Source organism: Choristoneura fumiferana, chromosome 5 (assembly GCF_025370935.1).
Source record: "Choristoneura fumiferana chromosome 5, NRCan_CFum_1, whole genome shotgun sequence".
NCBI lineage: Eukaryota > Metazoa > Arthropoda > Insecta > Lepidoptera > Tortricidae > Choristoneura > Choristoneura fumiferana.
In genome coordinates, this window is record NC_133476.1 from 5,309,962 (window position 1) to 5,454,140 (window position 144,179).

A 144,179-nucleotide genomic window follows, 5' to 3' on the forward strand; every position below is an offset into this window, starting at 1 on the left:
AAGGGTGCTTCTATTGAGCCGACCTCGAAGGGAGAATTTGCAATTTGCAAACAATCGGATTTTTTTTTGCTACATCGTTTCGGAAAGGCTACGTTAGTCCCGACTGAGAAGAAACGACAAGATACTCAGTCGGGTTGAGTCAGAGATGCCCTACACGCTATACGAGTATTGGTCCTTTCATGTGGTCAAACATTATCATACTTCAACTCCAGCTAGCGCCATCTGGGATCGAGTTAAAAGAATAAGAGCCTCGTGCCAGGCAGTGACGGCGTACTTATCGTGGGTACGTTAAGGTTACCGCAGCTGCGTGTAGATGGCGCTGGTGAGATCTTTAGATCCTTGACCTTCTGGCCAGCTGGCTGAGCTGGGCTCAATCAATCAGGATGATAATTAAGTGATGGGATATATAATTCATACTTTTGGGTTGCATACAAATAAGTACTACACAAAATTTTGATATTTAAATATTTTTTATTAACCACACATCACTTTCAGAGACATTTAAATACATACAACAAAAAAGGGAATTGTAAGCTTAGTTTCAAAATGTAATAATCATAAAAGAAGTTGTTGTTACTCATTACCTAACAGTTGAAAGAACATTTATTGATCAATTGTAATCACTTGACTTGGTGCATACATTAATTTGCTACAGCTATTGTTAATTTTATCCGGCCATAAGGTTTTTAAGCTCTGCACTGAGTTCCCCAGCATCAATGTTGGTTTTTGCATTAGACGCGGTTGCAGGCGCACTGGATTCTCTGTTGCAAGCCTTTTTATGAATAAACCAGTGGAGGCGTTGGCACTCTCGGTCACAGTACTGCACCGACTTGCACTTGGAACATTTCTTTGCTGGCTTTTCTTCTCCGCAAGTGCTGCAGTATGGGATTGCATCAACGAAGCCCCGTTGCCCATTTATAGTACAATTTATGACTGATAGGGCTGGAGGAGGGTCTTTGCTAGTCAAAGAGGTCACCATTTGGTGAAAAGTAGTACATTCTCTGTAAGGGAATTCCCTGACACAATCTTTTAGGAATGTATCCATTAAGTCCAGGGAAACTCCATCTTTTCCAGGTTTCAAGAGTTTCTTGGCAAACACTTCAACAATGTCATGCTTTTTCTCTTCGCTCGATGGTTTCTGCTTGTCTCTGATATTATGTATCTCTCGGACAATATATGAGAGATAATGATACTTGAATGCCATGACTTCATTGGTGTCACTTCCCCGAGTCATTTCTTTTTTGCACAACATTTCGAGGACTTTACTTATTTTGTCTGCATTTTCCAACAGACCAGGTATATGCTGCAAGTTGAGTGCTAGTCTTACAGGGTGAATGTTAACACCCAAGACAAACTTGTGCAGAGGATCTACCAGAAAAGAAGGAAGATAGGCTTCAGTTTGTTGTCCTTGAGGCACTGAGTAGTAGGAGACCTCGGCGCGAGGTAGGAAGTTATTGATAGTTGCGACAGTGTGATGGTTCCCGACAAAGGCAGCCATTTGCGACGCCGTTCGCCCCACGGAGTTAGTGGCGGTGGGCTGGGCGCCCGCGTCTAGGAGAAGCTTGCAAACGTCAGAATTCCCGGACAAAGCGCCAAAGTGCAGCGCAGTGTAATTGTACTCATGTTTTCCTGAGTTGACGTCCGCGCCCTGCAATATACAATGCGAAATTTAAAAAATCGATTTGTGAGGTTCGTATACGAATAAAAAGTTAATAGACAATTAATATTACATACCCTATCGAGCAGTAATTGCACCATATCCTTGTTACCCTTATAAGCGGCGTGTTGAAGCGCAGTCATACCATTTTCGTCGAAGAAATCAACGTTGCTTTTATGTTGCGCCAGAATATTCTTGAACAAGTCTAAGTCTCCTTGAGCGATGGCATCGAAAATGGTTTTCTCAACAGAATTATCCTCGCTTTTCTGTTCCATGGCTGTTGTTCTTTTATTTAGTCTCAAAATCAATCAATTGGGAACGATTAGGATAGACCAGCAAGCAACCTCAAAGCAAGCAAGTATCTGTCACTGTCAAACAAAGCAGTTGTCAATGTCAAGAATCTCGGCATAGAGATAGAGGCGTATTTTAGCATGCTTACCTCTGAATACATCACAAAATACAAGTTCAAGGTGACTACTTTTTGTTTTTTGGGTACTTACCTATTTTGATTATTTTTATGATTTCAACAACATTAATAACTGCATTATACTACTACTATACTACTTTTTCGCAGTGTAAGTAATGTGTACAAACTTGGTATTTACCAGACAGAGTTTCAACCACAACACTCGATTTTATTTTAATCGAATCAAATCGCGATTCACATTGAAATCTCATTTCCAAAGGCCATTACCTAACGACACTCGGCCTATTGTTATATTACCTATAACTACTTAGCACTTAGATGCCTTCATAGCATCTAGTATTTTTACTTTATGGGAGTCATTGTAATAAATTAAAATACCTAATTACAGCTGTAATTTTTGACAAATTTGTACCTAAACTACGTTTAAAAAATCATAGATTTTTGTAAAAAATAATAATTTCATAAATTATCCCGCGATTGCAGTTAAATGCTTCCGTTATATATACACAAGTTCACAAAAAATGTAAGCCACAAAAATATGTAGGCAAGTAGGTATAAACATTTAATTCTACTGACGTTAAGTATAATGTACCTAATTGCTTAAGCCAACTGCCACGGATAATGCCATTTGGGTTACTGACTTCCACTTCCAAGCTAGGTTTTTTGAATACTAGGTACACCACCAAGAGGTCTGAAGTAGGTTTATTACAAGGTAGAAAGCTGGTTCCTAAAGTACACGTAAACAAGATGGTGTCCTTTTTTAAAAAAGCATTTCCTTTGACGCGCAGTGAAGCGGAGACATATCTACATACTTCATACATACCTACATCCTACATTGCGCCATCGAAGTACAACTTCCGACGGTGTTCGTACTGACTTCCTGTCTAGTTCTCTATTGTCAACATCCCCACACTATACAAGGTGTTAATTAATTAATACTAGCCGTTTTTCTGTCAGTTTAGTTTTCTTCTAGTTTTCTTCTAAAAACGTCGACGCTTAACTGATAAATACAAATTAAGAGTGTAGAGTTATAAATTAAGTATACTTCTAAAAAATTGATGGAGCCACTTACTCCTAAACTTATATAGTACTGACTTAGCAAAACTCATTAATATATTTGATATATAATATATATTAAAATACAATCAAATCTCGGGCCCCAAGATACAGGATCAGCCAAGTTTGGGGTCCACTGTATACTACTAAAAATCATTTTTTCAACTGAAAATGAAAAACTATTTTTAGGGTGTCTTGAGGTTTTCACTTATTTAATTAACATCTTGTATATGTATACTTACTAGATACTAGGTAAGTTCCTTTTAGTAGGTAGGTACGTTCAACTTTGTATTATTGCATTAGGGAGTTAAATGAAAAACACTGTAGGTATACAGTAAGTATAAACAGATTTATTCTAATAATCAATAGTCATAATGGCTGGTATGACTACGGATTCACGGAATAACATCAACAGCTATACGGTAACACAGATTTACATATATGTAAGTATGTACCTACGTCAAATTTTCTAACATCAAAAGCAGAACTAATTCTAGTCGAGATATTTTTGAATGTCGCAATATACTACACTACTAATAACTACCCAGAAATATTAAGGAATATAATAATATATTTGCTAAGGTATAATGCAGCTTGAAATTACCTGTCATAGGTACAGGCTAGGTATATTTAGACACCGATAAATGAGGCAAGGAACAAATTATCATAATGCAACTTTTATTAAAGTTGGTGACATCTTGAACAAAAACAATGTAGATTTAATAAGTATGTTACGAGAAAAATTATAATCTTGAACGGAAACTCATCTAGGTGAAACGTAAAAAAAAATATTTTGGACAAATAGGATTTTGGGACATAAGCAGTCAAATATATAATCAATATCAATTTTATTTTTTACTTATTTTAGTTTTTTTTTATTCGACTGGATGGAAAACGAGCAAGTGGGTCTCCTGATGGTAAGAGATCACCACTGCCCATAAACATTTGCAACACCAGGGGTAATGCAGATGCGTTGCCAACCTAGAGGTCTAAGATAGGATACCTCAAGTGCCAGTAGTGTGTTTTAATTATTAATTCTGAAATTCTAATAGCTATTTAGTTGTAGGTTTTAACATAATTTATTTCATTGTATAAATTTAGACGTAGCGTAGCTATAATCATAATTAAACTATTGTTAATCTGTATTCACACTCGCAGACTACCAAGTTACAGGCTCAGCCTAGTTTGGAGTCTGACGGAAAATTGTAACATTATGTATTAAGTGTTTTTGCCAAATAAATAAATGATAAATAAATAAAGTAGGTAAATATTTGTGCCTTTGGTAGAGTCATTTTACAATAATCGCTATCCTACGAGTACCTAGTGTGAATACTCGCTTATGATAATTCTTTTATATAAATAGATTAACGTTAAAAGTTGCCAAGATTTTTTTTGACGAAGATTTACATACAGCTACAAACTGTTACAAAAATTAACGTAAAATTATTTTAATGTCACTATGATAATATGTTCCTTTTGTGACGCATGTGTGGAGTTCATTCATTATTAAAACATTCCAAACAACATACTTAGTCATACTCAATACATCAACAGCATACTCAAATAATAAAATATTTGAAAAAAAAACGAATTGTTGCACTATTCAACAGTCCGCATTGCCCAGGACGGAGTGAGGAATAGTAACCAAAAGTATAGATTTAATAAAACATAGAACTTAAAAAATGGAGCACCGTTACACAACATCGAACTAAACTAATACGACATACAGAGTTTCAAAGATTATGTTTATAGCGTACAATGACAACGCAAAGAAATATCCGTTAAGAAGGTGGACAGTCAAGTGTAAAAATATGAACTTATTCAACGTTTCAAAAATATATACCAACGACTTTTACTCGTATTCCGACGTAATAAGGCCGTGGTAACATAAATAAAATATGTTGTATGTCAAACATTTGAGAGGTTCGAACAGGTACATATTTTTGCACTTGACTGGACATGATCTAGCAACCTTGGTAGGTCATCATATCATCATAATAACCAGTCGTAGGGCCTCCACTGTTGGCCACAAGCTTCCCCCATACGTCGATACCTCGGTAAATAGGTATCCATAGGTTATTCCATACACTCTGTCGATTAAGCTATGCTTGATTACCCGAGAGAAACTCGACGAATTTTTCCATGCGTTCATGTCATTGAATATTTTTATGACATGAATACAGCCACAAAGATGTCTACATTATTTCTACTTATACATTGATTAATTACTAATATTTTAGTATCTTATACGTGGGTATATGAACTCTTTTATCACACCAATTTATAATTCAATTAGTCTACTGTTTCTATTATCTACACAGCATTTTATTTTCTTCCTTAATAGTAATCTTAAAACTACGAACAAAGCTTAATAATCTGTTTTTTTTAAGATAATAAAAAGTGTTTATGAACTTAAAAATTAAATTTATATTTTGATAGAGACCCTACTTTGTCCCCTACAAGTAGAATAAATTTAGGAATAATATTTTTTCATTCATACCATGATTATAAACATTCAAATAACTAATAGATACCTACTTTAAACACAAATGTTTAGTGTACAATATTATCATATTTTTTTATAAATATATTCATCTTATTAACTGTTAGTTAGGTATCTCTACTAAATATTAATGCATCAATACACGTTTCTTGTTTAAATTTACAATCCTTATCTACTACGACAGTATGAATAAAAAATAGGTCCGTAACAATTCACAAAATAAATGAAATTCATGTTACCTAGTGGATGTCGACTACCTACAATGCAAGGGGGGTTTTGTGTTAGTACATGTATTTGTTCCAGCTTTCAACCTTTGCGCTTTCACTTTATTAATAATCTGTTAATAAAATTAACTACTGCTAACACATCGACGGTTTGCTGAATTATTCTGTTGTACACCTACCTAGAGTTAATAAATATCTCAAATATTTTAATGGAAGAGAATATGGTGATCTATATCGATATTCTCTCTTCATAGAAGCAACTACTTATTTACAAAGAATAAACTTTGACTCACAAAACTTTTCACTCACGCAATCCTATCTCGATTGAGATATTATTTACAGGTCACTAGAAATGGTATTATTCCTTTGTTTTTATTCTATCTACACTTAAATCATTCGATATTTTGAAGCTCTTAAAAGTTAAATTAAACATATTAAAGCTCAAAATTATTTCATTTATGCCTTGATTAGATACAAAAAATATTATTTACCACGCAAAATACCAAAGCTTTAACGTCACCTAACACAGATAACTTCTAAAGATAACACAAACTTAAAGATAGGATACCACAAAACATTTCTTAAAAACCTACGTCTCTACATAAAAAATATCCATAATAATATCATCTTTCACAGTACAATATTTCTCTAGAGTATTTGTAAATAGCGAATAAAATAAAGAATCCTAAATTAAACTAAAAGAGTAAAAGCAATCAAAAATTTCGACCAAAAATCAGGTAACTACAACTCGTTGTAACTCGATTTAAGCAGTGTCATTTTATTAACTAGAATCAAAAAAATATAAATCGTCGAAATAATTATGTTGAAAACAAAAATTTTAGTTCAAAATAACAGTTGATGGTCGAAATCCAATCATTTGACATCACCCCATATTTTATAGCACAAATTATGCCGCCGTATCGATCAAGTGTCCTACACGTAGTAGACGTCAAAGGAGAGCTGCGCTCAGACCAGTGCTGGGCCAGTGGCCAGGCCTGGTCCTGGGCCCGAGGCCAGGCTGGGCGATGTAGCGGGTGGCGTGGTTGGAGTGTGAACTGCGGACGCGAGGCGGACCCCGCCACTTTCGGAGACCACCATACCGTTGTGGGCGATGCGACTTGCTTCGGAGTCGGCGTAAGGTGTCGTGAGGATTCGGAGACGCTAAAAACAGTTTTCAATAAGGCCCTGTCTGCACTGGAAATTTTTTCCGCGCGTTATTTATTCGCGAGAATTATATTCCGCGCTTTACAAACAATTTATTTGCGAATTTTTCTCCGCCAGTGCGGATACTCGTATAACATTCAATGTGTTACAAAATTGCGATAAAAAAACCGCGCGGAAAAAAATGGCAGTGCGGACAGGGCCTAAAGCTCTGAGTTACTTACTATAAACAAAAGCCAGATATATCCGGAAAAAAGTGTTTATACTGAGTTGTGTAGGTAGTATTATTCCTGAGGCCGTATTGTCCAACGTGCTGACGTTCGCGATTGAATTCACCATCTCTTGTTACCCTCGTCTTATACCATGTGACAGAAAGAAGGTGAAAACTATTGTAATTCCAAGTGTGTACCCAAACAATAAGGCCTGTGATCACGTCGTCTTCATAATAAGTATCATCAAACCTCAAAGAAGGTGCCCTTTGTGGTGAGAAGCTTGTAGATGGCGACGGTTGGAATGCACAGTACGCTGGAACCTGCGATCGCCCAGCCCAGGGCGTTGGCCCAGCCCGGATATACGTATCCTTCGTATTGTAGCGGCTCATAGTCCAGGAGCCCGTAGACCTGCAGGATTCAAAAAGTTGAAATTGAGAATCAAATAATAAATATCATTGGACACTTCACACCAATTGACCTAGTCCCAAACTAAGCAAAGCTTGTACTATGGATACTAGGCAACGGATAAACATACTTATATAGATAAATAAATACTTAAATACATATTGAACATCCAAGACCCGAGAGCAAACATTCGTATTATTCATACAAATATCTGCCCCGGCCGGGTATCGAACCCGGAACCTCAAGCTTCGTAGTCAGGTTCTCTAACCACTTGGCCATCCGGTCGTCAATCAAACAGTCATTGACGGTATGACGCATCACCTTAATAATTATAGGAACAGAAGTGTTACGCATGCTAAAAAGCCGTATCAGTCGCCAGTGTGACATGAGACTCTTATTAAATTTGTGTGCGCACTATAGAGATGATGATGATTGATGTTCACTACACGGTGTCTACAAACAGTACAAACCGTGATGAAGAGTAGAAAGGCGGGAGCGGCGAAGCGCCAGCAGACGCGCCAGTACAGACCGGGCCGAAAGCCGATCATGTCGCGAATGTCCTCGCAGAAACGCTCTGTGCCTGTTGGTCACAACTTCCATTAGAGTATAAGTGTGTATCATTCATTATTATTATTTATTCTGTGATATAGATAATTTAATTTTCACTTCTCATGCTCTTAAAATGTTACTTTAGTCTTTGCATATCGGGACTAAAGCTCCTTTTTATTCTCTAGGGATTAAAGTACTTTTTTATTTACGTTGGAAACCCCTAAACAGCCAACACGTTGTTTGTGAATGGCGAATTTTTAGGGCGTGGAAATAACCTCAAAATGACCACTGTGCAAAAATATTTAAAAAATACACGATTTACTTCGCTTACTATTTCGGGTATACAAAGAGAGACAAAGAGTCATTTTATTGATTAGATTATTTATTCATTGTATTGTATTGTAGATAGACCATGATTAATTTAAATGTGCGATCACAAATCGTACTTCCCCTAGTACCCGTAGTCGTAGTCGTACTTCCCCTAATATTAAAGCCTAAGGCGCTGAACCGATTTAGATGAAATTAGGTATTATACAAATAGTTTGAATCCCGGGGAAGGACATAGGATAGTTTTTATCCCGGAAAATTGCGGAATTCGCGCGGGATAACGATAAACGAATTCTACGCAGACAGAGTCGCGGGCAGTAGGTTAATGTCATTTAATCTTACATCAGTTACATCATTCAAGTATAACTCACCATAGATCCACGAAACAGCTATTGCCTCAAAGAACACAGCGACCAGCATGGAATAACCAGCCGCATATCGGTCCAGGAGCTGGAAGAAATAGAAGCCGCCCTTGGTGCAGGAGGTCAGGCCCACGAAGAAGTACAGCGTGAAGAGGCACGCCACGAAGATTTCGCGGTGGCGACCGATCGGTGGGTATTCGTCGCTGAGAGCTGTTATGATGGCTTCGGATCCACCGAACTGGAAAGTTTAGAAGAAACAAAAGTGTGGTGAAGAAGTTTAAAGAGCGAGTATAATAAAGATTGCAAAGAACATGCTTTAGATCCGTCTTAATTCTTACCTCTCTGAATGATCATTAGTCATAGGACTGATAATAGTGGCATTTTAGCACCATTTTTTGCATATGGTATGCGGATGAAAAATCTAATTAAATGGACGGCATGCCATATTCTACTGGCATATTCTACGCTAGTAAAAGAGTTGTCATCTATATACATGCCCGCAATCAATCCAGTACCGAGAGCAACAAAAAAACATGAAAGACCAGAAGTTCTACCAGAGCATGGGGCTATTAGCAGTCTGCTACACCAGGAACTATCCCTGTCCTTCCGTGGCCACGCCATCAGTGCACCTTGTGCTGGCTTGAAACAGCAGATCATACTCACAGAACTATCCAAGCCGAGCGTCAGCAGCATCATAAAGAATATGAGCGCCCAGAAGGTAGACCCGGGCATGGTGGCTATAGCAGCCGGGTACACCACGAACACGAGGCCCGGGCCTTCCGTGGCCACGTCCTGGATGTGGCGGCCGGACGCGTGAGCCATGTAGCCCAGCACGCTGAAGATCACGAAGCCAGCGATGAATGAGGTGCAGGAGTTGATCACACTGGTGAGAATCGCGTCCCTGTTGGAGTTGTTTCGGTGAGTGAGATATATATAATAACTCAAAGGGTGAATAGAGCCATCCATAAATTACGTGTCACTTTTAAATCCTGTTTAAAAAATAAATATCTTGTCCATTTAATTGCAATATGCACATAAATGGTTCAAGTCGTGTTGTGGTAGCACGAATTTAAAATCTACCAGTAGAGCGAATTAGATACATGATACATACAATAGATCTATGTATACTATACTAGATCATTAACGGAAAATTTGGTTGATAACAGCTTTTATCATGGTGGTGGACCCATGAAGTGTACCTGTGTATGTATCATGATGTGATTAATTTTTTTTTTAAATAAAACGTTGAATATATTGAAGTGGTAGCAAACTTACTTGTAGACGTTATTGTGATACTTGTTGTACGACGCATAGGCCAAGAGAACACCGAATCCGGGACCGAGGGAGAAGAAAACTTGAGTCGCCGCGTCCACCCATACCTATTACAAGAGCCAATTGTGCATATCTGTGAACTAAAACCAATCTTGCTTCTCCGTGACGAAACGAGCGCGGTTGTGATAAGGTTTAATGACAAATTGAACTGGCATTGAGATGACTAGCAGATTGTTTACCACTAGGCATTGTCATTGTCAACTTAAACGATAGCCGAGCGATAGGAAACTATCTATGGTGACTAGAGTGGATCTATGTAAGGCCTTTTTTGGCTGCATGCAGCCCTGGGCCCCGTGGACATAAAAGGCCCCCACTGGAGACCTAAATCTATTATTATCATTAACGAAGATAGTTTTTGACAAAATAGTAATTACTATGTAGCGACACAGGATTGCTCAGCTTGCTATACAGTCTGTAGTCTCGTCTCTCGCCCGCCACTTTAAACTGGCAGGTGCCCGTAAGCAACAAACGAAGTAATGTTGCAAGGCAAGACAATCTATCATTTGGAACGACCCTAAAGAATCAGTTTAAAGACTATCCTATATGTTGGTTAATTAGTTAGGCCCCCAAGTTAGTATTAGCCCAGGGCTCTACAAATTCACGGACCGGCCCTCATGGTGGAGTATTGGTTTTACCTGAGGTTGAGTGATAGCCTCGAAGTTGGGGCTGAGGTAGTACTGGATGCCAGTGGCCGAGCCGGGCAGCGTAATGCCGCGCACCAGCAGGATCAGCAGCACCGCATAAGGGAACAACGCCGTGAACCAGACCACCTGCGGGAAGCGGAGGTAAAGCAGAGGAAACAAGACACTATAGCTGCTGCCGTCATACGGAAAAAAGTCGCATCGACCATAGCTGCTATGGTAACGTCTTCTTGCGATGATTCATGAGAAAGTACCTATGTAAATCTTCATCAAAAAACATTATTCACTTTTGACCTGACTCTACGTGATGATTTTTAATGAATTCAGAAGTTCAAACAAATTAAATCAGTCAAAATTTAATTCAATATATTACTAGTTGCGGTCATTGCTGTCTATGATCGATCAATTCATAGCCACGCGGCGCCGCAATATAAAGAAAGAAAGAAAATATTGATTCGTTCATTTATCTGTTTATTTATTTACGGTGGAGGAAAACATCCCGAGATAATCAATGGTAGTATGAAGACCCAACCCGCCTTGGGCTTAAGTGGGGACTACAACCTAAGCCCGCTCATTCCGCGAGGAGGCCTATGCCTTTGTATTGATTGAGGCGTATAGCTGAGATGACCTTTCCAGAAGTGCTGATGCCCTTCCACAGTGAGAAGTAGCAGATGACGTAGACCGCGAGGAGACAGAGCGCCATGTCCCACTTGACGGCACCCAGGTCGTGCAGACCTTGGCTGTCATGCAGTTCCAGTATTGCTCGGCTGCAACGAAAACCAAACCTTCTCTAGCAAACCTGAGGCGTTATTGTCTTATACACTTGGAAGCACTATCGTTTTTACCACTCTTTTACGTCAAACAGTATAAAGCGATGGTAGAAAGAGACAGCGAATGCGATCAAGAACGCCAGCGCATCTACAATACGGTCTCTGGACAGAACCGCGACACGGTTTAACCAGTATTTTAACAAGCAAGTGGACTAAAGTTTTGAGCTACTCGCTGCGCTTACTGGTTGGTTTGGGCTGAAATTTGGCATGAAACTTATGTAGGTTTGGTGACAATAATCTGGTAATTAAATTCTGGTGGTCAGGCGAGGATACACTCCACAGGACATAACTCTTCAACAGCTAATGGCATCGACTTAACCCCTCGTATGCTTAAGACACTACGGATCCGTGACAAATTTAAGACTATCTTTTTGTATATTTATTACATCGAACTACTAAAATTCAGTACTTTTTTAGTTCCCGCATACGAGGGGTTACTTGATTGATACGGATAATGTATGCCTATGCCATCCACGAAGACGCGTGATTTTGTCAAAATTGTATGTCTAATTTTGTAATAAGACATTTGACATTGTAATAAGAACTACGGCACGCGTCATCATGATTGACTCTACCAATGTGGATGACAAATTAAATACAGGCTTCAAAAATTACTGTCAGCAAAAAACTAAGGATGCACGGTGCGGCGCGGGGCAGAGTCGTGTACCCCAAAAGTTAATTTGCAGACTCTGTCCGTCCGTGGTTAGGGGGGAGGCCTTTGTTCAGTAGTGGACGTCTTCCGGCTGATGGTGATGAGTTCGTCCGACCTCAGTGCGTGCCAGGACTCAGCCGATTGCAGCCAGTTGGCGTCGAGATAAAAGAGTTTATCCACTATTAGATTTTTTTATTTAATATGTGTTACATTTTAGGGGAGCCTGTGTCCAAAAGTAGATGTCCTACGGCTGATATGATGATGATATGATGAAGTGTTGTAGCTATTGTTATTCCACAATTGACTTTATTAACAATAATTAATCAATACAAAGCAGTAAAACACACACAGGGCAGATATACGGGTGTGGCCTGTAATATGAGCAAATAATTAAAACGTAGATCATGCATACTCGTAAAACTGAACAACATTAGTTCAGCGACTTTTAAAAATAATTAGTTTTTTAAATTTTTATTACACTTTTAAGTTTATGCGAAGAAGCAATGTAAAGCAAAATGCTTGTTGTTTGTAGGTTGTCAGGCGATATCAGGTGTGTTCTAGGATGGCGTACATTGATAGCAGTATTTAATTTTAAAAGTCGCTGAACTAATGTTGTTCAGTTTGACGAGTACTATCTATGTTTTAATTTTTTGCTCGTATTACAGGCCACACCCGGTATTGTTCGCTCGCCTGCCCCCCGCGCCAAAAGTCAACTAACTCAACTGACATCTCTCGCGAGCTGTCAAAACCAAAAAAATAGCGCGCATGCAGGCGACCAGCGGTTGTAGACCCGCGGCTCAGTCAGTTAATTAAGTTAAAATTTAACTCACTTGAAGTACTCAGAAGCGGCGGAGGTGAAGGGGGTGGTGGGCGCGTGCGCGAGCGCAACCGAGTCGTTGTGCGCGCCGGAGTTGTTGGCGTTGGCTTGTAGAAACGCTTCGAACTGGTATAATACAGGAAACCATCAAACGCAATTTTACAAAAACTTTTTCTTGAGTTGCACCACAGTTGCACTATTAAAGTTTAACTTGCATCGCAATTGACATAATATAATATAACTTACACTACACAATGTATAATTTTCGCAGAAACAAGATAATAATTCAACTTATCCATGTAGATTACACGATGGTTTTTAAAGTTCATCTAAGTAGTTTCACCGAAAAATATTATTATATCGTATTAAATAGTTAATCAACCCTACGTAGTACCTGTCTGTCCATTAATCTTTTCAAACTTTATGTGCTTTGACGAGTTACCTCTAAAGGTAACTCTAGTCTTAATTTTGTGCGCCGTTTTGATGAAAGGATCTTGCAGTGCTCGTACTTACATGCCATTGACATCTATGTACTAGACTGCATGTTTCTTACATCAAAACGGCGCACCAAAACAGTTCACAGCGCAGTTTTGTGAACAGTTCACTATAGTCTGTTGACGTCCGTGACAGCGGTTGTGTCAAAGTAATATTGATGATTGATGCGCCGCGCGTTTTGTTCCAAACAGCCAGTCTAGTGCCTTAAGGTACATAGATGATGATGATCCATCAGGTGACTCGCCTGCTCGTTACTCCCCTATCATATAAAAATAAGCATTTTTCTCTAACCGTAACTGAAACGGAGATAATTTGGATTGCGATCGTATGTTTATAGGTATTGTTTTATTGTTTATTGTGGTATAGTTCTGTTACCGGTTTGCAGGCGGGCGTGTTCCACTCGTTGTCGCAGTTGGTCCAGGGCAGCATGGTGGTGAAGGAGGCGAAGAAGAAGCGCAGCGCCCACGCGATGATCACGTTGTAGTAGAAGTCCACGTAGAACGCTATCAGCACTACCGCGTAACCGATGCCTGCAATCGGTTTATTTGTTAACAAACCACCCCACCGGCAGACCTCCCATTAGATGGACTGACGATATCGTAAGAATTGCAGGCAACCGGTGTCGTTCATTGTGGCGTTCTAAGGGGGAGGCCTTTGTTCAGCAGTGGACGTCTTCCGGCTGATGATGATGGTGATCCACCTCGTCGCACGAGTGCAAAATGCGTGTCGGGCCGTAACCCGTGGGTTATGTTGGGTTCCATACTAATATGCGGCAAATATTAAATATTAAGGGTACTCCATATTCAGATCTCATACAAACCACGGTCTGGCACTCTATTTCATGTTTTAAGCATTAGTATTACGTCTGAATTAAAATCCAACTTCATCAGGAACGGTCTGACTAATTTCGAGATTTTAGATGATCATTTTCAATGGTGAGTGCGTGCACTTGTTAGGATTGATAGTTGGGCACTACAAAATTTTATTGAACTATTAACATCTACATTTATATTGTAATGGTGGAGTGGACAAGTGGGATACAATGGTTTTATTATCATATCGACTACAAGCAGTCAAGGTCAGTGGGTCAAGCTAGATATGTGTAAGGTATTTCTGAATAAATTGTTACTAGAATCTTTAGGATGCTGTTTTGCAATACTGAGTCAACCCACTGTCATTTTGCAATACAATGTCAACTGTAAAAGTCCTTTTCTAAGGGTTGATAATGTATTGCAGAATTAATCAGGGTTAACACAATTAAATTAAACTTTACGGAGAATTACAGCATAATATGTAAATATAGCCTTTTATGCGCCTGGTTCGAGATTTTATAACCGTGCCCTTGAAAAGAAAAATTTTATTGTCCGAATTTGGTAATTTTTGTTTCTTTTTTAGAATAATGAAATGTTTCCTTTCAGTAAATTTTACTACCTTCAGCATTTAAACTACTTTTCACCAAAGTAGCGTAATTTTTTTAGTAATACTGCGTATACGCACAAGAAACGTTAATATTCCGAAGTCAGGTAGGTATCTAGATTATACCAATTTGTATAAGTAGATACCTACTATTTCTCAAACACCCTTTCTCGGTACCTCCCAAATACTATTACAGAACTCTATTTTAGTACTGTCAATGGAGCTAGTGGGAACCGGGTATACTGCCTTCTCGCAACGTAACGTTTGGTAACCTGATTTATTTCGCAACTTTTCATTTAGCAAACTCTAAAACTATAAATATTTCCGGATTTATTTCAGGGTCATCGTGTAGAACCTTTTTGGTTAGGTTAGGTTGGTTTTATAAAAATCTTGAAATATTTACAGTTTCAGAAATATTAAACAATTGGGAAATTAAAAGTTCCGAAATGAAACAGGTCGCCAAACGTTTTAAGCCGAAACATTAGTAAACCAGTGGGAACACACCCGATCCTCGTTGCTTAAAAACTTAGCACACAATCAAACCGGCACAAAATTCCCGGTCACCACTTTCTCCATAAACCTTTCCACTCCATTACCAATTTTATTTCCCTTCAAAAATCAGGGAGTCACTTTACAAGCGACGTGCCGACTGCCTCAAATGAAATCAGGGCGTAAGGACTAGGCCATACCATTATGCTACTATGCACGAGCTGCGGCGAAACAAATAACTTTTCAGTACATTGCGTACGTTGCCAGTTAACCGTTGTGCAACGAGAGTCTCGGCCGTGCAATGAACTGAGAAAGTGCTCGCCGCGCCGCCGACAGCACACAGTCGTGACCAAGTCGTAAGCCTCGCAAATCTTCGTCCCTTTCAGGCCATACGGAGGCACTTAGGGGCGAATGGTGTCAATTATGGGTAAGTGCCGGGGTATTATCAACTCCGGTGATGCGAGTTCTTTCGTTGGAATTCAGTTTTCGAATGCTGATGTTTTAGCGGCGGAATATTGGTGTGGATCAGAATTGGAGATAAGTCCTATTTCTAATAAGTTTAAATTAAATGAGCAATTCTAGTATATCTGTGTATTTCGGGTATTTTTCCTAAGAGAAGGACGATAGCCCAGGTACTTACCACTTGTATCATTTACGTAGCATGATTAACATTTTAGGTATTAAAACGCGTAACTTAGCTGTTTCATGTATTTTTATGAAAATAAATACCTTGTATTATAAGTTATAATGTTGTAAAAGTTTTTTTTTTCATATCAGTCATATTCGTTCCCCATTAGTAAATACTATAATACCTCTATGACTTATTGGTGGGTAACTAACTAATAAATAAGAAAATAGAGTCAGTGTTCACTTCTGCAGCTTTCACCAACATAAAGTGTGATGCAATATTGTTTTGTTACCTATTAACATTTCGCCTTACGCTATCAAATCTTGATCAATTTCAATTTACTGACGTAAGTAATATTCGAGTCCACATCTTATAAACTAGTATCTATCGAGCCCCTGACATTGTTCCCGTAGGGTTCCACCCTCAAGCTAAGAGCGCAATAATTCAAGATTGTAGACACTATGACTCCATCCCGATGGCTAAATTACGCGATCTGCTACAAGTTCAAAGGCAGTGAAACGGAGTGCGAAAAGTATACGATATATGCTTTGACTTTTGTTTACCTACACTTTTTTTAAATTCAACATTTGTGAAGCGGTTTTTTAATGTGAAAATACCGGGTAGGCACTACATAAATACGAAAAACGAAATTCCGAAAGTCGGAATCACGAACTTCAAAATACCGATTTTTATAATTCCGAATGTTTTAAAACTCCTAATATGACTATTCCGATTCTTCATAACTCCGATTTTTATAAATCCGAAAATTAAAAATACCTAAAGTTTAAAATTACGTTTTTCAAAATCCCGAATTTTAATAAACCAAACAATAAGAAGTCCAACTCAATAATAATCCGAAATATCAAAAATACCAATTCCGATCACTAAAATACCGATTTTCAAAATTCCGAATATCATTACACCGAATAAATCCCGACTTATTAACTTAAGCTATGTAGTTTAGATTGGCCTAAAACAGTATTTACTGTTATTGATTTTCAGCAATGTGACACAAGGCCGAGAGAGCTCCGCTTCGCGAAGCTCCTATTTCGCGCAGTTATGGCGCTTCGCGCCTTGTCGCAATTCTAACCTAACCTGAGTATGCAGGTCAATTTATCTAAATTGATTGATATTAATTCGAGATTCGAAATCAAGATTCCGATTATTAAAACCACGAAGTTTATTTTGTCGAATGTCATAAAATGTCGGAAAATTGATAATCGGAATACTGTATTTCGGGCCAATAACATTTCGTGCATTTTCATTCTTCGGAATTTTAAGAATCGGATATTAAAAAAAACGATATTTTGAAATTCGGAAACATAAATTTCGTGTTTTTAAGTAATCGGAATTATATGTCTTAGGAATTGTGAAATCGGAGTTTTGAAAATCGGAATTAGCAAATACGGAATAAAATATTTCGGAGTATTTGGGTGTTCCCGAAAATACCATGTGAACGTGGTGTATATGTATCTTTGTAAGTAGTTATTAGGATTTCATAGTCCTAACAAGGAACCCATTTTATTCATCATGTATGCCGTCTATCTGCCTAGCTCTCTGTTGGTCCGTCCGTCCGTCCACGGCAGCTTGGAAATTTTAATTTTGCACGCGACGCGAACAAAGTAAAATTTAAATATAGAGATAAAAAGTTTAGGTTACCTAACCTGCCTCTCCTACACGTAAAGTGAAATGACAGCGCCCCACTAATGGAAGAAGGCTGAGGATTACCTTTGAAGAGCGGCACGAGCCGGCCCCAGCAGGTGATGGCTCCCTTCCGATGGAACTGGCCCAATGCCAGCTCCATGTAGAAGAGCGGGATGCCGCCCACCACCAGCATGATGCAGTATGGCACCAGGAACGCTCCTGTAAAGAGAAAATAGTCAGACTCTAAAAGAAATATAAAAAGTGTTGGCAACCCGAACAAAGAATACGATACCATAATCGATTCTTTATTTTCTCCCTCCCTTTTTTCTGTGCAAGCGCAATTATGAAAATTCTACAGAAACTTAACAATTTTGAAAAAACAAACACCTACTGCTGGATAGAACATGATATAACTTTATGAAAGTAGCCTAATTTTTATAAAGAGCTTTATATCATATTTCAATTTTTAAATTTAAGTTGGCCGTGGTACTATTTTGAGGCCATCGTGACACTGCGATTCGTTTGTTAGTCTCTCATAAAACACTTCTAGCAAAAATATTTACTTACTGCCAAAAGAATAATTGAATCTTAATAGAGTATGATCATACCATACTCGTAGTGGCGGAACCTGTTACAAGAAAATTCGCAAAAAATGTGAATATTAACCACTAAATTGTCAAGAATGTGAGACAACATTTTGAGTAGGTACTTTTACTTGGCCAATTTTATCTAACATTGAGATTTTTATAAAATCCCCGTCCCCCTTTTTTTAATTAGCTCACTATCCGGCCTAAGCCGGCTTTAGCCACTTATTGTTTCCACAATTGCGCCTCTAATCCTCTTAAAGTATAAAAAACGCCGATTTTCTCTCCAGGACCAATAATTCCATATCGCGAGATGGAGCGGTAAATTGTCAGTAATTGCCCTTTTAAGACGCTCGCAATTTTATTTCGCAGTGGAATTCTACTCGAAACGTAAATTGATAAGTTATATTATCTTTAGCTCTGAATTTTGTTCTTCTGTTTTAGTTAAAAACCTTTCAGGGTAAAATACCCGTTTTGGCATCGCTCAGCAATATAGGTAGTAGTACATAAACTAAAAGGCCAACCAAAGGGTTATTTACCCTATTGTGCTAGGGGAAAGGTATGTAGATTTAAAGAAGACTGTAGTATTGTATTGTATAGCTCTTTATTGTACATAAAACATGTTAAAATAACTGTTGACAAGAGAAAAAGATGTACCAAGGCGAACTTATCCCTTAAAGGGATCTCTTCCAGTTAACCTTTGAACGATTGAAAGAATATCAGAAACAAGAGCAGACACTACAGTGGAAAGATAAAAGGGCCGAAATTTATAATTCACCTAAACAATATGAAAAATAAACAAATAAATACCGAGTCGACACACATAGGTATCTAATTCTTACTAATATTATAAATGCGAAAGAAATTTTATCTGTTTGTCTAGTCTATCTGTCTGTTATCTCTTCACGTTTAAACCGCTGAACCGATTAAGATTAAAATTGTTCCCGGAAAGGACATAGAATAGTTTTGTCTCGAAAAGTTCTCCCAGGATAGCGATAAACGAATTTTTCGCAGATGGAGCCAGGAGGAAACAGCTAGGAATAAATGACTACCTCCCAAAAACAATACTTTTTTACCACTGATATAATATAATCTATAAGTCTGATACTGATATAATGTGGGGGCAACCGTGGCGAGTATTGGCAAACCCCCCCCCCCCCGTCATAAACCTCAAATCAAAGCACAATTTTTTCAAGCCGCTGCCAACCGAAACAACTGGAGGTCTACGGGAGAGGCCTATGTCTTGCAGTGGACGTCCAACGGCTGAAATGATGATGATGAATGTGGGGTTAAATCAGTAGTTCCCAAACTTATTTTTCTCGTGGACCACTTTCAAAATTTTACTGGTTTCGGTGGACCCCCTGCTGCTACATTTCTACCGCATTCTTAAAGTCGCCAAAAAATAAAAATTGTGTCGCTTCTGAGTTCTGTCCAGTCGCTTGCCCTATTAAAATATTATCTGCTTAGTTAGGTACTTAAAACAATGTAGGTAGGCACTTATAAAAACTATGCTTACATTTTGGCTCTTTACTATCAAAAGCAGATAAATTTTCGTGGACCCCCATTAACATCTTATGGACCCCCATTTTTTGTTCACGCCTACGTAGACCCCCAGCAAGTCTCCCGTGGACCCCTGGGGGTCCACCTGGACCACTTTGGGAATCACTGGGTTAAATTATCAAGTCAACACAGTATTTACTATCATCGCCAGTTTCCAAGTAACGTGTGGGTGTAAACGACTACGGAACCGCCCAAACGGTGAACAAGACGTTTCCGTTTAAGATAATGAGACGTATTCTTGTGAATTTATATTCTGTCGGATGGCGTAAAGTACCTGATAATAATTTATAATATTTTTTTTTCTTTGTATAACAGAAAAAGTTGTTGTGAAGGCCACATAACAACGAACTGCGTGATCTCGCCAACCTATTACTGAAACCCTAGAGGTTTCCAAAAGTGGCGAACTTTGTAAAACCTATTATGTAAAAACTGTACCTAAATAAATAAATAAAAAAGAGATTTTAATTGTGGTATTTCCTAGGCATAGTGCACTATTGGAATAAATATATTCTAAGTCGATCACGATCAAAAATTTCAAACGGAACACGACCAAAGAAGCCCATAACCGTATTATACTGCACTATCGAAATGATTATTCAAACAATCCCCGACCTCCTCGCATTATGCGCCAAGTGAAGGGGAGGCCGGGGTGGATTTACTTTATTGCCGGATGCAACAGGTCCGGATAAAGGGAGGCATTGTAAAGGAACTCGCTGAAAGTCGGCCGAGTGACTTGGGGACTTTTAGTACACTTAGCGGATAATGGGGCTTTAAGACGCGAGTCGCGCGCCTTGGAAGCTATTTTCTCGAACTACTTATTTTAGAAGTTTTGAACACATTTTTGTTTATGAATCGTCATTTTTGGATTTGAATAACAGTTGGTGTACGTTGGGTTGATTCCAGGGTAGGCAATTGGTGGTTTGCGTCACACCGTGTTCCACTAGCACTAATGCTGCCTACAGATCTGTTCAATCAATTCAATCAATCGGTTCAAATCAATTTTATAATTGTAGTTTTAAACGTATCCGTACGTCAAGTCACGCACACTGAGACTAAGACAACGTGTAAATACGAGGTTTACTCGTACACATTGATACTTAGCTGTGGAGGGCCGCGCCTTCGTGAGTGAACAGATCTGTACTCAGTGCACGCAATAGTACATAATCTAAACAACTTATAACAGTTGTAAAATCCATTACATTGTTATTTAAAAGTTCAATATGTCAAAAACGGCTAAACCGATTTTTATGAGACATAGCTATTTTACGTAAAAAAACGCATCGAAATCGATCGCCGTATGCTCGATGTTCTGATACAACTGAATCCTTAAGTTTATCAGCATTCAGCAACTTAAATCAAATTCAAACTGAAGTGACCCTACCGGCTCAAGACGGGCCGAGGTGAGTGTAATCGAATCGTCTCTATACCCGGGGCATTATCCGGTATCCCGGTGGACGCCGGATGATTGGGTGTTATGAGATTTCCACCGGTATTAAATCATTCGGGTCTTTATCGGAATTGTCTCAACGCCAACGGAAATGTAGCTATTATAGGCATAAACTTAATTTACGCTAGTAATATTAAGTTTATGATTATAGGGCAGTAGTGCTGGACTGTAATGGGTATAAGAAGTCATCATACTCATCATCATTATCATATCAGACGTAGGACGTCCAATGTTGGACTTAGGCCTCATTCATAAACTATATGAAGTATGCAGTAGCGTAGGGGCCCTCTAACCTATGCTTTGATAAAAAACGCCAGCAAAAATAAAAATAAAAACGCCCGAAAAAAACGCTGCTTGAAAAGACAATTAAAAAGTAAAAAATAATTATGCGCTACCTAGCTGTTGCCCGCGACTTCATCTGCGAAGAATTCGTTTATCTCTATCCCGCGGGGACTATGCTGATTTCCCGCAAAATTAGCCTAAGTTAATTTAGTATAAAGTATCTAGTAATATTTTTTTATCTAAGCGTTGTCGGTGTCGGGGGACCGCTAAGGTTAACATGAAAGTAAATATGTTGTATTTTTTTAAAGTATTAACCTTAGCGGTCCCCCGACACCGACAACGCTTAGATAAAAAAATATTACTAGATACTTTATACTAAATTAACTTAGGCTAATTTTGCGGGAAATCAGCATAGTCCCCGCGGGATAGAGATAAACGAATTCTTCGCAGATGAAGTCGCGGGCAACAGCTAGGTAGCGCATAATTATTTTTTACTTTTTAATTGTCTTTTCAAGCAGCGTTTTTTTCGGGCGTTTTTATTTTTATTTTTGCTGGCGTTTTTTACGTCGGGGGTTTTTTAAATTTTAAATTTAAGTTTTTATTTTATGTTTTTTAAACTGATATATATTTTTTTAAACTGTACTAGTGTGTTGGATATCCTGGCTGCAGCATCAGCTCATCTTGTTGCCACCATTGCATTGTATGTAGAATCAAATACTGATCAAAAGGAATCAAACACGACATATCTGCTATTATTTTTCCAAGAGTATACTAGTGTGCTGCATATCCTGGCTGCAGCATCAGCTCGTCGTGTTGCCACCACTGCATTGTATGTAGAATCAATTACTGATCAAAACGAATCCAAACACGACATATGTGCTATTATTTTTTAAAGAGTGTACTATTGTGCTAGATATCCTGGCTGCAGCATCAGCTCATCCTGTTGCCACCATTGCATTGTTTGTAGAATCAAATACTGATCAAAACGAACCCAAACACGATATATCTGCTATAGTTTTATTAAGAGTGTACCTACTAGTGTTCTGGATATCCTGGCTGCAGCATCAGGCCGAGAATTCCATAATCTTGCATAGCTATATAGCATACATGGGTGTTTCAAATTTTAGGTCCCAAATATGTTTGAAAGTAAAGTAAATATCCATTATGCGTCTAAGATTCCTACCGCAGCGAACAAAAGATCTGATGATCTTGAAACGGCTGAACCGATTTTGATAAATCATGTCTAAGATCCATCGCTAGAAAACCAGCTTTCAAATAAAAAAAACCGCATTCAAATCGGTCCACCCGTTTAAGAGCTACGGTGCCACAGACAGACACACAGACACACACACATAGCGGTCAAACTTATAACACCCCTCTTTTTCGTCGGGGGTTAAAAAGAGAGGAGCATAAAAGAAAAAGAGAGAGGAAAAAAAACTTGTGAGCAGGCTCTTTCATTCTTATGCTATCTTAGCTTCGTGGAAAGAGGGCGAGGATCCGATTCTTTCTCTATATGCATCGGGGCCCTTGTCCGCACCTAGCTATACGCCACTGAAAGTATGTCAGTATTATTAAAATCCTATATTTTAAATAATTTGCTTTGACTAACCTAACCTAAGTAAATTTTAGTCGAAACAAGGATCAAAATTATATATGGTCCTTTATCTCTCCAAGTATACATATAATATCGCAGTACCTATCTATTTTGCGCTTATATTTAAATGCTTTAAGCGCTTTAATTGCTCTAGCAATAGCATACTTATTTAATGTCCTTAGGTACTGCAATTTTTTTTTTATTTCTATTTTCTTTAACCTGTTGATTATTTGAATTATATCCAAGAAAAGTTTATGTTTTCACAAAATATATTCATTTATTTATAAGTACCATAATAAATAATAAAGACAGCAAAAATAATTATGAGTACGTACTAAAACTATACCGGTTGATTATTTATTCTTAGCCATAAAAAATACAAAAATTAAAATAAATTTACACTTAAAACTATACCGGTAAAATTTAAAAAGTATTAAGTAGGTAGTAAATCTAACTCAAAAGTTCGTACAAAAGAATTAAGAACGCTTGATTTTCTTTTTACGCTTCTCTTTTTTCCCTAATTTCTGTAAAGTAATTTCTCTTTTCTTTTTTGTACGTGACTCTGGCAGTGGCTCTGGTTCTTTCTCGGGCTCCGGTGGTGGTGTAGGTGGCAGCTTCGTCTCCGGCCAAAGACGTTGCACGAAATCAACAATAGCTGCCAAGTCTAAGGTAGGTTGTTTACCCTTAGGCCCTGGAAAAGCTTCCCCTAACTCCTCCACCAAATCTCCATTCGAAGCAACACCACGCCTCTTAAAATATTGCAACAATTCGCTTACGGAAATAAATGATATCGGATGGTCCTTCCTCAGTTGCAAAAACACCAGAGCAATATCAAATCTGTGCTTTTTATTACTTCTACTAAGAAAGGCTGCTCTTTTCAACAATAACTCTCGCATATCAGGTCCTTTTATGTCATAATTCTGCAACACACGATCATAAACAACAGTAAAGTTATCCCGTAAATCCATTTCTTTAACCTTCTCGAGAGTTTTTATAAATGACTTATCAACATAAACGTTTTTCATTAAAACATTTTGCACTTTGACAGTGTTTTGAAGCATCTTCTCAATGACAACATTAGCGTCCACAGTAGTTAAAGGATTATAGGATAGATCTAATGTCACAAGTGTCTTACATTTGTTTAATTGTGATACCAACAATGGAGTGGCGTCATTGCAAAACCTGTTGTTACTGAGATCTAAAATAGTTAGAGGAGCTACTTTTAGTAGATTCTGAATAGCTTTGGCTATGCGGACGCCTTCTAAACTATTCCACGATAAATTAAGCTCATTTAAAACGCTGTTATTGCTAATCTCGTCTAGAATTTTCGTAACATTTGGTGTATTGAGGAAGTTCCATGACAAATTCAAGTGTGTTAGATTATTCGTTACGTATATTGCTTCAGCTAAAGCTTGGGCGGCATATTGGCCTAATTTATTTTTACTCAGATTTATTTGTGAAATAGAGGATCCTTGAAGTATAAGTTCGGAAAAGTTTTCACCACCCTTTTCTCCTAATTCATTTCCAGTGAGATCCAGTTTGACCAGAGTACGGTTTGCGGGTAAGCCAGCGACCAAATTGCGTACCCCGCTTGGTTTAATACGGCATCCTGCTAGATTCAGTTCAGTTATTGTCCAGTTAATATTCAAAAGCTCACCGAGATGGAAACACGCATCGTCGTTTAGAAAATTATCAGCCAGAGAGAAGCGTTTAACATTGGTGTTGTACGCCAACGCCTTGGTCATTGCTTGGACTCCCATAAGATGGACACCATAGTAGCTGAGATCGATTTCATCAGCTAGCAAACCTTTGTAGAAAATACCGACTGGACATTGCTTCATTTCTTCGCAGAGAGCGAGATATCGAGCTTGTCCATTCGCAGGATACACTATGGGTTTCTCAGGGTTGAAAAGTGCGTCTTCTATTCCAGGGTCAACAACCACAGGGTAGTTATAATGGCAATGGCGTAGAACATCGCTATCCGAAAGGGCTATGTATTTGCCACAAACTTCACCACTGCCCGGGGAGTATAGACCCTTAGCATGTAATAGTTTATTTTTATTCTCTTCTGGCTTTTCTATTAATAGCGACGACCATTCGCTTCGCGGATCTTCGATTGAATCTTTTTCTACGTACTCAAACAGAATTATCGTCTCCGGTTCGCTTTCATCTGAATTCTGTGACATGATAGTTATTTAAGGACTCACTCAAAATGCATATAAAATATAAAAATACAAATAAAAATTTAATTATGTTCTTACGACATCTGAAATATTTTTTTGTGACAATGATGTCAAAACATTGTCAACGTATTTTTTCTTTTGCATGGTGATAAAAGAGGCTTTTATCACGAATTAGACAAACATCTCGACTAAGAAGTTTGGAATACTACCTACTATGTACAAATAATTTATTAAGTCATTTTAATGACTTAAGTTATCCTTATTGTTAATACTAATTATACTCGTATTAGTAAGTAATCATTAAATGGTGTCTCATTTCATATTTCTACCCGAAGAAGCACTTTATTAGTAAATCAACCGGAAGCACTTGCGCCAATTAATTAGTATTTAGTGTGTGTATCACAAACTTGTCCTGTATGTACTTTAACCTAAACGGTTGTAACGTAACTTCAAACTTCTCCAGTTACCCCGTCATAAGTTCATAACTTGACAACAGCAATTTGAGCTTTTCAACCGCCAGTCCGTCGGTATTCGACAAGAGCGGCGTCAAGTGGCGTATGATAACTACATAAGTATCGAAAACGGTTTAAAAAGTAAGTAACTAAAATATTCTATATAAAATTACTAGCTTATTCGTGCACTTTGCGTAAGAAATGTGAGTTACTAAGAACATTCACGTTTCTACTTTTCGTTGTACCTACTCTACCTAAACGCAAATAAGCAACATGTCTATGTATAAATCAGTGAGTAGGTAAAGTACAAGAGGAGTTTAATCACCTTTTAATAATTTAATCTCCATTGCACGCAATAAAGACAAAAACCTCGAGTTAGTTTTCTGATTTGCAGACAGCAGCATTGTTACTTGCTCTATATTTTTTTAATAAAAATACAGGTAAAGATCATTTGCCTTAAAAACAGCAGAAAAAAATTAAGGTATGCACAGAATTACTGTGACACCATTGTCAATTTTCCAATGTAGATCGTTGACTTATCTATAGGTACGGACACGTTACTACTACATATGACTTAAATGACAGATCATTGACTTAAGTTAATTTTCCACACGAGTATACTGTACTCATGTCATGTACAGTTGAGTTCATAAGATTGTGAGCAATAATTCAATAAAAAATATCTGAATACGCTTCTACGCAGTTAACAATAGTCGTGTTCAGATATTCAAAAAATTTTGCTCACAAGTTTATGAACTCGACTGTACATGACATGAGTACAGTATACTCGTGTGGGAAATTTACCATCATATTCAATGATCTGTCAAAGTGCAATGAATAATAACTTTATTGTCCTACTTTTCCAATTTCGTCTAATAACAACATTCGGTATGTTTATTTTATCCAAGACATACTTACAAGTTTTTTGTGCATAGTTGCACAAAAATGTGAACATAGTATTCTACAAAGTAGTCGCAACATCTATTAAGCGATATAAGTCAATTAAAGCTATAAGGGTGGCATAACAGCTATAATATGTCACGTGTGATGAATGGCACCCGTGATGAAGTGCCCCCAATCAATTATAGACTGAATCACAACTGGGCCCCGGCTAGCGCCAATTAAGGACGGCTTCGAGTTTTGGTCGGTGTAAGTGTTTTGCGATAAAACAAATTTATCTAAGCACAAAATATAAATGTGTGGATAATTATCGACATTTAGGTATGTACATACCAACGCGATAAGACTTCTAGAAATAAATAATGAAAAAAAATATTTGTTCGGCTTATGAACGAAGTGAAGTAGTTATACGTACTTATGTATTTTTTAATTTATTAGTGGAGCATTAGCGAAGCTTCCAAATCGATTCTTACATTTGGAAACAACAACTGAATGCTACAATGACGCAATGAAACCCCTCTGTTTTAGCTTCTCTTGAGTACAAAATAAGAAATTGATAAATGGATTACAATCATTTCATCATTCATTAGGTATGCTTTTCTTGAATGAAAAAAAATTAAGGGTATAAAATAAATCGTCCGTACTTCACTTTTTAATAATTAAAACATCCACATATCGACTTCGTACGCGCCTCGGCAGCTATTCAATTACTTCCTGTCACTTTAGCTCGCAGCGGCACTAAATACATTTCCCCAGGCAATCTCGCTTCAAACGTCAAAAGACGTTTCAACAGTCACGATTGCCGTTTAATCAGGTTACCGGAGCCGGCGATCGTGCCGGGATGACCTTACTCGGTACATTATCTTATTACCCCTCCCATTATTACGATAATTTTCCTACATCGAGACGCTAACGAAGTTCTCGTGGCGCTTAAAGGGCGTTTTGATTGTCAATTACCGGTGGACGGCAAAGGGCTGCGACCAAAGACCAGGATGCAATTAAGTGTTAGGAAACTTTGTGTGCGGGCGGGCGGTGAACAAAAATTGGGTGCGGTGCGGTGCAGCTGATGACTGCAGGCCAAATTAATTTGAATAGTGTAGTAGTAGATAATAAAATAGTAAAATTTGCCTGGCCCTGAGGGCGTTATACAGGGTACAATTTTGAATATGTTTTTTTTTTATAATAATTTGGTATAAATTGTTGTAATGTTTCTATACATTGTATAAATTAATAAATCGCAAGCTCGTGTGTGGAAATTGCAAATTTTATCAGACTAATCTAATTTCAACAAATGAGTTAGTGCATTACACTGTCCTGCATTAACTGAGTAACGCTAATTTTGTATCACGTTCCCAATTTCACCTGTATAATGCCTGGTTCACATTATTCCAGTAAAATCATGCCAGCACCGATACATTGCGGGGTCACAATCCAAACGAGTTACATAATGATTTTTTCCTCTTTGTATGATTTGTAAAACTCTCATCTCAAATCTTTAAAGAAAAAACATTTTTGACGTTTACCAATGATTACTCTTGTTATTATTTTTTGGAATTAGTGCTGTCATCATTCGTCTATCTATACCTAACTCTCATATTTCATTTTCTAGATTTTTTTTACCGTACAACGGCAAAACCTTCTTTAAACTGACAAAATTGTCCGCCAATGGAGAGAGCCATATTCTTTTAAAAAACAACAACAACAAGAATGACATTTTGAAGTTTTTCATAATATGTTTCATACATAACTTTTGTGATTTATTTGTATTTTATACGTATTTTTTTATTTCATTAAAACTATCCCTAAATACCTACCGAAAACCATGTCAGAAAGCAACAGCGAGGAGACCGTCGAGGAGCTCCTGGCGTATGAGCATGTGGAAGAAGAGAGTGTGGAGGTGCCGATGAGCGAATGGTCGTCGCTTGACGAAAACGCTCCGACGGAAAACAAGAAGAAACTGCTCTTTTTACAAGGCCTGTACAAACCGAGTAGTGAGGAATTATGCGCCAAGTACATCGCTCAATCAGATAGCGAAGTCTTTCGACACCACTACTACAACTACCCCCCAGTCGCCGACCCCGGCATCAGACAGGCCCTTAATGCGCCCGAGCAACCAATCATATATCCCGACGACGGCGAGAAACTCTACTTAGCCGTCTGCAAGGAAATGAACCTGTGCCCCGTTGGATTGTTCTACAAACAATTGTCCAACGACGAGATCAATTTAAGCTACTACGGCGTCAATCCAATGGGAGTCCGGGCTATGGCTATGGCACTCCAGTACAACAAATCAGTTAAACGCTTCACACTGACTGATAATTTCCTCAACGACGATGCAGCATATCATTTGGGACAGATGTTAGTGACAAATACAACTCTGCAAGAACTAGATCTTAGCGGATGTCGCATCAGAGCATCAGGCATGCTGCGACTAGGTAGCGGGATGATCGTCAATACTACATTGAAGATGCTTAACGTTTCCAGGAACGAGCTCGGCGAAGAAGGAGGGCAATTTTTCGCAGATCACATAGTAAAAGGCTGCATTATTCCACGCGTAAATTTGAGCAGAAATAAGTTAGGCAGGCAAGCAGTCTTAGCTCTCTGGGAAAGTTTATCTTACAGAAATAAAATGACGTACTGGAACCTTTCGGGTAACATGCTCAACGTACCAGGAGCAAACAAAATGCTGGAGGAACTCGCAACGAGCACCGTTCTACAGGAACTGGACCTGTCCTGGAATGGCTTACAGGGAACTCGCATAGCAGAAGCTATCCAGACGTTAATGGCAAACGTTGGCCCCCTCAAAGTCCTAGATCTGAGTAATAACAGATTCTGCAATGACGATATACCACCACTGATTGATAGTTTAATCAAATGTAAGAAATTGACGACTTTAAATTTATCATTCAACCCTTTGACTCCCCAGGATTCTCAATATGTCATCGAGGGGATGCTCCGTCCTAGAGTAAAGGTTCAAAATTTATTGATGGATGGCATTTGGGTGAGCAAAAAATTTATCAGAACCCTCGAGACCGTTAAGAGCAAGACGTTCCGTAAGAACTTTAAAATTATCTACGGCGGAGTTTTGGAAAACTACACTATTCAATGGCCTGATCCGCGGCCACTGCTTCTCAATAGAATTGACTTTGTGATGATGAGGAACAGGAAAAAGAACAAAATAGATATCGGGGCGTTCTTCCTGCAGTTACGGAAAGAAATTCCTGAGCCGGCGATGCCGCTTTCGCGGTTGATCGATGAGTTTTCGATTAGAGAAGTGGATTTGAGCGATGATTTGATAAACGAGTTAGGGGTAACATTCGCGCACCGGCCTGGTAAGCCACCGATAGTGAGTTTGCAGGCGATAGAGGACTACGTGCGGCGCATGTGGCCGGACAGAAAGGCGCCTCCGACGCCGCCGCCCGAACCTGAGCCGGAGCCTCCGCCGCCGCCACCAGAACCAGAAACAAAAGGCAAAAAAGGAAAAAAAGGCAAATGATCGATAGTTTTATAATTTTTTATACATATATTTTAAATATCTGATTTTGTAATTTATTTAGCTTTATTTTTTATAACAATATGTATTAATAATCATACCTAATTTCCTATAATTTATTTAACTTTATTTTTATTACATTGTACCTTTTTTTGAGCTAACTTTTATCCTAATTTTTGTGATTTTAATTGTGTTCAAGTTTTTAGACACTATTTTAGTTTGTTAAGACTATATTATGATATACTCTTGAAATAAACTACTTATCTACATTATATCTACCTACTGTACTATTTCTGACAATACTCATATCTATAGGTTCATTCAATTAAAAAGTCAATCAAAATTCACTCGCAAACGAAAAATGTATGTAAATTAAAATTAGAAATGAAATAATGTTACCAAAATATTTCATTTTTAATTAGAGTTTTTTTGCTGATTGTACCTTTTTGCATAAATAGATGACACTGAAACTAAAAAAAATATACAGATCAACCATAGATCCTCCTCCTTTTTTGAACCATCCAAATAACTTTACTTCTTACAAGCTTTGTTTGTTTGTACTACTTTGTACAGTTATTTAATCTGCCACAGCGGAGTGTGCAAAAATACACGTCCTCGTTCTACCATATTATTATCACTAATATCTGATGCGACTATTTCTAGGGAGAAATAGAGTCGCATCAGATATTTATGCACGCTTTATATGTCAGATATTGGTGATGGTGACTGTACTATGTACAAGTTATTGTTTAAAAGTTTTCAAACCATTATTCGATCACTTTCTGATATCCGATTGAGATGAAATTTGGCAAAATTTGTTTATTTTGATAACAATACAACAATCTGAGCCCCTATTGCCACGTTTCTGAAAGTCGCGATCGCAATCAAATGACAGATTTCGCATAAGTACAAAAACTGTCATTTGATTGCGGATCGCGAGCGTCAGAAACGTTGGGCAATTCGGCCTCTGGTAGTAAAATTCTAATGGTTCAGCTAGGATCGTCTCCGCAGGACAGAACTCTTCAACAGTTCCGGCATCGACTTGAGAAGTTGAGACGTAATTTGGAGGACGACGCAAATACAGTCAACAAAAATTACAATCAGTAGAAAAAGTACATATACAACTAGGAAATCAACAACTTCAACAAGTGCAGCGTAGGACGTCCACCAGGGTGCCCCTTATTTCGCATAACATTATTTGTCTTAATATGATTTCGCATAACAGATTTGGCATAGCTTAATTGTGCATAACAGCGAACTTGCATAATTATAAAGAAGCATCATAACACTTATTTAGCATAATAATGAATCCGCATAATTTAAATTATGCAGAACATTATTAACTATAACTTAAACTGTTATAAAATGAACACGCATAATTTTATCTAGCGAGAGAAATAGCTTGTTCAGGGCAAAACCGATGTTAGGTATTTTTTTTATAATAGCCCAATAATAGATATTTTCACATAGTAATTCGCTTCTCAGATCTAATTGATTTGAGTAGATAAAACAATAATCATTTTAATTTTAGCAACAATTTTTCACTTAATGTAACACTTTATAGGTATTATTGTTTGACAAATTAAATTTACAATTTAATTTAAATAATCATTTTATGTTTGTACTCTTTTATACTTTTGCAAAGTAATGTTATGCTAATTAAATTTATGTCTACTTACCGTTATGCAAATCCAAATTATGTGCATTTACATTATGCGTATTCAGTTATGCGAATTAATGTCATGTGAATCAATAATTATGCGATATAACGTTATGCCATTATTAATTAATTAGGACAATTAATTTATGCGAATTAATATAGACCCCGTCCACCAACGAGATTGACGATGACCTGCTTAAAGCCGCCGGTTCACGGTGGATTAGATGCTGGCCACTTCCGACGGAAGTAACTGGAGGTCTATGGTCTATTTAATTTAATAATTTAATTTAATTAATTTAGATTCAGAAATGTAAAAGTCTTAAACAATAATAATAATAATAATGAAGAATTATAATAATGCTACTAACAAAAAATATGGACTTTTGTTTGGTCTGAAATAAAGTATTTTTATTATTTATTTATTTTATTTTATGGAGGAAGCCTATGTCCATCAGTGGCGTCCTTCGGCTGATATGATGATGGTGATGAAAACGTTATATGATGATGATGGTTGGAAAGACGCTTAAAGTTCTCGGCTAGCATTAAATGGTCCTCGGCATGTTACCGAGGGCCAGCCATGCAAAGAAGTCCACAAACAAATCCCATTAGGGTCGGTTCCGGACGACCGCGCTGCGTCGGAGTGCTCATTTCCGTTGAGATGAACGTTTTGTCACTTGCCTTACAAAGACAATGCGTGTGTGTACCTACATTACTTCGTTTTAAACCTCGTGGTGTTTATGATGTAAGTATAGATAGATATTTACTGGTTACTCCTCTCATCTACTTAAAGGTTGACTGGTAGAGATCCCTTAAAGGGATAAGTCCGCCATTGTACAAGTAGTTCAAAGTTTGTCAATTGTGTTTTATACAATAAAGAGTTCACATACATACATTCATAGATATTTACGCCTATGTTACAAACTACACCCACACCATACTCGTAAAACGCGATCTAGAACTGTTGCAGCGCTCTTACGTGAATTAGAGGCTCCTAGGGCTCCTGTAGGGCTCGAGACCACGACAAGGCGCTGGTTGTTAACCGGCTATTATGCAGAGACGGCGCATAGGGTTGTCAGAGTGAAACCGATACTAGATACTAGATACTAAATACTCTGCTCTTTACCTTTTTACCTGACAACGGACGGTATACTTACTTAGCCAGCGAAATTATTTAAGGTTGCCTATTTATTTATAACGTAGTAGGTATATCTAAAAACCTTTTAGAGGTATTTTTTAAGTCTTTTCCTGCAATTATTGAATTTTAATATAATTATATTGAAATTGTTACAAAAAAGCGAGCAATTGATTTGGACCCCCAATCTGATCAGGTATGACACTTATGACAGTGGCACTAGTGGCAGTAAATGTCATCGCTGTCCCTGAGTGTCATTCTTGTTTTGCAACGATCATTGACAACCTCAGTTGATGACACTAGCTAGTCACAGCAATCAATTGACGTACCTTTTAGGGCCCGTTTAAATGTGATTCCCTCGTAGGTTTTTTAAGGTAATACTGAAATATGACGTCACATGTTAGGGATTCTGCATACGGCATTTTCTGAGCGCACGTTCACGGCGCCGAACGTCTCAAAAAGATAACACTACAAAAGTACGTTCGAAGCATGTTAACACGGGTTAACTGCGCGACATCGACGCCTAAAAAATACGTCGTGTCCATGGCCCTTAGCCAAATTTATTGATTAACTATTTATTTATTTCAAAGCGGCTAAAAACTGCTTGTTTTCTTGGGTTTTATTGTTTTTTTTTGTGAGAGTTAGTCACTAAAATGCACGGGTAAAAGATGATTCAAGTTTTTTTATTGCTGACAATTGGCAACCCTAGCCACTCACAATCAACGCCAGAGGCAGCCCTAATGAATTCCAGCGTGGAGTGCTCGAATCCACCTTACAGAAGTTTGAGTGCATGGGGCATAGGCTGCACGGGCAATCATCAAGGTGATATACAAGTGTCAAACAGCAGTTGATGTATTTAAGTAACAAATATCTCAATGTGATATTTTTTTTATTAATTGAGGTTTGATTTAACTATGTATGTGTAGGTTGTACTTGTTTATTGCTGACAGTATTAAGATAATTAATTTTACTCATTGACATACTTTTAATGTTGTTTTAAATAATTGATTTTGTTTTTATTTTGATCATGTTTTTATTGTAATTTTATTTTTCTTGGTGATCTTTTTGTGAATCCCTTATTTTTCACGTACTTATTTGAAATGCCACGTGTGACTTTTATGAAGAAATAAATTTAAGTAAGTATATACTTACCTACTTATCTAGGTAAAAATAAATAATTTCACAGTTGAGTAGTAACAATATTTTCCACGCGATTTTTAAAATGGACGTCCTAAAATACTTGCACTAATTGAACAGCTTTCATCAGATTTTTCTGAATAAGTAAATATAATGCCGCTCTGAAATAGGCGATAGCTTTTGTTTTAGAATCAAAACAAAAGTAGGGTAAAATCGTCAATAACTGGTCGTCCTTACCTAAGTGCTAAAGTACCTACTATAGATATAAGCTTTTTGTAAAACTTCAAGCTTCAGGCCCAGAACAGGTTGTACCTACATTACGAGTATGTTGACATAATAAATATGTCATTTAACCAGCTTGGAAAATTCTCCTCATCAAAATTGCTCAAGCAGTAACCTGAAAATTCTAGGTAAGCTCCACATTGAACAATCCAGACGAACAGTAGAGTAGTACAGTACAGACAAGGTAGGTACTCGCTGGAACAATTAGTGGCGCAAGTGGCACTTAACTCCATTCACCGCACTCGCCCACTTGTCACTTCGGATAGCGAGCGGACGTGAGGCACTGCATTATGAGTGATTATGGAGATTAAGAACATCTTAACTGAGTTTTGAAGAAAGAAATGTACGATTTAGAAGTAAAATAAGTTGAGTCGGATCGGAGACTAAACTTAAGATAATGTATTGTTATTATTATTATATTTAGCCTATAACTGTGTCCCGCTGCTGGGCAAAGGCCTCTCCCCTTGACTTCCACATCTCCCTATCCAGAGCTATATGTAATCTGCATGCCCTGGTATTGTGGTTGAATCAACGCGCGGAAGCTTTAAATTAGCAAAATTTTGACTTGGTCCGACACTGTCTCTTTTAAACCGTCTACCAATATGTTAAAAATAACCATATTTATTAGCTGGAACAACATGGCTTGATGTTGCCTGTACTTTACTTTAGAGAATGAAATTAAAAAATAAGATTGAGGGCCCTGAGCATGGGCCCATGGGCCGTTGTGAGATAGACAGTATACATACAGCGAATAATCCAATATGACTGCGACTTCCACCAACGAGATGGACGGATGACCTGGTTAAACCCGCAGGTTCACGGCGGATGCAAGCCGCTGCCAACCGAAGCAACTAACTGGAGGTCTATGGGGGCGGCCTATGTCCAACATTGGTCGTCCTATGGCTGATATGATGATAAATAAATAAATATCAAGGGACACTTGACACTTATTAACCTAGTCCCAAAGTAGGCAAAGCTTATGTTATGGGTACTAAGTCTACAAAGGATAGGCATACTTAAATAGAGAGATACATACTTAAATACATATTAAACACCCAAGACTCGAGAACAAACATTCGTATTTTACAAAGCTTTTATTTAGTTTCACCTGTCCCGTTGTCTGTCTGTCTGAAATCAAATCTGGCAAGTTAAACTCTACCACCTTTCAGTAGTTCGATTGACTTGAAATTTGGTATAATTACTTATTTAAAATGCGTGACAACACAATAATCTGGTAGTCACATCCTGGTAGTTCGGCCAGGATTGTTTCCGCAGGACGGAACTGTTCAATGGTTAATGGCATCGACTTGAAATTTGGTATGCAAAGGCGGCAATGCAAATACAGTCAACAAAAAGTACAGTCGGCAGAAAAAGCTTGTATTAAAAATGTTTTTTTTACCAAAACTTATTTCATACAAATATCTGCCCCGACCGGGGTCGAACCCGGGACCTCAAGCTTCGTAGTCGGGTTCTCTGACTACTAGACTTGATAGTCCAAATGATGATGAAAATTATTATTATTACTTACCCCCTCCATTTTTGTAGCAGAGGTAGGGGAAGCGCCACACGTTGGCCAGGTCGACGGCGAACCCGATGACGGACAGCAGGAAGTCTACCTTCTTGCCCCAGGTTTCGCGCTCGCCGGCGCCCGGCGTCGGCGTCTTGAGGGACATCAGTGCTGGCACGGTTGCCGCCCCACCCTGCGGGATGAAGAAATTCTTCAACGCACTGAAGGTATTTTGCTATTGTGCTAGAGGGTATAGGATTAAAACCCCTATTTTGCGTCAGGCAGGATTAAAAATACCCACAAGACGCTCTAAAACAAGTAAAACAACTGACGAACCCTTTTCAAAAAGCCTTAGTGCTTGACCTTTGGTCGCTAATTACCTGATACCCGGATAACCAACTCTCCGGGCAAATACGGGTCTTTACCGGGACGCAAATATCCGGACTGTCTATTAACGAGTGCGTCAAGTGACAAATGTTAGGACGGACGGAGAGCCCTCGAGTGACCGGGGTTAGGGCTGGCGGCTTATCCAGATATACGTTGATTCGGATTTGTAAATTGTATGTTTCTATTATAATACTAATTCGAATAATAATAATATAATATTCATTTAAATGTTTTGTTCTATTTGTCTCCTTATTTGCTCTTCCATTTTTGTATTTCAACAGACTAAAAATATCTAATTAAAATTGTTTATTCTGCAAGTATTTAGGTCGGAAAGGGCTCTTTTACACGTCTTTTTTTTTAACTACCGGGGCGCTTTCGGAAATACCATCATTGCCATAAGAAAAATGCGCCGCAAGAAACTTGGCAAAAAGTCATTTTTAGGTACAAAATTAACAATTACTTACAAAAATAAATATATACTAAGCGGCAAAAAAATCTGGCCCGCAAATATATGCAATAATAGGTAAGTAATTTTGTATGTGGAGTGGGCTAAGTTTTGTGCCGCTAAATATATATAAATTACAGAGTAAAATTAAAGAAACACTATAAGGGGCTGGCTACAGATGATAATTGAATACTATTTTATTATTTACAGTTAATATTCAAACAACAATGAACACAAACACCATAACATAAACTACAAACTCATCAAAGAAAACCGCATCAAAATATGTAAAAACGTTCTGGAGATATAGGAATAAATATGTAAACAGTCTCTCGTTCTAAATGCATAATTTCTCCTTTCCGTCGTGGGTAAAAGAACTAACCTAAAATATACAAAGCGATGTATAAAACCCCGTCTAAAAGATCTGCCTATCCCGCTGGAACTATTTAACTTTCCGGGATAAAAACTACCCTATGTCCTTCCCCGTGATTCAAACTATCTGTATACCGAATTTTATCAAAATTGGTTTAGCGGTTTAGACTTGATGAAGTAACAAACAAACAAACAGTCTTACAAACTTTCGCATTTATTATATTAGTGGGCTAAAATAATTTCCTTGCTAGTTCATTGATATGGACCTCCGCAAAGTAACGCCTGATTCAATAAATTATATTATCGGGATTTCTAAGGTTGGCAAAAAGTCGCATAGTAATTTGAAAAATAACTGTTTCTTCTAGCATACATCTAGATAAATTTCACCGAGTATTCTGCGTGCCCAGATTAGTAAGTATACAAAATCATCAAAAACATTCAATTTTATCTTTCTTTTAACTGACGATTTGTTTTTTATTTTCAAATCTTTGTATGTTATTTTTAATTTACCTCCAGTGGTCGGATTGACTGTAATTTGAAGTAGGTACCTACCATGTAGATTTAATGGAATTCAATTACATACCTATCTATAGTCAACAAAAAAACAACTTTTTTTACCAGACTTATTACAAAAACAAAAATTACTTATATTACAATCTCAATCATAAAACCTAGCAAAAAAAGTTAATTTGAAACATGTAGATTTTACACTTAAGTATCTAATGTCGAAAAAACTGATTCTCGCACTAGGGTCAATTTTACTATGATTTCCTTGACAAAGGTATGGATGTCGACAAAAGCATAAAAGATCCATCCTGGTACAAGAATCAGAGGGTCTATTGCGTAACATTTCTGACACTCGCATACGAAAACTGTCATTTGATTGAGATCGCGAGTGTCAGAAACGTTACGCAATGGACCCTCAGTTTGTTGTGTCTAACATTTAGCATGTCCGTCATTCGGCAACCCTGACCGCGGAAATCTCGAGTGCGTCACGCGTCAGGCGCAGCGTCGCCGAAAAACAGTCGGCACTACAGTCGTGGGAAAATTGAATGTCGGCGTGAAGCACGACGTCGAGCCTACGAGCGCTGACAGGTCTACCTACTTTTTAGACCCTAAAATAGAGACAAAATTTATGAACACATTTTGTAAATGTTGCAGATGTCTCGAGATACTTTCCTAGAATTGTTACGTTACTTCTCAACCGGGCTTAAATTCTTATTATAAATTTTTCCACTATTTTGGGGTCTTTATGACAAAAAAGTCACATTTGGTGCTCAAATTACCGCTGTGATAATAATAGGTTTTATTATTGATAAGTACATATTGTTATCTATATTATCGTTACTAATTAGTAGTCACATTAGTATAAAGTGATAATATCTCAGGATTCGTATACCTTTACTTGCCCGAATTTCACTTGTTTCAGGATTTTTTTAATGTCATCTTATAGAATGCAATAGGTTAGGTTAGGTTAGTTTAAATCAACTCTGAAGAAAATACTATTTCAGAAATAAATTACTTCATGGAAAATGAAAATTATAGAAAAGGATACATTATGGCATATGAAATTCGGGCAAACGAAAGAGAACCCTCAGTATTATGTACGAAAATTGTAATTCTGCATTTGAATTTTTATTCTGCATTTGCCTTTCATGATGTTATTTTAAATAAATAAAAACAAGCCGCATTCAGGAACTGTTTCACCTGAGGTTTCACATACGTTTGATACATTAAAATATAATTTATTGAATAAAATATGTCAGTTCATAAAAAGTTGTCATTCCTATTCCTATTCCACTATGCCATTCCACCTAAGTCTACGTCTAAGAAGTTGACTTTTTATACAGACTAGACTCAACAACTTTGCTTGAAATATACGTACTATCTGGACAGGTGAACTTCTTGCTATTTTTACCAGAATATTCTTACGAGATCTATGTGAAATCCCGAAATGTTAACCGCTAAGTTGAGAGACATGAAATTTTACATGTTGTGTAATATTCCTTTTTAACTATAACGTAAACAAAGTATTAGATCAGTTGCGGGAATAATTGTAGGAATTTAGTAAAATCCCAGAATTTGGATTAGGTAAGTAGGTACATAAATAGTTTTTTAAAAATTATTCATCAAACGAACATCGAATGCAATTTGTCCATAATTATATTGTACGAAATATTATTATTATTTTAGAATATAAGAGCGGGCAGCGCATAGGCTTGTTATCCCCTCTTCCAAAAATTACTTATAAACTAATGTTCATTAATAATATTAGTCGATCATGAAGTACTATAATGGGCAGCTCATCCGAAGTGCAATGGTAGAGTTGCCATCTGTGCTGCTGGTACCGTTTTACAGGTACGAGAAGCGTCATTGTCACAAGAAAAATCTTAATAGCGCGATGTAGGAATCGAATAGAATCTGACAACGACATCTATCTAACGGGAATTAAACAAAATGTCATTTCTACAACCATTTTTGGGATTAAGTACTGTAGTTTATAAAATATATTATTTTCAAATATCTATTACCTGTAAACGAGCTATTCTTGTATACATATTTCAGGGATCTCGAAAACGGTTTCGATGTTTGGCGTATTGGGGTTTTCGGGGATGAAAAATCGATCTAGCTTGGTCTTATCTCTGGGAAAACGCTTATTATTGAGGCTTAGCCCGAGCAAAGCTCGATCGCCCAGGTACTACTTACAATACAATACAATACAAATACTCTTTTTTGTACACCAGAAATAGTAAGCGATACAGAAAAACTGGTTGTGCCGGATCGAACATTCTGTTTTGGTGGGTTTTTGCGTTAAATTGGAGTTTTGGTGTAGCTTTCACTGAAACTGTAAATAATACTGGAGCCGTGCAACTGCATTTTTTTTAAAAGATACTTAATCATTTTTACAGCTCTACCAAACTATCAATTTATTGAATAATTGGTTCTCATAATAGATAATTTACAAAAGCTAAACTGAACGAAAGTTGAAAAATTAAACATTAGAGTAACCATCGCATTTAAATTTTCGGTTACGAATACTAGTTTCGGCCGGACACGACACGATACTTAAAACTATCTTGACTTAGATACAGAGATTTAATGAATACTTGGGCTGGCTTTCGTGCAATAGTTTAACGAGAACTGCTTCTTTCCATTCATGTTTTATTTGAACCCTCTTCCAAAAATTAGTCAACTCTACATAGATGTCAATGCAACTCTATCAGTGATCGTAATAGTTAGGGCGCAACTCGTCCGTAGTGCAATGGAAGAGTTCCACCCCGGAACACACGTAAATTTATACTAATACTTTATGTCCCTTCCCTAGTGGCCGTCTAAGAATCAAATCTAGCATTGAGAAGATCATAGCTGCAAGAAAAGATTTAGGAATCAGATAGAATATGATAGTGACATCTAGTAGAGCTTTTTCGAAGTAGATTTTTTTGTAGAGACGTTGATAAAATTAAAGAAGTAATGTGATAATCATATGTGGCCGTAGTAATGTACAACTTTATTGGAACACGTAAGTATGAGATTCAAATTTAGCTGTACACAAACAATTAGGGGTATGGCTTTTTTCTATCATCAAGAAATTCGAGATGGAGCAGCAGAAATATATATTACTTTACAATAAATCTAGATTTGTTTTCTTTTTATATTAGTGGTAGATATTATCAAAATTCTATTACCTACTATTATTTCTTTCTTTGTAATAACTGTAACGATATAATTACAATATTTTTTTGAGATTTTATTCCACTAAAATGCCTTAAAAATAAAAATAAACTTTATGAAACTTAGCTTGCAGATTATTTAAAAAACATAACCGTTTTCTTAGCTCTCCAACAATACATAACGAGGAATGCGGCGCATTCTTCTTGCCTATGATGGTCTTTCAGGAAGCGCTGGTAGTTTAAAAAAAAACCGTGTGAAAGTGCCCATTGCGGCCTATTTACTGAATAAATTATTAGAATTTGAAAAAATTGAATTTGAATACAATACCTGGAAATAAAACAAATTAATTGAGAACCTACTTGTTCGGAGCTTTTACTGTTTACTCTTAACTTTCAACAGGTTAGTTTTACGCGGAGAAAACTGTTTCGAATAGGTAACGCTTACGATACCAAGCACAGACTAAAGCGATAAACGACGATTTTTGTATAAAACTAACAACATAAATTATCGTTTTATAAAATCTCTTTCTCGAAGCAAACGAGTTCGATATCTAAAGAACCGTAGGTACCTACTTAATTACGAAGTTTTAGTATCCATTTGAAACAAAACCAACCTGGTTTATACCAAAGTAAATTTTCATAACAGTTAAATACTTGCCAAAAAACTGTTACGTTACGTTTCTAGGAAAAAGCGTAATGACGTAACTCTCCTTATAGTTAAAGAAAATTTACGTAGAGAAAATTTCTCTTAAGTATGAGTAGCTAAGGTATTTTAAAGTTAATCCAAAGTCTTTTAGTAGATGGTGGGCTAGTTTGACTCCTATAAAATGCTTTCCTAACTTTTTAAATTGGTCATTATTAACAATTTTTTCCATACATTGATCTATGTTCAAAGTGTTTCATGTTAACTAAATATGTAGGTACGTGCCTAATTATGAATGAAAAAATCAGATGTAAAACCTTTACCCCCTGTAAAGTGATTATGCCCACTCGTCTGTTGAAATATTCCAGACAAAGTAATTTTAAAACATTCGGACAATTCATACCTATAAAGAGGTAACGTTACTGAATGACTAACGGCCAGCCTTTCACCTCTTGAACCAAGCTTGAACTATGAGGAACCTAAAATTTGACAGATAGGTAGATTTCCTTGAAGAGTTGCACTAAAAAGGGATTTTACACACGGTTTTTAAACGGTTTTTTTTGTTTCAAATGCTCTGGCCCGATATCACCCGATATGCACTTTTCCGGTTTTTTTAATTAAAGTTGGTGGTTAATAGTATCAACTAGATACTTTACTACAAAGCTTAATTTACTACCTACGCAAAAGTAAATACTTGCGGATAAAAGCTTAATAGTTATTTACTTACGTACCTAAAAGTTTGGATACTAGATACTCGTGTAAAGAAAGTAGAGTTACTTACGTGCGGGTCGGCGGGCGTAGTGGTCGCGCCATGTCCGCACGGCGCGCTGCCGAGTGCCGAGTGCCGCGGGGCCCGCAGGCGCCGGCAAGGCGCCAGCACCGCCCTCGGGCGCCGGGCGCCACCCCAGATACACACCTACATATAAACTGGGGAGTCATGAGTGAAGAGGCGAAGAGCGCTTATCGTTTTCCATGAAGAATGTTGCTAGTGAATTCTTCGTAAATCATGGTTCGGTTTTTTACCCGACTGCCCAAATGAGGGTTATTTACAGTTGTGTGTTTTGTTTTCGAAGAGATTACCTAAGTATCTAGTCGGTTAACACGTGCCGTGCGAGAGCTGTATTGAACACCTTTGATTATTTATTAGAAAACCTTTGTCTAGGCTTAATTATGAGGTCTTGTAGGTACCACCAGCCAAATAAGTGGTCTATCAATTTTTAAACAAGTTCCTACTATCAAATGAATATGTCGCTAAAGTCGAACTTTCACGTCTATTGGTATTATTGTTTTATGACATGCAAACGATTATCAACTTTAATGTGGTAGACCACATATTTGGCTGATGGTACATTGAAAACGATATTGACTTTTTCTAACTGATGTAGTGCATAAGACGTAGATGAGAGAATTAAGTTTTGTAATTTTGGAAAACATAACTAAACTATATTTGAAGTTTTTGTTCATTGAATAATTTGTATGTTTTAAAGTACATTCGGCAGTTATTAAAAAAAAATTGTAAATATAAAGTAGCTACGGTAGGACTCACGGGTTAAACACGGTGAAATTTTAAACATACAAGAAAATTTGTGTTTCTAGCTCAATTCATGCTGGACAATAAAATGTTTAACTCAATTGCTAAAACATAACTTATAATGGTTAATAAAATTGAATGATAATGTAAATAGTTGTCATTGTCATTTATATGTCATACGCATTAGGTACATTACAGCTCGAAAATATTTCTAAAATTAATTACGCTCTGGTAGTTAATTCTAAATTAACAATGTGTTTTGATATCGGTTCACAGCACTTAAACCTTCGTCTGGTTACAGTTTGAGGTAGTATCAAAAATACACGCTGTATATTTTTGGTTATCATTTGACATTTGTTAAAACTACTCTGATAAAATTTACGATGTTCATACACGTTTTGTTGAAATTAAATCTCAAAGTAGGTATGGAGTCCTCAAAATAAATAATTAAACTAGAAACTCTAATTTTGGTGATCACTTTGTTTAAACGACCAAAATGTTAACTCAATAAAGTCGTGTTATTTTTGTAATTTGCAATTTTTGTGGTGACGAGTGGCGTAAAGAAACTGGGAATGTTGGAATTATTTTACGCCTCTATCTACACAAATACAGTAAATATTTATAATTTATGTGATATAAAATTAATGACTTGGAGTCATCAAATATTTGAATAAGCGTACATTCACATAAATAATTAAAAATATTATACTTATTGCCTATAAAGCCTATCTTTGCCATGTCCACAAGCGCGAATAAATTATGTGTTAGTGTAGCCCCTAAAGTAGGTAAATTACTATAGGTAGCTTTGTTTTAGGATTTATACGCAAACCTACCAGATGTCAAATCAATCAATCAATTGAAAATGGGTGAAACTCTTAAGATTGTTTTTTGGAATCTTTATGTATTTTTTATTTCAATTCCAAATTTTTACTTTTACGGTCATCCCGTAAAACCTAAATTGAAAATACAAACTGAAATATAGATGCACAGAAAAAACAGAAAAATAAGGCCAGCACTGGGAATCGAACCCAGGTCCTCGGTATTCCGTACCGCGTGCTATACCGCTACACCACTGCTGGTCAACAAACTCTATTTGCGAAATCAGCTTAAGTATAGGCAGGTAAATATAGGTACAGTCGAAGAAACTGAATTGTTTATCAGAATGGTACCTTTTTAATGCAAATAGCATTTTAACACTGCATACCTACCTACATCTGGCAAAGAAGTCATGATGAAATTGACTGCGAAAAGGTTTGACACTGAGACACGTTTTAGTTTCCTTGATTGTATATTAATTGTTACCTAATTCATTTGATTTGTAACAGGAGAAGTTAATAAAATGGTTATTAAAACAGACACCAGTAGGTAATAATTACATCCCTTTCCTAATTTCTCTTTTGTTCGAGAAGAAAGAGAGAGCGCAGGACTTTAAAATAAAACCATTTGAGCCGATCCATTTTCTCCAATTAAGTATATAAATTTTTATTCTCCTCTATGAAACTGAAAACCAATATTTCCAAATGTTCAATTTATACAAAGGCGGGCGCGACAAGTGGTAGGCGTGGTCCAAATGGACACGCCCCAAAGAAGCCCCGCCCATAGCACTCAGAAGCTTAGCGTAAAGCTCTTACGAAAAGTCCTGATCGCTAAGTGACATATAAAGATATAAAATGTTTTATTGTAGATACTCGTATCACGGTTGCTGTCTTTATGATTATTTGAGCTGTTTCTTGGTATGGCTTATTCCCCTGATCTTTATGCTATATAATTTAGCGAGAAACAGTTGAGAAAATACTTCTGAAAGAGAACAGCTGGACGTCCGCCGGACAGAAAGAAATACGAAAGCAGTCTTGCCCAAGCTGTGAAGCTGGTGTTCGCTCGTGCTTCACGCTCTCTCGGTGAATTAAACTGTGCGGAACACAACCACATTATCATTTTTTTTACATAAAATATAACCGATTACAATTAAAGACCTTGAAAATAATTTTCTAGTAGTTTGATTGAAGTCGATGTCGCAGCACGAGCTAGCTGGAGTGGAGCTATAGTCCCTACATTACATAAACTATATTGGACTTCAAACTAGTAGAAATTTATTTTCATGGTTTTGTAGTCGGTTAAATTTTTTGTTAAGAATATTTTTTGGAGTCCTTTAAATTTTTTTGTTAAATCTTTCTTTAACTACTTATTTTTCACTCTTTTTTTTAAGTGATTTGTAGCCAAGGTTCATCTTACAACGATTTCATCGATCGATTTAAATTAAACGAATTTTCAGAGTACTTGGTCCCGTTTGGGTAGTACGTCCATGCTCGCGATGTTCACATAGACACTACTGTGTAAAAGCGCTTATATACCCGCTTTAGGCGGGCCACCCGCTTTAGGCTACCTTCCCCTACCTAACCTTGAGTTAATTTTAATAAAAAAAGCGATAGGTCCTATTCTAATTAGATGTTAAATTTCCTCTAATGTTTAAAAACCAGCCAGCATTTTTTAAACAGTAAAACATCTCTGCCATTAACGTCAGTTCTCTATAAGTAATATAGTTTGTGCTTCCGCATCTTCGTAAATCTCCATACATACCTACTCCATTCCATACCGCCACTTGTACCAAATATAGCCATACTGATTACGTTGCTCGCTCTACTTTGAAACCGATTAGAACCTACGAAGTCACATTGTTAAAACAAGTTTCTAATAATATTAGTTAGGTATTTTTTAATTTAGCCTAAATGTTTTTAGTTACTTACAGATAACAAATTCTGAATACATGCGATATTTCTTATTTATTTATTTAATTATTAACTCAATAAATAGTAGATTGTACAAGAGCATAAAACGAGTAATTTTAACTTTTTACCCAAAACGTTCATATAGCCACCCGAGCCGGTACGGCGAGGGTGGATTTAATATAGACACGTAGAGGGGAAAATGGGTTTAATGCTCGAGTTTTACACTGCTTTTCACTTCGATTGCGAGGAAATGAAAATGCAACAGTGGAAACAATTGTTCACTGACTATGTAATGTACCTTTTATTTTTCATGCATTAGGTACTATATAATTAGATTTTTTAATTCTTATTGATTTGATTGATTTTCAGTTTTATATAAATTAAAAATTATTAAAAACATATAAAGAAACTTCTTTGTTTATGGCTGTTGACACCTTATTACCTTGGTACTGTGCACTAGAGCATAGGTGTACATTACTGTAGAGGCCGGCAACGGCGGCAACCCCACGTTCCGGCCGAGGCTTGTATAATGCTTTTCTCAAACATGACATGAAATAAAATAAAAAAACAAGAAATCAAGCATGGTGGGGCGCTAGTCTGGTCGCCCTGTTGTGAACGCACGTGTCGAGCTGGCTGCTGGCGGCGGCTGCAGGAGGTGGTGCTGGGTGTAGGCGTGCGCCGTGTCGCAGAGCGCGCGTTGAATGAAACGCAAGACGGTCGCATTGCCGGCCTGCGGCCTGCAAAGTTGTATGAAATCTCTTTGCAGGCCGCTAGAGTGACCGCGCGCAGGCAGGCGAGCCCCAGCGCCTGCAGCGCGATACTTCTCAGCCTATTACTTTTTCTCAAACATGACATGAAATATTGACGTTGTGTTACAAATAATAGGCTGAGAAGTATCGCGATGCAGCAGTGCTATTACGAAATTCGAAAAACGAAGTTCGTATCGTACCGTCCCTCTCACTTTCGTATTAATAAATAATATAAGTGTCGGCGGGACGGTACGATACGAACTTTGATTTTCGAGTTTCGTAGTAGCCCTGCAGGCGCTACGGCTCGCCTGCCTGCGCGATTAAGTAATATTTTTCTAAGGATTTCGTATTCTATACGGAATCTTCCAAGTTTAGGTATATTTTATACCTTAGGCTGCTATTTACTCATAAACTACTAACTAATAATTCTCAAGCAAACTTGGCCGCTATAGTTTTCCTTGAAAGTTTGATATACTTATTACCATCCTGATGAACTAAAATAATTTCCTTGCTCACCCGCGACCTTACGATAGCTAAGCTTATGCAAAATATGCGTGTTCATGCAGTTCCTCCACCTCCACACTGTAAGAACACACACAAATCACACAAACCCATCTATCACCACCACCACACTACACTGACGCGTTTCGAACTCAACCAGAGCTCATCTTCAGAGTGACACAACCGTACACCATGCTACCAGTTGTTAGACTAACGAACCACAACCACCGTTTTAACTTGTCACTGTAACTCCCCAAGTACCCACATACGTTTTATGAAACAAAACAAAACTACCCACAATGGATCTAATTTCAGCAATGGTAGTTAATAAAACATGCCTTGACAGTAAATAAATAAAAATCAAGGTAGTTTTGAAGGACGGTTAAAAAATTTATTAATATTTTGTGGGTAGTTTTGTTTTGTTTCATAAAACGTATGTGGGTACTTGGGGAGTTACAGTGACAAGTTAAAACGGTGGTTGTGGTTCGTTAGTCTAACAACTGGTAGCATGGTGTACGGTTGTGTCACTCTGAAGATGAGCTCTGGTTGAGTTCGAAACGCGTCAGTGTAGTGTGGTGGTGGTGATAGATGGGTTTGTGTGATTTGTGTGTGTTCTTACAGTGTGGAGGTGGAGGAACTGCATGAACACGCATATTTTGCATAAGCTTAGCTATCGTAAGGTCGCGGGTGAGCAAGGAAATTATTTTAGTTCATTGATATGGACCTCCGCAAAGTAACGCCTGATTCAATAAATTACCATCCTGATTTTTTTTTAATTTTTCCACCCACCATTTTAGATTTTAGAGGGGGGGGGACGCTCGATTTTAATGAAAATTTACACTTTAAAGTTGAATATTTCGCATACACATTACTGAATCGAAAAATCGTCTTAGCAAACCCCTAATTGTTTTAACCTATCCAACGATACCCCACACTATAGGGTTGCATGAGAAAAAAAAAGTCACCCCCGCTTTACGTCTACCCTAAAAAAAATTTTTTTTAATCCTTTCATTGTTCCATTTTGGCATAGTTTATCTATATATCCGTGCATAATTACAGCTTTCTAGCATTGATAGTCCCTGAGCAAAGCCGCGGACAGACAGACAGACAGACAGACAGACAGACAGACAGACATGGCGAAACTATAAGGGTTCCGTTTTTGCCATTTTGGCTCCGGAACCCTAAAAAGGGAGGACAAAAGTTTCCAAAAAACAAAACTGTCTCAAAACACGCATAATTGCCATAATTAATTATTAAATATTAAATTATTATTAATAATTAATTTCAGGTATTCACAAAATTATTCTATTCTAATTACAAATAAACCCGCGTAGCTCACCCAAAAACTATAAGATTTGACATTTCGGAGACCTCACGCTACACTAGCGCCCCTAGTGGCGAACTCATACGCGATAGCCCTCATTCCAGCATTTCCAGCGAAAGCTCAACCGATTTTTTCTTTTCGTTTTATCGATTGCTAAGTATCGAGCACTTGTAAATCAGGCTCACGAAGTCTACTCGAACTGGCCACTGAACTGTCAATCCAATCCCCTCTCTAAAACCCGTCAGTCAACGATTAGCCAATTGGAAAACACCCAGACATCCTATTGAAAAAATGACGTCGCGAGTCGTCACCATCTTTTGACTATAATTGAATTTTCCTTTTTGTTTTGCACAAGACGGTGACGACTGATCACTCGCATAAATAGCATTCAATTCCCAATTGTTTTGTTGTTGTTTTACCTTCAGCAATAAAGTATCAACGTAAGTCTTCACTTTCACTTAATATTACCCACCACCGTGACAGCTGAGCACAGAATTTTAGAACAATATTTGTAAATAAAAACAAAACATTGATAATCTTGCAAAAGCTGTTCATGTAATCAACTCGCTCGACGATTGGGGATCCTTCTAATCGCGAATAACGTTGTTGCATTGTTTTTTAAGCGTTTTGATTGAGAATCTAACTATCCCTACATTGCAATTGTACGCCTTTCTCTTGAAAATATTTTAGCGTGTCCTTTTATGCAGAAATGGGTGACGAAATGGACCCGTGCGAATGTATCTGGAACCACGAGCTGGCGATGCGGCGGCTGATCTCTCTGGTGAGTATTATCTAGTGGCCTTGTGCCTGTAATGGTGAAACGATACGCCACTACAATTACAGATAAGTGCCACTTTACGGCCTACATAATCAACAGACTCGTGTAAACAAAAATTTTGCAAAATCTTCCACTTGTTAAATTCAACTATTATTAATTAAAGGTAGTGTCAATGTATATCATATTTTGTTACTTCTTAACTCCTACATATACTTCAGTTTTATTTTAGTCATAGAAACGAGGGAAAAAAAATATTATTCTTTAACACTGAATTTTATTATTGGTACACTATGAAACTAGCATTGCCAGGAGTATGGCTTTAGCTAGACCAGGGATGGGGAAACTTTTTCCTTTGTGTGCCAATATATACTAATGAAATATATGGCGGGCCAAGTTTTTGCTGTTATTTACTGAAACAAAAATATTGATATGTATTTCCTGAAACACTAATTTTGCCATGGTCAGTGAGAATGAAATTTTGTAACAATACTAAATCTTCTTTGAGTTTTGTTTCATGGTTGCGGGCCGGAGATGGCCCGCAGGCCACAGTTTCCCCATCCCTGAGTTACTCTTTAATTGCAACCTTTTATTTTTATGATAGTCTTATTTTACTATTTAGGGTCTGTCTGCATGTTAGTTTTAAGACTTGGCAAACCCTACATGAGACCATAGCAATAAATCACTATTTAGTATGGTCAGTTCCCTACATGTTTCAAATGAAACTTACACAATTCTCATTTTAAAAATAAAACAAATTTTGTTTGATACAAAGCTTATTATGGAAATTTGAATATTTCGAAATGTGTCAGTTTCTTCCTAAATGTGTATCCACTTTTTCATACTAGTTGTATAGAAAAGTGGATACTTATGTTAGGGCACTGAATGTACATCATATTTTAATACTTACTAATTTAATAACTTGATCTTATTTATTTGTATAACTGTTTTTCTGTAAAAATAGAGGTCAAGACTGTTTTTCATAGGTATATCTGGTTTCTATTGTTCAATAAACTGAAGTACCTATAAACAGTTCTACTCTTTAACCAGTAACATAGTGTTTCCCTGAAAGCCACTGTTGTTGTCAATTAATGTGTAGACATTACTTTAAATTTTATATTTTATCTATTACTAGCTTTTGCCTGCGGGTCCGCCCGCGTGGTATTCGGTTATCGCGCGCTGTTCCCTCGGGAACTGTGCATTTTTCCGGGATAAAAAGTAGCCTATGTCACTCTCGGGCCCATAAACTATCTCTATGCCAAAATTCACGTCGATCCGTCGCTCCATTACGGCGTGAAAGACGGACAAACACACAAACATACAAACACACTTTCGCATTTATAATATTAGTATGGATTGTACTTATAATACCTAAAAAGTGGAACTAAACACAATCATTGAGTTCAGACTGATAACCACAAACTGACTGACTACAGTTGTATTGAATATTAATAATAATAATAATAATATATTAATGAAACACAAACTATGACCTCAAAAGGCTTAGATGTAATACAATCATTGTACTATTGACTAATAACCTAACCAACAGAAAGTTGGAAAACCCCCGACTTTGTCACTTCAATATCTCAAAAATGGCTAAACCGATTTTGATGAAACATGTCCAAGGACCATCGCTAGAAAACCTTGTTTCAAATTATAAAAAAAACCGCATTCAAATTGGTCCACCCATTTAAGAGCTACAGAGCTACAGACAGACACATATAGCAGTCAAACTTATAACACCCCTCTTTTTGCGTAGGGGGTTAAAAAAAAGCAATCCAAGGTTTTTGACCGTGTATTATTTAAGTATTTAAATATTTCCCATGCACATAGTTACATAATCTAACTACCATCATAATTATAATGAATTGAAACTGGTTTGTGTTTAACCTGTCTTACACATAAATAAGAATAATATGACTGACTGACAGACAGCATCGCAGAGGTGCTCCTAAAAAAAGTTTTTTAGAACTTCCATACAACACAGTGCTAGCTAATTTTTATTCTTCCACAATAGTGAAGCGGGAAGTCATATAGGTACAACTATCGGAAAATCCCTTAGAATGGAAGCACAATGTTAAGAAACATTATTTACTAGCTACATTATGCCAGTGTAAGAGTTCACAATTGGTCACAGCCATACTCTAACAAAGGTTAAAATTAAACAAGCCTTATCACCAGCTAAACCAATAGCTTCTGGCTTGCAATTATGAGTGTGGTGGATGAAATGTTTGTTATATAAGTTGAGTTGTTTCCTTCCTAAAGCAGTTATTGCAAATTGAATCATGCTGAAGTTATAATATGTATGTTATAGTTTTACTATGCTTAAAATAAGTAGTCTGAACATTAATAGTTATTTGTGTCACAAGGGAGCAAAATGGTGTATTTACAGCGAGGGTGTACATTGAATCCAGAATTCTGCAATAAAATCCTGAGCATAGCGAGGGATTCTAAAGTAGAATCCTGAGCGTAATGAGGGGTTCAAGTGTTAACGCCCAAGGTGAAAATAATTTTGCTCCCAAGTGGCTCATACAACTTTTCACTCCGAGCATTAAGAAACTTGAAAAAAAAAACTAAATATTATTAAAAAACAACCAGCATAGAAAATGGCGTGATTTTACAATTATCAACTTCAAAAAATGGCATTTGCAATAAAACACTTAGAAAAGCCTTGAACAGAAAATTTGCACTTTGCTCCCTCTCGTCAGGAAGAAGAGGGGTGAAAAGTTTATTTGCTAAACACAAAGACATTGAGCTGGTCACGATTTTGAATGGGTCCTGACTGTTTCCACATTACTACACTTGTTTTTTTCTTTTAAGTTTTTATTTAGGCGCTGTTTCACCATCCATTGATTAGTGTTAACTGACGGTTAAATCTGATGCCGTCTACGTCTATTCGAACAAAACAAATAGAGACGGCATCACATTTAACCGTCAGTTAACATTAATCAATGGATGGTGAAACAGCCCCTTAATGTTTTTAAAGACTGTCGGTTTTTTTTTACTTTCCTAATTTTTTTTTTACTTATCCTATATATTATACTAACTACTGCGAATTTTTGTCGCAACTTACGTATCAAATGATTAGTGTTGCGTTAATTAGTGTCAATTACTATGAGAGACCAGATAGTGGCGTGACACTGTCATGCCAGGTTGTCTAAATTTTCAGCACACTCTAACAACTTTCATTTTGCCCCTTGCTACTTTAAGGTAGTCTTTTTTGGCTCCGAGTGGTCTATCGAAAATTTTCAGGCCACGCCATTGATGAGAGAGAGGCTCTGAAAATGGCCCGTAGTAATTGAGACATACACTTGAACATGTTAGAGATTTTTGTTGTTTTCTTACACAAAAAAAATGCTTTTCTGCTGGACTCGGACAGTCAGAGACAGACAGTTTCAGAGTCTGTCAGAAAAGCCTTTTTTTTTATAAAATAAGGGGCAAATGAGTAGGCGGGTCACATAACATAACATAAGCTGAGGATTATTACGGATGCATTGCCGGCCCTTAAAAGCCCTTCAGACAAGCGAGAACACTACACGTGCAAGCCAGGGACGGCAAGTATGAGTATGACAGGGATGGTGAACTAGCTGTGGCACGCAACAAAAAAATGCGGGCACATCAATAATAAATAATCGAATGTGTGTAGGTACTCCATTGTTAGCTTTATTTACGTCCAATCAATCATTGAGTCCGGAATCTGACCACATGTCATAGCCAGATTATTATTGTTTTCATAAAATGTGACATCTACCAATAAAATTTCACCATCTCTGCCCTGTGATTAATCAACCTGTTCTCGCGCTTCTGAGGCCAGCTACGCTAGCTGACGCGGTTTTCACGGAGCGGTGGACGCCTATTGGAAAGTTGTATGAGCAGCGCTAACGGCATGCAACGGATTTTACAATTACCTCGCCAGTTAGCGTAGGCCCTCAGTTAAGGTACAGAGTCATCTTCGTTCGCAGTGGAAAGGCCGACATTGTATTTTAAGGTAACGTCATTTTCTTTTTTTTCCAGCTGCGGCACGGGCAATCGTACTGCACGGACACGGAATGCGTGGACGAGCTGCCGGGGCTGCCGCGGGCCGAGTCCGCCGGGAACAGCTTCCTGGTGATGTTCCTGATGATGGCCCTCGCCGTGGCCATGTACATGATGCGTCCGCGCCGCCAACAGATACAAGATGCAGCTAAACCGGAGCGCAACTCGCAGGTTTAATTTCTTTGCTAGAATTGGCTAAGTTGAGTTTTTTGAAGACGTGCATACCTACCTATTATGGAATTTGCTGAATTCCTTGCCTTCCGCAAGCCGATACGTGTGAACTTATACTCATGTACTTACCACTCAATTTCACAAATTCAAGAATGAAAATTCACTTTCATCCTAAATATGGTGAACTTTTTAAACATCGACCATGTCTGCGAAAACTAAGAAGTTTTCCTGGGATACAAATTATTCTGCCTGTGTTATTCCAGGTTAAAATAAACTGTCCGTGTGCGAAATTTTATGCAAATCCGTTCAATAGTTTTCTTTTTCTGAAAGAGTAACAAACTTTCGTTCGTCCATCCATCCTCATAAACTGTGGTTATAATATCGGTAAGATATGGCCATGCATTTAGGTAAGTGATGTGACGTCAATAATGATTACAGTGAATTCGAAACCGAACCCTCAGTCATACTACTGTTGTTATCAGGTACTATCACACATAATGTTCCGTTTTTGTTGTTGTCACATCATATAGCTGTAGGGATAGAGGTTCAGGCTCGAAATGACTAACTTACATCACATGACTCAATACTAACAGGAATGTATTTTATCCTTAAATGTGGTTCATTCTACGCGCTTTGCTGCTGCGCTGGTATATTTTTTTTATACACATGCAAAAGTTCAGTCTTATCAACGAAATTGTTGTAATTGTTGAGTATCGCAGTTCTACACGTGTATACTGAGGAGGACAAAGGTATGCGTGCGTACCTCTTCCAATGATAGTAACTATTACGATCGGTGAAAATATTAGTTTTTTTTTCGACCACGTGTTTTTTGCTTTAATTTTTAACGATGAAAATACTTTTTTTACTAATAGGAAAACTGTCGATGGAAACGCGAATGACTGAATTATTTGTATTGCATGTATTTAAATTTAATTATCATACATAACAGGTACGCAGTTACATCTAATTTATACCAACGTAATAATGCTAATATTGATTGTTTTAACTTAACCCCGACGTCCAGATTTTAATTATTTTGATCAAGCTGATGAGTCAATGTATAAGTATAAAAATTGTTGTTCACGCGCTCAACCATTTATTAAAGTACTAGCCGTAACTCGTGACTCCGTCCGCGTAGAATTCGATTTTCGCTATCCCGCGGGAACTGCACTTTTCCGGGATAAAAACTATCCAAGCCCTTCCCCGGTACGCAAACTATCTGTACCTATACCGAATTTCATATAAATCGATTCAGCGGTTTAGACGAGATGAAGTAACAAACATACAAACAGACTTACAAACTTTCACATTTATAATATTAGTGGGAAGTGGGTAGCTAATGCTTATGCTTGAGTTTTCGTTCGCGAAAAATTAGTCTCTTCTCTTCTTCCACTTCCTCTCCTATACGAGGTTGGACAACATCATGGCGATTCTGATTTTGGGGGCCGCTGCTCTAAACACGGAAGAGGTACTGATACTGGAAAATTAGTAATTCGCTAAAAAAAATAGGTATCGTCACTGTGTCAAGTCAGGGCACTTCATCATAATCCATCTAGCCATCCTAAATCATAAACTTTCGTGTTTATAATGTTGCCTTAAATTAGATAGGATTTCACTGTTCATTTCGTGCGCTGCCAGGTACCAAGCAGCGAACGTCTGGGCTGCGCAATTAATACAGAAAACGTTCAATTCAGTTCAGAGAAATCATTGATTTTAGCATAAGAACACGTATTATCAGATCGTACATTGTCGTTCATTCGGGTCCACTTACAGTACAGTCAAGAGCAAAGATATCGACACGGCCAAAGTTGCAAAAATATGTATACACGGCCTTAATGTTAAGTGCATAAAGTCGTGTCGTGTATACATATTTTTGTAACTTTGGCCGTGTCGATATCTTTGCCCTTGACTGTACAATCAGAATGTTAATTCGCTCGGGACTGGTCGGTTTTCTTCGGTTTCCTGAAGATTCAAATAAGAAAGAAAAAGAAAATCAATCTCTTGTTTCGACTTCCGAACGACATCATTAGCAAACTAGTTTAAGTGTACGGGTCGCACTGCCACACGCAAACGCACTTAAATCAATCAATTCTTTATACGTTAAAGGCACAAACAGCATTCCCTTTGAAAAAAAAATCCAGTGATAAGGCTATTTACGCTCTTGCCGCGACAATTGTTATATAGCTGTCCACAGCATTCATGGCTACTTATACTTATTTACATAGAATAGAGAACTACAGCAGCTGTGCTGTATACGTAATAAATATGTTACGTGAAACCAGTACTGCCAATGCCAAGGAATACCTAATATATTTACTCGCACGCAATCATTATAATTACTTCCTTCTGACGACACCTTTCCTTAGGTCATTAGGACATTGAATTTAGACAAAAACAGCTGCGTATCTGCGTAACAGAAGTGGAGGGTATTTTGCACACATTTTCGGTTTATTTCTAGACACAAATGTGTGGGCGCAAAATACCCTCCACTTCTCTAATCTCGGTCGTTAAGCTGGGCCACTGCCAAAAGGCTGTGGATATGAATGTACATATGATGACGTATTTTGAATTTGAGCATTAATATATGAGCAATAATAACCAGACGCGTAAACTAAATTTGGCCCACTCTCCATACAAAATTACCTATTATTGCATACATTTGAGGGCCAGATTTTTTGCCGCTCAGTATATTTCAGGTTTATTCTGTACTAACTAGCCTTTACCACTGGGCTTCGCACACGTAACCAAAGGCCTTATTGTGCAACTCATTTTACCACTTCTTTCTGTCACACGGTATAGGATGAGTGTTAAAAGAGACGGTGAATACAAACAAGCCCGAGCGCCAAAGCGTTGGGCAATACGGGCACAAGTCTGAATTTATTTTATCCAAATCCTTCTAGCCATTTAAGCCTGAAAGAGTAAGAAACGCACGCACACACCCTCATTTATAATATTAAGTAGGAATAGCAGGATATAAGTCACCTTAAGGGTGAAGCCAGACGAGCGTAATTTTTTGTCGTGACCCGTGTATTTTCGGTCGCGTAATTTCTGCTACATTCGGTTTTATACAAAAGCCTAGTTTGTGCCACAAGGCGACTCAAAATGAATCAATTCATTTTCAGTCGCCGTGTGGTGTGGCACAAACTAGACTTTTGAATAAAACCGAATGCGACCGAAAATACGCGGCTCACGACTCAAAAAATTACGCTCGTCTGGCTTCACCCTAAATTTTGTTTCTTTTGTTCTAGGATCACGATGGAGCTCCTCCAACTCCGCCTAGAATTTAGTTCTGGATTCTGCCTTCAGACACAAAGCTACAAAGCTGCAAATCTTTTTCCTAAAGGGTCGAGGCAACAGAAATAAATAACACAAAGCAAACCCCTGTGTATATGTATCAAAGTTTTTTAACTTTTAACTTGATTTACAAAAGATGGCGCCACTCGACCAATAAATGGATCGATAAAACGCCAATTAATATCTGTTTAGGAAGTTAATTTTCAATGCAATGGTAAGGCTTTGAGTTTTACAAAAAAAACTTACAACTGTTTCATTCCATGATAGGTATTTATGTTAGAATTTCATGCTTTTACGCAAATATTTTCTATTGTGATCTTCCATTATTTTCGAATGCAAAATGCAGTTTGCGGCAGTGGCTGCGCAATAGTTTTGCATGCAATACTTACACTCGTTGTTAAATTATTTGCATAGCAGTGTAGACACGAAATTATAAATACTGAAACGTCCAGGTGTTAAATGTTCAGAACACCACTCAAAAAGGTTCTCAATGTTGCAAGAAAATTTAGAATATTTACGAGCCGCCACCAAGAGTAGATCTTAATTTTTGACATACTGGATTGATTGGTAACTGTCTACTATAGACTACGCTGCATTAGTAAATGTTAGAACTTGCCAGAAAGTTTCGCGGAGGCTTTCTCAACGACACTTCGATGTTCGTATTGGTTTCAATCTCAAACTTTTTAGGTCATAAATTGTTCGTCTCGTCACAAAGATGAAGTGCAATTGTCTATAAAATAACAGACGTTGTAAATTTTATTCAGGTCTGACTTGTAAGTAGATGTGTAAGGCATAAAATGATCTATGTATGTTTAAAAATATTTAAGTGATTGTATCTGTATTCAGATAATATTTAATCAAATTTAATTCGAAAGAAAAGCACTATGTTATTTTAATTATGCATAATTAATTAATATTTTATTAGTATTAGTTTCATTGTTTTGTGGGGCGGGGTTTATTCACTAATTTTAATAATGTCAAGACACCAATGGAGATTTTTATTGATATTATGAAAAAAACAAATAAAAACGACTGTGACAATGAAACTGTTTCATTTGCCATTTACATACATTTTATGAACATACGCTGTCGGTTCCTTGTTTGTTTCCTTATATTATAATTATGATGACGCCAAATAGTTGATTTAACGCACGTTCGACTGCATGAAATATTTTTTATTACCCAAAGTGCGTCATCGGAACGTGAACATTTCTGTTAAGTCCACTTTCTACGGACAGTGTAGACACTAAATGAAACTAAAAATAAATCTATAAAAAAATTACTCTTTATTTACACGTACAACTAATCAAGTTGAACATCAAAACCGAATAAAACTTCATTTTAAATGCATTTAAAGTTGTAGTTAAGTAATTCAAAAATTATAGTTGATAAACGGACTTATTTGGTGTCGTAAACGGTATAAAAATACTTCGAATTTTTAGAATTAACTCGTCATATTGTTTTTTTAGAAAGCTAAATCAGGATATGAAAATCCTAAGGGTCTACGAAACTTGGGCGACATCACCGGTTTGCGGAGTCCTGCTTATCTAAATCACGCAAATCCCTCCTAATCATTTCTTATCGTGATTTACTTATACCAACTCGTATGAGGTACAATAAATTTTATGCTCCTAACGTTATACACGTAAATTTATATCGTTTCCTTCCTTTATAAGCTTTTATTTAGTCATCCATCCATTTGTCCCAGAGTCTATCGATGTGTCAATTCAAGTGGTCGGATTTACTTGAAATTTGGTATTTACATTAAAATTAAGTTACAATGAAAAGTAATATCAACAAAGTTACAGTTTTTTAAACAGGAGCTTTTTATTATGTACTGCATTTTTCAGGCTTCAATAGTAATCTGCCCGTCTAGAAAAGAGCGGCACCATTTATTTGTTTCGATGCATATAAAACGCTTTTGAGCTATATCTTTTATAGCGAACACGCATTATAATTTATGATAATTACAAATTTTTAGGGAGTTAGGCGACTTTGCTGTGTTGATGTTAGGGTGTCCATAAAGCTGTCTAGGAAACGACGGTATTTTGTTTTCATGGACGTTTCAGTGACGTAATTAAAGTTTTATAGCCACGGCACGGCTAACTGGCGGTAACGTTAATAGAGCACTAACTAGACTCTAGTTACTAGACTTACTAGAGCTTACTTAGTCTTGTCATTAAGTCGGTAGCAAACATAGGAAATAAGAAAATTACTATCAATCGAGCCGATGAATTACACCCTGAAAAAAAATGTTGAAACGTGAACAGCGCTATACCTACCTGTGGGCTTCATTTATAGGATATATCTATATTTTTTTAGTCTGGTCTAAGCTTCTAAGTTTCCCATTCGGATAAAACTAAATTTAGGGACCCCGATTACGCCAAGCTTTGCATTGCACCATTACTGTTTGAGTAAAGGTCTCACGAGCTGACGACACTTGTCTTGGCTCTTATCTTCACGACTTCAATGAGAAATAGCCTTTGCCGTTATCTTAACTCTTGATGCGGTACCTATAAAGCCTGACTAGAAATATACAAGGGCAATTGTTTTGCACTGCCTCTAGTTTTAGATTAGTCGATTCAAACTAACATACCCACTTTTTAACTTACTTAAGTTGTAAAAGAGATTTTAATCTAAAATTTCATCTGGTATCACCAAAATTGTTAATTAGAAAAATAAATCAATTTAGAGCTACGAATTCGAAATCGATGTCCACGATTTCCAGCCTTCAAATTATTGTAAGCAATAATTACTATTTGGGTTGCAAAAGACAAAATTTAAAGGGGAGCCTAAAAGGAGATTTGGGGATTTTCTCAAGTCACGGATTGACTATATAAATAATCATTCGTTTTACCACAGTAAAAGAGGAGAAGTAAGTTCACTACAAACAAAAATACATCGCGCGGCTTTACTGTGTGCGCGCCGGTTGGCGCCGGTACGCACGCACTCGCCGCACGCACACACTGATAATTTAAGGAGGATTAAGTTTTCTGTACTCAAGGCTGGGCTGCCGTCGGTGCCGTACGTTTTGACTTTAGCGCGTTCGTCTCGCGCTTGATCATCTTTTACGTTCGCGTACTCATACTTACGTATTTTTTTGTATTAGGTATAGTTGTAAATTAGTGTAGTGTAATACTTTCGTGCAGGGACACATGAAAAAAAAATATATACCTACCTACTACCTATAAACAATATAGTTATGTGTAGGTAAACATGAGTAGTATTATAGTCGCCATCACCACTCCGGCAAATATTTTTAATTTTAGTATAATAATAATAATATAGCGGCATAGAATCTTGTTTGTCTAGACACAGACATAAGACAATTTTAAGTTAACTTCCTTACTAAAATTATTTGCCGGTAGATAATTAATCTAAAATAGACATCGACAACCCTAAGCGTCCGCGCCGGAGTAGGCAGTTAAGCCTCCTAAAGGATCGGAGTTTAAATACTTCTCCTCTTTTACTATGGTTTTACTGAATATGTAACTTTAAGCGCGGTAAATTAACATATGGGATACCTTGCACCGTGTTGAGTGTCACTACCAAATCGAAGTCTTCTATGTGAAGGGGAGTCCATCATGTATTCATCATCATCAATCACGCATGCCTGAGTCGAGTACGAATGCAGACTGCGTTTCAGACGCTCCTCCCACCGATAAACGTGAGTACACAACATAACCTTTCTTTATTCCATCTAATCTTCGAAATCTAGGCCCCCAGCCAGACCTTCGAGCAAATCCCCATTTAGCCTTATGGGCTCCCCTGCTATAGTCTTGTCTACAACCTAAGTAAGGTCGGACTGACTATATTTTTCTTACCAGTATATGCTATAACCTACTATGTACTTTATGAACACTCGCCGCCAGTGAGGCGGTCGCCTCCAATCACGAGTCTTGTATCCTGTCAACTTCGCTTTTAACTTTTTTCAACAGACTACATATTTTCTTGTACTTGCCGGTCGAGTTGGGTAGGTTCTCGAAGTTTATGACGTCACAAATGTCCTTCGCGAACTTATCGTCACTCGGTAACTTGACGTAAGGGCTAGCTATATTCATGACAGGCGTTCCGTACAAAGTTGTCTTGACTATCCTCTTGGCTTCTGTGGTAGGCGTTCTGTTACCATTTGCTTGTGAATTTCTTCTACTTGAACTTTCTACGTCTTTGTTAGACTCATTTGTATCATCTTTTTCAATTGGCGTAGGGTCATCAGACTCGACATCTTTAGTGTTTGCATCATCAGACATAACCACATCATCATCGGTTTTAACTGCTTCGTCTTCTTTAGCTTCAGAGTCAGTTACGACTTCAATGTCGGATTCCATTTTAGTATCTCGACTTACAGCATCGCTTTGAGCATCGTCACTTATCTCTATTTCCTTCTCACTGATATTCCCTGCTATGGATACGTTCGGTGAGTTGGGTAACGTTACATCGCTCTCTAGAGCATTGAGCAAAAGCCGCTTTTTCTCCTCTAAGTCGTCTAAAGACGGACTACCTCGTACGCTACGTTCGAGTGTTAGTTCAGACTTATTCTGTAATCAAAATGCAATTAACAAAATGATGGAACATGGTATTAATTTGACTAAGTGAAATGAAACTGTCATTTTGTATTTACAAGCTTTACTTGTGTATAAGCAAACATAAAATTATATTTCGATGAAACAGTGACCGCTTGTAAAAGTTAGATTGAACGTTTCACAAGTTTTTCGTCGGAAATATTTTTCCTAAATGATTGATTTACCAAATCGTCCCTACTTAAAAAAAACTCGTATCTCAAAATGGATAACTTTTCTGAGTGCACTTTATATGACCATTGGGTCAAGGTTCAATTTTGTTGACATATTGATTTGAGATTTTTTCAAAGTAGTGACGTAGTGACGAAATGTTTCATATTGTGGACATATGATTGTTTTTAAACTACAAGTATTCAGAATATTTATAAAACTAACCTAACCTAACTTATAGGGTTGTACAGTCTAGTCCTGAAATATATTCTGAATAGTTAAGTTTCAGAAAAAAAACGTCCATTGAAACAGTTGGGAAATAAATCATTTAGGGAAAATATTATCGGCAAAAAGCCAGGATCCCGGTAAAAACAATTTAGAAAGAAAAGAAAAAAATATTTACTTACAATTTCATCATCTTCAATAGTGATATGTGAAGTATCCTCAGGCAGTGGTATATCTTTCAGTTCAGTCACTTTTACTATTTTTAAATCATCTTCAGCATTGTCAGATTCGTCTTTCTTAACTGTATCAGGGTTGTCAGATTGAGGTATTCCTGGGGATTTCATATGTGAAGGAGTTGATTTAGGAGGGGGTGGTGGATTTGGGGGTGGCGGTGATTTTGGAGGGGGTGGGGGTGTTTCAGGAGGAGGCGGCGGTGGTGGGGGCACGTCGTCTGGCAGTGGCGGTACTGATGGGAACTCTACTATTTCTGTAAATTAATAAACAAAGTTCGGGTTACTATTAATATAAAATAACAGTAATTAAATAGGTGACCGATTTTCGGTCGATTTAAGAAAAAAAGCCTGGCTTTTAAACACTCAATCATCGCCTGCAAGGCAGCGGAAGACGATAAAAACTTAATATGAAATACGATCAGATATTATGCAACTAGACTCTAAAATATGATTCCTATTTTAATATAGTTGAGAGTCTAAACTGTACCATCGCCACTGTCTAACTCCATCTCAGCCTGCCCATCCTGATTAGTCACTTTCCCGGCTGAAGGGAAGAAAGTGAGCTTCTTTCGCTTGTACGCCTTCATTGCGTTAGGCACCAGCATCTGCAGCATGGCTATCTTGCTGTCCTGCTCTGACAATGGAGGCAGGCCTAGTATGTGAGCTTCCTGAAATTAAAAAAAGGCATAATCTAAGGGTTTCATTCATAAGGAAAAAAAGCCAGGTTATCCTGCACATGCATAAAATCAGTTGTCAATTAAAGCCATAATTGAGTCGTCCTTTTTAACCTACAGAAGTTTGTATCCTATATCATATTTTTTATAACTCCATCTCATACTTCGTTTTTTTAGCATTAGGAAAAGGGTAAAAAATCTTGAGTCTTTTTATTGAAAAACGTTTTTAAAAAAACAGTAACTATTACTTATGATTTCAAAAGCATGTAAATGATCATGTAAATGGTACTTGCTAATTGTTACATATTTTCTGACTTATTTTTAAAAATGTTTTTAGATCGCTTGACTTCTTTCTAATGCAAAAAAAAACGAATTTATAGTAACTCAAAATTGCATGTAATTTTTCTATTGTGGTCACAAATTTATCGTGACACGACACGAGTCACAATTTTTTTATATGGGTGAAGACTAAAAAGTTGCATACCGTTAAAGCTGCGTTAGCAGGTAGTTATAATTTCCATTAACTTATTTTAACACGAAAATTATCCATAGAAATGTATGATTAAACGGTGTGCAACTTTTTGGTCTTCACCCATATGAGACTTTTTAGGTAAAGTCAACCTGAATCATTGTTCGAAACAATACCTCTCTGTATCGCGAGCTAGCGGGCACATTGAACCCAGGGAAGTCGAGTATCTTCTTAATATCAAACTTGTCCTTGGAGCCAGGCTCGCTCACCTCCCCTTCCTCCTCTTCTGGGTCCCGTATTGCACTTCCCTAGGAATAAATAATAATTATGATACCAAAAATGTTGTCAACACTGAAATTCCATTTACCTCTTCACCGCTACAAAACAAACGAAGTGACGTGCTCTATACGCCACAAAAAACCAAGCGAAAAACTTGATTTATAATTGCATTGCAGAAGGATTAATTTCGAGTTGACTGTTGGTCATTAGATGACCGTGGCTTGTGAGACATTCCATTGGCTGTCACGACTGGATAACTCTGGCGGTGAAGAGGTTAATCCAGGGGCTCCCAGACGACGGGGAGCCGTGAGTACCCAAGGGCGCCGCGTGGGACTTCGGCCAGGGGGATCATAACCCCAATGGCCCACCCTAGGTTTAGGACAACAGATAGATATTTTTGTGAACGCATTGATTAGACAGGCGAAATATCGCTAGATGGCGTTAGTATCGTAAGGTTTTTTTTTGACGTTACGGTCTTGATTGCAATTGGCTCATATAGTTATATTATCCAACCAATTGCAACCAAGACCGTAACGTCAAAAAAACTTAACGTAACTAATACTAACGCCATCTAGCGATATTATATTATTTATTTATTTTATTAGCGATATTTTAGCGATAACTTTGTATATATAGTGCCATTCTATTTACGCTAATAGTACAGTAACAGAAAAGCGAGAGAGACGGCACTATACGAATTTTGAATGTCGTAGCAGGGCTACTAGTAGGGCCAGGTTAGGGACACACTTAGCAACTAATGAGAAAACGGTAATGGTCATGCATGTTATTATAACTGCAGATGTAAATATAACAATAACACTTAAATATCTAATAGAAATAAAACTATCTAACCCAGAAATAAGACTAAGATGACACACATTAAGATTTGGACTTATCCAAATTAATTTTAAAAAATCTGTGAAACAATATCAGTCAATCTATTAATCAATAAGACTAAAAATCCAATTACACTGCTATCAAACATGGTGATCCCGGAGTGTGATATCCTAGCCTCCTCCAGCCAGCCAGGCGGATACCCCAACATCCGCATGCGGTAAATATACAGCGGTAATTCATTCCTCTTGAGCCCAAGCGCATGCCTGAGGTTGCCAGATATCCTGCCTGGGACCAGGTGGCCATATTTCTGGTCATCTTCCACATGATACCGTCTGAAAATAAAAATATTCATTTGTTTAAAATTAATTCTATGATAGAGTTGGTACATAGTAACACTTGTGCATTGTCACATGTCATAAAAATAGTTTCATCATCATCATCCCACTTTCGGAGTATAGGCCTCCACTCAGAATGAGAGCGCTGGGGCCGTAGTTCCCAGCAGTCCCAATGCATATTGCGGAAAAAAATAGTTTCACCATTACAAAATTTTAATTTCGCCTTGATTCAGGAATTTATTTATACATCTATCTACAATTAATACATTCAAAAAAGCAATTCTTGTATATCGAAAATACAAACTGAAATATAGATGCACAGAAAAACCAGAAAAAGAGACCAGCAATGGGAACCGAACCCAGGTCCTCAGCATTCCGTGCTGCGTGCATACCCCTACACTACCACTGGACAGGAGTACAGACACGAATTTTTCCTATGCACCACATATCTCGGCTTTTTTGTTCCTTATTTAGTCACTTAAGCAGCGACACTACCACTACTACTACTAGCGATACTACGGGATGACTGTAAAAGTAACAAAATTTGGAGTTGAAATAAAAAATACAAAAAGACTCCAAAAACGAATCTTAATTCTTGTATATTTATTTACTAGCTTTTACCCGCAGCTTCGCTCGCGTGAACCAAAAACAGCTTCAAAGAAGCAAGCAAGCAAACATCTAAGCAAGCTTGCAAGTGAGCATGCTTCGCTCAAGTGAACCATAAACATTTCAAAGAAGGAAGCATGCAAGCAAGCATGCAAGTGAACATGTAGGCAAGCATGCAAGCACGCATGCAATCCAGCGTCAAAGCAAGCTCGCAAGCACGCCTGCAAGCAAGCGTCTAAGCAAGCTCGCAAGCAAGCATGCAAACAAGCATATAGACAAGCATGCATGCAAGCCAGAATGCAAGCAAGCATGCAAGCAAGCATGCAAGCAAGCACGCAAGCAATCATGCAAGCAAGCACGCAAGCAAGCAAGCAAGCAAGCATGCAAGCCAGAAAGCATACCCCCAAAGGTGCAAGCAATAATGCAAGTTATTTAGTTTAAATATTGATCACTTCGCTTGTGTAAATCATTAGATACAGCGGTTTAATTGATTTCTGGCATTTTACAAAATACCCGTGGGAATTCCTGAAAATTATCATGGTTTTCATTGACGTTGCATTAAAAACATGAATACTGAATACCAAACAAATATTCGGCGCATCTTTCATAACAATGCTAGATGGCATGGCATTATAATTAAGGGGCTGTTTCACCATCCATTGATTAGTGTTAACTGGCGGTTAGGTGTGATGCCGTCTCTTATTTGTTTTGTTTAAATGGACGGAGACGGCATCACATTTAACCGTTAACGCTAATCAATGGATGGTGAAACAGCCCCTAAATGTCTTAAAAAAACAGAATCATTTATTTTTATAACAAATTAGAATATACAGTCAAAACTGTTTAACATTGAAGGGACAGCAATATTTGGTCCTTATAACCAGTGTTACTTTGGTATATAAGATTGTTGAGATTTTTTTTTTTGTTGTTATATCTGATATGTCGTTATAACTGATGTTGCTATAAACAGTTTTGACTGTAATCTCCTATACATAAACAAAATAAAACACGTTTTTTTTTTCAAGTGTAAAATGTAAATAAATAAGAGGGTAGATCTGCAACTCACCCAACTTTCACCATCATTTTCCGTTTATCAGCAATCCTATTATGGTCTCGAGGCAGAGTGCAGTCTCTCAAAGAGTGAGCTCCATCACAGTTGAAACAGGTGGGACCTCGGCGGAACACGGTAGGAGAGGTGGTGGCCTCTTTCACAGGAGAATTACATATTAAGGTAGAAGTCTGAAACAATTAAAAAGTCTACTATAAAAAAATATAGCATATATCTATATAAGTATATGTTCTATTCAATCAGGATGTAGTCTGTGTGTTCATACCGAAATAAATAATAGATGAAAAAGTTAGTTATGCAGCACCCCATAAATTGACATGCAAATATTCAGTTACCTGTCTATATCTGGGTATGTCAGTAGCTTCTTGCGCTGATGGGTCAGTATCAATAAAGAAGATATTGTCTTGCTCCTCTGGCTCCTGTGGTTCTGGCTTTGGAGTCTGGGCCAGTTCAATATCAGCTTCTTGCAAGTCTTCTGGCCAAATATCCAGCTCCAAGTCAGTGTCATTCTCAGAACCCTCAAGAGCTTCTTCGTCATGAATTCGTATAAGTTTTAACATGAAAGCTTTTATTTTGTCTTTGTAAACTTTAGCCACTTTCTTGTCCTTAAAGCGCACTGTGAACAGAGGCGTCCTGTTTTCACATCCAACAACACCTAAGTCTGTATTTGAGGCAGGGGAATCTACTACAATGTCCTCGTCTAATATTGTCATTTTTGACCCAACGGTATTTTGTTTGTCGTTATTATCGACCTCAATTTTCACTGGTGGTTCGTCTTCGACGTTATTTTCAATTACGTTGGAACTACTTTTCCCTCCATTATTGGCTTTAACAGGTGAAGCTTCTATCACGATTGTATCATCGGAACAGTCAACATTGGTGCATTCTGAGGCAGTTTGTTCATCAATTGTTTGTTCGCGAGTGGCTTCAGAGTCAAGTTTCGGCTCCTGTCGATTAATTTTAGGTTGTTTACCTTCATCTTCACTACTAAGTTCGATATCATCATTGTCCAATTCATAAATGATATCGTTTACTCCGGCCTTCCTTTTGGACATTGTAGCGACTGCAATTCATTAAACTTTCCACAAAATATAAATTATTCAAGTTGGATTATGAAAATATTGGCAAAATCCTGAAGCGCGTAAAGAATTTGATTTGACCAATCCAATAGAATAGACAGACAGAGACAATACAATAGGCAGATGAAGCATGCAGTGCAGAGTCAGTCAAACAGCATGACAACTAATCAGAAATGTTGCCATATCCAAATAACTGTCAGTCTGTTCTCATAAAGGTGCGGCCTCATGCAACCGCTTGACGCTCATTTCCAGCGTCAAATATGGTCACGTGATATAATGGCAAAGCTGAAAATGTTGAGCTTTATTTCATCGCTGGAAAAAAAAACCTTCAATTTTGAAGAAAACAGTGCTATTTTGTTTTCATTCACTTCAACTTATTTTATTTGTACTACTGCCACTAAAGAGGGTTAATTAATAATAAGAAATCTCAAATCAGCTTCCAAGATCAAGATCATTTCTGCAAGCAGCCATCTTGTTCTTAACGCTGCGGTTAGCGGTTTGACGAGGCGACTTGACGCTACTTTTTTGAGTCGCGGGAATTTCAAAATAGGGTCACGTGACCAGATTTATCGCTGCAAACGAGCGACTGCGTGTGGCCGCACCTTAATAGTTTTCGTATTACTTTATCGGTTTTTATTTCTATCTAGGACTTGGACTTCACTAGTAACTAAAATTTAAAAAAAAAACTATAATAACTTATAGGCTTATAGGTTAGGTTCCTCAAAATATTGTTTATTTAATAAAATGTCTATATTATTAAAGAAATTTGCACAGACTAGTGCTAAAACTATAATTTTGCGAAGTAATGATTCACAACAATTTCTTATTTATTCAAGAAAATTAAGTTTAGTGCCATCATTGTACGGTAAGCGGTAATGAATTTTTTGGGTACCTGATTATTATGATCATAAAATCCTTTTTACAATACATAATGTACGTGTTGTAGATGGGGAGAAAGATCCAGCGCCAAAGTTTTTCTCACCGGACATCCAGGCATTACTGAAAAGGTTGTCGAGGCCAGATTTGGCGAAGGTTTTCCGTAAGAGGACCAGCAGTGGTCTTCCTGTCCTTCGTACTCCCAAATACAAATTTCTAACAACTGAGGAACTTGAAATAGAAGTTGCAAAAGCTAACGAAAGGGCAGAAACGCTTCTACAGATGCCCCAGTTGTAAAAGTAAATATTTCACTGTATAAAACATTTATAATACTTACTTACATAATTGTAAAATAATCCTTGATATTTTCAGGTCCAGCAGCCTATCCATGACGTCCTGTCCCAAGATCCTGCCCTAATTGGTTATGACACATCCAAATACATTTTCACAGACATCAGTTTTGGAGTGGACAATGAGCACAGAATTATAGTCGAGAGGTAAGAATATTTTAATTTGGTACTTACTTGACATCATTACCAATCAATTGACCTACAGTAGAGAAACCTTTGTGCTTTATAGAGTTGTGGATAATGCTCATTTTCGAGGCTTAAAGACTCGAGCCTTTAAGACTCCAGAGTCTTAAAGACTCAACTATATTTGACAATTAACTTGGCTTATTCTACGCGTATGAATGCAAGAAATCGTCTTTGCGGCCTTTCGAGTTATTAAGCCTCGAAAGTCTTTAGCCTCGAAATGAGCGTTGTTCACAACACTAGTGCTATATCATGTTGACATCCTTACATTTGCCAAAGAAATCATAGCAAAATTGATTATGAACAGTTTCCGCCCTGGTACGTGATTCAGTTTTCTCTACTGTACTTATGAGCTGTTGAATGGCAATATCAATCTATGATGTGTGTGACTTATTTGCCAACTCAATTAATTAACTATACATTTATAATTGCAAATTGAAAAATAACAGTTAATTTAAAATGAATCTGCTTTTCAGAGCATACTAGTGTTCCTATTGGTGTCAACAATTCAATAGAAATGTTGTGTTTATCATTAACAGCATGTTTAATTAATTTTTAGACAACCTGATGGGACGCTCCAGAGTTGCGATCATGACATCAGAAAAAGGTTAAATCAGGTGTGTTCAGTTATTTAATTAAATATCTTGTCTCTACACTTCACATCAAACAAAGTCACTATACTTCCTTAGTACAGTCAAGGGCAAAGATATCGACACGGCCAAAGTTGCAAAAATATGTATACACGGCCTTAATATTAAGAGCATAAAGTTGTGTATACATATTTTTGTAACTTTGGCCGTGTCAATATCTTTGCTCTTGTCTGTACCTGGGTGTATTTCAGCCTAAACTTGTAAACACTTGTTTATCCAGAGAAAAGACTAAGCTAAGCTAGATTGTTCTCTTCTCGATTTCTCTCTTGTGCTCCCCAAAACTTAATCAATTTCATCAAAATCATTAACTGTTTTGGAGGTTTTATTGTTGTTGTTATTTATTGTACAGGCGATTTATTATTTTATTTTATTTCTATCTTGACTCATTCACTTCAGTTTTGGTAACTTGATGATGATGATGTCTTCCTGTTATCCCTCACTAGGGACATAGGGCTCGTAGAAGAGTTTTCCATTTGGCTCGATCTTGCGCGGCTTCTTCCAGCTCTTCACAGCCGAGACCAATTGAGCCAGCCTCCTTCTCAACTGATCGCCTCCATGTGGACCGAGGACGTCCTGGCCCGTGTGTGTCCAATCCATCGCCATTTCCTTGTCAGAACTTTTCGGCTTACTGGCTTCTGGTCAGTCATTTGCCACAGTCTTGCGTTTGAGATAGTTCGAGGCCAAAAAAATCCAAGGATGCGCCTCAGGTATTTGTTAACAAACATCTGCAAATGATTGGTGATGTCCTTCCTTACGAACCATGTCTCGCATCCCTACAGTAGGACTGACTTGACGTTGGAGTTAAACACTCTGATCTTGGTGCGTCGGGTTATTACGGTGGGCGTCCACACAGGTTTGAGTTGCGCGTACGCCGCCCGCGCCTTGTTGATGCGCACCTCGACATCGCTATCCGTTCCCCCGGTCGGGTCGACTACTCTTCCCAGATATGCGAATTGGCCAACTTGCTCAACCGCCCCGCCGTTAACGCATAGCGGCACCGCATACGAGGTGTTAAGCCGCATCTCCTTCGTCTTCTCACAGTTTATGCGCAGGCCCTCCCTCGCAGGGTATTCAGCGCGGTCGTTGGTCTTGGATTGCATACGCTCTCGTGATGTTGCGAATAAACAAAGATCATCTGCGAAGTCTATGTCTTCGAGACCCCGCTCATCTACTCAAGGCAATCCTCTCCTCTCTTGACTTGACTTGATGTTATTGTTGTTGTTGTTTTTGTACAGGCGATTTATTATTTTATTTCTATCTTAAATAAATAAATAAATATCACGGGACCATTCACACCAATTAACCTAGTCCCAAAGTAAGCTTAGCAAAGCTTGTGTTATCTGGGCACTAAGCAACGGATAAATATAATTATATAGATAGATACGTACTTAAATACATATTAAACACCCAAGACCCAAGAACAAACATTCGTATTTTTCATACAAATATCTGCCCCAACACGGGAATCGAACCCGGGACCTCAAGCTTCGTAGTCAGGTTCTCTAGCCACTAGGCCATCTGGTCGTCATCTTGACTCATTCACTTCAGTTTTGCTAACTTACAAAATCTAAATTATTCATCCATCACTTAACTAACAGTGAATGATGAATGTAACATAGTTCTACATGACTTTCAGGTATATTTTCCAATTAAAGGACGCAAGATAAGAGAACCCTCAATGTTTACGGATGATGAAAAATTCAACAGTTTGTTAGACCGAGATCAGTACGAGTTTGTCTTGGACCGAGCATGCATCCAATATGAGCCAGATGAACCCTCGTACCAGAGAGTCACCAGTATTGCATACCAGCATGTTGATTCCCGGAATAAATATGATTTACTGAGGTCAGTAAAGCAAAGCATATAAGATTATACTTTTTTGGCAGAAACAATTTTTTTTTATTCATCATCATCATCATCCCAGTCCCCATACGGGCCCATCGCTGGCGATTATGGATTTCAACCCAAGATCCTCTGCTTGAGAGGGGTCATAGGTTGAACCTCTGAGCCACCACAGCTTTATATAAAAATATATATTTCTGAGAATAAATTCTGTAACATGACATGCATTATTTATCAGCAATGCATCACTTTTTTAAACCATTTACTGTCTGATTTCTACCTAACTTTGCAGTGGTCCATTTTTTTACATTAACTTATGACCTATGACTTTTGACTTTGCTATTCCACAGCTGGCTGCGGAGTAAAGAACCATTTAATGTTATTTCAGATCCACAAGGCACTTTGGCCCGCTGGTGTTCTACCTGACTTGGCACCAAAGCATTGACAGCCTTATGTTGGATCTTCTCCAGTTTGGTGCAGTCAGAGAAGCTGTCCTGTTAATTGCCACGAGACAAGCAATACACAGAGACATATCTAATGGAGATTTAGCACAGAAACTGGCTAAACAGGTTTGTAATGTGTTTAATACTCTGCTTTTCCTCTCGTGTGCAGAAATCAATTGATGTGTCATATTTTGTGCCGGTTCCATCTGTTTGCATGTGCTATATGATATGTATTTCATGTCTAAACAGCAAAGTGTTGTTTCTACTGCATGTGGACATGTGGCCCATTGGACCATGGGCCATGACATGAGGGACCTTGGCAAAGCTGCTCAGGATCGTAACGTAAATACTGCGAGCCCTATCTCTGCCGAGAGACTACAGAATGTCATCATCATCGTCATTCAATTAAATTGGCTGGATTCCTAAAAATATATAATTAGTCTATCAATTAGATTTTCAAAAGATATTGAATATGTCTTTCTTTTGTCAATTTAACAAAAAAATACGGTCATTATAGCTAATTAAAGTTCTGTATGACCTTGACCTCACACCTAAGTACACTTTAGTAAAGAGTGACGTCGTGGGCTTGCACTCCCGATTTTTTATGCGCTCAATATTTGTATTTTTATTGGTTTCATTAACAAAAGAACAAAACCGGTCAAGTGCGAGTCGGAGTCGCGCACGAAGGGTTCCGTACATTACCTATACAACATTAGACATAAATATTAGCAAAAAACGGCAAAAAAAAAATTGCGTTTGTTGTATGGGAGCCCCCTTTAAATATTTATTTTATTCTGTTTTTAGTATTTTGAGAGAGAGAGAGAGAAACATTTATTTACACATATTCATATTAGATGTAAAAAATAAATTAACATTGAATAGTTTAAAGTGGACCCCACTCAGCAGCAGCAACAGAAATACATCATCTGTGAAAGTTTCAACTGTCTAGCTATCACGGTTCATGAGATACAGCCTTGTGACAGATGGACATGGAGTCTTAGCAATAGGGTCCCGTTTTTAACTCTTTTGGAACCCTAAAAAAAAAGTGTCCAATATTTTCTGATAGTTTAACTGACGGACTAAGGGGCTGTTTCACCATCCATTGATTAGCGTTAACCGACGGTTAAATGTGATGCCGTCTCCGTCTATTCGAACACAACAAATAGAGACGGCATCACACCTAACCGCCAGTTAACACTAATCAATGAATGGTGAAACAGCCCCTAAATGAAATTTGTTTTTTTTTTACCAATAACTTTTTTTGCAGATCCTGCCAACGCCAGTGCAGTTAAAAAAGCAAGAACAGCTCTCCGAAGAGGACATTCTATTAGACAACAGCTGCATTGAATGTGTACAGAAATATATCACTGCCAATTCTGCCATGAAAAGTCAGCAAGAACTGGCCTTGCAAGGGTTCAGAGAAGATTATCAGCAACTGGTGGAGTTGAGCCGAGGCCTCAAAATAGCACACGGGAAAGTTTGAACGTAGATTTGTGATAGTTTAATAAAGTTTAGTTAAGTAAAGTTGTTTGTTTTATTTTCGCGAAAGTTTAATGAGTGAATTATGGTTAGAGCTCATGATGCACTTAATTGAAAATATGTATATTTCGAAACTTAACACGACTACTATATTTATTGACCGACTCGTGACTACGGCTGCTCCAATGTGATCAAAATATCGAGGTAATGTTAACAATAAGTACAGTAGTTGTGGTCACTAAATATGTTTTGAATGAGAATCGCAAAAGTTTTAAACATTACACTTCGTGGTTGCTCCTCGTCAATTCTATTCTTATAGAGTACCTAACGTCTGTCTGTACAGTTAGCAGCAGAAGTAGATGAGTAGTTCCGATGATGTGTATGTATGTGTAGACTTTTATATTTTATTACAGTAGTGAACTAGCTACCTCTAGCGCCATCTAGTCGTCACATAGAACAACTACTTCATCGTACATCGCATTATTGCCGTTTCTTAATGAGGGTTTTCCGACAGGCGAAATATCGCTAGACTCTAGCGGCTAGAGGGTCCATATCGGCTCGCGTACTTATTGGAAGTCTGAATGTAATGTTTGTCATAATTCTTTAATCTCTCAATCCAATAATTGTTCAGAATTGTTATAAAACAAACCTAACCTAACCTATAGTTTTCTATAGGATGACCATTTAAAATTTTCAGAAAACACGTAAGGTTCAGTGGGGAAAAAATTATGACAAACGATGATTCGGACAAAAATTACGGTATGACTAGCGAAGAGTATGCGAACTTCGGCGCTCCCATCGCTAGATGGCGTTAGTATCGTAAGATCCGTTTGACGTTTTAGTCTTGCTTGCGATTGGCCCATCACAAACATGACGCAAATGTCAAACGGACCTCACGATACTAACGCCATCTAGCGATATTTCGTCTGTCGGAGAATCGTCATTCGGGTATTTGTTACGTGTGTGTGTTGTAAAGCAAGCCCGATTGCCGTCCCTCAGAGGGGGAGCTACTACGAAATTCGGAAATCGAAGTAAGTATCGTACCATCCCTCTCGTGCAGTCTCGTATTAAATAATATAAGCGTCAGCGGGACGGCAAAAGGCAAGATACGAAGTTCGAATTTTGCACTTCGTAGTACAGAGCCTCTGAATCGTTGGATAACGGCCTGTGCATAAATAGCCAAGGAATCGTTTACGACGTCTATTAGCTCAATTTGAAAGAGATTTGATGATACATTTGAGAGATTATATGAACGAGTATGTTAGTCTTTAAGGTATTTATTGTATGGGCCATGTTGCCTGAAATAAATGGTTTATTATTATAACTAGCTTTTGCCCGCGGCTTCGCCCGCGTGGAATTCTGTTATCGCGCGCTGTTCCCTCGGGAACTGCATTTTTCCGGGATAAATAGTAGCCTATGTCACTCTCTGTCCCATAAACTATCTTTATGCCAAAAATCACGTCAAACCGTCGCTCCGTTTCGACGTGAATGATGGACAAACATACACACATATATACAAACAAAAACACTTTCGCATTTATAATAATAATATTAAGTATGGAAGTATGGATGGATTAGGTATTAAACACAAAAAGGTCTGTATACATGTAAATTGCAGTCGTGGCTGGTTGAGTCGTGGTATGGTGTCAAAAAAACAATGTCAACGTCAGTTTCCAATGTAAATATTTGCCAGGAGATTATTATAATTATATTAGGTATTTTTAAATTACAGAAATGCCTTTTTATAGGCATCCTCGCAACTTTACAGTACTCTCCGTAACCGCTGAGAAGAAATCTATTAAGAGAGGCTTACACCATGCCATATTTACTTCTAGATTCGATAAATTTAAGGGCGATTGGAATTCAGACTTAAAGGAAGGTAACAGCCAATATACCTGTACCTACAGTCACCTGCATCCGCCATTAACTTCTGCCACCACAGAGCGTACAAAAATATCTGATACCTACGTCCTACCGGCGGCCCTAGAAACAAAATATCAGATATTTATGCACGCCTTGTTATGTCTGATAACAATTACAATAATCATTTATTTTAAACGTAATCCAATCAGTGCTGGTGACTGTACAGCCCTACTCATAGTAGATTTAGATTTTTCACATAGTTCTCGGTTTCAATCCTGTTTGCAGGCAAAGGATCCTTCCTCACAATCACTGGAAAGCTGTATGAAGGGGATTGGTACAATGGCTTCAGGTAGGCGATTCAGTTTCCTCCAAGAGGCGTCTTTACCTATAGTGCAGGGTGTGTGTTGCACACGGGCGCAGCGGTGTTAGGGGCGCCGGCCGCGGCACTTTGTACCTTTATTCTATTTTGACCGCGCGCTTCCTAGATGACGCTAAAGTTATAATTGCACACGGGCGCTAAGTACATGGGCTAAGGACGCCTCTGTTCCTCCGCTGTATTAACCAAAAATACAGTCACCAGTACCAATATCTGACCAAGTGTGCGTAAATATCTGATACGACTCTATTTCTAGAGCCGATGACGTGTCAGATATTTTTGCACGCTCCGCCGTGGCAGATATTAATGCAGGTGTACCTACCTACCTCACGGTGCTAGTTAGCCACTAGTTAGCTGTAGCTGATTTTTTTTAATTGGTTGGGCTTGGGCTATGAGTATTGCTCTTTAATTTTCAAGACCCTTAACTTGGCTAGTTGAGACAAATGTAGGTACTCAATTCAAGGCTCGTTGGATTCTTGTAGAGCTAACAAAAATAATTAAAATAATACAAAGATATTATCTAAAATTATGTATCTTATTAGATACGCTGCCAAGTTTAGGGTTAAGAGCTAGCTGATATCTTGAACGTTTTCTTTTCATAAAGTTCTTTGCCGCGCTCCTAGCGCTCCGGTGTTGCTAGATACAATGAAGTGTTCTGACAGACGGAATATCGCTAGATGGCGCTAGTATCGTGAGGTTCCTTTTGACATTTGAACCAAGTTTGGGATTGGTTTATATTATAACTAAACTAGCTGTTTCCCACTTGCTGAGTATTCCTACTTGCCGAGCGGCCCGTCTGGCTGCTCGCCCTCTCTCCGGTAAGCTGTAAAAGCTGTCGGCTAACAGAAGTCCGTCCGAAAAAAATAGCCCACGACTCTGTCCACATAGTATTCATTTATCGCTATCCCGGGGGAACTATGCCATTTTGTGGGATAAAAACTATCCTATGTCCTTCCCCGGGATTTAAACTATCTGTATAGGTACTGAATTCATCTAAATTGGTTCAGTGGTTTAGACGTGATGAAGTAACAAACATCCAAACCTCCAAACATCTTCACAAACTTTCATATTTATAATATTAGTAGGATTAACTAATCTCAAGCCATAGTCGTCACACGGGCCTGTCATCATGGCACTGCACTGTAGCGATTCCTAGCTCTATCTAGTGAGCAAATAAAGAACCTCCAACATCTTGCGTCGCGCCATCGTAATTTCTCAATTCAAACTCTTGTTTTGATTGTGTGAAACGCTCTTCCGTCGAACTTCGTTCCCCATGCATAAAATCTGCTTGGAGAGAGATCTCTATAGTAGCCTCTCCCCACATACCTTTGGACGGTTTTACACGTGGACACCATCGAATAAAAAAAAAAACAAAACGCAAAAAATAAAACGTACCTACTTGTCTTATCCGTCAAGTCTTTTTCATTCATTGTATGGCAGCACACTGACTTGCAGCAAGAATTAACGGATACGCCTTTGCCTTCTGTTTTTATTAACAATCAAATAGTATCCATAGGTAAAAAAAAACGTCCAATAAAAAAACATCCAAATGTGCAACACTTTCCTCACATGGGTAGGAACAGATAGGGACTGGTAAGGTAGGTAACCTGACTTGCGCATTTGAACGCAGAGTAGCTTCTGCGTGCACACAAAAGTCTAGCGCGTTGTCTACGCTTAAAAAACCCGCCGCGTCCCTATCTGAATGACCTTGCATGTTCGAACTTCCTCGATTTACGCGCGTGTACCGCCATCTAGTAAATAACAGGCAAATTACGAGGTACTATCGAACCAAATGAATCGTAATCCACTGTGGAACCTTTTCGTAGAAAAAGTCATAGTGACATCACATTGCTTGATTAGGGAATTCAGTGTACTGTAATTACTGGGTCATGTATCAAATGGTACGACTGTACATACGAAAATAGGCTTCTTCTGACATCTACCGGTTAGACTTGAAATAAAAAAAGAACTGTTACCATACATACAGACACGGCTTCGGTTCACTCAGCCACCGCCTCCAAAATGGCACTTTCCGTCTCGACTACAGAGGGCAATGGGTGCGAGGCAAGCCAGAGGGCGTAGGTTGGTGGTACTACGAAAACGGGGATGTCTACTTCGGCTACTGGAAGAGAGGACATCGACATGGTTTTGGGAAGATGTGGTACAAAAATGGCACTTTCTATGTTGGGTATTGGGTCAGGAGCAAGAAAGAAGGCTTGGGCATGTTTGTACAAGGTAAATAATAACTATTGCAGCGACTCGTACCGCCATCTAGTTAGCAAATATGGAACTTCAACATCCTGCGCTATCGAAGTTTCTCAACTTGGTCGCTTAAAAGGTCTCTACCCACTACAACTACACCTTATCGTATCATATCATGTCATGACCGTAATAAGAACATGTCAGAAACGAAATGGCAAACGCATATTTGACACGCGACGGCGACCGTTGATTACGAAACGTGCTAGGGTATAGTCTCATACTTCTCGATACGAAGAATATATATTTTTGCCTGACACGTTGCTGTTACGGTCATGGTATGATTCGGTGTCATTTCATTACACTCATCCCATTACCCATTACCCATTGGTAGAGACCTTAAAACAATTTCCGACGCTCTACCTTCGGACTTCGATCCCCAGCAGGGCTACTACGAAATTCGAAAATCGAAGTTCGTATCGTACCGTCCCTCTCACTCTCGTATTAAATTATGTAAGCGGGGCTGGGACGGCACGACACGAACTTCGATTTTCGAATTTCGTAGTACCCCTGCAGGCATAACATATTTAACATAGGATTGTAAATAAGACAAAAAAAACCATGTGCTTGTATGGCTTATAACCTACCTAGTTTTGGCTTAACGTGCTAATAAAGCGAACGTGCATCAAATGGGGGTAAGTCACGATAGAGATATCCCTCTTTAGGCAATATTACGCCTGAGGACGGAAGTCTTTGGGAAGAGCGTCGGTAGGTAGTTGTGTATATACATATATGCCTCCGAGTTGAGAAACTTCAATGGGGCGGTGCAGGATGATGGAGTTTCTAAATTTGCTCACTAGGTGGCGCTAGATGTCGCTATAAACTTTACCATCTTTAGACTCAAAAGTCGTATTTTTTAGTATTTTTATGCAGTTTTAAGTAAAATAATAAACTATTAAAATATTATAGAAAACGGCAACCGCTATGAGGGTCACTGGGAGAACGACATCAAGAGCGGCCTCGGAAGATTCTACCACTTGCACACCGGTCAGCTTCAGGAAGGCTGCTGGGTTGACAACCTTTGCATCAAATCCAAAATGTCCGACATCATTATAAGACAGTTCTGCGACTTGGCGACGCAGTATCCAATTCCTGCTGTGAGTTTTTCTTAAAGCCCAATTTAGATCTGCACGAAAAATCGTGTAAGTTGCATTACATTTTACATTGCGGCGCTCGTTCGCCGCTACAAATTCGTTCGTTGGCTTTACGGCCTCGCATGTTATACAACTTGCCTGATTTTTCTTGCAAGTCTAAACCGGACCTAAGGTTAATATATCAGTGATCAACTGCTAATATCCAATAGATGCCACCCCGCTGTCACCTCTAATGATAAAAAAATAACTTTAAATTAGGCATATAGTAACCACCGACCTTTAAAAGATATTTTTTAGTATTTTAAAATTTCCTTTGAATTGGAATGTTTTTAAGCTCATTGGCAACTAGACGCTAGTGTAATTTTTTTTCACCATGAGAGCTGAAAGTTCGATCAATTTACGATTACATAACACCATGTACGAGTACCTATATGCAGTGTTATTTTTATATTTCCGTTAACTTAAAGTAAATTATCGCTAGATGGTGGTAGTAGCAAGACCTTTGAGTCAAACGGACCTCACGAATTCACGATCCTAACACCATCTAGTGGAAATATCACTACACAGTCTGTCAAGTAGTCCTCATTTCATAACACTACTATTAAAAATTTGTCAAGAATTAATAATGAAGTCATTTTAACATTTTTAACAGGTACCTGATTTTATTGATTACCTAAAAATGCATTTTCGGCAACCTAATAAATAATAATATTAAAACGGTCACCTAAATATTATTTAAAAGTTACTCTGAAATAAATAATAATATTGATCATCAAATATAATTATATTGGGTTCCAAAATAATAGATGTGTCACTAAAACTGAATCACCAAACAATATAAAAATGGCTACCTAAAAATTAGTTATAAATCACTGTAAAATAATATTGATCATCAAATTTTTGAACTGAAATTTGACGATAATGATATACAATGAATGAAATAATAATAATAATATCCTCTCACAAATTACACCAATTCAACCCAGCCCCAAACTAAGCAAAGTTTGTTCTATGGGTGCTAAACAACGGGTAGGCCCGAGCCCTGAGGGTCGCAGTTCTACCTAACACTCCTCCTCGCTTCGCTCGTATGTAGTCGTACCTAACCAAACCTGCCTTAGTAGAATAGGTAGAAGCATCAAATTATAAGGAACTGATCTATTTATTGTCACAGATCTATTATTTTGATGATCAAACTATAATTTAGGATACAGTTTTACATTAATCTGATGACTCATACTTAGAGACAGCTTTGATTGATATGATGACTAATATATTTCTTAGGGATAGATATTATAATTAGGGTATCGCAGTTTAGTGACAAATCTAAATTTAAGTGACAGAAAATATAGTTGTCCATTTTAACCACTGTTTTAAAAACCGTCGAAGTTAACGGAAATAGATAGAAATAAAAGCTAGACTACGCCTTATTCTATTGATTAGGTAAAGTTAATATCAAACAACAACAAACAATCTGTAACAGGATTAATCTCTCATAACTATATCGAGATCTGGGACGTGGGTAGGTATATGTAATTCAGTTTTTTTTTAAAGTAAGTACCTTTATAATCATTTAATTAAATAGAACTTTTAAATGCTGTGTCGTTCGTTTGTCCCTATTAATACCTACATTAAATATCTATTTCAACTTAAGAAGCCTAAACGGGGTGGTTATATTGTAGGTACGACCTGTAAATGTCGACCCGAAATAAACGATAATGAAGGTACGATCTAATTATTCCTGCCTTTATTTCAAATTTGTAGGTACTTTATTGTCGTTCATTCCGGGAAGGTAATCCGAGCAAATAGGCGCAATCAACCTCCCCCTTGAGTTGTTGTGGGCACAAATGTTGCTCATCACAATTAAATACGTACTTACTGTGATTACATACATCGTTATTAAAAATATTTGGGACATTGTCATAACGCCGTTGAAGTTTATCTCAAGCTGGCCAATCAAAAGGCAAATCATAAGAACATATCCACATAACTACACGTAGATAACTACCAACCTATATAAAATTTATTATTATGATTATTACAAAACTATTATTATTATTTTTACCGTACCTATAGGTATAACATTGTCACATTTGTAAAAATATGTTATAATTTGAACTAGTAGGTAGGTATGCAGCTTTCTCATCTTTTGTGGACCGATTTTGATTCCAAAACCACTGCCAAAAATCTATTTAGGTACAAAAGAAACATTAAGAAAATTAAAACATAACAAAACAGAACATAAAACATCAAAGTTTAAAATATCAGTGTGGATCGTAATCTATTATAACTGTTTGCTCAAGTACCTACCTACCTATCTACTCGAAAATTTAATTACAGATTTAACAACAATTCATATATTTAATGATATTTTCCTTACAAGTTTCACGTGTAATTTAAAAAATCGCTACTGAATCAGCGCCATAGTAAGTGCAGGAACAGTCACTAGCATTAATATCTGCCACAGCGGAGCGTGCAAAAATATCTGACACGTCCTTCCGGCCCTAGAAATAGAGTCGTATCTGATATTTATGTACGCTTGTTGTTTCAGATATTGGTGCTGGTGACTGTACCAACCACAACACCATGCCAGTGGTAGATTAGAAGGTTTATTTATTTAGTCAGATTCATGTTGTCTTTTTCAGGAAGAATTAGCCGACGCCAAAAATATCCTCGAGGAGAGCCAGTTGTGGCTGGAAATGAAAATAGGAGACATCGACAAAAAACTACAACATTGTATTGACCAAATGTGGTGATTTTATTGCAAGAAACCATAACAGATCTTTCGATTGTAAATATACTTAACTAACACCATTTTATTATTGCATGGGTGAACAATTCGGACGTTTTATTCATAATTTTATCACTTATCTTTAAAACATTCCACGCTTCGATGCTAACACAATATGATGGTTAATTCAATGCACTTAAATCCTTATACTAAAGTAATATAGTACCTAAATTGACAGATTCAATATTCAATGTCATTATTTAGAAGTAAACATTATCACAGAGGATTTAACAAATCCCATTTGCACGCGGGAGGGTTAAATAATTATTATATTAAGTAAAATTTTAAATTAATGTTTTATTGCCTTTCGTAATCAGATTAGTACCTACGCCCAAATACATAAGGCATAGACATGCATATGCCTATAGCAGCTCCACCTCCGTGTTACAAACAACGCGCACTAAGTACTGCGCTCTACGTCTGCAAGTCTGGACTGTCACATTTTGTTTACAAAATTAGTTTCAATTTAATGTTTGTTCTTCCCCTCTCGAATAGCTATAATAATAATAACATTAATTTATTTCAAGTACTTAACATGACTCATAGACAAAACAAAAAATACTTACATATCATAGAAACAAAATACCTACAATTGATTAATAAATAAATTATATTGCGCTATGGTCGAAGTCGAAAATAAATACGGTGTACACTTTTCTACCTTGTTGCTAACACTTGGTATCTTAAATTGTCTTTTGCTACGAATAATAATTGTCTTTTCAATTAAACTATCACAAAACAGGCTAGCAGGCTAGGCTATCGCAAAGAAGGCCTGACGTACTTAAGGGTAAAGGTATCATTGACCTTGACTGTTATAATTACATGCTTGCTTGAATGCTTACTTGCATGCTTGCTTGCTGCGTGCTTGAATGCAGCTTTAATTGCATGATTGCTTGCTTCTTTGAAATGTCTATGGTTCTATGGTTCACGCGAACAAAGCCGCGAGTAAAAGCTAGTAAAAGAATTAAAAACGTCGTGTGTAAGTACCTATTTCCTTTCAGAGTCAATTTTAATACAAGTGTGAGGTTCCCGTGTGGTGTCGGGTTAGAATTACACCTCTCCATCTCTTCCGTGGATGTCGTAAGAGGCGACAAAGATATAAGGTTCAGGTATACCGCAGGCGGCAGGCTAGCAACCTGTCACTATTGTACCGTTTTGTCAAACTTTAAACCTAAAATTGCTAAAAGTGGCTCCGAAGTGGTAACGTTTCGTGTGCTCTGCCTACCCCATTTGGGAATACAGGCGTGATGTTTGTGTGTGTGTGTGAGAGGGACGATACGATACAAACTTCGATTTTCGAATTTCGTAGTAGCCCCACTGCTCGCAAACAACTATCAAACAATGTAGATCGTCTAGGGCCTAGGCTTTACTACAACAAAGTTTAACACGTCTTAGGCCACGGCTGCTTATGCGGCTAACCGCGCGGTCTTAGCTTTGATTTCCTAGGATCAGCGGAGCCGTCATATAGCGGCCGTAATTGACACCGCTCCACCTCCGCCTCCTAGAGAACGGTGATTGATACCGCTCTTTAGCAAACTGCGTCATTTTGTTTAAATAGACAACGTTCTAGTGACGTCATTTATTACGGCCGCTATATGACAGCACCGCTGACCCTAGGAAACCAAAGCTTTCGGTCTTATCCCCCTTCAAAGTATTGTTTGAGAAAGAGACGGCGCTGTTAGCCGCATAGTGTGTACGTGGTCTTAACGACATATCTTAACTCGGTTTTCTATGAGCTGACAAGTTTTAACTACACCTCCAACGGCTGTCAAGATTTTGTAATAGCACGGTTTGTATTAATTTATTCACAATATGTTAAGTTTGAGGGGTACTCCGAAATTTGAAGTTCGTATTATACCTTGCTTACGGTACTTGCGTAGCAGCACGACACGAATTTCGAACTTCTTAGTAAAAGGCCTCCTCAAAAAATTTTTGCACTGTCTGGACTTCATAGTACACAAGTCATAACTGTAGCCCAAATGTGGTCAATTAAGATCTGTACAGTAAATAACCTCTCCTCTTCTGGTTATTAACTGTCATTGTTTATTAACTGGCCCGTTAGTAAGTTTTGGTACAAAAACTAGTTTCATCATGCTCTACAGTGGTCTTTCTTTATTCCATGGAAATACGGTTGACGGATTACGGAATGTGCGTGGACGTAGAATTATCGGCATTATTCCGGTATAGATACGTGTGTAATCATTTTTAGCGCTCTTTGTAACTAAATAATGCTTTTTTATGAACAATATTGAACACATAAAATATATAAACATTAAACTACCTATAACAAAAGTAGTATGGGGTGACGGCACCAATCATGGACATGTTAAGCACAAGTAGTACCCAGTATGGACAACAAGGATTCAATGCCTCACATCACAGCTCACCATTCATGAAATTTACTAGTTATGATCATCCGATATCTGAACATTAGTTCTATTAGTTAAAAAGTAGGGCCCGTTTCTTAAGTTCTTGTCCATGATTGGTACCTACCATCACCCTACTTAACCCTGTAAATTTTAAAACATGAAATTTATTAAAAAAAAAACTTCTAAGTATTTATTGCTATCTTACGTGATTTTGTTCTCATTCCATTGCACTGATTTGAGATTTTTAAATATTACTGTTTTTATAATGTGTCAAAGCAATGGACAAAGTAAGAGGCACACTTTTTATGTACTTAGATAAATTAGTCATTGCTACTTGTATACTAAGGTAGTCTATATGTTTTTTGCACTGGTCAGAATTACAGTATATTAAGGTACCTATATCAAAATACGATATCGTAAACAAAACTAAACGTAAATTGTAAAATTAACATGATTGGGAGATTCGTATGTCATGCAACAGCCCCTGAAATACATTTCAAACATTTTCTTGGACTTCTTTCAACTTTAAAGTCAACAGTCGAATTACCTAATTAGTAAATTGCATTTAAATTACAGCGATCGCTTTATTTTCTTATTTTCAGACCTTGAAAATGTTTCCGTATGATGAAAATTCTCACAATTAAAATCGGTCGGAAATGTCTGTGCACTTGATTATTTAGACGTCAAATAAAGTCGAGAGTCAGCAAGATAAAGCTTAGTAATGCAAGGAAAATATAATACAGTTTCAGACATAGATTGATAGCCATAAACAAATTTGACAAAAAAAGACCAGGGGATCACAAATATTTCCGACGGAGTTAAATTAACTTTTGTGCTTTAGGCTTGCGTTTGCCGCAATCACGCTTGACGGTAAACGAAGATTGTGGCCTAAGATGGGTCGCGCTTTTCTAGCGAATGTCCATTCACCGTTGATCTGATGATTGCCAAGTAATAGCGTTCCGGGAACACAAACCCAGGTATACATGTTTCTTTAAGAAAATACTTACTATTTATTTACTATATGTATGGCTAATACATAAATTGTATACTCACTTCAGAAGCCATAAAGTGAGCTTTAACTTGTGAAATAACTCATTTATTTCTATTTTGTTACGGTAAATGCTCACGATCTTTCTAGCCCAACATTCACCGATACCAAAATTATTGCAAGTCAATTGGCACTTATTTAAGTACGATTTCTCAAATATCAATAAGTACTTAGTCTATATATTAACCGTTAACATAAATACGGGTCAAAAAGGTAATAAACAACATCCCAAAAACGGATATGGAAAATAGGATTAAGTAGTATAAATTTAGACCACTCGTCCTTGGTCAAGTAAAGTGAGATTGTTCATCCTGGCGTCGTGGTCACCCATTTCAATTTGTTCTTTGAGCAGTTCTAGCTCTTTAATGCCTGTGGCAGTGACTTCGTATTTATGCGTGGCTAGGGACATGTAAAAATGTATTGCGAACGCTAGGAACACAATCATAACGGGTATGAGTACAACGCAAGCAGACCACGCCGCTGTCTCGCTTAGATCGTAGAACTTAACCCAGCAAAGGATTGCTATTTCAACTAGGAACAGTATTAATCCTAGGAGGGTCGAGAAGGCCCAAGCTATTTCGATGTACCAGTGGAGTCTTTCGTGTGGGGATTCATGGACTAGAGCTATGCTGTGGAGGTTGCCGACCGCTTCTATGTTGGGAAGGATGCAGGTGCTGATCATTAGCGCTAACATGTGGACGGCGACGAGTAGAGTCGTGCATACCGTGAAGGCGACGAGCATCGATGTAGGTACTTTGGTGTTATCTGGAGGGTTAAGCTGCACTTCAACCATAGCTACCTGTGAACAAAAACGTTTATGGAACATACACGCAATCAAGAGTACAAAACAATGCCCTAGCGCCTGTTATCACAGTTTTGGTTATCAATTGTCTTGTGGCTGATTACGATTCTATTGTTTCAGCGAGTTTAGAATCGAATACAATTGCTTTGGGCACGGTTCTCACGACATCTTTTCTCATTATTAATTATACTTTATAATTTAATTTAATTGCATTCAAGATAGTGGTACGGTGCAGTCTGTACGTGCTTATGTCATAGTTCTTAGGGTACGGTCACGAATACGGCCACAGGCGGCTCGCGAGCGGTTCATTATGCGGCTGAAAGTAGCTTTAGTCCGCAATGACATGTAACTGACTGTGGCTGGGTCAGTGCCGGATTTATATTGTTTCTACCACCATAAAGTTGATCGTTTGCATGTCATAAAGCAATAATGCCAAAAGACGTCTCTGTCAACTTGAAAGTTCGACTTTAGCGACATATTAATTTGATAGGAACTTGATTAAAAATCTATAGACCACTTACATATTTGGCTGATGGTACCTTTCTAAAATAATAATTTTCTCGTCCTCTGAAATCAGCCGCCCCTAGGACGCTCCCGCCCCTAGGCCGCGGCCTATACGGCCTATTGACAAATCCAGGAGTGGGTTGGGTTCACAGATTACTCCCGGGGTAATCTGTGGTTGGGTTCAAACTATTTATGAATGAAATGGGTTGATCTTTATTTTTTTACTTACCATAGCGAATCCCGAAAGCAGAGCCGATGTTTTACTAGAAGCCTTAAGTTTGGCGCGACTCAGCTGAAGCTTCCGCCATGACAGGTAAGCCGGCGTGTGGAACCCATCGTCCGACTGTATCGGCGCCTCCCCCGACATCACACACTTATGCTACAAAGAAAATAAAAGTTAAGGCGATGCTGATGTACAAATTCTCAAAACCCTCACCTTTAAGCGCGGACAATGGGCTGGTTTCCTAACAAACACCTAATTAGTCCGTCAGTTTGATTATTAGAAAATATTGGAACCGTATTTTCTTTTGTCAATTTTAACAAATAATGATGATGATAGGTATAGCCAGTTACAGTTCCGCGGGAATATAAAGAGGAGCTCTTCAAAGTTTGGGGGTGGGGCCTTGAAGTACACGCCATGCTAAAAAGTGTCACACAGCGTCACGTCACGAATCCTCACTTACAAATTTTGATGCGTCTTATCTTTGTCATTTTACTTATTTTATGTTTGATTGACAAAGGATGAAAATATGTATCCATTTTTTTTACGTTATCAACAGACTAAATAGAATAACATTTGGTTTACCCAGGAAACTATCCAATTATCGGTGGCAACGATAGGCGTAACAGGTAACAAATAATGTAACATCGTAACGTACGCATGACATGTAGGAGAACATTCCGCTGCGCGCAAGGCGTCCGGATAATGAGAATTTGTTACACTGTGTTACATTGCTCGTTACTTTTCACAAGTCTATACTAGTCTATAGATACTGTGCCCTCCTTAACCGAGCGCGTGGGTGAAGTGAGGTGCAGGGAGGTCAAACTTGTTGATAGTCTTGGTCAACTTTAACCCTCTCCTCGTGCCTCACTTATCCCATCTATTAAGTTGTAAGTTAATTTAAGTACATAATATCAAAGTTTCTTAATTTCATGTAGGTAAATTAGTGTTGTAATATTCTCTATCTTCAGAAGTCCTAGTTTGTACTTTGTCAAGTACACATCAGTTAGGCTTCAGTTAGGGTGTAAGATTGAATGTCTCAATGTCCTACAAATTGTTCAATAAAACAAGAATGTTAAAATAATTTCTATATCACAAAACTGAACTCTGTGTTCATTCTGAAGTACTAAGCCTGTTATATGAAGTCAGAACTTAAAAAGATGTACCTACATTATAATAGATAACGTTCTAAACACAGTACCAACTATTTTTCGAAAACATGCATGTTTGGTAAGGAGTACAGACAAAGGTATAGTTATAGTATAATTACTTAGTTCATTTCATTATTTCTATCTACTTATATTATCTGATATTTACTTGTTTCTTTTGTGTTCTAAATCAGTTTATAAATTTATTTCTAATTAATTTATTGTAATTTTCTACTAACTAATAAATTGTTAAACAAAATGAGTCATGTTACTTGAATAAATGAATTTAATTATTAAGTATTTATATTATTATATAAACGATGGATTGTCTTTGCAAAGTTGTCAGTCACTGTTGTTGATTATTAGTTTTTAAACAACCTTATACTTATACATAATATAATATGTACAGCAAAACAATTAGTGCATGGGTGAATGAAGTAGTGCAAAGTGAGAAGAATCTAAACTTACAAAACCCTAAAAATTTGGCTGAAACTTACTTAGGGTAGGTATTATGTTATACTTATGGAACATTTTATAAGAAAGGAAAGGATGTCAATAGTCCAGTCTACAGAGTAACTTCGTGCTGTCGACGTAAGAATTAGGATTTTAGGATTAACGCGCCGCTTCGAAGGTTTTAAAATATGTATACCCAAGCAAAAATTTTAGTAAAAATATTAGATACAAAAGATATAATGAATAGATAATCTTAATGGAACAAATAGGTATTGTATTAGATGGATGATTATTGATCCGAATAAAAGATGCTTGGGACCTCATTCTGCGCCACCGAAGTGATATCGTAACCTACGTATTATAGTGGTGCACTGCTCCGACTTATAACTGTACGCCTTAAACCGAATAACAAGTGAAGACAGAATTCTGCGAACATGGTCATGGCGGATAACTACGCGTCGTCGTGTGTATATCATCATCATCATCATCAGCCGGAAGACGTCCACTGCTGAACAAAGGCCTCCCCCTTAGAACGCCACAATGATCGACAACTCGCCACTTGCATCCACCGGTTTCCCGCAACGCTCAAGATGTCGTCAGTCCAACTGGTAGGAGGCCTGCCAACGCTTCGTCTGAGTTCGTGGTCGCCACTTGAGGACTTTTCTTCCCCAACGGTTATCTATTCTTCAACTTTTTACCCGACTGCAAGGAGTGGTATTGTTTTCCCAGCTAAGTCGGTGACTTTAGTTTTTCGACGAATTTCCGTATTCCGGATTCTATCGCGCAAAGAAACTCCAAGCATAGCTCTCTCCATAGCTCGTTGCGTGACTCTGAGCCTCCCTAAAAGGCCAACAAACAGTCAAAGACCCAAGGAGTGTGTATACCTAGATACTTATTTATTAGCACACGCCTTCAACGAGACGTATGCAAAGATAGGCGTAGTTTTTTTGTCTTTACATTTTATTTGATCGGAGGTCAGTGTTGCCAGACATCTTACTTTGGCGGGATGTCTCTATTTTTAGCCCAAAACTAAATGTCCTGCGCGCTTTACTATTTGCCGCTTTTGATGAACGAATCCCGCTCTTTTTACTCAAACGGTTTAAATATCTGGCTTTGGCCGAAAAAAATCTGGCACCGCCATCTGAGCTACACATGGAAATTTGGCTAGCTTTCCATTTTTGCGAACAGTTTAGTGCCAATAAGAAAAGTTTCTCAATGTTATTGGTAATGGTCACCCATACATAGGCCATACCTACATAGTTATATGAAACTAAATCTTATCTTCATATTATATACGTACCCGTATGGTAATAGAATGTTTACTTTATAAATTCCTGAACTTTAATAAAGTCCGTGTTAACTGTAACCACATGTGTTCATATGCCATTCACGATTTGCAAGAACACTACGTATTGGACCTTGATGTGACGACCAATATAAAATAAACATACACAAGAAGTATGGTTAGAATAGAAGTTCACTTATAACCTTCAAATTAATTGATAAAACCTGAACATGATCTCAGTAAGTTAGAATTATAATGATGTATGGTTTAGGCAAGCATATTGAATATGATATCATTGTTTTCTTAACAAGTGAAGTATTTAATGAAATGTGAAGCACTAACCTCTGCCACATAAGGTAAGACGATTGTAGTTACAGCACATTAAATGTAGCATATTGGGGCACTTAATTTAGTTGCTTATTTACAAACAGCTTGAACATTGATTAATTCAGATGTTAGTTTATGAAGGAGACCATATCAATAAACTGCAATCTTATACTACGCTAATCCCTGACTACAGTCCACAAGTAATGGGTGTACCAAGTTGTAGTTCATTAAGCTTTCACCCTCAGCATCTAAAGCCTAATTTAGACCTACAAGAAAAATCGTACAAGTATCATACATTGCTGCGCTCGATTGACTACTTCAAACTTGGTCCCGTTACGACCTCGTAGTGTACGAGGGCTGCACTGTAAGTTTCGGGAATCCAAAACTTAAAAACTTAATTTTGGCACATATTATACCTTTTTATAATCTCTTAAGTTTCAGTATCCTAACACACTGGCCACATCGAAAAAAAAGTAATGGTTCGGTTTCAATTGTTTTTTGAAGTCGTCGAGTCGCTGATGAAAATGGAATTGCCCCGTGAAAACTTAAGAGCTATGATTTATTACGACTTTAAAAGTGGATTAACACAAAAACAATGTGGAGACCGGATGATTGCTGCTTTTAGTAATGAAGCACCTTCAAAGACTACAATATACAGGTGGTATGCAGATTTTAAACGCGACCGTGTATCACTCACGGACGATCTGCGTGAAGGTCGACCAAAATCGGCCGTCACTCAAGAAAACATCGATGCTGTGCGTCAAATGATAAAAGACCGGCATGTGACATACCGGGAAATTCAAGAGTGCTTGGGTATTGGAATGAGTCAGATACAAATTATTTTACGGGAAGAATTGGGCGTGCGAAAGTTGTTTTCCCGCTGGATCGCTCATTAATATTATCTGACGAACAATAAGCGACTCGTGTGAATTGGTGCCGCAAAACTTTGAATAAATTCAACGGAGGAGTCTCAAATGCAGTTTTTAGTGTTGTATCGGGTGACGGACGAGTCGTGGATATATGCATACTTATGAGCCTGAATCTAAAAATCAGTCTCGAGTATGGGTCTACGAAGATGAGCTCAAGCCGACAAAAGTTATTCGCTCTCGCAGCACGGCCAAGAAGATCTTGGCCACGTTTGTCTCCAAATCGGGTCATGTAGGTACTATTCCTCTTCAAGATCGTAGAACGGTCATACCGATTGGTACACAACTATTTGTTTGCCGAGTATCTTTGATGAACTCCGAAAAAATAACCCTAATCGCCGCATCATCTTTCACCACGACAATGCCAGCTCTCACACCTCTCGGAAAACAACTGAGTATCTGAACGGTGAAAACGTCGAACTCCTTGACCATCCTCCATACAGCCCCGACTTAAGCCCCAACGACTTTTTCACATTCCCCAAAATCAAGGATAAGTTGCGTGGTCAGCGGTTTCAGACGCCGGAAGAAGCAGTGGAGGCCTTTAAAATGGCCATTTTATCGACCCCTACTTCAGCGTTAGCGCTTTAAAGACTAGTTTAAACGCGCATCAAATATAAAGGCGAATACTTTGAGAAACAATAAAAATACTTTTATCCAATTTAACTGCATATTTTTATCTATTCCCGAAACTTTCAGTGTGACCCTCGTAATACAATTTGCACCATTTGTCTGGCAAGTCTAAACTTTCTTAAGCTAAAGAGCTTCCTATCCAGCAGCATGCAGTAAATATGTTAGTGTAGACAGTTGCTAGCAACAGGATGCTCAACAGCATTATCCTGCCATGAAATTGAATTGACCCATTCCTATCTCCATAGGCATGCATTGGGTCAATTCTAGTGTAGGCAGTGCTAATTTGCGCAACACCACCGTGCGGCCAACCCCTCGCCCCCACCAGGCCTTTATACTACGAAGAGCAAAATTCGAACTTCGTATCTTCCCATCCCGCTGACGCTTAGATTATTTAATACGAGAGTGAGAGGGATGGTACGATACGAACTTTGATTTTCGTAGTAGCCCCCCAGGGTAGGCAGCGTAAGCCACTGCACTGCCTACCCTGGAATTTACCTAATGCACGCGCGAGCTAAGTGTTCCATCCACTTAATTCGCGCGCCCGCCCAGGTCTAAGTATAGTATACCAGTTAGTCAGTCATTTTAAGTCATTTACATAGACAGCTGGTTTATATTATATGGATTATTGCTCTAAAAATTGACAAAATAATTAATTATACACACATAGATCCATACCAGTAATTTTGGTTTGGCTAGGTCAAAAATTCAGAAAAAATTACAATGTTATTAGAAAGTCTCAAAGCTGAATGTTATGTAATAAATAAATTAATAAATGGAATATAAAACGAAGATCAATTTATAAAATATTAACTGGAGTAATTAATGATAATTAGCAGATGTTTACAACTTTGTCTGCATATAATTTGTTTAATGCAATCACTTTGGAACTTTCTATTTTTTGCTGGATTTAAAGCAGCAGCCATACATATAAGTACTGCTTTAGTTGGATAGTAACACAATCCAAAATAAAAAAGGTGTTAAAATTGAACTTTGATTGAATGAATAGTCACATATTTTAAAATGGAATGGCCTAGAATTGAATGTGGTGTCAATATTCAATTAAAATAAAAGACGCTCACCTCTATTTGTTGACTATCTTCTAGTAACATGTTATTTATTAGGAATGATTCAGTGGTTTTGTCATGAAGAGAAAGCAAACAGACTGGTGCAATAAGAGTATTTTTTACATTCATAATTATGAGAAGGTATTTAGTATAGAAGTACCTATGTATAATTAATAAATAAATATTTTGTGTGTAAATACAAGATACGGATTAACATAAAGCCAGTATAGATTTGGCTCAGGCCTGAAATGTCTGTTTTCCTAATTTTTTTCGCAAAATGTCTGCTTTTCAGAATGTCAACACGTCTTTTGCATAATGTCAGCTTCTCAAAATGTCAGCTATTAGCTTTAGGACAGAATTCAATTACTAATAATTTTATATTCTATTCTATTCTACATATTTTGGCCCAACATTGGATAAACATTCCAATCAAAATCCCGAATGAACTGAATGTTTTCAAACACAACCAATGATTAGACCATATTTTAACCTATTAACGTCTATGGGACGGCATAAATTAACAAGCATTAATCACTACCCAATTTACCAATGATGACCTTATTTGTTAGTTTAAAATTTTATCTTGCATACCTAAAACATTTTATCAAATAAAATTTAACAAAAACATAAATAATAACTTAAGCAACAACCAACATGTTAGCTTTAAAGCAGAAAAATTGTTAGAACAAAGCACCACAAAATTACAAATAATATGCTTAAAAATATGAAAAGGTTAACGAGTATTTATGAAAGAGGGACATTTCTACGATGGCAACATTTACACCAGGACAGGAGAACAAGTGAGGAGGAATACTAAAAGAGCAAGGCAAGCCTTCGCCCGACCTTTACAAATGGTTAACTCACTCTTTATTAGAGAGGAACAGGTATTCAGTTGCAGCTTCCGAGAACCACAAAACCAAATTTAAAGGCTTTGTAAATCTGACATCAATCTCACTAGGAAAAAATAAAAATAAATTAAATCAAACTGATTGTGATTATTAAGAGAACTAAAACTTTTGTAAGTATTTGTAATTAAAATTAGTCTCACACTTGAGTTTTATAAATGATACCAATAACCAAATTGAAACAGACTAGTCACTTGGTTTCATTTAGTGCTCAAATAATTAAAATAAACGGCTACTTTGCGACACAACTTCACAATATAGAGCCACGCAAGAGACTGCATAATAATGCGTGAGAAATCGTGTAATAGTGCGAGTCTGCAAGTAAACACTGCGCACAATGCAAAAGAGGTTTAGTGTGCGATACAAATACATTAAGGGAAACATCATACCTTACTTAGTTTTGGACACCAGCTATTAGACTGACCGAAACGACTGGTACTTCCTGACCAAACCGACATACCTAAACAAATTGCACGACAGTCCTATGCGATGCGACGAGGTCACTATTTGTAAGTTCTATATATACTTCATTGCTCCTCAGCTAGAAACTTTAGATGAAATTAAAGTATGATTTAGAAAATAAGTAAATGCGGGTTATTCTATTTTTGTGCTTTGACATTAAATAAATAAAATAAAACAATTTTTAAGCGAATCTTTGCATTGATACACGTATGTCAAACAAACGTCAAAACAAAGGCGTTTTCTCGTATCGTAAACAAACTGCATTGAATACTAAGGAGTTTTATCATATAAAAGAAAAGGTTAAGATAATAAATACCTTTTGATAGTAATAGTATTCTTGTTGTATGATTAAGATTTATATTTTATAGACGCCATATAAATTTTAGTTAAGCCCTCACACCGTTTTTTCTTTCTGACACTCAGAGGAAGTAAATAGGTCTATCCTATGTTCTGACAGGACTTAAAAATTAATTAAAAGATACCTTAAACCTGTCAAAATCATTTTCTAGTGGCAACACAGTTGTAAAAAAAATATATTTTAAAAATGTTTTATTATTGTAACGTTTTTAGGGTATTTCATTTATTTTCATAATAAATTCTTTAAAAATTCTAAAGCAACTAGCTCATTGTTTTTGTAACAATAAAAAACCGGTATTATGAAGCACGCCAAGTGCTGCACATCACGCGCGAATGAAAGGAAACGATAAATTACAATTAGCCTAAGTGCGAAAGAGATGCTCTTACGCGTGTACTCATTTGTGGAACGGTAACGGTACGTGCGGGAGTGTCCATGAAGTCTTGCAAACCAGAATGATAAGCGAGTGACTGTGACAAGTACAAGTGTATGCTGTATGGTTTGGTTTGGTTCCGTTGCATAGTGGATGATGTAGGTCGGATACGGCAGTTTGTTTTGGTAAATTATTAAGTGTTTGATGTAAAATAAAACCCTGAGACTTAATTGGTGCGTGGCCTGATTTAAAAGAGGCTGAAGTAAGCAGTACTGTGCGTGTGAGGTACTTTAAGTAAACAGTTTGAGTTCCCGCTTACTGAGTGATTAGCGATGGCTGAGGCTGCAAGCGCGACTAGTACCAATCCCAATGCGGAGATCGTGCGGGGCCAGGTGTTCGAAGTGGGGCCTCGATACGTGAACCTGCAGTACATCGGCGAAGGAGCCTATGGAATGGTTGTGTAAGTATCTCCTGAAACACCATAATATTCACAACATTCTGCCTGTGATATTTATAACCTTTTTAGCCCTAATATAATTGGCTCTCATGCCTTATAATTCATAAAAATAAAACATTACGTTGATATAGTTACCAGCAATATTTAATTGTCAAATTATTCATGGAACACTGCACTGAAATATGCAATTGTGGACCTACCATGGAGTTTTGTAACTAATGCTTGTTAATTTGCTAATTGGAACCAGCTTAAATTACTCTTGATATGGCATACCTAGTGTTTATTTTTCCTCTTAAACCATGCCAACCTAATAAAATATTAATTATTAGTCTTTCCTTCTAAATGTAACCAAATGTTTGAATACAGAATAATGAATTCTCACTGTCGAGGATATTATTAAAAAAAACATTTTTAAAATAATGGGACTTGCTCAGTAAAAAAGAGGACCTGTCCTTAACTTGGGGATTGATGTATCATATCATGTCATACCTATTCAATTTCATCTTCATCTTTGTCAGGTTTTATTTCATAATCACAATCTAAGCTCTGGTTTAAAAAACTATTTCACAGGAACTATATCTGCACAATTTTTTCATGAGCTCATGGTAAATTTTAAATGTAATTTGTGCCGTAAACTCCAAAAAACAGGTATATAACTGGATATTTCTCACAATCCCGTGCTTGTGAGGCCATTGATCCATCCATAAATATTTTTGTAATTGAATCCTTTCTTTTTTTATGCATAACACAAGCAATATTTATTTTGCTATTTTGCTTGTTGATGGTAAGGTTTGTGGTATGCAATATGAAAATTTCCTTTAATGAAGATTAGATGTCATTGTGTTATTTTGCATGTTTTTTTAAACAGAACAGGAATTCAATCGGACTTCATGCTGATTTGTTTGTCAGTCAGTTTGTCTCTGTTTCCGTTTTCCTCTATTTAAAGAAGTTTAGACGCGAATATCCAGCAGTTTTTGCAGTTTTTTTTTTGTCATTAGTGTCATCGCAGATGTGTTATTAAAAGAGGTAATGCCCAGGGTTGTTTTTTATGAAAATTTAAGACAATACCGATGCTGAATTTAGCATGATTAAAATTCTTGTGACTTGTCTTTCTGTTGAGCTATAATAAACGTGGGAAACTAATGACGTTTGACCGCGCGGTCAAAACGCTCGAATTTTCGCCCTTTTCTTTCTTTTCAATTAAAGTCTCTTTCAGTCAGTCTCATTTTTCATGCACCTGTCTAATTACCATACCCCTTTTTTTTCATGCAAATGTGTGTCGCATTAGACTTGAGTGAACAGGTAGATACGGATCTACCTGTTCACTCAAGTCTAATTACCGTGTCGCTAATGCGCGAAAAAAGTGGTATGGTAATTAGACAGGTGCACAATAAAATGACAATGGCCGATTTAACTTGATGATAAGCACAGATGATCCCAAAGATGCAGCTTACTGGTTCCGTAACAGCCCATATCACATTGGCCTTGAATTGTCCTAAATTGTATTGTGTTTAGTTTTTCAGACTATGATGACCGTTTTTATCACCAAATGCTTACTACAAAGTACTGAATTTGTTTGTTTAACTTAAATGATTATTGTCCATAACTCAACACATCAAGATTACTATCAGAATATAAGCAATCTTCTGATATAGTATTATTATCACACAGAGGTGTGAAACTCATGATTACAGAGCATAATAATGAGTCATTGGAAGGGAGTACAGTTTTAAAAACTGCTGCGATGACCAATTGATAGGTAAAGTAATTATAGAGAAATGTGTTTATTTCCGTGGATGACAACTTACTTCGTGACAAACAATGAGGAAAATGGTTTGCAGGAAAAAAGATTTAAAAAAAAGTAAAAAAACTTTATTTGTAAACACAAGAATGCTATACATACAACAAAGACAGTACATTCAAACTAACACAAGTTTTAACTTGCACTGCGACTCCACAAACACACAACAACGATAGTGATATATATATATATATATATATATATATATATATATATATTATTTTATTTAAGTACATTAAGTAGGTAGAATAAGCACGGCGACGTGCAAGCTACCTCCGACCGGCCGCGCGATGCGCATCGGCGCTCAGGCCGCCGGGTGTGGGAGTTAAATAAACAACTCATAGTACACAGTAGTGTTTGACTATCACCGAGCTTCACTAAATTTAATTTGTTAATTAATAATTAATATAACGAAGCATCTCCTTTTAATAATGGATCCAACCTGTTCACAAAATATTGGTTAAGTTCCGTTTGATATTTTTCTCATTTAGAATAGACTTAATCTCCAGTGGCAACTCATTAAAAAGGAAAGGAACCTTGTAACGGAGACGCTGGGCCGCATACAAGTTCTGGTAACGCGGAGTGCTGAGAAACTTCTTCTGACTTTGACGCGTATTTTTGTCATTACGGAATTCCATTTTTACGATTCTATCATTAAATAAATTTTCCACCAGAATGGCGTACTTCACCTGATCGTGCACAGGTAGAACCTTGCAGAAGTAGAATAAGTCCCTATAATTATTTTTGAACTTCTTCTTTGATAGGTTGTACATTTTAAAACTTTTTGTTTGAAACACATGGCGGAATAATTATTGATTTGTATCATAAATCATAATATTACACTTTATTAATTTGTATCATAAATCATAATATTACACTAGGTACTTGATATTTTATTGCTTTGTAAAAAATTTAAACAACTAACGTTTCCTTTTATTGGAAAATATTTTTACTAATTAAGTAACAGTAAGCAGTTGCTATGTTTCCAATACAATACAATACAATACAATGACTCTTTATTGTACACCAGAAATTAAGTAAGCAATACAGAAAACAGGTACACAGAGAAAATTAAAAGGTAAGCAATAGGCGGCCTTATCGCTTTAGAGCGATCTCTTCCAGGCAACCTTATTTACAGAAAGAAGGAAGGACTAGTTTACAGCAGGTGCAGGTGCATCAAAAGTAGATCAGAAAATTAAAACGCAACAAAAATCGTACATCTACAAATACATAATATGGTATTTGACTATTTTGTATATGTTTTATAAATGAACATTACACAATGCCTGTTATCGAATAGAAAAACAATTTTTAAGCTACCTTCACAAATAACAAAGTTATAAAGGTTTGAAATTCAAGATTAGACAGAGAAAGACATACTGGCGCCAGTACCGCCATACTTGCCGCATAGAGAAAAGCGTTTGAGAAAAAGACAGGTATATAGATTTTTCAAAAAATCACTATAAATACAATTTTCAACCGATTTAAATTTTCTCATCGCTAAACACTATCTGTATATCTATATTTTCATAATAATATTAAGATATGACAAAATCAGGAGTTGTCAAATACCGTATTGTATCGTACATATAATAATACACGTCTGAAATAAATATAGGCAGTGAGATAAACAGCGACAAATAAATAAATTAGATGCCTAGAAGAATGCGTTGCAAGAAACTTGTTTTTTCGAAACAAAATAAAATAAATAATTACAAGCAAAATTTACGTTCTTTCAGTGGAAGTGTATCCGCTATCCCTAGTATGATGCGGTATCGTTGTGGCATAGGTTTAAACCTATTACACAAGGTGTTTTTATACTCATCTAGTCTAGAATGTTTCGGCAGACGTTTGGGTTTGTGTTACATTGACTGAGGGCCCCTGTAAATGTTTTTCAATGCAATTAATGCACGGAGATATTTGTCAAGCAATGGCACAAACGTTCTAATAAGGCCGTGACAGTCAAAAATACATTTTTTCCCTTACGAATCCGATAATTTCGACTTTTAAGAGTTGGCAACACTTGGACTAATTTTAAACACCTTAAACATAAATTGCTTGTGGGTATAATAAATAATACTTACATACGCAGTTAGTTACATTTTGTTTTTATATCTATCTACTTTATTTTGAAAACCGTACTAGTAAGGGACCCACTTAGTACACAATCTTGAATTAGTTTTGTAATAATCAAATTTAAATATTCCGTTATCGAAATCGAAGAAAACAGACCGATGTGTGGGCGGGTCGTAAATAAAATGAATTGTGCATTAATATAAAAGAAAACTAGTTTTGAGCATTAATTAAGCCGATTACCTGGCAGGCATGAGTAGAAACTGTCAATGCTTGTGGAAAAAGTTGTAAAATTACCACAAATATTAAATAGTAGCAGAGCTGGCACCAATTTTTGGGTAGAAGGTACTTGGGGCAAGCTGAAAACTTGTCACATACCTCTCCTATTGTACCCCAACACAGAACTGTAGACTTGGCTGGTGTGTAGCGGGGCTAAATCAATCCCTAAACTTTGAAAAATATAATTATAATGTTTGGGGTAATATGCAATTTTTATATGTTGCACCTAGTTGAATGTTTAAAGCATTTAAAAAAAAGCCAAACGATTTAGTCGGGGCGAGTTTAACATTGCCAGGCGCGTGCAAAAATATTTTGCAAAAAATATAAAAAATGTATTTGAGACAACTTTGAAATTTTAAATTGGTGCCAGCTCTCTGACTAAAAGGTTAATGTTGGCTAATTACGTTATCTACTGAATAGGTGTTTTCTAATTACGTCAGCAATTAAACAAAATACGTATACTTACTACTATAGCACAATTATGAAGCAAAAGCTCGTTTTACAATAGCTTCCAAGAAAACCTCTGCATGTAGTGACACTTTTTCCCGGCCCGGATAACACCGACATGGAAATACCGGCCCAGTTTTTTGTGTACACGCCCATAGAAACTGACAGGAGCTTCTATGGGCGTGTACACGAAAAACAGGGTCGGTATTTCCATCCCGGTATTATCCGGGCCGGGAAAGAGTGTCACCCTGCATGTACGTACAACGAAGAGTAGATAACAAATGAAGAAGGAACTAAACATTTTCTAAACTTTTTGATGTATTAATCTGTCATCTCCCAGGATAACAGGATCAAAGGAATTCGGGCACAAATTTGTGCCTCTGGGAGAGGACAGGTTAAGTCCAGCCCCCTGTACCACAAAAGTTACAAGTGCTACAATGCTACAAAATTGTTAGGTTTCTCTTAGTAAAACGTAACAATTTTGTAGAATTGTAGCACTTGTAACTTCTGTGGTACAGGGGGCTGCTAAGTTTCGGGTACAACTCTGATCTACCCTATTTGCATCGCAACTAGGCAATTTGTGTCGAAACACCCTTTTTAGTGACTGTATCTTTTGATTGCGTTGATTTATAGCTCTAAGTAGTCGTTCGTAAAAAGGGTAGCAGATCTGAGCAATCTGAGCATTTGATATTAATTTCAGTTCGATACCTCGACGCATTTCTAAGGAAAAGGGTCTTGCTTGATAGACGGATGGACGGTCAACAAGGTGATCCTATAAGGATTTCTTGCCGGCTGAGTTACCTACTGAAAAATATCTCTCACAGAGAAATATTATACCTACTACGCTGAAAAGCTTACGGTGCCGCGTCGACACTGTTTCAATATCAGCTATGTTCCACGGAAAATATAAGTCTCGGGTAGGTACACCTTGTTAGTTTCCGCGCTACCGCATTGCAATTTAAAATGTAAATGCACAATTACTACAACAGTGCGCACGTAAGCTAAAATTGGTACTTTTGTAGGTACCATTATTTTTACTGTGGTATCTATAGTTGAAGCGATCTTTACTCTGAATTTTTAGGTAAGGGGGTGGAGCAGAACGATAGTGCCTCTACTTTACGCCCAAGTTCACTCATTGCTAGTGCAAATCTTAGCCCCATTCCTGGCTACACCCAGTAGGCCGGCAGGCCACTAAATGGCCCGCCAAGGCATTTTAATTTGCCCGTCAACTGACCAAAGCCGCGATTAATTTTAGTGGTTAGGTACCTACTTCTAAAGGTAGTGGCCTGGCGCCGCCTCAAAGACCTCTAGGAAAACTATTGGCCACCCTTGCCCTAACTATCCTATCTTGCTTGCTGTGTTAATTTGGTATTTTCGATTTAAGGAAATAAGAAGAGTTGCGATTCAATTGTACCTGACGAAACTTGTTGTGGATTAGTACCTATTTGTGATTTGATTATTCTTTTATTATAAGTTGTATGTAGATACATGTATCTCGTTTCCGATTTGTTCACAATGTCAACAGCCTTGTCACCCCATTCCCCTGTAGACGAAAAATAGCTAGTTCAGTTAGTAAGCCATAACATAAAGTAACTCACATGCATAATTCATGTGGATCCATTGAACCGTGCGCTAAACATTTAACCTCCTTGCCCTAACCTTTTTCGCTTCAGCAAATATGCCCCTGGCATTTTCTAGTGTCCGAAGTGGAGCGAAATTGCCTTTAGCCCAAATAATCTCCTAGCGCCACGTCTAAGTTATATTTATGAGATTCCGTGTTTGAAAAGGTTTTGCCAACTCATTCTGCGGCATCTGACTTTAGTATGCAGACATTCGTTTCTAGTTTCCGTTAGCCCTGAGAAATCGGCGACAGTTTTTTTTTCCATTCTATCGGACAACATTTTCACTTGTACAATTAAGTGGTTATGAAACTATTCCGTAAGAACTGTATGTGTTTGACGTAAAACTAACTCAGTCACCGACTCCTCACAGCCCGCTCCTGGATATAGTCTGACGGCTCGATCAGATAACGCGCGTACGACGAATAAATATAGGCAGCTTAGTTGATAATGAATTATATATTTGAAACCGGCGAGATTTTCGGTGATGACAAACATCTTGAGCATACCCGCATAACCTGTGAAGTTATTGTAATGTTCCTACCGCACTTGACCTGCGTGGGAACTACAACCAAAGCCCTCTCATTCTGAGAGAAAGCCTGTGCCCAGCAGTGCGACTTAAACACGCCGGAGATAAGACGATAATAATGAACCAGAATTAGACGCCCTTAAAGGATTGCGGAGGCGTCGGACTAAACAAACTCGGCACTTCCTTTCCTAATAACAGAATTTGCCCCAGACAGAAATAAAATACCTACTTATACAAAATAAAATCAGACTCCAATACATTTCAGAGTACGCAGAAATGAACAAATTGTTAAGAATATTCTTAGATATTGAATACGGATGTGTAAACGTAGGTCGGATGCAGCCATAATGTATTCCCTTCGAGTGTGGCGAAAGGACTGCGGGCACATTTATGCCGGTCACGTAATAGACGTCTCCAGTCTTCACATAATCATAGTTGTATACCGAAATCTATTGTTTGCGTAATAGCACAAATCATCTTCATAATTCTGTTGTATGTCACGTCCCATTATATTTGAATATCAATGAACCATGCCATACTGAGTAGAGACGAATAATTACCTGGAGTGATCTAACGAGACAGCGCTGGAATGCAACGCTGTATGTAATGCAATTTTTTCATCATCGTCATCATCCCTGACTATCTTTCGCACCTCATCATCTCAGTATCTCACGCGGGCCTTACGCTGATTGGTAACTTCACACATACAGTGTGTATGACAAGATCGTGACCGGTATAATTTTTATTTTTAAAATGGCACACATTAAAAAAGTACTGGCTGAATAGCACGGTCTTTTACGTACAATGCTCTGTAAAAATAAAAATAAAAAACTTGACAGTTTCCCGCCAAAATGTGTGCCGCGCATGCTACACGATACGAAGCAATGTTCCTCTGTTTACATCCGAAAGGACCCAAAATGTCTCGCGATCGGGCCGCTAAGTACATGAATAAGTCGAAGGCGTTTGTGAACAAGTGTGTGAAAAGATAATCGGAAATAAAAAACGTCGACGACTTACCTGAACGCGGGCAAACAAAATCAACCTCTTCTGCATAGAATAAGCGGATTTTACAAATATTTATGAAAAATCCACTATTATCTTTGCGTTCTGGGCAAGAAAAGTTAAAGAAATATGGTTTATCTATATCTATAGATACAATACGAAGACGTTTGATGGAAAATGGATTCAAATTTCGAAGTACTATGAAGAAGCCGCTGCTCCTTACTGAAAAACACACGGAAAAGAGACTGTCATGGGCGAGTGAGTGAAAACAAAAACCGGGATTGGAACAATATAATATTTTCAGATGAAGCTTCATTTTGGGCAGGTAATTACTCTCGACTATGACTTGGTCTACGGCTGATAACAGATTGCTCGTGCGGACCGTGCATAAAACACCCAGTAAAGGTGCATGTTAAATGCTTCTCAAAACAGGATTTTGGCCTTATGCACTTGTTCACTGGTTCACGGAAGCCCTAAATAAAAATGACGAAAATTTATAAAAAGGCATTGTTACCTTCCGCTGAGAAGATGTTCTCAAGGCATAATGCATGGATCCTGCAAGAAGATATGCTGCTATTGGATTGGAATCAGGGCGTGGATGAAGCTGAAATTACGAGGAAAACATACTGTTAGCGTTGCTGATCTATCTCGAGAAATGAAGTCCAAGTTACGCTGAAAAGTTAGTTGAAAGTATGACTCAGCGATTATAGACAATTCGGGAGACTGGACACCTTATTAAAAATACAGCATAATAGTGTAATTAATTTACTTTACAATTATAGAATTTCGCATCATAATTCTTTTCTTTTTAGAAGTTTTACCGGTCACGCTCTTATCATATATAGTGTAGCATTGAATTAGTTCGCAGCTGCTTTTGACTTCACAGAAACTCATGGTAAATTTTCCAAATGTAATTTCACAAATAGAGGAAAAGTTCTCAAAGCTCTAAGCAGAGGGGCGAGCTCGTGTGCGAACCTATGATCCTTTGCTATCAGAGAGCGAGAGTGACATTTATTTACTCGTAAAAACACACACTGCATTTTTTATTAATTCAAATTCAAAATGGCAATAAAAGATCGAGTATGTATACCAGAAATTGAAAGAACATTTTCATTAAGCCTTCAGCATATGTTAACGACGTTATACATAAATGTATTTGCGATGTAGTCTATACGGTTGCGAAAAATCGTTGAATGTCGCTATGACGTCGCTGGACACATACGCTATAGCTTTGCTACAAAACTTCGCTCATTTCCGACGCCATAATGTACTCGTATAAGCGCTAAAGAGCACATTTCGCTACTGAACAGTCAAAAGCAGCGATAAGAACATATCATTTGACGTTATACGGAAAAGCGCCGCGATTTCAAACACGTTACAAAAACAAAACTTTTGTTGCACTGAGAAAGAAATAGTTCTAGTTCGACTATCTTATGGTATTAAACATATAGTCAAGGAAATTAAAATCACGTCCCAGGGTGGAAACCTTGGTGCTACTAGTGTCATATTGACATTCCATATCTGCTAAAGAAATCATGACGAAATTGATTACGACAAGGTTCCAACCTGCTACGTGATTTTATTTCGTCGACTGTACACTGAGCTTCAGAGTTATGTATTGATAATACATAAGCTGAAGGAACGTCAAATAATTATGTATTAACGCTCAACTAAGTACCTGTTATTAATCTTCAAGTTTATGCGACTTGGTGCTGAAGAAGTGTCTGTACCGATCTTTATTAGATTAATTATGAATAAACTTGGAAATTATATTGCAAAAGGCTCTTCCGCCACCTGTTACCACCATCAGCCAAATATGTGGTTTACCACCCTAAAGTTGATAATCGTTTGCATGGCATAATACAATAATTGGCATTAGACGTGTCTGTCAACTTGAAAGGCCGACTTTAGCGACATATTTAAAAATTGATAGACCAGTTATTTTTCTGATTCTGATGGTAATACTCTCCAAATTGTGATGATAGGAAATTTGTTGCTCTAATGTAAATAGTCGCATTGGATAGAGGTTAGAGGCTAGAGATAGATGAGGCTATCCTTACTAATATCTGTCGGCACAGAGCTGTCAGTTACTTTTTAAAAGCTTTTATTTAACTTGCAATGTTCGTATGTATGTAAGTAATTCACAATTGATGACACTTTATGTCACTTCTGAGAGAGTTCAATGTCAAATAACTGATAAAGGACTTTGGGCGTTAGGAGGATATAGAGATAACCTGAGCCTTGAGTTTGAGTCTAACCTAACCCATTGAGACCTTGAGAAGTACATGAGATAGTTTTTATCCCGGAAACATTTTTAGGGCCCGCGTTATAGCGTTCAAAGAATTCTTCTCAGACGGAGTCCCGGGCAACAGCTAGTACGTTAATAAAACATTCTCGTAACTATTTTAGTTATATTATCAGCTTAATATCGTAGGATATTAGTGTATCAATGTGAAACTTTGTGTAAGGTAGTATAAATGTGTAAACGTGTGGACGGATTTGGATGAAATTTTGTACGCAGGTAGCTGGAGCTCTGGAATAACAAACTACTTATCTGGTCTACTTTATCTCGGCTACTTTTTATCCCGATATTAAATCCCAAGAACCCAGAACTTCAATCGCTTTACTTAATAATACCACGTTAATAAAGACCACGATGTAATTTTCGGGAATTCCTACGGGTTTTTTTGTAAACTTCTGGAATTTCGATTTAAAATGCGGGTGAAGCCGCGAATAAAATATAGTTAGGTATTTAATAATCTGAACTCGAGCGAGAGTTCAGCGAGATAGGACAGCTTTATAAACCTTTATAATTTAGTGCCTTATATAACCTCGCACGGTTTCCTTTCGCATCGTAATGGGGCCTCATAATTTTTTTACATATTTTCATAAAAAACCTTTGAGGTTATAAAAATGCTGTTAAATGATATCACGCGAGTTTTACGCGAGGCTTTAAGTTTGGCGTGACTTGCTGATGTTTTGGTGTCGTTGGCGGCTGTAACATACAATGTAGAATCATGTGGGGTAAACGTACGCATTAGGGCTCCGGCGTCTTACGTCAAAGTCGTAAAATGTCCAGTGTCGAAATTGCGTCCACATCGTAAGAGGTCCATGTCTTACATCGTCTAAGTCGTGCCACGTCCAAGTCTCGGGTGGTCCAAATCGCGAAATGTCAAAGTAGTAAAATGTCAATCTTTACTAATATCTGTCTCGGACGGTCCTAACCGTGGAATTTTTAAGTATTAAAAACCGGCCAAGAGCGTGTCGGACACGCCCAAGATAGGGTTCCGTAGCCATTACGAAAAAAAATCAAGTAATATTATGTGCGTTATATTATAACACAATTAAAAGACTTACTACAGTCTTAAAATCTATTACCAGAAAAAGAGCGTATCTTCACGGCACTTACGTTCTTTTGTTGAGAAGCGCAGTATTTCGGCAATAACTCAAAAACCAAGTTGAAACCAATTTTCGTTGAATGTATTTATTAAGCGTTACTTTTCCATATTTTTGCATATTTTTTGGACAAACGGGTTACAAGATAGAGGGGGCTCACAATTTTTGCTACTTTGGGAGCGATTATTTCCGTAAATCTTCACTTAATCAAAAAAGTTTTTGAGAAACCTTATTATCTTTTTTAAAGAGCTGTCGAACTATGTGCCACACGTTGATGCGAGTTAAAAAAAAATTTTTTTTTCAATTTCACATGTAGGTCAACCCGGCCAATTTGCGTAGGAGTAATAAAATTTTAAATCTGGACCGCACACACAGCCAGCCATGCAATTGATTGAATGATTGCCATGCCGATCCAAAAAAACTTCCCCATTATTCCTTCCGATTTAGATAAATTTCGGTATACAAAGTTGGGTTTACTTTATTGTTAAAAAATTTCGTACTATGTACTATTAATATCAATTTACAACCTGGCATTTAACTACCTGGTTATGTTACGATCTGGACATTCTACTACTTGGTTATTTTACGACCTTGACATTCTACTACCTGGTTATTTTACGACCTTGACGTTCTACTATCTGGTTATTTTACGATCTTGACATTGTACTACCTGGACTTTCTACGACCTGGGCACCTGGACATTTTACGACTTTGACGTAAGACGCCGGAGCCCGCATTAGGTAAGTGTACGCAATCACATACATTTCGGACTGAAATGTATGGGATGCTTCGTACGTTTACCCCACTTGGCAGCCGACAAAGGGAGTTTTGATTAAAACTGTCGCTGTCCGCTCTCGGGAACCATGGCACCCGATGCTGCCGTCGCTAACGGCAATTGCTTAAAAATTCACCGAATTTTCGCGGTAGTATTTAGGTACATGAGCTCATAATTGGCATTAGATCTAGGATGTGAATTTAATTCCGGGATTCTTCAGAATTCCCGTGGAAATAGGTACTAGAAAATTTAATTGTGGTTACACGAAAAATGCCCGTATTTCTGAGCTTAACGATTCAGATTTTAGTTTTTTATTCCGGTCCTGTGGGAATATAGGGATAAAAAGAAGCCTTTATTCCTGGGATACAGTTATCTCTTTCACGCACACATGCACACAGACCCACAAATTATAGCATTTATAGTACTTATAGGATTACCAGGATAACTTAAACTCGTCTTGTTTGTGGTTTAACAACCTGCATCCTGAATTTAGACCCTCGATAATATTTATAAACATGAACCGTGAAAGTTACGGTGACGCCTGTAAAGTTTGTCTTTGAACCCACAAAGTTTAATTATTCACAATTCTTAGGAACTCTGATTTCAGTAATTTTCACCAAATTGCAAATATTTTCAAATTTCAACTCGATATTACGAAAACGTGAAAGTTGTGAAAGTCGTGATTTATCTGTAATTACACTTCGTTTGTTTTAGGATCAGAAAGAAGGAGCGATCTGGAGGTGTCTATATAGAGATTTTTTTTTGAAAAAGAAGTCGCAGCAAATATGTAACAATTATTATAGCAAGGACATTATGGTCAGTTACATCCTTTTAGTTTTATAAGTAGGTAGTACAGTCAGCAACAAAGATATGAATACAGCCAAAGGTGCAAAAAATATGTATACACGACCTTAATGTTCAGACAATAAAGTCCTGTATACATAACTTGGCACTTCAAACGTATTGTATATTTTTGTTGCTGACTCTACTATTTTTTTAAAAGCGTTTTTCAATAAGAATATTCTTCAAGATTGTTTACCCTTTTCTAATGCTGCGTAGGTACTTAGTGACTTAGAACTATAAAGGCCGCTTGTATGGTCTGGAAAAAATCTTGCGTAGGTAGGTACTCAAGTAATCCTTCCCATCCGGGGGGTTCATTACACTTGAATGGTATGAAGTCAGTGTTGCTCTTTCTTACAAAACGAGTTAGATACGGACGTTGTGAGCGTCATATATGTGGGTTATGAAAAATGTCATACCGTGTTGTGGGAGACTGAGAGTTATGTTGGCGTAACCCGCGCGCCCGGCCGATTTTCAAATTAACCGCCCGCCAAAATGTCAGTTAGCGCGTCGCCACGCCACGGGACCGAGCTCGCTCCGCGCATTGCGTTTTCTTGCTTTGTCTTGTGTTTGGGTGTTTAATTACTCAGTCTCATGTTCAAAACGTTATTGATCTATTGTGAAAGTGTGTACAGTGAATGCCAGCTAATAAAGCTTTTGACTCCTACTTATCCGGCCTTTCATTGATTCACGTATGTATACAATATATATATTTTTTTAATTTAAATATTTTTTTCTTTTTGTTACTTCTGTTTGCAAGTTTGTACAATAATGTAGAATGAGGTGTAGGGTTGTAACGGAACTTCGCCTCCGCCTCCGTTACTGCGGAAGTTCCGCAAGAAATCGTATCTTCGCCTCCGCCTCTGCAATTTTTTTTGCGGAGTTATAACGGAGATTTATTTCTCATTTCATTATCTCGGCGCGCACCGGGAAAGCGGTCGGGGTGGGAGCGGGCGATATTAAATAACACACGACAGGAATCAACCTGTCTCGTTGCTTGGACGTACGAAATTGTAATGTACATATGTTTGATTGAACAGCGATTTTTTAAAGTGATTTTCTACAAATTAATTGTTTATGTAAGTCACATGCACGATGACGCCGAAAACAAGTGAGATTTGGCAGTTTTTTTAGAAATTTGAGAGATTTTTGAGTTGAATGAAGCCCTTCCGGACCATTAAGTTGGATTCCCATTAAGTTGGATTCCCCGAAAGTTGAATTCCGATTATGTTGAGTCCCATTATGTTGAATTACCATTATGTTGAATTCCCATTATGTTGAGTCCCATTATGTTGAATTCCCATTAAGTTGAATTCCCATTATGTTGAATTCATCATTATGCAATTTATGCATACTTAAACTACTATTTTTCCACATCCACTTTCACTCACTTTCACAGGCGAAACTCGTCGCCTCCGCATCCGCCTCCGCCTCCGCTGGAGGCCTCCGTTACAACCCTAATGAGGTGGTTACGCTAGTTATGTAAAATAAAATAAAATGAGCGCTTCTCGCCATTGCCAATAAACGTTACAGAACTTTTCGGTGATTTGATTACCGTTTGTGCGACATCACTATTTATGAGATGTAAAAAACAGGTAAAGGTGACACTTTACCGGCACGAATAATACCGACATGGAAATACCGACCCGATATTTCGTGTACACGCCCATACAAACTGGTGTCAAATTCACAAGAGTTAGAAAAAAAAACATATCATAAGCATATTGATGTTGTTTAGATTAATCAATTCGTTCATAGGATCGTAAACTCTTAGGGGCTGTTTCACCATCCATTGATTAGTGTTAACTGACGGTTAAATGTGATGCCGTCTCTATTTGTTTTGTTCGAATAGACGGAAACGGCATCACATTTAACCATCAGTTAACACTAAACAATGGATGGTGAAACAGCCCCTTAATGTCTAATCTAGATGTTATCTAAAAACGTTTGATTTAGACTGCTTTATCATTTTATCAATAATAAACAGTGAAACAAGAATTATATTGGTACCATTACGTTTGATCAAAACAACATTTATTTAGTTTATCTCACAAATAAAGACCTAAACAAAAAATAACGTACTTTAGTTATTCCATTCAGTTACATTGAGAGTCAAAGTTACCCGTATTGACTGTACCTATAGTCAGTAGGTCTCCACCTTCCAATTGCTTCTCGACTCGACGCACACCCGTTTTTCCACTCCACTGGTCTCCCTTGTCACGCTCAACCTCAGACCAGGTAAGGCATCCTATAATACTAAGCGAGCTGTACTCGAAAATTACTACGTGGGTATCAAGCCGTTATTTTGTCACGCCACTAGTGGAACCATCAAGTTTAATGGCTGGGGGCTTACTCGCGAGTCGCAAATTTTATGCTTTGGAAGTTAGTATGCGCGTGATACTGTGTGGTGCGCAAAATGTTACTGACACGGTTTTTTTATTACCGTTAACTTTAAGGGAATATTGAACAAGTCAAATAATGTTTATATCTCCAAGACACTAGTCGCCGTGGCCCGCTTAATGTTTAATTAATAGGTAAAAGTGACGTTTATGCATTTTTTAAACGTAACTAAATTGTTTTAATCCTCAAAAATTAAGCAAAAGAAGGCGAAGGAAGTGAGTTTTTATGTTTCTCTATTTTCTTTTTATTATTCCCCTCAATGGCGTGGCGGCCTTAAGGCTTGGGCCAATGTCAGTTCATCATGTCAGCCGAAAGACGTCCACTGCTGGACATAGGCCTCCCCCCAAGGCTCTCCACTCAGACCGGTCTTGTGCTTTCCGCATCCACCGCGATCCCGCGATCTTAACCAAGTCGTCGCTCCAATGTCAGTTAAATTAAAGATAAATATATTCTTCTTCTTCACGTTGTACGTTGATTGTAGTTTTTGCAACTTGATAGCAAAATTCCAGAAACCACGCGGAGACAACTTGCGCATTAAAAAATGTCAGACACGAGAGCAATGTAGAAATTTGTGATCACTGTTCACAACCTTAAGTTAATCGCCGCATAAAACACTATCAAAATTATACTTCAACTAGCCAAAGAAGCAGAAATATCAAAATTAGATATCGTCTACATCCGCCATGTTCGAATGCTACAAATCGAAAACTTCTCTATTTTCTCTTATTTTTATTTATCACGTCAATGTCACTTGTCACGTTTGTGTATTTACAATTTAACCAGCAATAAAATATAAGATATCGTCCAAGAGTTAAGTACTTAGAGGTATATAAAAAGTTAAGTAGACACGAAGAACAAAACTTGCATATTTCATAATAAATTCAGGTCTTGTATCGAATGTTATACGTACGCGTATCAATAAATAACATCTTCCTTTACGGATGGGATACGACTATATTTCCCTAAAGCCCGTTTTCAATCTGCAATGTCATGGACAATTTACTTTTTCTCTTGATCTTGACGAGTACTTTTCCTCACTCCACTTCACTATATTTCGTTCTCAAACAAACTTGTTTTATTTGTAAGCTACAGAGGTTAAAACGTTTGCGATGTGCTGACATTATTGCTCGTGTCGGTCCAATGTTGACGTTTAACTGTATTTCTGCATTCCTTTGGAAACGCTAAAGTCTAGCGGCTAGATCGTAGTTGTACGTGAACACAGCCGAGCCATTTGTTTTTGTTGCTGGCATTGAATTGCAGCTGCTTCCCTTGGGTTCGCTCATGTGAACTTACGTTAAAGCAATTAACATTTATTGTAAATCCTGTTGTTATTGGTTATATCAAGGTAAGGTATATTACCTTTTGTTATCTATTAGCTTAGCGTAACTCCGTATTAGCTTTGTTTGGTTATTGAAATTTCTTTAAGCAACAATAAAGTAGATTGAGCTCCTTTATGTATGTATATGTCGGTGGCTGATTATAAAATCCGCCAGATCACGAAATTCCTAAGCACGTCATGAAATGGCGCCATTTCATGATATGCCCAAAAGTTGGCAAGGCATATCACGATGTGCCTGAGCAACAATACGGCAGATCGATTAGAGCAACGCATTCGTCGATATTCCTAGCTTTATACCGGGCACATCGTGTTATGCTGAAAAAAATATAAATTTAGGTACTTACGACGAGCGAAGCGAGGAGTGTTTAGTATGAATTGTGACCACTACGCACGTGCCGAGCGGTATATGGCATATGATATGGCGGCGTTTCATGATATGCCTAGGAATTTCATGATCTGCCTAAACGTCACTAGGCAAATCGTTAATTGGTGAGGTTTGAACGATATGGCGGATGTCCCATAGCCAATTCATGAAATGGCGCCATTTCACGATATGCCTAGGAATTTCGTGATCTGGCGGATTTTACGATCGGCCGCCGACATATACATACATTGCATTATCATTTTAACCATATTTTTTCTCTATTGGTTCATGAAAAGCACATTCCTCGCAACACATCGCCGCACATCTTTGGCGGCAGTGGCAGCCTAACACAACAACTTTAGAAGGCCCATACTAAATTGATTTTTTCTAGAAAGAGATGGAATGCAAACTTAAATCGCTCATAAATATCTTCCTTATTTTTCAACAGATTGGTATTGATGATTTTTACGTAATTCGTTTTTAAGTCACTGTTATTCATACAAAACTATTAATATTTTAGGTACTATGTAAATTAGGATATTAATTTGAAGATATTGAATGGAATTCATGTCTGGCTGGCTACAATAATTTCATAAAAATTAACCTGATACTAAGGTAAACTACAATATGATACTTTTGTACCCGGTCTCCTCTAATATAGAAATCTTGTATAAATTTAATGATATCAATGGTTTAAGTACTTAATCCTAGTGTTCAAATAAACGAGCAGACAACATTCAAGTTTACATACATACATAAAATCACAGCCTCTTTCCCAACGGGGTAGGTAGAGACATTCAAGTTTATATTTCGAGTAAATTGAAATTGAGTGAAAATATGTACACAGCAAATGTAAACAAGATAAACCTAGGTACGTAACGAGCGAAGACAGAATGTGAATAATAAAACAAACATGGTTTTTCCGGTGATTTCCCGTATTTTCATACACATTCGTGGACGATAAAATATTCTTGGACAGTTCTATTATGACTTGCAGTTCCATATTCTATTCTAAACTTTAAACAAAAAATGATATGACGATCCAATTTTCAACCGATTTAAGTTTTCTCTTCGCTAAACACTGTATATCTATATTTTCATAATAATATGGCGAATTCAGCAGTTGTCAAATACACACCGATAACCATAGGCACCACCTGCCACTATTGGCGTTCGCATGTGTTTACATTCCACATCGGATTCCACGTTAGTCTAGCTAATTTAGCTGGTATAACAGCTCTAGGAGTAAAGCCACAGGAGGTGCGATCCGAAAAACTATTTTTTTTAGGTTAGTTTTTGTTGAGCAGGCGTATTGCTGATAAAAATAATACGCGAAAACGAGAAGGTTGCATTTAACTATCTTTAAGCAATAGATAAATTTTCTTCGTAAAATATTGTTTACATACAACAGCGTTTTTTACATAAATAATATGGATAAACTTTGCCAGACTCCTTAATAATGAAGGTAAGTTTGGCGACGCGACGACTCGAACAACGGTGTCGTTACAAATTTATGACTCAACTTTCTTTTGTTTTAATTTTTATCGATACTGCGACAGGGATGGCCGACCTTCACGTTTTTTACGTGCTTTGTGAACTTTGGCTTAGGTGATTCGGCGGATGCGATGCGGTCGCAAGGCTCGCTAGGGTCTCACGGTACAGTGAGCAATTCCAATCAAGGTTAGCGGCCAGGGGGGATGGGGGATCAACGAGCGAAGGTCGAGCCTGTGTAGCCAAGCGTACCTGGACAGCCTAAGCGAATTGGGTCAATCGTGCGATGAGTCTTATAGTTATTGCACTATGCAATTGCATTTGGTATATAGCAAGTGAAAGTTAAGGCATGCCTCTTTTAAGGTTTCTATTCAATACAAGTCATTAGGATCAGATGACTATTTTTGAACACTGACAACTAATACAATACGATTGCCTGTGTAGCCAGCCTGGCTATGTTCATTTGTGCGCATTTTTATGGCGTTCTACCTTATGAACTATTGTAATTTGAAATCTATGAAAATGTACCTATATGGATCAATCATGACTTTCTGAATTGATGAATTCTTATGAAATCGAAACGTATTGTGTTTCATTTTCGTTCATTTATATACAAATGTATGTACATAAGTACTTTTATCGAATCAATAGGTATGGTTTCTTTTATTTATAGAAATGAGATCAATCAATTTTTGGGAAACCTATGCCATTGACAAATGTTTTGTAATTGTAATACTTTATTTGCAATCGCTCTAAATTAATTCGACATGAAATGGAGAGGAAAAACGTAAAATATCAAGAAATGGAGAACAAACAATCGCATATTTTATTTAACACCAGACTTGTCAAAAACACTCGTTTTTCCTGCGTTCATTACATTATTCTTGTTATAAATATTAATATTGTCAAAGCGCGGTCATACAATTTTTAAGAGCGTTTTGTTTCACTGACGCCAAACCTAACCATAATGAAAGTAGGGTTGCCAGGTCCTCAAACGTAATAGCCGGACAGACCAGCCAGTTTGGCCGGACTTTTGGGCAAAAAGGCTGGACGCCCCATCATTAAGGACTAGCCCGAAGCTTCAAAGCGTCAATAAAAATTTTTTTTTTCGTTATAAATGGTAGCTTATGTACTTCCCAGAGGTATAAACTCTATATCAAATTTCATCTTAATCGGTTCAGTAGTTTAAGCGTGAAGAAGTAACAGGCAGGAAGACCGACAGACAGATATACAGACGTGGTTATTTTTGCATTTAACATTACATTAAGTAGGGATTTTGTGTCTTAGTATACCTAAATGACAAAAAAAATATGAAATGTCTACGGTTATTATAATTTTTATTTTTATGAACTTATAGTCACTGGTCAGTTGTAAAAAGCCTAACAAAAGCCGGACAGGCTCGACACCGTTTAATTTGCCCGGACAAGCATTGAAAAAGCCGGCTTTGTCCGGACGCCTGGCAACCCTAAATAGAAGCATAGTAAAAGCGAACAAGTAGGCTCACTACGAACAAAAGTACATCGCGCGGCTTAAATGTGTGCGTGCCGGTTGGAACGCGTGGAGGTATCAAGCTGAAATTTATATCAAATACTGAGGTCTACTGTCCCTTGGAGCTGTGAAAAAATCAAACTTCTAAGCCAACACAATCAAAAGATGCAGCCGTTTATGAAACTCGCAAGGGAATCAAAACCTACGGGGTAACTTCCCGTGAACTCAGAATCTTGAAATTTGTTATGAAGGTAGCTATTATAACACAACCAACTAGAAAAGTGAAAATCTTGATTTTTTGTCTGTGTAAATATCAATGACCAATATAATCTGACCCCAAACTGCGTACATTTTGCTTAAAGGGCAACACACACAGAGAGCGGGCGCGGGTCGGGTCGTGTCCGCCGCGGGAGCCGCGCGGTTCGTTGTATTCACACAGAGCGCGGGTCGGACCCGCGACGGGCCCGCGGCGGCTATCAATGTTGCCAGTTTAGTGACTTTATCCCTAGAAGTGACGGCTTTTGCTTAAATCTTAGCGACCAAAAAAAAGTTTTGATTAAAAAAATGGTTTATCTGGCGACTTTTGGAGTACAAATGAAAACAGTAATAAGAATAAGAATAATTTTATTTTCTCAAACATGCTCGGAAATGTATGCGTTAATGTCACGAAATGGAGACATGAAGATTCTCATTTATGGCTCCCTACCACCTCTCTACATAACTTCTTGGCCTAGGCCATGAAGTATGTATGAAAATCCATTATTGTCCGCTGCTCTAACTTTTTAATTTACTTACTAACATTAAACTGACAAAGAAAAAATTACGAACAGCCAACCACCACTACTCTATAAGCATTTGCGATACTGCGATGCGATGCCATGCGAAGCGATGGGATACGATGCGAAGCGATGCGATGCGATGCGAAGCGATGCCAAGCGATGCCAAGCGATGCCACGCGATGCCAAGCGATGCCAAGCGATGCCAAGCGATGCCAAGCGATGCCAAGCTATGCCAAGCGATGCCAAGCGATGCCAAGCGATGCGATGCGATGCGATGCGATGCGATGCGATGCGAAGCGATGCGATGCGATACGATGCGAAGCGATGCGATGCGATGCGAAGCGATGTGAAGCGATGCGAAGCGATGCGAAGCGATGCGATGCGAAGAGATGCGATGCGAAGCGATGCGATGGGATACGATGCGAAGCGATGCGATGCGATGCGAAGCGATGCGAGGCGATGCGAAGCGATGCGAGGCGATGCGAAGCGCTGCGAGGCGATGCAAAGCGATGCCAAGCGATGCCAAGCGATGCCAAGCGATGCCAAGCTATGCCAAGCGATGCCAAGCGATGCGATGCGATGCGATGCGAAGCGAAGCGATGTGATGCGAAGCGATGCGATGCGATGCGATACGATGCGAAGCGATGCGATGCGAAGCGATGTGAAGCGATGCGAAGCGATGCGATGCGAAGAGATGCGATGCGAAGCGATGCGAAGCGATGCGAGGCGATGCGAAGCGATGCGAGGCGATGCGAAGCGATGCGAGGCGATGCGAAGCGATGCGAGGCGATGCGAAGCGATGCGAGGCGATGCGAAGCGATGCGAGGCGATGCGAAGCGCTGCGAGGCGATGCGAAGCGATGCGAGGCGATGCGAAGCGATGCGAGGCGATGCGAAGCGATGCGAGGCGATGCGAAGCGATGCGAGGCGATGCGAAGCACTGCGAGGCGATGCGAAGCGATGCGAGGCGATGCGAAGCGATGCGAAGCGATGCGAGGCGATGCGAAGCGATGCGAGGCGATGCGAAGCGCTGCGAGGCGATGCGAAGCGATGCGAAGCGATGCGAAGCGATGCGAAGCGATGCGAAGCGATGCGAAGCGATGCGAAGCGATGCGAGGCGATGCGAAGCGATGCGAGGCGATGCGAAGCGATGCGAGGCGATGCGAAGCGATGCGAGGCGATGCGAGGCGATGCGAAGCGCTGCGAGGCGATGCGAAGCGATGCGAAGCGATGCGAAGCGATGCGAAGCGATGCGAAGCGATGCCAAGCGGTGCGAAGCGATGCGATGCGATGCGATGCGATACGATACGATGCGATGCGATGCGATGCGATGCGAAGCGATGCGATGCGAAGCGATGCGATGGATGGATGGATGGATGGATGGATGGATGAAATAACTTCAGGCAATTATACAGTGCCGCGAGATATATGTGGTTAACAAAAAAGTAAAACCGACTCCAAAAAAATAAAAAAAAATAATAAATGGAACCGACTACAAAACCCTTCAAAATATTTTCCTAGGTGTACCTACTAGCTCGAAGTCGGTGCCTCAGCACGAGCCAGCATAAATAATTGAAATAAAAAAAACCGACACGCTCTTGGCCGGTTCTTGTTTATTACTTCATCACGTCTAAACCACTGAACCGATTTACATATAGTTGTAGTCACAGAGATGGACATAGGATAGTTTTATCCCGGAAAATTTGTATAGTTTCTGCGGGATACATTGTATACCGAATTTCATCTAAATCGGTTCAGCGATTTTGACGTGATGATGATGGCTGATGAAGTAATAAAGAAACAGACTTACAAACTTTCGCATTCATAATATTAGTGGGATGGGATTAAAAGTAAGTGTTTTTGTATATTATGTATGTTGTTCGACAGTCAACGTCATAAATAAGTGATCACTTTTTAGGTATAGGTACCTTGTCGCTTTCAGTCGTTACACAATTTCGTATGGCTTATCAAACATGACGTTAAAGTGCCAAGGTACAAAAGTGATCACTTATTTATTACGTTGAATGTACCTACACGATATGTCATTAATTAATTATAATATTTATCTAATTAGTTATCAACATTTTTTTTCACGTAACCCAACCTTTCAGACCGCCAGTGCCCTGTCACTACCAGATTATTGTATTGTTACACAATTTACATAAGTATTCCAAATTTCAAGTCAATCTGACTACTGGAAGTGGTCAAAATATACTTGCAGAATTTGACTACAGACGGACAGACAGACAACGGGTCATGTGAAACTAAATAAAAGGTTGTAAAAAGTAGCCTTTATGTTATTCCAGCTATCTACGTACCAAATTTCATTCAAATGCCGTTTTAGTGTGAAGGAGTAACAAACAAACAAACACACACACACGCACACACACACACACACACACACACGCACACAAACTTTCGCATTTATAATATTTACTTATATATAGTACTTGTCAATTTAATTAGCTGTACATGGCTGACAATTATATTTTTATTAGAAAGTTAACAGTGTGGATTTTACTTTATTATTTAAATTTATGTAATGGTTAAGTTACAGAAATACGTTACTTTAACTTCCCTTAAAAAAAAAGCCTGGGTGCCGGTAGCCCAGTAACACACTGTAGATAGGCAATGCTAATATATCGATACTGTGGAGTCAAAGTTATCGATACTATCAAAAATTCGATATATCGTTGCAACCCTACCTGTCAAAGGACGCCGCGTGCGAAGGTAAAGCCATAAATCGCACGCGGCATCCTTTGACAGAGGCGGCGCGTGTCAAAGCGGCGGCGCGATACAAACACCGGCCATTTGCCGCTCGGCACGGCTGCCAAATTAGGGGTTTTCCCCTCAAATTTAGGGGGTAAATAACTGGGATGGGGTATTTTTAAGGATTGTTGGGAAGTTTTGCTTTTTATATTTATTTTGTATTTCTTATATTTCACATTATTTCTTGATAAAAAAAATAAAAATACAAAATTATTGGGCCTGGGGTAACCCGATCTAGCCAGTCAAATTTGATGACTCAGCATGACCCAGCAGGATCGTGAGGTAGACGACTATTGTTCCATACCTGCTGGCTCGTGCTGAGTCAGAGTCACCGACTTCGAGCTTTCAAGGGTTTTGCGGTCGGTTCCATTTTTTGTTATTTTTTTTGGAGTCGGTTTTACTTTCTTCTTAAAAAAATATTTTTATACGTATTAACCTGTTGAATCTAATAAGATTTTGCATTACCTGCAGCAACGCATGCTAAAATGTGGTATAGTAGTTAGGTTATATTAACATATATATGTTTTATCCAATATAGCTTCCATCGAAAATAGCCTAGTGTGTATTTCTTTTCAGACTGTTCCATATGGGTATCAAATGAAAGGGCTCGAAAAATAGAATCTTCACACGAAAAAAATCAAATCCAATGTCGCTGCCATCACAAAAGCAAATGTAATCGTCTGGACCATAGTTCAAAAACGGAACCCGTATAGTTTCGCCATGTCTGTCTATCTGTCTGTCCGTCCGCGGCTTTGCTCAGGGACTATCAATGCTAGAAAGCTGCAATTTTGCACGGATATATAATGAAAACTATCCCGACAAAATGATACTTGTACAATGAAAATTTAAAAAAAAAACATTTTGTGGGTACCTCCCATAGACGTAAAGTAGAGATTTTTGTATGTAAGTAAGCCGGTGGGTGGAAAATTAAAAAAAAATCTGGATGGTAAGTATATCAAACTTACAATCCTGCCTGATGTCATTATACGACATGTTGCTGTGTGTGTAATCATTCACTTCATTCTTGTGGCACTACCTATAATAACATGTTTTAGGGGGATTTCCAATTAATTATAGCAATTTTAGGGGTTTTTAACTTAAGTTTTAGGGATAAATATTTTTGAGAGTTGGTAACTCTGCGCTCGGCCCGCGCGCTGTTTGTGACGACGGGCGACGGGCGCGGGCCCGCGCACGACCCGCGCCCGCGCCCGCGTTCTGTGTGAAGGCTTCCATATACCGCCATGCTAATACGCCCGTCGCGGGCCCGCGCACGACCCGCGCCCGCTCTCTGTGTGTGTTGCCCTTAAGAGTAGGGCTCTGCATACACTGGATGTATTAAATCACTCGAAAAAAGCGAGAAATATCTTCAAGACACGAGTCCCGTTTACATTTACATACCTATAGGTATGTGTACGGAACCCTCGGTCGGTTTTTTGTTTGTATTAGGTATAGTTGTAAATTAGTGGTATATAAGTGTAGTGTAATAGTTTCGTGCAAGGACACAAAAAATTTAACGATACCTACCTATAAACAATATAGCTATAGTATTATGTGTAGGTAAACATGAGTAGTATGTATACAGTCGCCATCACCGTTCTGGCGAATTTATAAATAACATTTTTAAATTTAGAATAATAATAATAATGTAACGGCATGGAATCTGTCTGGTTTCTCTAGACACAGACATTAGACAATTTTAATTTAACTGTCGTACTAAAATTATTTGCCGGTAGGTAATTAATCTAAAATAGACATCGACAACCCTAAGCGTCCGCGCCGGAGTAGGCAGTTAAGTCTTCTAAAGGGTCGGACTGGACCTACTTGTTCTCTTTTACTATGATAGAAGCCTTGTACTGTCTAGTCTTGTAAGTGTAATGCGGCGTTTATTTTCATATCAGAGTCGGGCTCACGAATATTGTACTGAGTGTATTTTTAACATTCCGAAACAATATTCTGAACAGTTGTTTGTGTGTTACAACTAGTCGAAATCTATCAATCGTCGTACTCTAACAGTAACACAGTTGTGCGTAATCAATAACATCTGTAACCCGACGTTTATTTGTGCACAATCAACGCCCTTCATTCCGCGACTCGTGATCTAATTGTTCTAATTAAGTTCAAACTATCGTGTCATGTTGAAGAAACATTCACCTCATTGTGACGTCAAATGGGTACCATTAGCGGCTGAATGGCGTTATTAAGCCCATGAAAGCCGGATGCGTTTCGAGTGCGGACACCTTTGTCCGGGCTGAAATTGAATGCCCAAAGCGGAGACCGTAATCAAACTGGCATTTGATTGCCATCTGCGAAAAATCTGTAGATATATGTTGCTGTCTACCTTTCATGTTTAGTTTTTTTTTTAATAATAAAAAACAATGGTTTCAATAAAAATGCTATTGGAGAACGTTTTGTTCATTTCGGTTCAAGGGAAAACGTGGCATAGAATAAAAGTGCGAGTTTGTGCACGACAAATTAAAACAAAAAATCTAATTAACCAGGTGTAGTTACCTAAACTCAGCGGCACAAAATTTGGCCCACTCTTCATACAAAATTACCTATACTCGTACTTAGGTATCTACTATTACTCTGCATACATTGGAGGGCGATATTTTTTGCTGCTTGGTATATTAAAGTTTATAAAGTAGGTACAGCCGTAAAGAAAACATTTCTTGTATGGATTTAATTAGGACATAAAATTACGATTCGTATTTTATCGAGCAAATCATTTATTTACCTACAGTACCCGGCCATAAAGATTGCACATCGGTCTTTAGAAAGAGACTCGGCTAATTTCGGCTTCGTAGAGCGTTAATTGTCACACACTACTTATGTGACGTTTGTTAGTTGTTGTACAGGTGCAATAGAGTACGGACGCATTTAGATGAAAATATATAACAGAGAGTTGTTGAAACCCCCCAAAACTTTAAATTGTACGATGTCATATTTAGGAATAACACGAAACTATCCTTTTTCTAGATATCTGAAGTTTACATGTCATTAATTTGACGTAAACTAATTAAGTCCATAAAGGTGCAGTATTTATTTGATTTAAAACGTCACTTAATAAATACAATAATCGATGGACGGTCACCAGTGTTCGGAAATCGTCGTGAACAGCCAATTGTCTTTTTCCTAAGACTGATGTGAAATTTTTATCGCCGGTTACTGTTGGGGGGGTTATTTTTTAGCAAATATAATAATCTCTTATAAACCTACGTCATACGTATTCATTGTAGATTTACTTTAAAAGCGTGAGGTGTGGTCTTTAAATAAAATATTAACGAGTAAGTAATGGGTGATCATGCTGGTTAACGTATAAAATTGAAGTCACTTTCCCTTTCTCAACAACAATAAAAAATTTAAACATGAACATTGTGTACAATCAACTTAGCCATAACGGGTCATAATAACCTGTCAAGTTTGGGGCCATACTTACAAACTTGCAAATGTTTCGCCTGGGGGGCCACTACGAAATTTTAAAATCGAAGTTCCTATCGTACCGTCCCTCTCTCACTCTTGTATTAAATAATACTGTTACGGAAGCTTGTCTGACGTGCGCTAGCGCAATGAAATGACTCATGCAATACAATACCGCACCGTTACATCATCGAGTGTCGCGGATCTTAATGCGTTTTTCCTCAAACATTTTTTTCTACCCGCACTAGCGGATGGCAGTCTACGTGCCTCGAACGATGAACATACCCAGGCGTGCTCCAGAGCGTAGTAATTCTATTTATATTGATCCTGAATAATCTTATGAGTTTCTTGTATTCAACTTTTATGTTAACTTTTGTATACTCGAGGTTGTCATTTCTGCTCTTATTGTACACAGCATTCAATGTAAAGCTACATGTTCTAAGGACTGTTCGATTTACTAAACCGTAAAAAACAGCTCAACTCATTTTTTTATTATCACTATATAAAAGCTACTGAGAAATGAAATAACAAAATAAAACATTTGTTTATGTTGAAAAAAAAAACAACACTTTTAAGGTATTACGGCAAAATTTTCGGACTTTTGGGCGAACTTTTCGACAAGCTGCAAGCCCCATTTTTTTTTAACTCTGCCAATGTTTTAGCTTCTTTACCATCCTTTCTTAAGTGTCACTTTTCTGGGCCCAGTAGCATTCGATAGGGCGGAGATCTGGGCAACTGGGGGATTGTCTTATTTTCGAACGAAATCGATGTCTTTTGAATTTAATAGATCCATAGTCTGGCCGGCATAGTGAGCACTTGCTAGATCAGGCCAAAACAAAAGTGGAACCATATACGCTTTCGATAAACGGGAAGCAAACGTTTTTGGATGTCGCCATCAATAGTTTCGGTTGCCACACAAGGACTTTCTTACCAAATTTGTCCATTTTTATAGACTTTCCCTCATCGGGTACATTTTCACCTATACGACATTGTAATACTGAGGCCCCGGTAACGTATTACTGACAAATTTTACATACGTTTCGTCGTCCATTAATACGCACCGGGATTTATCTTGCAGCAAAATATTGTACAAGTTGCGACACCTTTTTGTGGACCGTACATATTTGCTGCTCGGCACTTCTTTTTGGCATATTTTGCTTCTTGTAGGTTCGTATATTATTTCTCGTCTTGATGTTTTGTACTGTGCCGATGCTAACTCGCTTTTTCTTAGCAATCTCGCGAACAGACATGTATTTTTTCGATGTTAGCAGCCTCAGCCCATTTGCTTCGACTTTTGGATTTGCTGGGCCGCTTCTGTACCGTGATTTTGGTAAATCTTCAAGCGTTGGAACATTTTAACATTTTTGCAATTTTCCGCAGTGCATATTGGCCTGTGCACAATTTTAGCAGAATCAATTTGCGATTTTCCATTTTAATTCGCTCCGTTCGTGAAAGATATTTGGTAGTTGACGGAAATAACAAAACTATTGACAGACAAGACTATTAGTAAAATCATAACTATCAGACATATAGAGAATTATGGATTTACGTATAGTTTTTCTTCTCAAGGGAGTTATGACTTTAGTTTTAAAAATTAAGTAGGTAGGTACGTCATTTCAGACTAAAGAGGTTTCATGTCAGCCAACGTTTTATTTAAATATTTAAAACTTAGCTATAACCCAATTTTACAGCATAAAAAATTTCCACGCATCATGAAACTTCGTTATTGTTTTTTTTTTCATGTAGCCTGTAATATGTCCCACTGCTGGGCAAAGGCCTCCCCTTTCTTTCGCCACGTTTATTAAATTTATAACATTGTTTTGCAATAATTTTAGTAAAAAAACTTTTAGCATGTTTAATAATTAGCTTAGCATTATCTACAGTAGACGACTCGAAAAAAGTGACAAGGGAGGCTACTATGTAATTCGGCTTTCTTTTGTGTTTAGACACAAATTCATTTAATTTTTTGCATTTTTTTTTCCTTGCAATGTGATGAAAATCATTGTGTGTATCATGGGCCGTAAGGGCATTACAAACTCGAGTCTAATAGACTTTCATTAATAATCCCCTTCTTTCGCTCCTTAATGCACAATGTGCTTAATAAAGCATGTGTAAATTGAACAGTCCTTATAAAAATCGTTTACTTGAACGAGCAAGCAAGTGGCACAACGAGTTGCCTCCCATGCCGCGGGACGCACTATCTGAGGACAGAGACCGTATTATCTAAGGCGCTGACGCTCGCGATCTAATTCACCATCTCTTTCTACCCTCGTCTTATACCGTGTGACATAAAGAAGTGGTGAAAACGATTGTGATTGCGTTAGACAATAAGGCCTCAAGACATACTACTACGTAATTGTATACTCGTATATTGTTGGTGCAAGTTCCCTGTGTTGTGTACAAGAAATGTGTAATTATACAGGGTGGTCCGACTGAGCCCGAGACAGGGGTCTGATGCGGGTGCGAAGACGAACTACGCCTCATGTGTCTAGTTATGGTAATTTGGGCTTATTTAATGAGCACGTTTAATGTGTCAGAATATTTCTTAATAATAATTAGCCGCAGTCCCTCGTCTAATAAAATTTGTCTTTAACAGGTTATATAGGCTTGCAAGCAATTTTAGTATGGTGTTTTGGGACTCAAAATGTTGGGGTTACATGACAATTCACAAACACTTTGTCTATAGATATAAAGAGATTATCTTCTCGTTTAATCCTTATCTAAAACATAAAGTTCGGCCCTAGTTGTACAACCCCACAATGACATTAAACATTTCGTCCATATTTAATCTATTAAATATTTCTGTGTTTCTTACAAAAAATGGCTTCTATAGCCCTGTTTGTTTCACCGGTTTGATATATATTTATGAGATTGATGAAACAGGTATAATTATCCAGAATTACCTAACTGACAAAACCGCGACTTTATTATTAAATTATTCTGTGCGTATGCGAATATAAGAGCTTTACTCAATTCCCTCGCATTCAATTTTCTAAATTGGCGTGTAGCAACACGGATTACAGGAAGCCCGTTTATTATTTTTGCGTAAAAATTCGTGCTTATATTAATAAAGTAAAAAAAAAACATGATAGTATTTGAAACTACTTAGAAGTACTTTAAATAGATAACGTAGGTTATGAACCTTCTCTCCTTCTCTTTGCCTTTGATAAAGATCTGTTAGTAATATTATCTCATTAATTATATTATTTATGCGAGAAAGTAAAATTATTGAAGTGTAAGAAAAGCACGTCGTGGGATTTGACCATACGGCAAAAAAAGACGGAATACTGCTGTGACCTTTGGCCTCATCTGCACTTTGCATCAGGTCAATCACGGTCAGTTTTATATGTAAAAAAAATACTGTCAATCTGCAATTTGCCTGGCAGCGTTAATTTGCGCTTGCGACTAACTAAAAGTATCAATTCTACTAAAACCAATTTAACTTCTGCCAAATGGACGCTCTGTGAATCGCCTTTATCAACGTATTTCGTGTCAGCTGCCTCGATATTGGTTTACAATTAAATGTAGTCCCTATTTTGCCATGACTACCTACAGATAAAGCGTAACTGCTGCGTCAAATCATTTCAATAAATAAAGCTATTGTTGTATTTCAGGCAGCCATTTTCATTATACCCGATCGCAAGTATTAATCGTACAGTCTACCTTTCATAAGAAGAGCTGAGGAAAAGCTTTTCTTTCCACGAGCTAGTGAAAAATGATCAAATAACGTAATAGAAAGAGCTCATTGGCATGAACCGGGTTTAGGATACTGAGCACTTTTACATAAACAAGTCTAAGAAGAGCGTCGACAAGGCCAAAGATTTCCTTTTTCATATTTTTTTCATGGAAATCCACAAGGTCGGAAGTACGGTTCGTAATGTAAATTACCGGTTCCATTTTTGTTAAATAAAAAACAATAGGCTCTGTGGAATGCAAAGTTCATCGCGTCAAAGGCAGTTTATTTATACGATTTAAAATATACGCCGAGATTATTTATGACAGCCATATTACTTTATAAACAGCGACTTCCTAATATTCTTCGCTCCGTTACACCGTTACTCCGTTACAGGTAAAGACCTAGCCCGAGCTCCGATCTCCATTGTTTATTATGGCACTAATGTGTTTACTAATCTCTACTCAGAATGTAGGGCATTGCTGTGTCACAGCATTCTATCTGTATAAGTAAATATTGGGACAGCGACAATCCTGACTGACAGAGCGAAATAAGTGGGTCCCAAAAATAAAATTATTAATAGGCCATTATTATTGAGATGTATGCAAGTAAACTAATGATTCATACACGAAAGGTTCTGGCTGTTGAAACGTATTGGTGTCGGAGTTTTAAACATTTTACTAAATTGAAGGGTTGTCTTGATTCAGATGCTTTGATAATAAATTATATTGTCATGAACTGAAATAATGAAGTTAAAATGAACCAGAAAGAAGATAAGATACGTGCACGGTAATATTTAAATGAACTGAAACGGTTTCTTTGCTCACCCGCGATCTTTATGATAGCTACGTTTATGCAAGAAATGTGTGTACATGCAGTTCTTCCACCTCAACAAGTAAGAACACACACAAATAACACAAACCCATCTATCACCACTACCACACTACACTGACGTGTTTCGAACTCAACCAGAGCTCGTCGTCAGAGCAACAAAACTATACCATGCTACCAGACGTTAGACATCCGCTTAGTAACGCCTGGTTCAATAAATTATTTATATCATTATACATAATTAAAATAAGATTATGTAATAATAACAATAACAATCTATGGACCCTGGTCTGCAATAAACGTTTATTATTATTATTAAAATTAAGTGTTCTCATGATAATGATAATTGTTACAAATGTGTATATCTATTTAATACGCGTCTGTTTTTTTTTTTCTTTACTTGCGTGCGCAAGCGTCCGACGCACTCCGCAAGAAGGTAATTTTCGACGGCTTACGTTTAGTACAATCCCTATTAATTATTCATTCAAGCGATACACAAACCGAACCCCTCGAGATGTTTACGGCTCTATTATTTAAAGATCCTTAAATTTATTCTCTCTTCTAAGCAGGGTTAAATTGTTCGAAAAATACAATAAATCATGCTAATTGTAGCTTGAATTGCTTTTTCCTTAACATTAATAGTGAACAGAGGAATTAATGTAGTCTAATTAATATTCCGACAGTATGGTTCGTTCAAATGGCGCAGTTAAATTCTAGCATCCTTCCGCTTATTACTTTTGTTAAGCTGGATTAGAGATATTGCTTGTAGGCTTGGCTCGGAATTCGCACAAAGATGAGTAAAGAGGGAGAGTTTACGGAATAATTTATCATTTAGTGTCTGCACTAGTTGCCCGTAAAAAATCGTTAGCTGTTCCGCAGAGATAATCCGATATTTAATGGCAACACATTAATATCTGTTAAGGCTACAATATTTATCCATAAAAGCTTCGTCGTTTTTTCTACAAGAAGGTTTAACGAAATCACATTTATACATATAGACATATTATCTATGTGGTCTGGCCACGATTTTTATATAGTTCCGGAATTTCCGGATTGCCAATAGACAGGTATGCGTGAAGTATCATATTTGCCTAACACAACTGTAACAGTTGTGTTTTGGAAATATAGAACATAAATATATAATGTTATTAGTTTCAACGTGTTTCACGTCTTGGCCACTTACTTGAAAAAATTATCTAGATTCTTACTGGAAAAAAAAATGACCTAGACGGTCATTAAACCGGGTTATACGCTTGACAGTTCTATACATATTAACATTACTAAACTGAGCACAACAGTAAATCGAGATTTATTTTCAGCAAGTCGCCATGAGAATTGCTTTAGAATTTTAATTTTAAAAACATAACTTTGAATCATTATTAATTATTTTATCTCGGCTTTCGTTTTAATTGGGTTGGGGTTGAGTAGGTACATTTCACAAAATAATTTTATTACGGGCGCTTAACAGACCTAACTTTTATGAGGTCGTTGGAAATTTATTTGCTTTATCGCAGTAGAGCATATTGTTTTAAAAAGCTACGATATATTATTTTAAATGTCCCGATTATCATTCGTGCCTTAATGGAACGTAAGTCCACCTTACTCTTCTACCTACCGATATTTAGCGGAGACAGGCACCAGTAATGAACAATTAGCACACCTCATTTGTGCCAAGTTACGCCTTCACACGACACTGATGATATTTCCTACGCCGCGTTGCTTATATTACCATCGATCATATAAGGTACCGCACCGCGCCTTCCCTAACAGCACAAGATTACTCTAATGCTAATACTGGCACAACAAATGGTTCACATGCGATATGCTTTATGTCAACTACATATTCTCTGAGGCAGTCGTAATGTGTTCCCAAGAAACCAAAAATTCTTTAAAAATAAAGATGAAAGTGGAACTGAAACGGACATTGAAATCAAGAGCCTAACGAAAATTTTGACCAGTCTGAATTGAAATTGATTTGCTGGCATAGCCGCATTTTGAATAGCCAATTATTAGAACGATTCTAGCCCATCGGCTCCCATTGAAACGTTTATAAGGGTAGTAGTAACACGGACTATCTCTCCATTCCAAACTAACTTTGCCGTCCAGGGAATACTGCGAGCTTCCAGCAAATTTGCTGAATATATTGTTACTTTAGAAGCTAGATAAGTTTTTAAACAAGCTACGCTAGTTTGCGGAGGACGTGGTTTACTGAAACGAGGTAGTGACGGCACAACGTAGACTTCAGCTAGTAAATAAGTTAGGTAGTCGTCGAGTCTGGTTCGCTTCTCATTAGGGATAACGAACGACTGTAATACAAGCATGATGGAAGCTTTTACTGCTCGCGTCCACTCCGCATGACATAAACTCCAGCTTTATATGCAAACAGTATGGCCGTTCCAGATTTTAGCGTAACGATCCGTCTTAAATAATTATTTTAAGTCGCAGTTCTCAGTAGATTTGATGTAAGTTATGTATTATAAAAATAAACCATCCGCACTTTACGTGTCGGGGAGGTACCTTAGTTTTTGTTTTATTATTTCAGCACTTTCTGTATGTGTTTCTGTGTGTGTTTCTGTATGTGTATCTATTTTATCAGCCAATAAACCATTCTTATTCTTATTCTTATTCTTACTTTGTTGGCGTGTTTAAAATACAATATTCATGCAAAATTACAGCTTTCTAGTAGATACTAGTAGTTTCCCTTCCGGACCATTTCTCTAAGCTAAACCACGGACGGACGGACAGACATGGCGCAACTATTATGAGTTCCTTGTAAGACTACAGAACCTTATAAAAATAAAAGTGAAGGTACTGATAAAATAGTATGTAGTTATTTGTGACGAATTGAATTAAAGTAACTCTGTGCGACTAAGGCTAGCAAGCAACGAGTTTTCCCACAAAATATAGAACTAAATAGAGATAACGCTCTTTCATTATAGTAAGCATACTGACGAGATTCCTCTGGTCTTCCTTTGAACGAGTTGTTTTTGTTTCTATATTCAATGAGAGTGAGAGCAATGCGGACTCGGAATAGAACACTGATTTATCCTCAAACGTGTCTCATTATGAAGCGATTATCTGGTTCCTTTTGCGTGTATAAATACCCATTACCCAATTATATTTGTTACAACTATTATGTACTTGGTGGGCTCAATTATTTGTATCTTTTTATCTCGCTTTCTTACTGGAATATTCAGTTCGTAATCTTACTCGTCATACTATGCATGCAACATGTTAATGTTCATGAACAGTAGGTACAGTCACTGGCAATAACATCGTCTGATAGGGTCTAAGCAATAGAGATACGTTTGCTATTGTTGAGTGCTTTGTCTTATCAGGTATATTACCAGGTGACTAGAAGTTGGTTTGGTACGTCATAGATAGGTAGGTATACTTACTTAATTAATTAGGATTAGAGAATTAGGATCGCGCGCTGTTTGGGTTAGGATTCCCGAAAAAACTTGTTTAGTCTTACTCATATTTAGGCGAAGGACTTCCATTACATCTGAGCTCTTTGCACCATCATGCTCACCTCGAACCATTTATGGAAAATCAAAAGTCAATGTTATTTATGCTACGAACGTAGATTGTTATTTATTTGCTTGGAACGTAGCATTTTTATGTGTAACGTTCTGGTAACGTTGAAGAAAAAGTTTCTTCTATCATTTAAGAGCGTTTATTCCTGCTGAGCTCAGCAGGAATAAACGCGATGCATAGCGTTGCAACTGCCTCTAGCAAGAGATCGTGGCAAGTCGAGCAAGGAAATTAAATGTCAATGGAACAATTGAACGTCTCGCCTCGGCATCCCTTCTATAGATATGGCACCAGTATTTTGCAACTCAAGATGCTTCGGACCGGGCAAATAATAATAAAGATGCATTCTCTGTTTATTAAACCACGTTTACGTTTACGTTTCATGTGTTACAATTTTTTTTGCATCTCATAAATAGCGATGTGCCACAACCGGTAATCACCGAAAAGTTTCGGTAAGTACCTATATATTATACCGTTTAGGAGATATTTCGACTGTTTGTAGATGTTGATTTTTAAACTTTATTTTAACCCCCGACGCAAAATAAGTTTGACCGCTATGTGTGTCTGTCTGTGGCACCGTAGCCCTTAAACGGGTGGACCGATTTGAATGCGGTTTTTTTTATTTGAAAGCATGTTTGCTAGCGATGGTTCTTAGACATGTTTTATCAAAATCGGTTCAGCCGTTTCAAGTTCATCAGCTCTTATGTTCGCTGCGGTAAGAATCTTACACGCATAACGGGTATTTACTTTACTTCCAAACATATTTGGGACCTAAAATTTGAAACACCCATATATGCTATATAACTATGCAAGCTTATGGGATTCTCGACCGATTTACCGACCACGGGTTTCATAACAAGCACATTAAGGTCGAGGGTTTTGTTTGGGGGGTTGCAACCAAGGTAGCCTGCATGTTACGACACTGTTTACGAGCAAGTGTGATGAAAAATATTATGTTTTATTGATTATTTGCAATTATGTCGAAAACTGAAATCAGAGAGCAGCACTATTCGTATTATGCTGGTCACATTATATTTACATTTGACTTTTCATACTGTCACTTTAGTATCTTGGTTTAATAACAGAGTATATAGTATTGTATGGTTAAGTTCACTTTTATCATTTGTTAGGGTGGGTTCTCAACTCAATACGTAAAAAAAATTGATGACCAGAACAGTGTTTGCTTTTAATTTGAATATGAAAAGCTTACAGGTAAGCTTCAGGAATCATACCACTAAAAAGTCCGCATATCCAACGTTTGTTACACTTTTCTCAAGTCCAGAAATGTGAAATTCCATGCCGTAGTAGTGCCATAGTACTGTAAATTTGATTTAAGGGCGAACGGTTAGCAATTTGATTCGCCTAAATGTTAACAAGCACGTTCACTTGGCCCGATATACTCGGAAACAAATTTCCCTCACAATTACATGCCCAATTCGCTCTCGGAGGCAAATAACTGCGAACCTACTCAAATTTGGTGATGGCAAATACTTTCTTAGTACGGCGTAGTCCATTATTAGTTCTGAAAGCTCAATGGAGTACTGAGTAAACCTACGGAATGAGATTTCGCGAAGAGACTATTAATTTCAATTTGCATACTTGATTTGTCTGTCAATATGATATGAATGGATAGGGTCGCCCCTATAAGTCACGGAATAAAATATGGGGCCCAAAATATTAGGACGAATATTGGTGAAACAATGTATTACACAGGTCACGGCACAATTCATGGGACGCTCACTCCTAGAGGAAAATGGAAAGTCAAATAACATATTCTTCGTAAATAATTCCAATTCCAATTTACATTCGTAAACGTAACTCATATTTAGAGACTGACTGACTACGAAGCTTCAAGTCCCGGGTTCGATCCTCGGTCGGGGTAGATTTTTGGTGTTTAATAAGTATTCAAGTATGTACCTATCTATTCAAGTATGTTTATCGGTTGTCTAATACCCATAACATACAAGCTTTGCTTGCATTGGGTGGGACTAGGTCAATTGTGTCAAGTGTCCCATGAATTTTTTTTTATTTCTTGGCCCTTAACGAATATGGTTACAACGGAACCCTTCTAGCTTTTTACTGTTTGTCACCAGGCATACATGATTTATGTTCATCGCTGGCTAATCCTACTTTAGAGCATAGTATTTTTGTGTTTTTATTCAAAGATAACTATGTTTTCGTCGGCTATAAAACCGAATATCCACATTCATAAACACAGTTCAGCTTTTTTCTAACATGTAGGTTAGGTAGTAGTAACGTAAAATCTGAATCTTCTATATTAATAATTTCGTCCAGGGGTACGGTAGACTCGAACGAAATGCACATCAAATTGAAGAGCGTAAAAATAGTCGATCCGAGTCGACACATATATCGCAAATTCGGATTATGGAGAATTTCTTAAATCTAATGGCACTTGACAACAAACGCAGTCGCCATCTTGGGTAGTTAATAAACGTTCCGTTTCATACTAGCTAGCTCTTAGATACGGCTCGCCCTTAACACATCGCGTGCGTCACGCCAAAAAAGATCCATTCAAAGAACTGTGACTCAGGACGTGTAAACGAACGTCTTGCCGGAAAAACTTGAATGGATCTATCAAAACTCCAAACTATCACCAACTACCTTCAAACTAATAACTATCTTCAGTTGTTGACGTTTGTTCCGAGTCGACAACTTGTAGGTAGAAAATCGGATTTAGCGAGTATTTTCATAAAAATGGAATAAATTACTGAGTATATATAATGGCGTTGCGAAGTAAACATGTCAAAGTCATCACATCAAAGTGGCGTGCGTGTCACGTCATCACGTGTCACAGGTTTGCATTTCGTCCTCCATTGTGACCTTTTAAGGGCCCCACACACGGTACGATTCGTCGATTTTCATCAGATCGTCGTACAGCCGGATCGTACCTTATATGGGGCCCTTTAGGTTAATTTCTTTGATTATGAGACAGACATACGTAGTCGGTCCAAAGTTCTGTCACTGGCACATTATTTTAAATTTAAAACATGATTTTAAGAAAATTTGATAAAATTCCATTTTTGAATGTTGTCAATTATTTTAAAACAATAAACAGTCATTCGCTGCAATTTCTCACGATGGAGTGGACGTTGAAAGAAACCGAATAGCTGTTTTAGCATTGCACCGCTGTGGCACTCGCCAAGTACCATTTTCAAGTTGCTCAAAAATGTAAATATAACGCTTAGGTTTGTGTACCGTACGATTGAAACAATGAAGTCTCCAGTGTTGAGGACAAGAAAAGAATTGGCCGGCCTCGCTCCGTACAAACACCAGCAGTGATCAAAGCGATCAGGCACGCATGCAAGAATCCTGCCGAAAACAGAAGTTGATGGTTTGCAGATGGGTGTCAGTAGAAAACCGTCAAAAGGTTTTAAAACGAAGATCTTAGTCTGCGAGCATACAAAAAATAAAGTGGGCACTTACTTAATGCCGTCTAAAAACAATAAGTTTAAAAGACCCGGAAGTTGATAGCGGTACGCGAAAATCGACACCGTGATATCTCTTTACAGACGAAAGATTTTCGATATTGAAGAGAAGTACAATAAACATAATGATAGAGTGTACGCTAGGAGGCTCTGAAGAGTTTCTCTGATCTTATTACGGGCCAACTGAGGTTCATTTTTGCGAAAAAGGGGTCAAAATCAGTGCGAAAGTGTACCAAGAGACGGTTTTGGATAAGCATGTCAAAGATCTGCCCAACACGCTATTTTCAGGTCATAATTTTTGTGTTCCAGCAGGATTCTGCGCCAGCACACAAAGCCAAGACCACTCAAGCCTGGTTTGGCCGTTTCAAAATCGACTTTATAAGACACGAAGATTGGCCTTCCTCCAGTCCGAACCTTAATCCTCTGGACTTAAAATTTGGCAGGTCTTAGAGAGGAAGGTCTGTGCTAAACCCATAAAAATTTGGAGAGCCTGAAGTCATCTTTAAGAAAAAGCAGTCGCTGAAATAGACATGAAAATGGTGCGTGCTGCGATAGACGACTGGCTGCGCCGATTAAGGGCCTGTATAAAAACAAAGGAAGTCATTTTGAATAATTTTAAGTACTTAAATTTTATTTTTTTATTAAATGTACTTTTAAATTGTTATATAATTTATTAAACTGATTGGTACTTTGTTTTTATCATTATTTTCATTTGACAGAACTTTGGACTGACTACGTAGTTATTTGGGCAAATAAGATTTAGGAAAATATCTACTGGTGAAATACCGATACGTAGGTTAGCCGTTAAAGTGTTTTGTGATAATAATTAAGGCTGGGAATATACGTCAGATTTTTCGATAAGTACGACAGTCTTTACTGGCAAAAAATTTTTTCAAACATATTATTATGAGTCTACATTTTACCCGAGCGAAGCCGGGTTTTCATCTAGTAATAAGAAATTTTTACGAGCCTTTTTGTCCCCACAAGTAATGTATATGTATGTATGTAAATACTTTATTGTACATAAAACACAAAATAATACAAAAAGAAAATAACAAAACAAAAAGAGTACAAAGGCGAACTTATCCCTTAAAGAGAGCTTTTCAAGCTAACCTAATTAATCTTCTTGAAGTAATCTTCTCTTTACTTTTGCCGTTGTTTATTGGCCTATTACATTTAAAGGAGTGTTTGGACAAACTAAGTGAATGCAGATTCATGAAATAATTGTGTTAGTCTTTAAGGTACATATAATTTAAGTATTATCTGTCAAATTGCTTGCAAGACTGTCAAGAAATAAAATTAAATCACACGACGAAAAGAAAGTAAAACAAAGCCTTGTCTTTAATTATAAAGAATACACCGCCGCAAATTTTCGTACTTATTAAAATCGGTTCTATAGTTTCGAGAAAATTGGAAATGATTACACTCAAACTCAGCTTCTTACCCCAAACATTCAAGAGTACAGTCAAGAGTAAAAATATGAACTTATTCAAAGTTTCAAAAATAAGTACCACAGACTTATTCCGACGCAATAAGGCCGTAGTAACATATTTTAAAGTAGTTCGAATAGATACTTATATTTGCACTTGACTGTACATTCTCCGTTCGAGTTAATAAAACAACATACATAGGTACCTACAAAATTCCTTCAGAAATAAGAAACCATTTTCCTGGTTAACAGAACTAAGTGAGTATAAATAAATAATGGTATCGATGTTCCCGATTTTCTTCCTGTTAACTTTTTTAAACTATCAAACTCATAGGTACAACATTGGTAAAAGGGTAGGTACCTACATTTTTATTTGCCGCTGTGTTGTATTTTAGTTTGTCATGTTGTTTTATCTTCCCTCGCTCTACAACATAACATGTTATGCGGAGTCATTTAGCAAGAAATTATCGTAAACGAGAGGGTCGTTCGAGTATCGTCCCGTAATCTAATCGCGTTCACTGTCATTTGCGTGATATACTTACGCAGTTTTCTATTGTCTTATCACCACCCTCGAGGCCTGGATCGCCGTAATCACTTTAGCCTCGGGGGTCGTAAGTTTTTGCGGACCGACTTAGCCGTTAAGTTAGATACTAAAAGAAAAGTTTAGTGTTTAAACACGCGGGGCAGAGAAATGGCCTGTTATCTTGTAAGTTAAGGTCGCTGTCGCATGTAATTTGTTTCTTAACAAGTTTGAAAAGTAAATAAATGGTTGTAGGTATACATACCTTGATTAAAACAATGATTATGTCAGTAAGAGTCGCTGCAATTATTTCATAGGGGTACCTAGCAGTGCTATAGGGTGAATTTACAACAAAAATACAATGAAGTATACAATTTGTACAATTTGTACAGTTTGTACAATAAATACTTAGAAAGGCAAACCAGAGAGTGTGAGGTTAGTATATGTATACAAACGTTGCATCCCCCTGATGTCACCTAAAAAAATGCTAAGGTTGCCGCTAAGGTTAAAACTTTAAAAAATACAACATATGTACTTTAGTTTCCTGTTAACCTTAGCGGTCCCCCGACACCGACGACGCTTAGATAGAAAAAATATTACTAGGTACTTATACTAAATTAACTTAGGCTAATTTTGCGGGAAATCAGCATAGTCCCCGCGGGATAGGGATAAACGAATTATTCGCAGATGGAGTCGCGGGCAACAGCTAGGTAACGCATAACTATTTTTTACTTTTTAGTTGTCTTTTTTGGCGGCGTTTTTTTCGGGCGTTTTTTTATTTTTGCTGGCGTTTTTTGGTGTCGGGGTTTTGTAAATTTTTTGTATTTTTTTAAATATGGAGAAATAAATTATACTTCATAAATATTTTCCCATGTTCAGGAGGCAAAACTCTTTAGATTCCTGTAGTAATTTACAGTTGTTAAAAAATGAACTTACAGTTGTTGATTTTAGAGGTGGGCACTTCAATTTAGATTTACAAAAAATAATGCGCAATAAAAGCTTAATTAACTGGTTGTATGTACTCGTAAAGCCGTCCAATGTTTGTCTTAATAATTATCCGTGGCCTACGGTACAACATTGTTTGCTAATAATTACAGCACACTGGAACGTTTTGATTGAGGTTCGCTTAATTGAAACTTAAATGGTATCTGTAAAAACAAAGGGCTCATTTCTCCGAAGTAAAAATCCCCTTGTCGCCTTGGGAATTAATAGCACGCATAAATTGAACAGGGAAATTTCGTTTCCTTCTTGCTTATCTATCTTACTTAACCGCCACACCTTAGGATGCCAAATTCGTCTAATAATGAAAATGATTCAGAATTTGATACAGAAGCGTTGTTTTATAATACCAAGGTCAAAATAGACGCTATACGTAATTGAATAAATATGTCAACTGTAGTGCTACGGAATGGTTTGTATGAGTTTTAAACCACTTTAATTCGTAAGGTTCGAGTTGATTGATCATTTTTATGTATTATAGAGCCAGGGCTATCGTTTTTAGGGTTCCGGAGCCAAAATGGCAAAAACGGAACCCTTATAGTTTCGTCAAGTCCGTCTGTATGTCTGTCTGTCTGTCCGTCCGTCCGTATGTCACATGCATTTTACTCGAAAAATAAAGATGTATATCAATGAAATTTAGAGTACAGATTTCTTGTCAAAGCCGCTATTTAGTTTTGTAGTTAAATTACAAAAATAAATATTTATAGTGGGGGCACTCCATACACGTAACAAATTTAAAAATATTTTTTTTTGACTCGCATCACCGTGTGGCACATAGTTCGACAGCTCTTTTGAAAATATCCCGATCCCTTTTAAAGAGTCCCTTTTTATTCGGAAAAAAGGGAGGATAAAAGTTTCTGAAAGACAAAACCTTCACCTTCACCTTCTTTACGGCATTCTCTTTAACCCTGCAACTCCTCGCTACCTCAAAGAGCGATTTAGCTACGTAACTTCTATTCGATGCTCTCAGAACTTTCTCCTTTCCGTGCCTCTATCTAACTCCAAATTCTATGTATATTCTTATACTGTCCAGGCTATTCGGTTGTGGAACTCCTTACCGATTGACTTACGACGCGCAAAGTCTTTGTCACTATTTAAATCTATGCTTAAGGAGCACTATCTGTCATCTTGTAATTATTAGCCTTATTATAATTTATTTATTTATTTATTTGTTGCTGTTTATCTCACTACCTATATTTATTTTGGACGTATATTATATGTACGATATAATTATGTATGTATTCGTAGATGTATTGCTGTTACGTTTAAATTTTCTGATCTACTTTTGATGCACCACCTGTTGTAAACTAGTCCTTCCTTCTTTCTGTAAAAAAGGTTGCCTGGAAGAGATCGCTCTTAAGCGATAAGGCCGCCTATTGCTCACCTTGTAATTTTAATAATTTGTTTTCTGTATCGTTTACTATGTCTGGTGTACAATAAAGAGTCTTTGTATTGTATTGTATTGTAAAACTGTCTCAAAACACAGACATTCATTACCCCGTAACGCATAATGCCATAATTAATTTCAGGTAATGCAAAATATTCACAAAATTATTCTAATTATAAATAAACCCGCGTAGCTCACCCAAAAACTATGAGATTTGACATTTCGGAGGGAGACCTCACGCTACACTAGCGCCTTTAGTGGCGAATTCATATGCGATAGCCCTCATTGTAAACGGGTCCACTTTTCACCGAAGTAAAGATTTGTATTATTCTAAAATAATTATTAATGCACCATTTATACTTGAACCAAACTTACCTACGTCTATCTAATTATGTCTTTCTTTAATTTCAGGTAAGTACTCAAAGAGTCTCAAGGGACCCCGTTAAATTGGTACCGTAGAGGTTGTATTTGCGTTGTTTGAAAATGGATTGTATGCTAAACTTTGTTTGAACTCGAAATAATTGTGTGTATATGTCCCTTCAATTATAAATCTTGTTCGTTGTTTGCAAAAGGGAATATTATTCTCAATTATATCGAGTAAATGGTTTTTTGTTGTACATTTGTTTCTTAATTTTTCATTATTTAAATATGTCGAATCACGCCGACATTTTCATTGTTATAGGACTTACAGGAGTTATAGTGAGTCTGTATAAGTTTTAAATTCACGTGATGTTTATTGTGTTTATTGAGGACGCTGTAGGCTGTATATTTATTCCATCTTTCCGGTGTATCGTATCCCAGTTGCTTCACCAACACTTATCAGATCATTTATACGGGCAATTAAACGCGTACCTATAGCGTACGATACATTATGAAATTATAGAGTATACGTGGATTGTAACTGATTTTTTTTATGCGACTGGATGAAAAACGAGCAAGTGGGTCTCCTGATGGTAAGAGATCACCACCGCCCATAAACATCTGCAATACCATGTATTGCAGATGCGTTGCTAACCTAGAGGCCTAAGATGGGATACCTTAAGTGCCAGTAATTTCACCGGCTGTCTTACTCTCAACGCCGAAACACAACAGTGCAAGCACTGCTGCTTCACGGCAGGATTAGCGAGCAAGATAGTGGTAGCAATCTGGGCGGACCTTTGCACAAGGTCCCACCACCTGCAAAACCTAACCTGCACCTGCTGTGCTGATATATAATTACTATGTACTCGTATATTATTTATCTATCGAACTTAAACATTGACACTGTAACCACACATTCATATGAAACAGCGCATATAACATAATACTATTTCCGTGTGTAATAAAAGGCCTAACGTCATCTCGTAAGGCTTTCAAGTTGTTGATCGTAAATTACTCTTCGCCATGGGAGGCGGGGCCGCTGTCTCGGCCGAGGGCAGAGCTCCAGAATGGTCCCAGATAACATGTGACGTTTACAAAAGAACCTTCACGACCCTAAAGTTTCAGAAAAAAAAGAAGTAATGTTCTACAGATAGAAACGCTCCCGTGTGAGTCCGAAATCCTATTTAGCATAAACATTCAAGGTGTTTTTCTCTTTTTTAATTGCGTGAAACTATTGGATGGTCGCCTCTTAAATTCATTTTCATCACTATATTCAGCCTATGCAAGTGTCGCTGCTGGGCGCAAACCCATGGTGAAAGATTAGCAGGCCTTTGACTTATTCTTGTTTTCACACTGTACAGTCAGCGTCATATAGTACGTAGCAGTCAAGGCCACCAAATACTTTGAAGCACCCAAAATGTTCATTAACAATGATACAGCCAAAGCGGTCAAATTGTTTGGGCCATCCATCGTGTTCAAATATAGCGGAGCACGCACAACGTCTAATACTTGGTGACATCCAAGCCAGCATTAGTCCCGTGACAGCCACATCGCCACTGGTAGCGTAGCACCTAGAGTATTCAAAAGTGTGGAGCACGCACAACGTCTAATACTTGGTGACATCCAAGCCAGCAAATGTTTGACCCTAGAAAGTAAAATTATATTCGAAAGTGCTGATTTAATTTTGGCGAAATGTAAGTACTTACGTAATTAGTTTCGAGATACTGTCCCAAAATAAGACATAAAATTTAAGATACCTACTCGTCATTGTAGAAAATTTACATTTCACGAGTTAGTAATGCAAATCGTATTGTATTCGAATCGAATTGTAATCTAATCGAATTGTGGTCTGCCTGTGGTGGCGCGTAAAAGCTGTATTATAAAGCCGATTTATCATTGTTTTGTTGGTGGCCACTTCCAACTGGAAATTGCTTTTAGTGATTATTTTCTGCTAGCAACCAAACCCTCGTTTTCCTCATAAATAAACATTGAAGTAGGCTTTAAAATCAAGTCTGGAAGAGATCCCTTTGAGGGCTAAATTCGCCTATGTACATCTTATTATCCTGTGTTCTGTGTATTTATGTACAATAAAGAGTTTTACAATACAATACAATACAAGTGGTCCTCGATGCTATAACTCAATAGGTGAGCTTTAGGACTGTGGCGAGACAACGTGTGAAATAAGTGGTATTGCCATCTGGTAATGCCTCCGCGGATATTATGGGATATTTTCTTGTTCATATGATAATTCCATTATAGGGCTCCGAGGCCATTCGGATGATTTATCGGTTTTATTGCTCCGCAGGTCGGCCTTCGACAATGTAAAGAAGACGAAAGTCGCTATCAAGAAAATATCGCCGTTCGAGCACCAGACCTATTGTCAGAGAACCCTCAGAGAGATTAAAATCCTAACTCGGTTTAAGCATGAAAACGTAAGTTGATTTGGTTTTATTGCAATTTTGCTTTGGTATTTCTAAGATAGTTTCAGTGGATTGGCTTGGTCTAAATAACGTTTAATACGAGTATTTAGTAATTTGTAGCCATTTGTAACGTATGTATGTATTATGGTTTTAAAAGCTTGTTAGTAAAATAAATATCCAATAACGACCGCTTTAAACGATTTATAGCGATGAAACCTCAATATCGTTACAGGAATTTATACTTTTGTAATCGTTAGAGTGTTTCGCACACCACTGGAATCGTTTAACTCGGTTCACTCGCTGTGCAAACACCGCCATCGTTTTCCTGGAATAAAATGTATAGCTACTGTACTTAAATTGAAAAATATTTAGCTTTGACTGATATCGCCGTTCATGACATGTTTCTTTTGCAGATAATCGACATTCGAGATATTTTAAGAGCTGACTCTATCGACCAAATGCGGGATGTGTACATCGTGCAATGTTTAATGGAAACAGACCTGTACAAATTGTTAAAAACACAGGTAATTTAAGTCTACAATACCTTTCTATTTAGCTTACAATGTTTGAATATACACAAGATAAATCAGGTAAAGGAGACGATATTTTTGAAAAAAAAAACTTTAACTCTATCTAAGTATCGAAGTTATATTTTGAAGGCGGGTTTTTCTATTTAAAATGATTAAAACCAGACTTACTATTAGGGCGCAGTGACTCGAAGTGGGTCTTGGCCTTCAACACCCAATTTCTCTATGCTTTCCAGCTCTTGCCAGCCTTCGACACCGGGATCCAAAAGGTCTTTCAGGACCAGACTAATTTCTCAATTTTGTTCCAGAAATTAAGTAACGACCACATCTGTTATTTCCTATACCAAATCTTGCGAGGGTTGAAGTACATCCACTCGGCAAACGTGCTACACAGGGACCTTAAGCCCTCAAACTTGCTACTCAACACAACCTGCGACCTGAAGGTAATGTAACTTAGCACTGTTGAACCCACTGACGCTAGCAAAATCATGACAGTCGCATTGTGTTAGCGAGTTTTAAATAACCGTTTACATGCTATAATGTATATAATTCTCTGTTCATAGCTCGGCTGAGAAGCTTACTGCAGTGTTTACATGGCAGCACATAATTTTATTCTTTCCATCTTATGTATTTTTATGTGTATCGAATATGTGTAAATAAATCTCTCTCTCTCTCTCTCACACACACACACAAACACATGCATTGAACAGAGAAAATGCTCTCCGTGCCCCTGCCCTTCTCGCTGCCCGCAGGCGTCCATGCCACGGCCTTGCCCGTTACCGTTCATATAGATATAATAATTATGATGACACCCAAACGCGCACTTAAGGTTGAGAAGAACTGCACCAAACAAATTATAAATAAAAAAAAACTGAATTTGGAACTTCCGCGAGACTCGCTCATATTAAATATATTGGCCCGGATAACTTAGCCGAACGTTGCTCCGAAGAGGAAGGGCTACGGATTAGCCCGAAACATGTCGGGCTAAACTTGATTTAAGACAAATACAAATATTCTTTATTGCACACCAAAAATCAGTACAACAAAACTTATAATATAAACGCTTAGATTCAGGGTAGACAGTAGGCGGTCTTATAGCTTAGCGATCTCTAAGACGTGAGTTATCCGGGTCAATATTTAAAAAATAACTGCCTTAAAAACATAAAATAAAAACTAATAAGAAAAAAACTGTGTGTAGACGCCTTCAATTAATTATTCCGCGAAACCTCAAACTGACACACCACATTATAGGAGTTAGCAGGAGGTGACATATATAGATAGGAGGTTACGTTTTCAAATTGGAGTCGTATAGAAAACAAGGAGCTATATTGTGGAACTAAGTTCTATATCACCCGCGGCTTGAAAAGGGCTCAAAGCTTAATACACAGCATGCATAAAGTTATTTTCATTTCCCAGCTGTCATATCATCGGACTGAACGTACACGTGTATCGTCAACAAGGTATCTACACAAGAGAGGTGGGATAAGCTGCTTTCACTCAACTTGTCATATGCCGTGAGGAAAGCTAATCCAACACGATATTAGCATAGGATGCAATCCTTTGCATATGCTTGGATTGGCAAAGTTGACAATGTAGTTGCATACTAATACGATAAACAACGGTATTATTTTTCATATCAAATTTGGGAATGTTCAATAGGTTAAATGAAGTTAATTTCTCTGAGACACTTGTGGTCTAACTCAGTGGTTAAAGGATATAGCTTTAAAATTTAAAATTGACTGAAGTTATATGCACGAAAAATAACTTTTTTAGCTTTTCTTGCATTATCACCTGAAGAAATTCGTATTTTTCATGTCTCCGAATTATAAGCAAAAAGATTTGTACTTAAAATAATAATATTTACAAATTATAAAAAGAACTGAAATAGAAACATATTTTTAGGGTTCCGGAGCCAAAATGGCAAAACGGAACCCTTATAGTTTCGCCATGTCTGTCTGTCTGTCTGTCCGTCCGTCCGCGGCTTTGCTCAGGGACTATCAATGCTAGAAAGCTGTAATTTTGCATGGATATTTTATGTGAACTATGCCGACAAAATGGTACAACAATTTTTTTTATAAGTAAACATTTTTTTTAGGGTACCTCCCATAGACGTAAAGTGGGGGTGATTTTTTTTTCTCATCCAACCGTATAGCTTGGATAGGTCTTTTAAAACCATTAGGGGGTTGCTAAAACGATTTTTCGATTCAGTGATGTGTTTGCAAAATATTCAACTTCCAAGTGCAAATTTTCATTATTATCAAGCGTCCCCCCCCCCCCTTCTAAAATCTAAACCGGTGGGTGGAACTTTAAAAAAAACAGGATGGTAGTAAGTATATCAAACTTTCAAGGAAAACTATAACGGCTAAGTTTGCTTGAGAATTATTAGTAGTTTATGAGTAAATAGCAGCCTAAGGTATAAAATATACCTAAACTTGGAATATTCCGTATAAAATACGAAATCCTTAGAAAAATATTACTTATTTTTTTCGTAATAGCTTAGTTATCATTTATTTAAACAAACGCATTATTGTAAAGGTACAATTGAAGTACCTAACCCACCTACTTATACTAAACTATTCTAAAAAAATATTTAATCCTTAAAATTAAAATTAGTAAACGTTTTAATAATTAGTTTGCAAAGAAACTGTTATTACTTGCTCCAACTAATGAGTTCGTAACTCTAACTCATACTGCTGCAGTATATTATTTTGCTAGTTTCGCTCAAAATTGTACGTTTGTTTTGAACTAGTTGAATACCCGTTCGTCATTGTTCAACTTTCACGTTGCTTTTTTGTAATGGCAACACTTTATAAATTTTATTTCTAACTTCCGTTTTTTATATGGCAACCCGTGTTCCGGCGCGTGCCATATTGAATTTTTCACTTTTCGTATCGACCCCGTAACAGGAGGATCTAATATTTGTACAAACTAAGAGTAAAGAAACTCTTTCTATTTTTTAATACATTAAAATAAGTGCATATGCATTATTCCGTGTTGTGAGAAGGTGTGGGCAGATTAAGTAAGGCTGCGGAGGCGAAAACAGTGGTAAACCGAGCTCGTACACTCGTAAGTAGCTGATGTGCCGGTCTTGATTGAGGCCTCACAGAGCAGTACACACCCTGAGGAAACCAGGTATGCGTATAAGCACTTTTCGCGCCCTCTTTCTATTTGTATAAACGGAATAACTAATTGTTTTCGAGAAACTTAGATTTCCTTTGCTTTCGTTTTTGATTTAAATTTTAGCTACAGTCCACTTTATTTTCATATTTTTATCGCCCCAAAACATTGATCCTTCGGCCGGATCGTGAAAAGTTACCTATTTAAAGCTAAAAAACATAATTTTATCGTTTTTTAATTTTCGTTCGAAATTTGAAGGTATACTTTTATTCGGTCGCCATTACAAAAAGGAAGAGTGACTTGCTTTAGTTTGTATTTTTTTGTAAATTTGTGTTGGCAATATTGGGACACTTGTTGTCATAGATAACGTTCCTTTCCGATTCATTAATTTTGTT

General features: G+C 37.6%; 10 protein-coding genes across 13 annotated transcripts in view; 5 read left to right on the top strand and 5 right to left on the bottom strand.

Annotated features, from left to right (window-relative positions):
* Positions 1-457: 457 nt before the first annotated feature.
* Positions 458-2,040, bottom strand: LOC141427966 (ankyrin repeat and MYND domain-containing protein 2). The gene is made up of 2 exons (XM_074087583.1): positions 1,735-2,040; positions 458-1,648 (listed from the first exon to the last, which is right to left on the bottom strand). Exons 1-2 carry the CDS (start codon positions 1,930-1,932, stop codon positions 668-670), a joined length of 1,179 nt encoding a protein of 392 aa, XP_073943684.1. The 5' UTR covers positions 1,933-2,040; the 3' UTR covers positions 458-667.
* Positions 2,041-3,470: 1,430 nt separating this feature from the next.
* Positions 3,471-42,471, bottom strand: DAT (Sodium-dependent dopamine transporter). Its single transcript, XM_074087585.1, has 13 exons — positions 42,340-42,471; positions 36,062-36,233; positions 17,912-18,046; positions 14,026-14,180; positions 13,169-13,281; positions 11,485-11,623; positions 10,851-10,985; positions 10,159-10,262; positions 9,547-9,784; positions 8,893-9,121; positions 8,116-8,225; positions 7,490-7,648; positions 3,471-7,028 (listed from the first exon to the last, which is right to left on the bottom strand). Exons 2-13 carry the CDS (start codon positions 36,204-36,206, stop codon positions 6,834-6,836), a joined length of 1,857 nt encoding a protein of 618 aa, XP_073943686.1. The 5' UTR covers positions 36,207-36,233; positions 42,340-42,471; the 3' UTR covers positions 3,471-6,833.
* Positions 24,162-25,572, bottom strand: LOC141427969 (uncharacterized). Its single transcript, XM_074087587.1, has 2 exons — positions 24,952-25,572; positions 24,162-24,214 (listed from the first exon to the last, which is right to left on the bottom strand). Exons 1-2 carry the CDS (start codon positions 25,478-25,480, stop codon positions 24,207-24,209), a joined length of 537 nt encoding a protein of 178 aa, XP_073943688.1. The 5' UTR covers positions 25,481-25,572; the 3' UTR covers positions 24,162-24,206.
* On the top strand, positions 28,393-30,346 carry LOC141427970 (uncharacterized). The gene has a single exon (XM_074087588.1). The coding sequence runs from the start codon at positions 28,652-28,654 to the stop codon at positions 30,323-30,325; it is 1,674 nt and encodes a 557-aa protein (XP_073943689.1). The 5' UTR covers positions 28,393-28,651; the 3' UTR covers positions 30,326-30,346.
* Positions 42,472-48,646: 6,175 nt separating the features above from the next.
* LOC141427958 (small integral membrane protein 14) lies at positions 48,647-58,978 on the top strand. Its single transcript, XM_074087572.1, has 4 exons — positions 48,647-48,829; positions 49,097-49,170; positions 53,182-53,373; positions 56,622-58,978. The coding sequence occupies exons 2-4, from the start codon at positions 49,099-49,101 to the stop codon at positions 56,658-56,660; spliced, it is 303 nt and encodes a 100-aa protein (XP_073943673.1). The 5' UTR covers positions 48,647-48,829; positions 49,097-49,098; the 3' UTR covers positions 56,661-58,978.
* Positions 57,931-67,343, bottom strand: LOC141427957 (uncharacterized). The gene is made up of 7 exons (XM_074087571.1): positions 66,460-67,343; positions 66,122-66,294; positions 64,248-64,446; positions 63,175-63,306; positions 62,343-62,523; positions 61,805-62,109; positions 57,931-61,205 (listed from the first exon to the last, which is right to left on the bottom strand). Exons 1-7 carry the CDS (start codon positions 67,177-67,179, stop codon positions 60,558-60,560), a joined length of 2,358 nt encoding a protein of 785 aa, XP_073943672.1. The 5' UTR covers positions 67,180-67,343; the 3' UTR covers positions 57,931-60,557.
* Positions 67,344-67,870: 527 nt separating this feature from the next.
* mRpS22 (mitochondrial ribosomal protein S22) lies at positions 67,871-73,071 on the top strand. Its single transcript, XM_074087363.1, is given in 8 exon segments — positions 67,871-68,068; positions 68,150-68,362; positions 68,365-68,378; positions 68,452-68,576; positions 69,172-69,229; positions 70,899-71,107; positions 71,493-71,673; positions 72,815-73,071. Coding segments are annotated over 8 exon segments (1,137 nt in total). The 5' UTR covers positions 67,871-67,947; the 3' UTR covers positions 73,031-73,071.
* Positions 73,072-74,691: 1,620 nt separating this feature from the next.
* LOC141427959 (MORN repeat-containing protein 3-like) lies at positions 74,692-81,802 on the top strand. The gene is made up of 5 exons (XM_074087573.1): positions 74,692-74,905; positions 75,175-75,238; positions 77,253-77,500; positions 78,434-78,621; positions 81,261-81,802. The coding sequence occupies exons 1-5, from the start codon at positions 74,761-74,763 to the stop codon at positions 81,369-81,371; spliced, it is 756 nt and encodes a 251-aa protein (XP_073943674.1). The 5' UTR covers positions 74,692-74,760; the 3' UTR covers positions 81,372-81,802.
* A 2,144-nt stretch (positions 81,803-83,946) lies between these two features.
* Positions 83,947-93,777, bottom strand: Orai (calcium release-activated calcium channel protein orai). Of its 4 annotated transcripts, none has more exons than XM_074087576.1 (4): positions 93,548-93,777; positions 93,047-93,136; positions 86,359-86,508; positions 83,947-85,622 (listed from the first exon to the last, which is right to left on the bottom strand). In XM_074087576.1, the coding sequence occupies exons 3-4, from the start codon at positions 86,494-86,496 to the stop codon at positions 85,092-85,094; spliced, it is 669 nt and encodes a 222-aa protein (XP_073943677.1). In that variant the 5' UTR covers positions 86,497-86,508; positions 93,047-93,136; positions 93,548-93,777; the 3' UTR covers positions 83,947-85,091. The 4 variants fall into 4 exon arrangements, with proteins under 4 accessions (XP_073943677.1, XP_073943676.1, XP_073943678.1 ...); XM_074087575.1 differs by having other exon boundaries at positions 93,477-93,777; XM_074087577.1 differs by lacking the exon at positions 93,047-93,136.
* A 514-nt stretch (positions 93,778-94,291) lies between these two features.
* The window catches only part of rl (Mitogen-activated protein kinase rl), a 67,463-nt gene continuing 17,575 nt past the window's right edge, over positions 94,292-144,179 (top strand). The window contains exons 1-4 of the mRNA XM_074087578.1: positions 94,292-94,737; positions 140,026-140,152; positions 140,554-140,664; positions 140,976-141,110. Of these exons, the coding sequence (XP_073943679.1) occupies positions 94,610-94,737; positions 140,026-140,152; positions 140,554-140,664; positions 140,976-141,110 (501 nt within the window). The 5' untranslated portion in view covers positions 94,292-94,609. The remainder of the gene's footprint in view (positions 94,738-140,025; positions 140,153-140,553; positions 140,665-140,975; positions 141,111-144,179) is intronic.

What these genes read in the sequence shown, in the direction of transcription:
- LOC141427959 (XM_074087573.1), top strand. Translation starts at nt 74,761, where the DNA reads ATGCCTTTTTATAGGCATCCTCGCAACTTTACAGTACTCTCCGTAACC. An exon ending in GAATTCAGACTTAAAGGAAG is followed by an intron (nt 74,906 to 75,174) that starts GTAACAGCCAAT and finishes TCCTGTTTGCAG; the next exon opens with GCAAAGGATCCTTCCTCACA. An exon ending in CTTGGGCATGTTTGTACAAG is followed by an intron (nt 77,501 to 78,433) that starts GTAAATAATAAC and finishes AAAATATTATAG; the next exon opens with AAAACGGCAACCGCTATGAG.
- LOC141427966 (XM_074087583.1), bottom strand. Translation starts at nt 1,932, where the DNA reads ATGGAACAGAAAAGCGAGGATAATTCTGTTGAGAAAACCATTTTCGAT. An exon ending in TGCAATTACTGCTCGATAGG is followed by an intron (nt 1,649 to 1,734) that starts GTATGTAATATT and finishes TGTATATTGCAG; the next exon opens with GGCGCGGACGTCAACTCAGG.
- LOC141427957 (XM_074087571.1), bottom strand. Translation starts at nt 67,179, where the DNA reads ATGTCCAAAAGGAAGGCCGGAGTAAACGATATCATTTATGAATTGGAC. An exon ending in GGAGTTAGACAGTGGCGATG is followed by an intron (nt 62,110 to 62,342) that starts GTACAGTTTAGA and finishes ATTAATTTACAG; the next exon opens with AAATAGTAGAGTTCCCATCA. An exon ending in CTATTGAAGATGATGAAATT is followed by an intron (nt 61,206 to 61,804) that starts GTAAGTAAATAT and finishes TTTTGATTACAG; the next exon opens with AATAAGTCTGAACTAACACT.
- Orai (XM_074087574.1), bottom strand. Translation starts at nt 93,545, where the DNA reads ATGTCGGTTTGGTCAGGAAGTACCAGTCGTTTCGGTCAGTCTAATAGC. An exon ending in GGTGTCCAAAACTAAGTAAG is followed by an intron (nt 86,509 to 93,476) that starts GTATGATGTTTC and finishes TTTTCTTTGTAG; the next exon opens with CATAAGTGTGTGATGTCGGG. An exon ending in TGCTTTCGGGATTCGCTATG is followed by an intron (nt 85,623 to 86,358) that starts GTAAGTAAAAAA and finishes TTTTGTTCACAG; the next exon opens with GTAGCTATGGTTGAAGTGCA.
- DAT (XM_074087585.1), bottom strand. Translation starts at nt 36,206, where the DNA reads ATGTCCCTCAAGACGCCGACGCCGGGCGCCGGCGAGCGCGAAACCTGG. An exon ending in GCTCGTGCCGCTCTTCAAAG is followed by an intron (nt 14,181 to 17,911) that starts GTAATCCTCAGC and finishes AACCGATTGCAG; the next exon opens with GCATCGGTTACGCGGTAGTG. An exon ending in CCTTTCTACTCTTCATCACG is followed by an intron (nt 7,649 to 8,115) that starts GTTTGTACTGTT and finishes TGAATCCTGCAG; the next exon opens with GTCTACGGGCTCCTGGACTA.
- LOC141427958 (XM_074087572.1), top strand. Translation starts at nt 49,099, where the DNA reads ATGGGTGACGAAATGGACCCGTGCGAATGTATCTGGAACCACGAGCTG. An exon ending in TGCGGCGGCTGATCTCTCTG is followed by an intron (nt 49,171 to 53,181) that starts GTGAGTATTATC and finishes TTTTTTTTCCAG; the next exon opens with CTGCGGCACGGGCAATCGTA. An exon ending in AACCGGAGCGCAACTCGCAG is followed by an intron (nt 53,374 to 56,621) that starts GTTTAATTTCTT and finishes CTTTTGTTCTAG; the next exon opens with GATCACGATGGAGCTCCTCC.
- LOC141427969 (XM_074087587.1), bottom strand. Translation starts at nt 25,480, where the DNA reads ATGTCACAGAATTCAGATGAAAGCGAACCGGAGACGATAATTCTGTTT.
- LOC141427970 (XM_074087588.1), top strand. Translation starts at nt 28,652, where the DNA reads ATGTCAGAAAGCAACAGCGAGGAGACCGTCGAGGAGCTCCTGGCGTAT.